This window comes from Falco cherrug, chromosome 4 (genome assembly GCF_023634085.1).
Source record: "Falco cherrug isolate bFalChe1 chromosome 4, bFalChe1.pri, whole genome shotgun sequence".
Lineage (NCBI taxonomy): Eukaryota > Metazoa > Chordata > Aves > Falconiformes > Falconidae > Falco > Falco cherrug.
The window spans coordinates 109,734,901-109,874,539 of NC_073700.1; the positions used below are offsets into that span (position 1 = coordinate 109,734,901).

Here is a 139,639-nt window from a genome sequence, read left to right on the forward strand (position 1 = left end):
GGGACACACACAGAGAATTAAAGGGAGGGAGGGATGACATGCCTACACCTTCACGAGGCCAACCGCGAACAGTTGTAATATGGATGTAGACATGGTTATAATAGTGTTTCCTTTGGGGGTGTGGGGAGGGATTGGGTAGGGGTAACAAAGAGGACTAAATGAAAGACTTAAATATTTACTTTAAAAAATCAGGTATGAATTCGCCATATATCGTAAAGAAACAATCACTGAAAAAAAAAAAAAAGATTTAGCAAATTTTAATTAGCTCTCGTTTTATTTATGACAACTGACTATGCGTTGCCATCTTTTCGGAGACAAATCATATTTAAATACTAAAAATAAAACGGAATAAAAAAAGTGTAAATTTCAGTGTTTTAAAAGAAACAACTCCATAAAGGAAACTAACCTTCTGGCTTCTGGCTCACAAACTTTCTTCAGGAAATACCTGTGGAGAACGACAGTTTAGCAAATACCACACAACACTTAATTGAAACTTGGAGTTGTGCAATGCACTAACGTTGGATCATTAAAATAACTCGATCGCATGTTCGTTTAAAGGTGACTAGTGAGGAGTTTAAACAGAAGCCAAACAATGTAAATATGGTAATTTTCTTGTTGTCTACTCTAAATGTCACGAGCTCTAGCTCTACTTTATCGCCCAGTCGACATATGCAAAGAATGGAGAGTTGTTCGGACTTATTTTGAATATCTATAAATATATCTATTTCCCTGCAGGAACCAAAGCGTGAAAAAAAAAAAAAAGCAATTTAAAAAATAAAAGAAAAAAAAGGAAAATATTTAAAATTCTATATCAGTTTACAAAGGATATGGTGTTCTATCGTTAAGGTAATTTGCTGTTGAGAATATCTGAATGTATATTTCATACAGGAACGGTGTTTTACAAGATTGTAAATAATAAAAAAAAGAACCCATGACCTATTTTGTTTGAATGCCTTCCCCCTCCGGTTTTTTTCAGTTGGGGTTTTTTTTGGTTGTTTTTTTTTTTCCTTTGGGGCTAAAGGGTGTGGGATTTCTTTACATGTGCAACAAAGTGGTGATAAGAATGTTTTTTGATTAATAAATTTACCAAATGGATGTAATTTCTTTGACACAGTTCACAAAATGCAATATCTTTATATGACATCACTGTTTGCAATATGTATCATCTGTATGTATATACAGTTTTCTTTTAATATGCGAAAGTATTTGGTTGCATGTATACAGTGGAACAGCGCACAAAGAAAATAAAAAAATGGAAACTTTATATTTTTACTCTGGTGTTACGTTACTGCATGTTCTTTTATCCAATGTAACTCTGGGACCCGAAATTCCTCATGACCTTGTTCAGTCATTTGGGGCGAATTATTCTTCTTTTGTGAACTTCGCCATTAAATCTTCTACTCTGGAGTTAACAAGTGAACCCAGGCTTGTCCAAGCATCGTTTCAGCGGGTCACAGGAAAAGGAAAATGAAGTATCTTCATAGCTCACTACGTGTTAGGCCTTTTCCTTATCCTGCCAACGCCAGTGGGGCAAGGTCCTGCGCTCGAGGGTTTGATGTGACACTGCTGTTTGCTCCCCATCACATGTGTCCAGGAGAACTGCTCGATAGCGTTTGGGGCAGGTTTTATAAGCCTGGCACCAAAGGGAAGGTACAAGCCAGCCAACAGATGTGGCTAGAAGTGTGAGAGCCCTAAGAAAATTGTTGTCTTTGGGGAGGTGGGGGATCTGCATGGCAGTGTGGTGGAAATGGACTGTTTGAAATTGTCCTTGATCTCCAAGGAGGGAGGGGGTGGACTGAGGTGGGTGGGGGAGGGGGGCGAGGCGGAGGTCTGGAGGGAGAAAGCTAGGAGGGAGGAAAGAAAACCCCAAACCCCAAACAATAGCTGAGATAAGAATGTGTTTTGGTGAGAGTGTTGGAATCCTTAATGTTGACACTTATCCTAATCAGGAGAAGAAAGTACGGTCTGTTTTCGCATTGTTTACTGGCTTTGAACTTCTGTATTGCTTGGACATCAACCATAACCTTGAGGTGAAGGACTTACTGACTTTGGGCCTCTGTTGACAACGCCACACAGCCAGACAATGTCTACCCAAAAGAAATGTTAAAAAGTCGGGGGTGGGGGGTCGGGGGAAGGGGACGTTTTGTTTGTTTGTTTGTTTGTTTGTTTGCATAGTATGTAAGGAGGAGCGGCGGTTAAAAGGAGATGGACAGACGGACGGGCTGTGGGAGAGGGACAGAGGGACGGATGGAGAGCTGAATGGCAATGAAAGTTAAGCCAGCAAGCTTCCTTTCCTGGTTAAAAATTAACTGGCATTCATGGCCAATCCCAGAGGCAGCTAAACCATGGAGTTTCTCTCGTCGGGGTTTTGATTTCCTAGCCCAATAAAATCGCATCCTCTGTGTCGCTGTGGCAATGTGGCCATAAAAAGTGCCCGTGACTCGTCCGCTCGCCTGTACGAAATGCATTGCTGTAAAGGCAGCGGAGCTTCGCCCGGAGGTTTGTGCACCGGGAGGTGAGCGGCCGCTGCCCGCCGCCGCCGTCCGCCCGCCCGCCCGCCCGCCGTCCTGCCGCGGGGCCCCGCGGCAGGACGGCGGGCGGGCGGGCGGGCGGACGGCGGCGGCGGTTTGGGGGCTGCTTTGCCACAAGATGGCGATCTTCAGATCAATGTCAAAGCCGCCCGGGGCGAGGGGAGCAGCCCTGGAAGAAGGAAAAAAAAAAAAACAAAAAAAACCCTCTTGGCCTTTGTTCATTTTGCATCCCTGGAGCCGCACGCGTAATTATTGCACTTACCGGGCTCCGCGTTACAAAAAGCCGCTCGGGATGCCGGGGAGGCGAGGGAGGGGAGGAGATTTTGGGGCTTCTCGGTGGAGTTAAAGCCTGTGGGCTTTGGGTTAGGAAATGCGCGAAGGTAAGTGTTTTATACATCTACCCTGCGTGGAGAAAGGCGAGGAGTGTGCGGTGATCGGAGTGGCTGGGGTGGCCCCTGCCCCGACCACTGAGCACCGCGGGAAAGGACCGTAGGGAGGGGAAGAGATGCAAAAAGTTGGTGATTACGATGTGAAATAATATAGAAGGGACTTTCTAAGTTGCAGTTGACCTTTTATTTTCTCTACGAGGAGTTTTGGCCAGCCGCGTGGAAAATCCACGTTATCTGGAAATATTTTTTCAAAGTAACTTGTAGCTTTCTTCCAGTTATAAAAAAATTGTAGCACTGGAAATATTATGAAACTTGACATTTATGTGTGGAGCAGTAGGTGTCTTCAATCAAATAGATCTATGGCAACACAGACTGCAAATGACAGACAATTCTGACGATCTTATTGGACTTGAACTGTAGTTTAGTTAGGGTCGTTTGGTAACTTTAAAGGGTAGTCTGCTTCCTTGCAGCTGGACACAGATTGTGGTAAACAAATTTTGACAGGCTTATGCTAAAAACTTCATGTGATTGCATATTAAATCAATGCTCATGCAAGACCAGATTTGGATTTCCCCTTCCTTTCTTCCTTCCCTCCTTCCTTCCTTCCTTCCTTCCCTCCTTCCTTCCTTCCTCCCTTCCTGCCTTCCTTCCTAAACCAGCACATGTGCTGTAAACAAACAATAGTCACACATTCTCATGTGCTCAGGGCTGCTCTGGGTTGTAGCTTTGAAACTCTATCCTCTCTGCGAGTATCCCTAACTCCAGGTTACTTTTCTCGCCCATAAAAGTTTCACATGTTTTTGTTATGTCTCCATTTGAGAAGGGCGGGAGGGGAAGGTGGTATTATATGGAGGAGATACTGGTTTGACTACATATTTTAATCCACGTGTTTCTTAGGAGAGACTGTACAATTTTTAAATTTCTGTCCCGGGGGGTGAAGGGAGGAAGAGGATGATTTTGTCCTTGCTCTCGTATGTAATGTAACTTGCCTGCAGCATTTTTTAAGAAAGCGCCTTTTAAAACTGTGCTTCCAGGGAACTGTTGCAAGCGTAGTTAAAAGCACATGGTCGGTCGGTAGAGAGCAGTTTCTAGATTATTATCGGAACCTATCGATTTCATCAAAGATGCTCCATTAAAAGCTCGGGGACGTTGATCTCTTTTGACCTCCCCTTGGCAACTCCAGGACGTGAGAAGCCACGTCTTGGGAAGGAGCAGGGCGATTTGAGGGTCCCTCTGCAACATTTCATTTTACACCAGTCAAGTTAAACTCAGCATATTTGATCAAATATTTATTTTTCCCCTTGTTGTTTCCCTGCCCCATTCAATACTCGGCTGAATAAATCAAAGGGACCCCAGCAGCAGCTAAAGCGCCCTCTGGTTACGAATTGTTTACTGACGGCCGCGGTCATAGGATAATATTTAAAAAAAACAAGCTTGTTTCTTACAATAACTGTTTATTATTTCACATGATTTGGGTTTGCATGTTTTGGAGGGAAGAGGCGAAGCCAATTCAGTGTCTACAGTGTGTTTAATTAATCGTGTACTCAACCTCAGCTCGCATACCACATCCAAACCCCTGGGAGGCTTTTTCATAAGCTCTTTGGGTTTGTGTTTTGTTGTCTTTTTTTTTTTTTTTTTTTTTTTGTCACAATCTTTTCATTAAATGCTCTGAAATCGAAACTTCAGGCCAACGTGTGTGCCTGAGAGCCAAGCTATACCACAACCAAAAAAGATATTTGTATATGCGTCCAGATCTTATTTAAAGGAAAGACAGCTACAAAAAAGGGAAGAAGGGATACAGTTTCAAATGCTTAATACAGCTGTGCGACCCATCTCTTGCAATATAAGGGGTACACTTAAAAGACGGACTTAAGATTTTCCCGACACATATATAACCCGATACCGTTGTTGCTTCTGCACGGGGTTTGGGGCTCTCCGGACAATAGAAAGCCCGTTGTTCTCGCCGGTGCTGGAGGAATGGCGAGGAGATAAAGCCCTAATGAATTGGTTTGGGTGTATTTTGTCCTGCCGCACACTAGAATTCGGAGCTCGTCAGAATTACTTGCAAAATATGTTCCTAATCCAAATGAGTAAAACGATACACACATACTATAATACATAGTTAGGAGAACAAGCCTCCGGATGGCTGGAATAAAATTAAATCTCAGGCTAATTTTTAACAGAATAATCCGCCAAAACAAGCCAACCTCACCACCACCACCAGCGTGAAAGAATTTCTAGTAAAGATAAAATTAGTGGGGCTGTCATTTGTCACCTAACTTGGCACAGATGCAGTTCCTAAACCTCCTGTTTGAAATCCGCCTTCTTTGGAGCAAATCCAGAAAAGTGGGGGGAGACAAAAAAAAAAAAAAAAAAAAAGGAGGAATCTGGCACACACGCACGTTCCTGACAACTGACAGTTCCAATATTAAATAACTATACCCTGATTGCATTAATTTTTGGAGCTGTATAAAATGTAATCCACGGCTATATTCTCAGATAGGCGGCGCATGCACTCCTGCAACAGACTGCAAGGCCATTTACGTTTTCACAAATTGCAGTTTGCCCGTGTCTGCAAATAAAAGCATATTTTAATTAGCTCGCAAAATGCGTCTCTGGATTAACAGTGCTGATCTTTTGGGTTATACGGGCCAATAATAAAAAGATAAATCACGGTTTAACATGATACATTTTGAGATTTCCAGTCAGAATTTACTTAGGCTGAGCTGTCGGGTTTTATTTATTCCCTTTTTGTTTTTAATTTTAGTCCATCCAATAAAACGGCTTAACGACACTATTAATGCATCTATTATATTTTTCTTAGATCAATAAAGTTTTATTTTGATAGCGTTGTCTATGTACGCCTGAATTTAGATTCTCCGCGAAAGCACCTTCTCGCCGATTTTGTTATTTATCAGAATTTTATTTGCTCGGTTTTATAGACCCTCGGATAGCTGTACTTACAGAAGTAGAATTAAAAAGAAAGTATTTCTCGTCCCCTGGCGTCCACAATATTCTTTAAAATTTCTTTTAAATAGGGGTTAAGCTCCAAGGGACACATTGTTAAGCGCTGGAAATGCAGTAGCTACACCCAGAGCATGCCAAATTAGCTCGGTTTAGTCAGAATTGACCATTATCTTTTATAGTTACGAATCAAGTGAACATTATTAGTTTTACTTCACTGGGTTTGATGATGCTGGTTACTATTTGCCTTGGCCTTGTTAGCGATTAAAGAAAGCGGAGATAATGCAGCGCCGAGCTGAGTTCATGATCTAGATGGAGGCAGTGCCTTGACCATCAAACCGGCACCGTTCACAGCGATCAGCACAACCCCGCACGGCCTTGCCGGCGGCAGCTCCCGCAGGATATGACACGGGGGGCAAGCCCCAGCCCGCTGCTACAAAATCTAGGAGGGCAGGCTAAGGAAAACTTCAAACCTTCCCGGGTTTTTCCCTGGCCTCCGTGCCTTTTGTCTGCTTTCTCTGCGTTAGCTTGCAGAGAAGGAGAAGAATCCAACCCGTGTTTCTTCCGACGCATTTCGAGTCGTTTTATCCAGCTGAAGAGGATTGCAACGTACTTTTATAGGCCTTCTCTCCTCCCCCCCCCCCCTCCAATTTTTAAAAGAGAGCTGCTTATTTTAAAAACAGCTTTGGAAGTATTTCAAGTGTTGCTCCTCGGTTCCGTATGGCTTTTAGGTTTGCAATCCATTTCTATTTAATTTGGCAAATGCAAAATAAACATACCACAAGAGCGGACTTCCCCGGAGTAATTTTTATACCTGACTTGTGTAGAGAAATGTATTTGGAACGCGGCGTTGGGACTCACGTTTCATTTTATTTAGATCTGTATTTATAACGCTAAGCCTATTGATAATAGCCTTCCCGTATACCACCCAATAAACCGGTGCCTTATGTGGTATTAATTTTGTTAGCAGTGATACGGCCCTCATAGGAATCTGATAAGGGTTTGTCCATCGCACATTAACACATCGCGGGGTTAGTCGGGTTGGGGAAGTACAAACAGTATTACAGGAGAAAATGCGGGAAGGAAAAAAACCAAAAAACTCGAAGGGTTTCTATAGGCTGTGGGATCTACCCCTGTCACCGCATCCCACGGGCCGGTCGGGAGGAAGCCGCGCCGTGATGCTCGCCTCATCACACTGGAAAAAATCAGACGCGTTTTCATAAAGGTTTTATGGGTGTTGCAAAGTTGTAGCAGCCTCCGCCTGCCCCGGCGCTTCCCTCGGGCGCGGAGGGAGGCTGGGGAGGGCCTCGGCCGGCTCGGCAGGTCCGCGGTAAGGGACACTTGCCTCCCGCCGCAAGGAGGAACCCCTCCGGAGGAATGTCACGCTGTGGAAAAAGCATTTCCCCGTGGCAGGCAGGCACTGGGGGACGAGACCACGTGGGGCTTGACAGATCCGTGGCGCGAGGGGAAAGGGCCGCCCCAGCCCCTGCCCCGTGCCGCTCCCCGGGGCCGTTTGAACGCCAAGGGTAGGCGCCGGGGGATGCGGGGCTCCGCGCCCACCCCGCCGCCACCCCGCCCGGCGGGCAGTGGCCCCGCCGCCCGGGACGGCGCTGACGCCCGGCCGGCAGCCGCTCTCCCCCACCCACCCTGCTGGAAGCGGCGACGGGTCGGCCACTGCTTCACCGGGCAGTGTGCGGGAGAGAGGAGCGAGCACTGCTCCGCAGGGATGGGCAACCAGTACCGGGCAGCCTCAGGGTCCCCTTGGACTAAAGAGCCCTTAGTTCCTCGGGCCAGGCAGCGAGGCGACTTCAAAATGGCATAAGCGAGGGATGATGGAAGCGAAAGCAAGCCATCATTAAGCGATTCATTAGAAAATCTATCTGTCTGTCTTGTTTGCGTCCCTGTCTGTCTGCTATCTGTCTGCTACATCCGCCACAATTACATATTGACTGGACAGAGCTGTCTAGCATCTCAAGATTCATCTACTTACTCTTCTTTCTATTATTTAGTACACTGCTTGTGAAAGAGATGGTGCTTTTGAAAAGGCGAAAAGTGAATGACCTAAATGGAGGGGGAGGGGGGGGACACACATATAAAAATGATCGTCCAAATATAAACACATCAATAAACAGGGTGCGCAGCATCTTGCGAGGATCCATTTGAACTGCTCGCGTCTGGATTCTTTCTGTGGCATATGTCTGGCTTTATATTTTAAATGGTAATCAGACCTCAGGAAGAATCCAGCGTTAACTAAAGCATTAGGAGCGGCAACCGCACAATCAATCCTCCCAGAGTGGCACTACTCCCTAAGAGATTCTTCAGCGCAGCAGCGAGCATTTTATCTCCAGGAAATTTAAGCCCAGCCTGGCGTCGTGGTGGTGATGTTAGGCTGCAAGCAGCCCCCTTCCTCGGTAGTTTAAAGCGAGAGGCACCAGGCCCCTTTACGGTTTCCAATGATCCGTGATAAACAATAACACGTCTTTTATTTCTCAAAAAACGAGACAATCAAATAAAATGAGCAGAGCCTGAGCATAAAACACCGGGCGAGCCGTGGCTTTATTAATTTCGTGAGACACACAGGCTGCGCGGGGAGGTGAGCAGGCATTGCTGCCGGAAAGCCCAACCGCGGGGAGAGAGGAGTGATAGTAAAAGCTTCATCTGGACACCGCTTCAGCCTAGGTATAATAAACATCAGGACCGCCGGGCTGTTTTATAGCGGTGCGTGTGATAAGAGGGGAGCAAAACTTGGAGCCAGCACCAGCAAAGCCCGCTCCTTCCCCTTCCCGGGAGCGCGGCTCCCGCCTGGGCGCAGGCACTCGCCCATGTGGGCGAAGCGTGCGCGGCTGTGTGTATGGAAATCCATATTACACATTAATATACATCTACCTCCCAAATTCAGAGGTCGACCTGAGAGCAGCTCGGCGCATACGAAACCAGACGGGGAGGGGTTGCTGAGGAGGCCCGGGCTTCCATTGGCTGCAAGCGTCTGCCGTGGTGCGGGGGTATCTCTAATCATATTCAGCATGTTTTGCACAAGAAATGTCAGCCAGAAAGGGCTATCTGCTCCCTTCGCCAAATTATTCCACAACAATGTCATGCTCCGAGAGCCCGGCTGCAAACTCTTTTTTGGTAGACTCCTTGATCAGCTCGGGCAGAGGGGAAGCGGCGGGAGCAGGAGGCGGAGGCGGAGGCGGAGGCGGCTACTATCCCAACAGTGGTATCTACCTGCCACAAGCGTCCGATCTGTCCTACGGGCTGCAAAGCTGCGGACTTTTCCCCGTTTTGAGCAAACGCAATGAAGGTACTTCTCAAAGCATGGTCCCCAGCTCGCACCCCTACGTGTCAGGGATGGAAGTGTGGCTAGACCCCCCCCGGTCCTGTCGCATGGAAGAGCCGGAGAGCCAGCAGGCCACCTCGTGCTCCTTCGCTCCAAGCATTAAGGAGGAGAGCTCCTACTGCCTCTATGACTCAGAGAAATGCCCCAAGGGCTCGGCCGCCACAGACCTCGCTCCCTTCCCCCGGCTGAGCGCCGAGGTCAGCCCGGCCAACAGCGGCGGCGGGGTCCCCGTCCCGGGCTACTTCCGCCTCTCCCAGGCTTATGGCACCTCCAAGAGCTACGGCGCGGGGCCGGCCGGGGCTGCCCCCTTCCCTCCGCAGCCCCCCGGCCGCTTCCAGACGCCTCCATCTTTGCCTCCCGTCCCGGACGCGGGGAGGAAGGAGGACGAGGAGCGCTCCCCCAGCCCCTTGGCGTGTGTCTCCCAGAGGGAGGACGAGACTCAGGCTTCATCTTCCACGGCAGAGGAGCTCTCTCCGGCTCCGTCAGAGAGCAGCAAAGCCTCTCCCGAGAAAGAGCCCGTAGGTAAGCGAATGATGATGGTGGTGGTGATTAAAAGAAAAAAAAAAAAAAAAAAAGAGGGTGGTGGTGGTGGAAAAAAGCGGTTAAGGATCATAGTGGCATCACGATGCGAAAGGAGGATCCCAGCTGCCCCGCGGGGCTGCCAAGAAGCGCTGCTCAGACTGACCTTCTGAACTTTGCAATATTCGGGCACGGGGTTGCCGTAAAAATTAATGTCCATCCTATAGTTTAAAACCCTTAGAGCCTCCGCTCTGGGCAACTTTAGCCTGCATGCTGCTTAAACATATAGAAAAACAAGATCAGTCTTTCCCCTGTGATGTGAAGGTGCCTACCAGATAACAGAGATGTTTGTAAAGCATCCAAAATAAGCAATAGGCAGTGCCAATAAATAAACCTATTAACGCGGTAAGTTATATTTTACGATCCTGAATGCTTTTCGGAATAACAGCCGCGTTGAAATGTGCCATCTATGAACTGCTATCAAATTAGACTGATGAATGCACCGCGAATATCCTTCAGCGTCTACACTAGATAACAGGATTGTTATTTATTCATTTGCCTATTTATTTCCCTTTCGGGTCCCCATGGTAAAAAAAACCAAACTCCCCTTCCCTGGGCGGCAGACTTTTCAGACGATTCCCTCCGGCCGCATTTCAGACGCCCTGTTATTCCTTCCGGGCGCCCCGTAGGAAAATAATAAGATCAAAACAAAAAAGAAAGCGGAAAACTACTAGAGAGCCAACCCCAAACCACGAGCCACTCTGAGCCATCGAGGGATCAGTGTTACTTCTTTCCCAGCCAGTTCCACCGACAGGAGTAAACACCCTGCAACAGGGGATGTTTAATTTTTGGGGGTTTTCTCCCCCGAAATGGTTGGAAAAGAGAGGGCCGGGGCGCAGCTCCCCGGGCAGGCAGGGGCTGGAGGCTGGGAGGCTCCGACTCCGCAGCTCACCTTGTTTTCCACCTCCAGAGCACACTTACAAAGTTCAGATCCGCAGGTTTTGGTTTTTTGGAAGCAGGTGGCCGGGGAGGTGGGGGGGGGCAAATAAGACTCCAGGCCATTCACCAAGCCGCCCCCAGTAATAGTGGGCTCAGAGCGGCCGAGGGGGAGCGGGTAAAAAGCCTGTTTGGGGGGGGTTAGAGATGAACTGCCCAGCAGGGCATGCTGCCCTGCCGGAGGCTGCCCGGAGCTTTTTGAGCAGAGGCAGATTTTCTCGGGCGGATTCAGGACTTTTGGGAGACCACTTTGAAGCTCTCAGTTCCCACAAGAACACCCCACTTTCCAACTCCCCGCAGCTGGCGGAGCGAGCCCCCCGCGCACGCACAGACATACACACAGATGCTCCTTCAACCCTCTCCCCTCCAGCTCTTTGCCTCCTACCCGCTGGTAATGTCCCTTTTTTACTTTCTCAAAACTAGGCAATTCAAAAGGAGAAAATGCAGCAAACTGGCTCACGGCAAAAAGTGGCAGAAAGAAACGGTGCCCTTATACCAAGCATCAAACTCTCGAGCTGGAAAAGGAGTTTCTATTCAATATGTACCTGACTCGTGAGCGTCGCCTAGAGATCAGCCGCACAGTCCACCTCACAGACAGACAAGTTAAAATCTGGTTTCAGAACCGCAGAATGAAACTGAAGAAAATGAACAGAGAGAATAGGATTCGGGAGCTCACAGCCAACTTTAATTTCTCTTGATGAACCTATAAACACATCTTTATGGTTTAAAGAGCCAGTATCATTTTCCTAGGCTGTAGTCATCCGCACCTGTATGGATTAACGATATTAGACGTTCTCAATATGTCCTTAACCTCTTAAGAGCTACTTTGGGGGGTGGGGGCTGTGGGGGGGCGGACTGAAGCCACGCTAATGCACAAAATGCCGTGCGTGAACCTCCCCGCTTCCTTCAGCCTTCCCCCGGGCCGATTTGTTCCTTTAAGCTTTGAAACCCAGAAATACCATTTCGTGAGCTGGAAATATCTTCCCCTCCCGCCCCATCTCTCTCTGAAAAGTAAACAAGCTTGGTTAAAGGCGCATTCTTTTAAATTTTAAGCGGTGTAACTTTGTATGTAGCTGCACAATGAAGAATTTAAGCCTTGCCATATTTCTATACATTGAGAGCTTTTCCCCCCTCTGTTTTTCTTTTTCCCCCCCTCCCCCCTTTTTCCTTCGAAAAACAGGACTTACAATAATGAAATGCAGGCATCCTTTAAAAAGGCTTCATGGGAACGGGTGTTAAGAGCGATTCTTTTTTTGCTTTACCTTAAAAGTCAATATTACAGCTTTAAAATGGGCCAGGAAAATGAAAGCTTTTCTCTTTAAAGGTATAAAAGAGTTCGTGTTGCTCATGGACTAAATTATGACACTTACCTCTGAATTTCTCTCGCTCTTTCTGGTTGTAGATATTTACTTAATGTAGTTTTGCTTAAATATGTGGAATTAGTGATTTTTTTGTCTATAAATAACGTTACCGTTGGTAACGCATGACAAGCACACAGAAATTCCCCCTTGTGAAGAAAGCAGTCACTTTTTCCTCACTGATTTCACTGAAAATATATATATCCTGAACATCAGAAGGACTTTATGAGCCAGAGTCTGAGATTGCGAGGGAGAATATGTTCGTCTTCCTTTATACTGTGAAGTTACATACATTAAGGGGTCAAACATATAGGTGAAAAAATTAAAAAAAAAAAAGAGAAAAAAAAAGAAGGGGAAAAGCTATAAATACAGATATGTATAAATGTCTATTATTATTAAAATGCCGATACTGTTTTAAGCAAATGCATTCTATCGTTATTATAAATGTTAGTTCTAGCTATATCTAGTTCTTACCTTAAATCGGAATAAATTAATATTGTAATGCTGCTGTGCGTGAAAAAGACGATGTTTATGTTCTCATAGAAGAATAAAAACCCGTGGAAATAATCCTTTTAATTTTACCTCTTTTTGTGACTGTTTATCCTCAGGTTCTACTTTATGTCTTCGAGAACTTTTACAACAGGAATAGTTGCCTAACCCCCCTGCAATTACTTTAGGAATCTATTTAAATATTACCTAGACGGTCGTAATTTGTCTGGGCCATATAGCGATGGTGCTCTAAGGTTTGTCGGCTTTTGTTCAGTTTTATGACTTGCTAGTATATCTGGATTGTTGCTGTCTTGAACGAGTGGTTTCAGTTGACTGAGGAGCTGCATAGACTGAGGAAGCAAATTACTATTTCTTGAGGGTAGGGAAACGATTTTTATTTTTTTCTTTATCAAACACCTACAAGTGTGCGGAGATCTTTAACTCCAGAGGACGGTGACAGAATTCTAGCTTTATCTCAGGGCTGAGAAGAAATCGTAAAGGTGAGCGCATGGGGAGGGGGGGACTCCAGCCTCCCCTCCCTGCCGGCGGGCCCCTCCAGACAAGGCTATTCCCTACCTGGCTGCATGTGGAAGAGCTTATTTCGCCCAGGCTGCTTTTTTGCATCCTCCCTTCCTTGCTGCATGTTTAGCTCATAGCCTTGCACAAAGGGAAGGCAAGAGGAGGGCTGGGGGAAAAGCGACAGCTAATGCTGCCTTGCAGGGTGTATGTATGCTGGGAGCGGGGGGGGGACAGACTTTGAACCCGGGTTTCTTGGGAGCCGTTAGCTTTTCATGATGTAACATTGTCGTGCACGGCCTTTTTCTTCCCGATTGCATCTGCATGGAGAGGCGAAAGCTGCCCGCGGCGGGGGGGTGGGGGGGTGGGGGGGTGGGTGTTGTGTTATTATATTTTTCTCTTGTTTTCATTAACCCACCCGAGGCTGGCCGGGGGGTGCGGAGGGGCGCCGGCGGGGCGGGCGGGCAGAGGGATGTTTTAGTCATGTTTCTGGTTTTATTTTCGTAGCGGGATCCTTGCGTTAAGGACCACGGCAATGGGGAAAGTAATAATTAGCGCCTGAGAACTGCTCTGTGGTTTAGGTAGTTTCATGTTGTTGGGGCTCCACCTTTCTCTCTACAGCACGAAACTGCCTTAATTACTTCAGTTGATATCATCACCAGGTATGCTTGGTGCGAGGGTCCTTTCTGCCCGAAGAAATCTTAGCGCTGAAGTGATCTGTAGGCGTCAAGTCCCAATGCCATTGTTCCCCATCTGCAACGGAGCCTCCTTTGATTCCTCAGATAAACACAGCAGCCGAGGGGGGAAGCTTGACAAGTTCTTCAAGGTTAGCTAGCTTCTAAGCGAGTCCCTGCCTGCTTGCGGGGTTTTAATATATCTCGTAGGCTGCATTCAAGGTCAGGTGCGTTTTTGCATTCTGCCCGGCGCGGGTCGAGCTCGGGGGGCGGGGGGGAGGAGGGGACTGTTTTTATTTTTCTGCCTGGATTTATTAAAAAACAGAGACCCAAAAGCCTGCCAAGGGGAGGGGGTGGGGAGAGATCAAGTCTACCGGCCTCGCTCCGTGCACCATCACAAACAAGTCCCTGGAGCGCAGTGCCCGCGGCCGGGCGGACCCCACTCGCGGCGGGGGTGCCCGGCCCCGCCGGCGGCTGTCGCTCCCGTGGCGGGTGACTGGTGCCCGCCGGGGCCTGTGGCAGGGCTCCGCCAGCCCCGCGCCGCCGCCCGTCGGGCCCACTCCCCCGGGGCTGCCCGGGGGCGCCGGCTGCCCCGCGGCCCGCAAGGCCTCGGTTACGATCACGATTGCGGCGCGGGCGCGGACGCTCTCCGCGGTGGCGGAACGGGCAACAGCGACCTCTCCGGGCCCGCCGCCGCCGCCGCCGTCTTTTGTGTCCGCAGCGCGACTGCGGGCAGGGGCGGCCTCCCGCCGGGCCCTCCGGCCGGCAGCCAGCGCCGGCGCGGCAGCGGAGCTGGCCACCGGCTGTAGCGGGAAGGCGGGCAGAGGAAAGGGCAGCAAACTCACTCGCTGGGAGTTTATTTATATATATGTATATATATATATATATTTAGTAAGCGTGGTTATTCTTGCCTAAAAAATAATAAAGAACTAAAAAACCCAACCCACTATAAACTTTTTCGAAACTCCAGGCTGGGCTGCAGGCCCTCGGGGAGGTTTGGATAGCGGTTTTAGCTAGACCCGCCCTAGCGGCTTCCTTGGAGAAGCAGGCGTCCTCGGCTGGGGCAGGAGCAGAGCTCTACATCGCAGTCAAATTTAAGAGCTTTTGCCTGCCTTTGCACACACTGCGCATCTGATGGCTATCTGCTGGGTCTGTGTACATATGGAGAGTGTATATACAGTGTATATGTCTGTGCGTGCCTGTATGGCGTTTGTACATATCTTTACCTCTGTCCTTCATTTCCCCTTTGAATCGCATTAGCCTGATTGGTACTGCTTCCCCCCAAATTCTGAATCATTTTTTCTCTCCGCTGTGCCAAAACTTCTCCGTGCATTCGTAGCACTGGCGATTCCGTGAGAGAGGTTTGCAGTGGCAGGAAACCCTGGGGAAAGGCGATCCTGAACTTCCCGTTCAGGAGAGATCGCCAACGCCCGCGAATTCCTGCCCCGCGTCCGCGGACACTCCGCGCCTCTGCGGTGCGTGGGTAATGGAGCAGGGCTTGCAGATGCCCCGCGCTTAAAAACCGACGGGGTCCTTCCTGTTGCAGCCGAGGGTAAGAGGCAGCAGAACGGGAGCTCTGCTGATTTGGTTATATCTGCATGGAGGGCAGGGAGCATTTTTTCATGCACGATGGTTCCAGCGGTGCTTCGCTCCTGGGAATTCCGATTTCATATCGCAATTTGATGTGAACGTCTGTTTCTGCCCTGTTTGGGGTCTTTTGCCTCCGAGGGTGTAAGCCACCAAAACCTTCAGTAATTTGCAACGCAAATTGTAGGAAGCCCACGATGCCCCCGCCAGCCTTCGTGGCTTGTACGCAGAATATACTTCGGGGAAAAAAAGGGTCGAAAAGGGTGAAAAGGGAGCCGGGTGCTGCAGTGTTATTATCAGTAACGTGACTGCATGAAAAATGCCTGTAATTATTGCCTATATTCTACCTCTTGCCTTCTGTACGCCCTCTCCTGCCGCTTGGATGCCGGCAATGAACAAATGCAGAATTTTACAGGGAAATAAAAATGCAGGCACGTTCTTTTAAACGTTTTTGTTATTGTTATTCATTTGCTATTATTTTTGGTGAGGAACCAAAAAAATGAAACCCGCTGCAAGTTGAGAACCCAAATTCGAATATAAACATCCAGGACTCCTGCAGCTAAGATTATTTTTTCTGAATGGAAAAAGGAAGTTCTACAATCACATTTCACCACAGCTGACTCTTAATAATAAATACAAATGACGTCGAGTTCCGTCTTTCCAGGAAAGAAATACAATTATTTTTTTTCTATTACGGCGTGTCTATACAATGGCCAAAAAAAAAAAAAAAATAGCAGAGGAGAGCTTTATTTGCATTTTTTAAATTGTTAGAAAATAACGGGCTCCTTGTTTGTGGAGATCTTGCAACTGTTCCGTAATTTTCGAACTCTAATGGGGGATAATAGTTTCATTATGGGCCTTTGTAATCCTGAACGGGGGGAGAGAGAGTTGTTAAAATAGGATCTCTGTAAGATTTCGGATTAAACTGTTGGGAAGACATGAAAAGAAAAAGAAAGAGAGAAGGAGAGAGGGAGAGAGTCAGCCCCCATAGCGATGTAAAACTAATTAGAACCACACTTTCGCATGCACAATATTTACACGTGATTTTAATTATTACTCAGCCGTCCCTACCATTTGCTGGGCTCTATTTTCAATAAAAGATATTTCGAGTAAACTGAGCCTTTCGCAGAGATTTTTTTGTGACCCTGCATCCCACTGACCACGCTCCTTCGCCAGCCACGGGGATAAACAGCGTGAGCGTCCGCCGGAGAAAAATCAGGGAGTCACAGGCATATTTGCAAAGCGCTCAGCCACGACTTTAATTCCTAACACTGGACTTGGATCTGGCCGCCTCTTACTTTCCCCCGCGCACCCTCCCCTCCTCCGCGGCGGACTGTAACCCTCCGCTCGGCTTCCGATGCCGCTAGCGTGTGTCCTGCAGTCAAAGGAGGTGCCAGCAAATAAATAATTATATTTGCACATAAATTTGATTCACCAGAATGCGGGACGGCCGACTGCGAGCGCCCCTTTGATAGCCGCCCTGAGAAGCAGGGAGCCTTTCGGCAGCGGGGAGACGGGGCTTTTTCTCCATTTTCCCCCCGCTGCTTCCTTGCATAGTTAAAGAATTAATCGTCGTGATAAATACCGCCGCCCGGCTCTGCCCGCGCTCCTTCCCTCCCGGCCAGGACGGCGGCTCCGCGCTGCTCCGCTCCGCGCCACCCGGCCCCGGCTCCTGTCCCCGGCCTGGCGAGGGGGTCCCCGGCCGCAGCGGCCCCGTCCAAGGGCAGGGACAGGCAGGCGCGGCGGGGAGGACGAAGACGGTGTTTCGGTCACTGCCGCGCTCTGCCCGGCGGGGTGGGTGGTGAAGTGCAGTTTGATGCGGGCCAGCCAAAATACCGAGCCAGCGCCTGCCCCGGTCCTCCTCCGGCCGGGCGGGGAGGGCCGGCTCGGCGGCGCAGTTTCGGAAAGGGGATACGTTGAATTTGACTTTCCGCTGCCAGCTCTGAGCCGATCGGAGCGGTATTATTTACAGTGAGTTCCCAAACTAAACACAATAGTATAATTTAACCTTTCCAAGCACTCGTAAATTTTTACTGCTGTGAAACACAGCGATGCAAATGAGCGCGCTCATAGTTACTGACTTAATAACAACCCCGTGGCTCCCGAAACAATAACTCCTTATGAAATATAATAAATATATATTTAAATACAGTATACCGCAACTGCTATTTTGCCTTTTTTTTTATTGCTTCAATTATTGTATAATTTTATGTGAAGGTCTCCGATCACAAGGGTGGTGGTAGGGTTTTTTTTTCGCGGGGAACACGACCCACTGATGGGATGATTAATTATGATATAAAATAGTCCGCTTAAACGGGGTGGAGGGGGGGGAAAAGGGGAGAGAGAGAGAGAGAGAGAAAGAGGGAAGGGGGGCTGTAATACGGAATCTGATCTTTTAATCTCAGTTGGCCACAATTAAAACAAACCCCGCCGTATAACTCAAATATGCCTTTGCATAAAAACATATGGCCTCGCTATAAAAATTATGGCTGGAAAACACTGACCCATTAATAGCCCGCGGACTGATTTATACTTTATTGTTCTGCTCCCCCGCCACGTGACCGGGGCAGCCAATGGGCGCCCGAGCTGCCCTCAACTTATTACTGACTCTACTTCTCCGCCAGCACCAAGTTGTTACGTGAAACCCGCAGCCCCGAACCGCGGCGGGTCCGCCGCCCGCGCCCGCCATGTCGGCTCCCGGGACCCTCAGCAATTACTACGTGGACTCCTTCCTGGTGCCGGAGGGGGACGAGCTGGCGGCGCCCCGCTACGCCCCCGCCCCGCTGGGGCCGCCGCCGCCGCCGCGGCCGGCGGCGCTGTCCGAGCACCCCGAGCTGGCCCCCTGCAGCTTCCAGCCCAAGGCGCCCGTCTTCGGCCCCCCCTGGAGCCCCGCGCACCCCGCCGGCGCCAGCGGCGTCCCCGCCGTCTACCACCCCTACGCGCACCACCAGGCGCCCGTGGCACCGCCCGACGGCAGGTACATGCGTTCGTGGCTTGAGCCTGTGCCGGGCTCCTTGTCTTTCCCCGGGTTACCTACCGGCAGGCATTACGGCATTAAACCTGAACCGCTGGCGGCCAGAAGGGCTGACTGTACCACGTTTGACACTCACACTTTGTCTCTCTCTGATTATGCTTGTGGTTCTCCTCCAGTTGATAGGGATAAGCAAAGCCACGAAGGCGCATTCTCTGAAAGCAATGGAGAAAGTGAGGCAAACGGAGAGAAACCGCAGATCGATCCAAGTAAGTGGAACTGCGAGGGTAATGGACTTCAGGGCGCTGCGCCGGCCGCGGGGAGGTGTCGAGGCGCTGGGGCTAATTACGCGGCCGAGCACCGGCTGCTGCTGCTGCCGCCGCTGCTCCAGCTCGCCGGGCTCTGCGATCTGCCACGGCCAGCGCTGCCTGTCGCAGGCTCGAACGGGATCTAGGATGGCTCGGGCTTTCCAGGCTGAAAGGAAAAGAAAAACCCACCCTACAACTGCAACTTAAACAGAAAGGAAAAAAAAAAAAAGGCAAAAGACGCCACCCCCGCCCCAGCCACCCCGGTAAACTCCGCAGGACGTGCTCGCATCCTCCTGCCTGGCCGCGCTCCCAGGCGTGGGCAACCGCCGGGGAGAGAGGGGGTGCCCCAGAAAGCATTGGATGTGAATCTGATCTCTTTGAGACGGCTCGCAGGCCGGGGCAGCTATTGCGGGGCTGAGAGCAGAAACCTCGCCGTTGACTTGGTGTCCCCTCCTCCCCCCTTCGTCTCCTCGGTGAAAAACCCCAGGCTGGATGCTCTCAGGGCTGCGGGACTGATGGCAGAGCGCCTCGGGATTGCTATCGCGATTAACGCCGTGCGAATAAGGGTCCTAAGCGGGCGAGGTTTTAATTATGCCAGCTGTAAACCGACTCGCCAGCTCCCTGGGTCTTGCCAGTGATGACACGGGAGAAGGTCGATATTAAAAAGTGAAATAATTTCGATGACATGTTGGTCTGGCTGGTCACTCCCCGGGCTGGCAGTTGGGAGCGGGGGGCGGGGGGTGGTGGGATTGGGGGGGGGGGCGGGGGAGGCCAGGAAGGAGGGAGGGAGCTACCAGAGAGAGAGAGAGAGGAGGAGAAAGTATTTTAAAATTGCATCCTACAAACAATAAAAAAGGCGAGTGGAGGCGGGGGCGGCGGGGCTTTGCCGCGTGTAGTTGCGTGTGACCTCTCCATGTGTCTGTATTTTGGAGTCCATTGTGCCTCGCCATCCTCTGTGTCTGGGGAAAAGAGCGCCACGTCCTAAACCCCAGTACCCCAGTATCGGGACACCTCCGCGGCTGGTCCTGCGTGCGTCTCCCTCCCAGCCCCCTCCCTCCCCCCGCCACCGAGCCTGAACTTCTCCTGTTGTTTTCGTTGCAGATAATCCAGCTGCAAACTGGCTCCACGCAAGATCCACCAGGAAAAAGCGATGCCCTTACACCAAGCATCAGACGCTGGAACTGGAGAAGGAGTTTCTGTTCAATATGTATCTCACTAGGGACCGTAGATACGAGGTGGCCAGACTCCTCAATTTAACTGAGAGACAAGTGAAAATCTGGTTTCAGAACAGGAGGATGAAAATGAAGAAAATCAACAAAGATCGAGCGAAGGATGAATGATGGCGACACGCGGGTTAAATTGAAAATGCATAAAGTTTAAAAATATAAGAAAGAAAAAAAAGTTAAAAACAAAACAAACAAACAAAATACCCTCCCCTCGAGCTCTGCCATGCAATGCGTCTGGGTCCAGGCCTCATTTTTTTCCCTTGGCAAATTCTGATTATGATTGTACCTTGTCACAGAGGCCAGTTTGCCAGGACAGGTACAGTAAGACTTTTCATTTTCTAATAGGAAAGAAAAAGGGGGCATTAGCACGAAGAGGCTGTTTAGCTGGCTTGTATAAATCTACCTGTTTCTTCACTTACGGAAAGAAAAAAAAGAAAAAAAAAAAGGAAAAAAACTACCTTTTCATAATGCACAACTATTTACAGACTGTATAGTTTAGTCTACGTAGCTAATTTTATTCGCTCTTTGCGCGGCAGAGAGATCTCTGCTTTAATACTTGAACACTGTGTTTTATTGTGGTAATTATGTTTGTGACTCAATTTATGTGCTTGGGTGCTGTACCGGATGTAATGTTGTAAGCTAGAATTCAATTTGAACTCAGGTTGTTTATTATAAAAATTGCATAGAGTATAGCTCTGTAGTGTATTAAGTCTTTTCTGTATAATTAGACAGTTAACCTTTGATTGTAAAATATATATTATATAAATATCCCAACGCAAAAAAAAAAAAAAAAAAGAAAAAAAAAAGAAAAAAGAGTTCGTCCGGGATGTCTGAGAATTACGGTTCTCAAAATCAAGTCATTTTAGTATGCACAGTTGATACATATAGAGTACTGTCTTTGTCGGTTGTATATATAATCTATATATTAAAAGAAGTAAATAAACAGACTAGCTTAAATATTGTTTTTGCACCAGTGAGCAGTTATCAGATTTCGGAGCTATACGTATATGTGAAAAGGGTAACTACCTATGGTTTACGTTTTAATTTTAATCGAATGATTTGATGGTTATTGTAATGAAGGTTAATTTTATTGATAATAAATTATACAGTATAAAAACCTACATTTGGTTATTGTAAATTTGTATCGAATTAAAAAAATAAATCTGGGAAGTTATGTTGATGGAGAACGTACACTGTCTATTTTGAAATAGTTACCTCATGGCCTACTGACCAAATCGTTGTGTTGAAATTATATTTAACTTTTTGCCAAATAAAAGATATTGATTCTTTTATATTTTGTGATGTTTTAAGATTATTAAGGAGGGGTTCTTCTACGGCACACAGAATCTCACCAGCTAGGGCAGCTGCGGAGGCGAGGTGAGCAGCGGTATTATTTCTGAGCCAAGACAGTCCCCCGGTTCTGTAAACGAGACCCCAGGTGATGAAAATTTAGGCTTATTTTCGTCCTAACTGGGTAGATTCAGGTCCTAAATGCCCTTGCTTGGCTGGAGGGGAGGCATTGCTTCCCCCCTCCCGGGTATAACTTGGTAAGCGGGCGCTCAGCAGTGCGAGGGGGGAGCCCCTTCGGGCGGCGGCGGGGGCACAGCCGCGAGGTAACGCGATTTTAATAAATCCGCCTGGCGGGGCGGGGGGGATTCAGGACCAAACCAAAATGTCCGACGTTTTTCAGTGCGGACAATAATGTAAATCAGCCCAGACAGCGACATTTAAGCCGAGATGGTTAATTAGTCTCCACCAGAAAATGTCCAGCACTAAGCGTGCTTCAACAAGCTCTGTGAGAAGGCTCGCCTTACCAGCGCCTTCATTGTAAATTCCCTTCTAGAGATAATTGCCCATGCAAAATATGTTTTTTTCAAACATCATCTATTTTCTTCCTTCCCTTCCCTTCCCTTTACGTTTGGGATTTTTTTTCCTCTTTTTAAATATCTCGTGGCAAATAAAAACAACCCGTTGCCTTTTACTAGCGCCTCAGATTATACATGTATGTATAGATATAGATACAGATAAAAATTTACTGAAAATTACGGTAGAATTTATGCTGTCAATTTCACTCGCTGATTTAGCCGAAGGAGAGAGGTGGGCTGGCACCAGGCTAATGCACAGAAGATAAATAGGATTTATTAAAAAAAAACAACGCAGAAAGAAGGTTTATTTGGAGTGGAAGATTTCCATACACACCCCCATTGCACCCACCCCTCCCCCGCCGCCCCAAGCCAAACCAAGCTCAGCAACAAAAGAAAATAGCGAAGTCTGTGAGCTTGCTGAAATTTACCCTTGTTTTGGGCGGACATCTTACTGCTCAGAGTAGATATCCTCCATAATATGAGCCGCAGCACACTTCTGCGTCACACCGACCCTTGTTTGCAAATATGTCGAATAACAATAAAAGCATTCTCGTTTTACGGAGGTACACTTACACATATATATGTACTTAAAGCAAAATAAGACGGAACACACTTATGGTCTTGGCAGAAGCTGTTGTTAGGAAAATTCAGAGCCATACAGTGCAATAAAAGAAAATGACTGCTGTAACCGTTTATGGGGTGTAAAACGCTGCAGGGCTAAAGACAAAACTTAGGGAGCCGGCAAGAAGTTTACAGATGTGCAGAACTGCGGGAGAGAGAAAAAAAAAAAGCTTTCGGCTTCACCTTAAAAAAAAAAAAATCCGGGATAAGATTTGATGAGTTCTAATTAGCAAAGGGGAGCTCGTTCTGGTGTGCACACACACAAAAAGCCCCTAATTGATCCCTGAGCCAGTATTTGGGGATGCTGGGACGCCCTCTGTTGTTGCAGACAGAGGCAACTTCAAAGAATCGGCATTAAGAGTGTGTAATAAATGACGGGTCTGCAAACTGTCTGGAATTCGGCTCTTAATGAGTTTACAACTGTCCAGCCACAATTAAGATTTTCTACAAAAGCCTTTTCATTTGTTTTGTCTGGCTGTTTTAGATAAAGCGGGCGAGCGGAAATAACAACCTTTTATTGGCCTTCCCCTGCTTAAATCCAGGCTGGGAGGTGGACATTTATCTTCCCGTGCGCTGGCGGGCAGAGGCGCTGGCTCCGCGGGGCCGACGCGGCGGGGCGGCGGTGGTGGCGGCCGGCCGGCGGCAGGTGGCGCTGTGAGCCCGCGAAAGAGCGCGCGGCCGCCCGCCATCAAGCGCTCGGCCGCCTCCCCGAAAGCTCCTAAAATGTCGACTTTATGGGAGCATAACTAGGGTCGGAACCGCCGGTGTGGTATTCGCAAAGGCCGATAGGTTTGAGTTGTTGGGGGTTTTTTCCCCCCTTATCCCGGGAGTACGGTGAGGGATGCACCGCTGCCACCGGGTGTGGTTAGGGTGGCATTTTACGCCTGGCCACGCTCGTTGCACTCGTGGTAAAAGTCAAGCTTGCTCTGCACCAAGGACATACCCTGCATTTATTATTCTCAAAACAGCAAGGCATTTCCTAGTAGCTGACAGAGACGGACGGAGCCCTGGCACCGAACTGCCAGCTCCTCTTCCCCTTGCCCCAAATCTTCGCCCTTCTCCGGCGAACCTCTGAGCCTGCAAACAGGGTGTCCCGATCTCCCGAAGGGCTGGTGAGAACTGAAATATTTGGAGAAAGGGGTAATCGAGGAGCTCGGGCAGGATCAGCCCGATCAGCCCGGGAGGAGAGCGCCCGAAGACCTTCGCCCTGGGGGCGGGGGGCGAAGCGACGGGTTCTCCAGTGTCCTCTCGCCCCGCGTAGCTGGAGACACAGCCGTGCGGGGAAACGGCAGCGCCGCAAACCTCTCGTCTGAAAATTATTTACCGGCCAGTGAGATTCCTCAACAGCTGTCTTTGATACAAATAAAAATCCCTGCCTGTGTCCCCAGCAATTCCAGATCTGTGGGACCCGTTGTAATTATATGATACAGATGCTAGCAGGCTGATGCTCTGCAAACTTGACGTGTCTCAAAGTCATTCCTAACTTCTCGCCTTCTATTTTGATTTCCTCCAATCGTTTTCGTATTTTTTTCCGTTTTGCTTTTGTTGGCTTTCGTGCCTTGAGAATGAGGCTTAGCGAGGAATTGCGGAGTATTTTCAGACTGCAGTTGCCAAAAGAGAGTGGGATAAACTAATTGGAAGGAAAATAAAGGCAGGAGGAAAGGAAGCAGAAAATGTGGGCTGAAGTATGAACGTTGTATTTTTCAAGTTTAAGCCAGACAACTAAACAAATCGCTGCACAGTACTCCGTAACAAAACTACTTTCTCTGTGTTTTATTTACTTTTCCTTAAATCAAAGCCAATCTCTTTATATCGAAGTTCAGCATCGGGAAGGAATGCAAGCACTGAGCTATTTTTCCCCCGCACTGTTTCAGAGATTTAATTCTTTCCAGGGATAAAGAACAACAGCCACTCCCTGCTTTCTAACAAGAGTCTTCCTATCAAATGTTTGTCTACAATGGCATTGCTAAACTTATTATGATTAATTATTTTTTTTCCTCGAGCAGTAAAATTATATTGAAATTAAAAAGTGTTTATGCGTCGTCATATTGAGTAATAACTTGGCACAGTACGCTCCATTATAATTGTGGATAAATTACGGCGGGAACAGACTCCAAAACAACAACATCTTCTCTAGTATGAACCACATCAAGATACTGCTTAATACACAAGCCATAATCATGTAGTGCTCCCAGGTCGCTTATAACTTATGAGCACCATTTTATCACTACCTTTTACTTCCCGGAAAAGCTCAGAAGGCAAAGAGAAGTAGTCCAGAGCTCACACGAAAAAAAAAAAATACCACGAATCCCGCCTAGAGGATTTTTTTTTAATCGTGTGAGAATATTGCGGTGGTTGAAACCTTGCAGTCTGCTCCCATTCGCCGTTTCCTCGGCTGGGAAAAAGAAAAAAAGAGAAGGAAAAAAAAAAGAAAAAAAGAAATTAAATTAAATGTATGTTTTCAGGCGCGGGGATGTAGCCTAGTTTTGGAAGCGACAAAACTGGAGATTACAGAGGCTGTTTCAGAGGCAGTGCTATGCCTAACACGCAGAGGGTGGGGAAAGTAAATAAGGTGGAGGGAACCCAAGTCTGGGGTTCTTTTAAATTTATTCAGTGAAGACTTTTTGAGAAATCTTGGGGGTTGGCTGGAAAAAAAAGCTGAAAGCAAAATATGTTAAAAAAAAAAAAAGGTGGCGGCAGTAAACACACACACGCAAAGAAAAATACATAAATGTGCAAATTGTACAGAATCAGAGAGCTCGAAATACAACCACCCAGCTAATCTAAGTGGTTCTACGCTATCCATATTTAAGTCTAGACATTGGTTATATTTGCTGTTTCTTTCTTCTTGCATCTTGGTACGTTGTCACTAGAGGAGCAATTTATTGGTCTAATGTCATCTACTTCAGCCTCTTTGATCTTCTTGGTCGTCGTCTTGTTTGCATCGCATTCGTTTAACTTCTTGGGCCTTTATTTCCTTTCCAACAGCCTCTTCTGCCGGCGTGTTCCCACATCGCGATTGCGACCGCGGGGATATTGTCTAATATTGGCGAATTGGGAGAAATAACCGAATAGGGCTCTTTCACCAGCTTCTGCCTTACGCCTGCAAATAATAACTGCATATTCACGTACTTAATACTTGGCAAATATCTACATACAGCCGCCACATTTGAATGCTCTGAAGCACCAATATCTTAGGGATCCGGCTTTAGAGAATTTACTTGCTTCTGTCAGTAACCTGTATTCATGGGGCTGCAATAACCGGGCATAAAGAGTCCCAAAGGGTTCGCGCGCGCGTGTGTGTGTGTGTGTGTGTGTATATATGTCATGGAGGTGTGTGTGGGGGTAGACGGTGTCCCACGTTTACAAAACGTAAAGTTTAGGGTCCGTGCGAAATATCACCGAGAACAATTTTAACTGGTGAGAAAGTCTTTGTACACGGGGCACCAAACTATAATTGAAAGGAGAATTTCCGGGGCAATTCCATTGTGCTCCTTCCAGTTTATGATGTGCAATACAGGCAGGCAGTAAAAGCTGTCTTTACCAGGACTCCCTGTCTGAGGGAAGGAAACTCATTTTACGATCCGTTTAAAGGAAGGGCACGGTGCAGCATCCTCAATGGAGAGCCATTCGCATTGTTGGGGAGCCCAGTGTTTAGAAAAGCAGCGGCGCTCCCCGTCATCTGAGCGTGCCGCCGCCGCCTCACGCGTCGGGCTGTAAGGTACGTTAGGGCAGAAAGGTAAAAAGGGGCGGCTGAGATCTGAAGCCATTTGTAGGCGATTTCTTCAAATCTGGGGATTTTGGTTGATTTTGTTTCTTCTTTTCGAGGCGCTCAGAAAGTTAAGCGCTGGCATAATTATTTTTTTCTTCATTTTTGGTGTTTGGGTGGTTTAGGGTTTTTTGTTTGGTTTTTTTCCGGGGAGGGTGCCCGTGTTTTTTCCCGGGGGGGGCTGGAACCCGGCGAGGCTTACTCCAGGGCGCCGCCTTGGATTTTCAAGGCTCGGGCAGCCCTTCAGGGCCGGCGGCGGTGCGGCTGGGGCCCGGCGTGGCGGGGGTACCCCCCGCAAACCCCGCCGCGGGGCTCCCGCCCGCTTATTTTCCTCACGGAAAAAAAACCAACGCGTGGGTGACGAGCGGCCACCTTCGAAGTTTCTATTTTATTTTATTTATTTTATTTTGTGTTCCGAGACACCCCTCGGTCCGCCTGAAGGACCACATGGTGTGCGCGCCCCGTCGGCGGGCCGAGCGCCCCCACCCCGTGTCGGCGCCGTCGGGGGCGAGGGGGCGGTGGCGGCTGGAGGGCGCTGCCGGGCGCGGCGGCGGCGGCGGCCCCGGCCCGTCCATGGCCGGGCACCGGCGGGCCGCGGCCGGCACCACCTGTGAGGCGGGCGGGGATTGGCGGGCGGCGTCACATGACCGGTCACGTGCTCGAGGCAGCTCAGTCCAAAAGAAAATGGGGTTTGGTGTAAATCTGGGGGTGTAATGTTATCATATATCACGCTACCTCGTAAAACCGACACTGAAGCCTGCCGGACAACAAATCACAGGTCAAAATTATGAGCTCTTCGTATTATGTGAATGCGCTTTTTAGCAAATATACGGCGGGGGCTTCTCTTTTCCAAAATGCAGAGCCTACTTCTTGCTCCTTTGCAAGCAACTCCCAGAGAAGCGGCTATGGACCAGGCGCGGGTGCCTTCGCCTCCTCCATGCCCGGCTTGTACAATGTGAACAGTACCATATATCAAAGCCCGTTCTCTTCCGGATACAGCCTGGGCTCTGATGCCTACAACCTGCATTGTTCCTCTTTTGATCAGAACATTCCCGTCCTCTGCAATGAGCTAACCAAACCCAGCTGTGAGAAAGCGGAGGAAAGCAACCTGCACAACCAGGCTGAGCCTAATTTCCGGATATACCCCTGGATGAGGTCTTCAGGTAGGGGCAAGCGGAGAGGGCTCGGAGCCGTGGCAGCCAGGCAAAGCGTGTCGCCAGAATTACTGTCAGCACAGCCTTTATGGTTTTAATTATAGCCGAGGCGCCATTGCGTAGAAAGCCCGTGGCATTGTATGTAAATGAGTATCATAAAACTTTTTATTGCCCAATTAATGGGTTCTAGCCTCGTAAATTTATTTAACTCCATTTGCTATGGAATTTTAGCATTGAGTTGATTTGCGCTGTTTGCTATAGAAATGTGGAGAGTTGGCTGCGGGCTCCCAGAGCCCCCACGGGTAAACGTCTCCCCTGCCCTCTGCCGAAGTTGGGCAAAGAAATCCCGCTGGCGGGGGAAGGCGGAGGGGAGAGGGGCGTTCAGGAGCGGGGGACGGGCTGCTGAAGACTTTGCCAGCCCACGTTGCCGAGACGTGCCACTTTCGTCCCCCCTGCCCTTTCCACGGAGATAAGGATCTATAGAAATGTACTAAACAGGAAAACGGGGCGGGGGGGGACGACGACGACACGGGGGGACGGGACTGGGGGCGAGAGTGTGTGAAAAAGGAGAGCTCTCTTCTGGAGCTAAATGCGATGTATTGTTTACGATCCAGGCGGGGTTGGGGTGTGTGTGTGTGTGTGTGTAGGGAGCCCCCGACATGAAAATAAAATAAATACAGCCCAGCCTTCCAGCTTTTTATTTCCCCTTGCGAAACGCGAAAGTCTGGAAGGTTTTAGGGAAATACATAGCCTGGGGGCAAAGTTCCTCCTCCCAAAAGCAATTTCCTCCCCCACCTCCTCTCCTGAATGCTTTCTCTCCACTTTTTCTAGGTCTCGAGCAACTTAATTTTTGCCCTGCCTGAGCAGGGCAGGTCGTGTGGCTGAAATGTCTTTGTTAGGGCAAAGTGGGGGGGCGGGTGGAAGTGAGGGAAGGGGATCATTCACTCTCGCTCGGCCGCTTTTTGTTTGTTTAATAATAATAATCATAATAACAACAATAATGAACCCAGACACACACCCAACACTAAAAAGAGAAAACTTTCCACTTCTCTTCTTGCCTAACTCCTGGCCGTGTGTGCCTGCTTTCAGGTCCAGATAGGAAGCGAGGGCGCCAGACCTACACCCGCTACCAGACCCTGGAGCTGGAGAAGGAATTCCACTTCAATCGTTATCTGACTCGGCGGCGGAGGATAGAGATCGCCCATGCCCTTTGCCTGACGGAAAGGCAGATCAAAATCTGGTTCCAAAACCGGAGGATGAAGTGGAAGAAGGAGCACAAGGAAGAGAGCTCCAGCACCCCGGCTCCCAACGAGCCCACGTCAGCAGCAGCCTCGGTCGAGAAAGTGGAAGAAGACGAAGAGGAGGAGGACTAAGGAGTCCCACTCGAGGAAGCGATCTCAGTATAACGTATGCACATGACAGTTGGAAAAGCTCCCTTTAAAGAGGGGAGAAGAAAAAACAAAACAACAACAAAAAAAGAGAGACACTCACTGTTTTTATTTAAAAAAATACAAAAATATCAGTTCCCTTTAATAATCATCTTGCAAGTGAGCATTTGCAAACACGAAAATGTTTCTTGGGGTGGCTTTCCAGCCTTCTCTCCACTCTCTTGTACTCCCCAAATCTGCCCTGTGCCGAACTTCTCGGTAATATCTCCTAAGAGCATCCTACAATCATTTGTTTTTTCGTTTACCCAAACCTGGCTGAGTTTGTCCAGGAGACATTTCAGTGAGAGAACTGCTGCTTGCACAGATGGTAAACCGTGACCTTCCGAAATAACTACCTGACTCAATAGTCCCAATCATGTGTAAGGGGAAAAGTGCATTAGGCTCACATTAAGAAAAACTACCTAATTTTGAATAAGTAGCTCTGCACTTCTCTTTTTTTTTCTTTTTTTCTTTTTTTTAATTATTGTTAGGAAAGTATCATAACTAACAGCTACACTAACAAAAGGTTAAACGGCAAGGGGAAAAAAAAAAAAAAAAAAAAAAAAAGATGTTCCACAAACCACTACAATCCACAGCAATGATTTGTACTACCTATTTTCCAGACTACCTATATATCTTGCTCCGCCTACCTATCTTCGAAAGTATACTGTATTTTAGTAGTCGAAAGAAGATAACATTACTAATGTGAATCGCAAAATGCTTTTAGAAATGTAAGTGTAGTCATTTGAAAAGCACGCATCAATAGCTTTGGTATAGAATTTGGTACCGAAAAGGCTGAATATATTTAAATTTAAAATAATATATTTATTCCAAAGCAATTATAAATGAAAACCATATGCTGCAATATATCTTTGTTCTCGATTCTTTACTATTCCGAGGAAGCAAACATGCCAATATTGTACAAAGCGGTTTAATATCTCCCGTTGGCTTCTACCTTCGGCTGCCTCTGCTAAAGGCCGTTTTATTCTAGGTTGATCTTAATATAGCGGGAAGTGTTCTTTGAGAAGTGAATTTAAATGACCATGTAACCACCTTTAAAAAAACCCTGTTTGTCCTGAATATCTGAACGTGTTAATATGTAATACCGTGAATTTTCCTACAATAGCAGATACTGGTTGGGGTTTTTTTTGTTGGTTTTTCTTTTTTTTTTTTTTTTGTCATTTATATTCGTCTTGGAGTTAATTTGTAAGATCATGTCATAAATTGGGAAGTATGTAATTAATTTGGAAACTTTGTAGCATGATGTATTGTTAAGAACTCTGTATAAATCCGTCTTGAAGGTTTGGCGAAAGTTTATTCAAAAATTGTATGTTACAATGTGTTTCGATGTGTTCGTTGTGAACATTTGGGTATGCCGTGTAAGTATTGGAAGTGGGGAAAAAAATGTCTGTGAACTCTCTTTGGAAGTGATACCGTGTTCAAACATCTCCCACAATAAATGTGTTTTATGTTACACAGAAAATAAATATGCTTGTTGACAATGAATTGTGTTTGTTTATTAGGGAAACATTTCGAAGGAAGCATAAAAAAATAATTTACACAGACAAATAGAGAAATCAGACCATATAAATCTTCTTCTTCCGTAATCAAAGGAAAAAAATGCAAGGTGATGAATTGATAGGAATCAGTCAATTTCTGAATTTTTTTTCCCCCTAGCGCAGTTGATTAATAAAGCGGAAAGCCTTCTTTATGGGAGGGCTTCCTTCCACCGTGTTCCCGTGTCCTCTTGCAATCATAACCTCTGTCCAGCCGGCCGGCGATCAAGCCGAAATCACATGCAGTGAAATAATAATTTGTAATGAACAGAAAGTGAGATGCGAAAGTTCCAAGCATAAATGATCTGGTCAAGTACGTGTGTGGTTTGTGCGTGCAGCTTTTGGGGGGCGGAGGGGCATCAGGATAGCATTAAAAAGGGGGGAAATCCCCCCGCTTTAGAAAATGTATCGGTTTTGCCAGCTACCACGTAATGTCTAGGAGATCTAATATTTTCAATCTTTTTTAAAAAAAGAAGAAAAAAAAAATCTCCCCCTAAAAGTCCCTTTATTCGGCCGGGTAAATGCAGGTAGAACCAGAGCATCATTTGCACAGAAGTTCCCTTTTCCTGCTATACTCCATTCCTGGTCAACGTACTAATTGTAATTTTAATAAAATTAGTACAAACTCCAGGTCTTTTAGAAAACTCCAGGGCTGCCTCTGTGGTAAGATGGCGCCTCTCTAAGACCTGCCTCTTCTTAGTGATGAGGAAAAGGCCATAAATCCGTTGTTGTTTATGAAAATTTACAACTTTGCAATACAACTTTATGAGTTGTTCGGTTTTTCCATTGGTCGTTGTCGGTCATGTGGATGGTAACCGTGAACATGAACTTTTTTATAATTTCCCTTGCGAGAATAGAGCCGCATTCTTTTGCTGAGCTCTGTCCTGCTTCGGATCTCTCTGGCTTTCAATCCCCATTTCATTTGTTCTTTGTAAGGCAATAGTGAACAAAGTGTGCGGAGGTTCGGCATAAGCAGCCGCCTAGAACACAGATCCGGGATGGCAATTTCCAGTTCCCCCGCTGGAAGGTGTGGCATATTGGATTCAAAGCACTGGCGTGGCAGATTTTCAACTTGCAACCTGGCTAATTTCCTGCTTCTTCTGGCACCAAAAGGAGGGCGATTCGTCTCCTGTGCAGCCAAAGCGACAGCTGTCAAAGTCGCAGGGGCTCCTGTGAGCCAGAACCTAAAAGGTGAGAAATGTATATGACACTACCGTAAGCAGGGAAACATGGTTTAATACGTTTAAATATTAGACATGTGCAATTAAACCAAATTGAAATGTTACCGGCCAAAAATAGAGGTGGCTGCAGCTCAGTTGATTTTGACCAGTGCATGCAAAAATATGCCTAAATAAATTGTCTACTTTCTATTATTTAGCAAGGACGCTGTGGATTTTTTTTTTCACGAAGTTTATTTCTGTTTGCATTTGCCAGAGGGTTGCTGTGACATTCAGGTTATTTTCTCAGAATGTAGGTTTATAGTATCAATCCGGGTTGGTTTGATTTTTTTTTTCCCCGCAGCACAAGGAAAAAAAAAATTAACCCCCCCATATTTTTTTTTTTTATTTCGTAGCATTAACTTAAAGTTCATTTGCGGCAGCTGAAATGTAGATGTAATTTAATTTTTACTGTTTCAGAAAAAAACCCAGCAGTCAGCACAATGACTCCTGGCTCCCCTGGCATGTTCAGGAGAAAGGTTATTTCTGCGCGGCGGAAACAGCGCGAATGTGTCTTTGATTTTCTTTATCAGATCAAGCGCTGCCTGCAAACCCCCCATGCCTCGCCGTGGGTCCATCGGAGCAGAGGTGCCGGCGCTTTCCGGCGTGGGTAGCTTGCGCTCCTCGGCTGCGCGGAGCGGGATTTGCAGCAGCTAAACTGATCTCAGCGCCGGAGATGGAGCTTTTTTCCCCCCTTTCCCTCCTTGTTGTGACTGTTACGGTGCGGCGCTGGGGCGGGGGGAGCGGCGGCTGGCGAGCCGGTGCCCCGCGGTGTGTGCCGACGGGGGGGGAGCGGGGCCCCGGGGACGGCGCCCCCGAGACCCCCCGCCGCCGCCCGGCTCCGCTCCCGCCTCCTTATGGCAAGTGAGCGGCTCTGGGCGCTTTAAGTGTTGGCCCCGGCTCTGCTTGTACTGCCGGGCTGATAAAGCATTGCATTTGCATTGCATTGCGGTATCCGCCGGACTGGAGCTGCAGTGAGCGCCGGATTATTTATTGCGGGGCCGCGGGTGCTCAGTGCTGCCACGGCGTGGCGGAACGGCGGAGGCGGGCGCGGAGCGGCCCCCGCAGCCCCTGGGAAGGGCAGCGCTGGGAGCCTGCGCTGCTCGGGGGAAACCCAAATAAAAGACCAAATAAAATAATTAAGAAAACAACAACCCAACAAAAAAATCTGGCCTACCTTTTTCTATAGGAGCATCGCGGCTCGCCCCCGGGCAAGATATTCCTGCGGGACCGGCTCTGCCCCCTCCCCTTTCCCTCCGCTTGTAGCTCGGTGCGTGTCAACTGTAAAATATTACAGTGGGAGCGGGCTGGGAGGACCCGCCCGCGCCTCCCCGGCCAGGCTCCCGCACCCCGTCAGCCTAAACAACGGTTCGCCTTGCCCAAACTGTTTGGATTAGGAGCTATTAGTTAAAGGTTGGTTTTGGTGACGCTGCCGAGCATGATAAGGATTTGTAAGTGGTTTTATATCCTAGGAAAAGGAGGCTTTTCAGTTTAAGAGGGTTACTGCCCCCGCACCTGTATCCGAGGGTGGCTGAGGTTGCCGTCCGGGTTTTCGGCGGGAGGAGGAAGGCGAAGTGTGTGGTGGAGGAGGTGCTGGGGATGCGGGGAATTCCGAAAACAAATAAAAGGCGGATTAAATACACGGGTATCGCAAAGTGTGATTTTGTTGCGGTGGCAAAATGCAGCGGTTGGCTTTCTGCTTTCCAGGGGGGGAAATGGTGAAGGGAAACTGCTGCGAAATGTGTCCGGACAGGGCATTTCCCCAACAGAGCTGGGGGGTAACAGATTATTGTAATTCGGGGTTTTCTGGGGGTAGGGGGGAGGAGCGGAAAGGATGCCTGAATGTGACTGAAGCGGAGATTGCAGTGCAGATTGTTTAGCTGTCACTGTAACTATTCTAACACGACCCAGCCAGGCAAACGTGCACATTTCATTCCTTTTAATATTATGGGATCAACGAAGAAATATTTTCGCTGCCTGCTGTCGGGCTTTCGACAGTTTGGTTTGGAGGCAAACAGTATCTTGAAAAGGAGGAAAGAAATAAAAAGAAAAAGAGAGAAAGAGAAAAAAAATCAGTCTGTAACTGATGCTATAAAATGTAAATATAACTAAACTTAGAGTGATTTTTTTTTTTTTGTCTCTGTGTGATGGATTGAAACAAAAGACTGTCTGGCCACAACTTGTTTAAAGTGAGGCTGGTGGGTTTCGCTCGGCCCGAGTATTCATTTTTCACGGTGCGTTTTCGTTCTGACCTATGTTGGCGAAAATCTACTCTTTTAAAGACCTCTTTGTATTTAGCGTGCTGTGTATCTGTTTGCTGGTGTTCCCTCATTTTTTAACTCTATTCTCACTGAGTAAAAACCTTTTTCTGGAGAAGGCTGGCTTTCAGGAAATACATGTTTCTGAAATGACCTTCCAAAGCATGCAGCTAGTGAGCTGTAATTCTACCAGGTGTGTTTATGGATTAGCCGGGCTGAAGAGGTTAAGGAAGTTGGGAGCAAAAAAAAAATAAAATTGGAGGCAATCAACATCTGAATGTGAAAGTCCAGCTGAGACTGTGAACAATACAATCTATTGTGGAGCGATGTTTTAACTCACTACTGTTTTATAGGTATCGTAATCTGCCCCCGGAAATGAGACAAATAGTCTCCCAACAACAACAAAACTCTCCTTTGAAAGCTACTTTAGGAAACAGGGCTCGTACGAATGTCACTTTCCGTCAGAGCGCGTTTAAAGTCAGGCTATTCAATCTGTTGTAATGAGCACGGATTATGAGTAAATACAGCTTGGAATGAACAACCTCATGTTATCTCCAGGAACTGCAGGGTTACGGCTGAATTAAAAGCGCCTCAGCGTATTTCATCAGCACTGTTACTGTCCCTGCCCTGGGCCAAGAATTATATTTCCGCTATGGGGTAACTGCCATGTTGAAAAATGAAGGTGGAAATATTTGTTTCACGTATTATTTTTTTCCCTTTTAAAGACACACATCCACATTTAATCAAATTATTCGGAGCAACAACGAAACCGATTGGCTTCTGCTGACTCATTAGCAGGGCTGTATTAATTGGGAATAGTCCTACTGGCTCGTTTTTTAATTTGAATGTTTTATTTCCTCGGGTGGACTCTGGCGGGGGGCGGGGGAACTCGGGGAGAAAGGACACGTGGAACTTTATCTGGGCTGCTCGGGGGGCGCCGGGAGCCCGCCCAGCCCTTCCCGGGGCCTTCTCGGGCATTTGGTGCAAACCAAAAATCCCCCTCCCCGGAAGGCCACCGTTTCCTCCCCCGGCCACAACCTTTGCGTTAATTATGAGGGTGTTCATTAAGATACAAGACCTCTTCCACGCAGGACGCGTCGGCCTCTTTCACAAAAGCTAGGTTCGGTGGTAAGGCGGGCTCCCCGGGCGAGCTCCGCAGGGAAGTCTCAGCGGAGGGGCGGTTTGCGGGGAAAATAATAAAATAAAAATCGCCTAAACCCTCCTGGATGCGGTTGTGGCTTCGGGGTGGGAAAAGGCAGAGAGGCCGCCCGGCCCCCCAGCGCTGCGCGGCGCTCCGCTCCCCCTTCACGTGCTCCCTCCGCTCCAAACTTTCCCCCGCCGCATCCTCCGCCACCGGAGGGCCGGGGGCGCCTCGCCCGCCCTGCCCGCGGGGCTGCGCCGCTCCCGGGGGCGCCAAGCCTGCCCCGGGGCCCCCAACTTTTAAGGGCGCCCCCCCGCCTCCAGCCGCCGGGTGGGGGGGTGTCCCCGTCCGCCGCTGTCACGCTGCCCGCACCGCCTGCTCCTGCCGGGAATTATTCCTGTTATTATTACTGTTGTTATTATCGGAATATTTTTCCTCCGGAGGGGCGGTGCCGCCCCGGGGGCGCGGCCGGTCCCAGCGGCGCGGCGTTGCGTTGCGCGGCGCTGCGCGGGGCGGCGCGGCGGGGCCGGGGCTGCCGGTAAGTTGGCGGCGCGGTGGCGGCGGCCCCGGGGGAGCGGGCGCCGCGCGCGCTCCCATTGGCCGCCCCGCCGTCAGCTGCTCCTATTTTCTGCTGTCGCTTTTGGCGCTCGGCCATCCAGAAACAAACCACTTCGACGACTCCTAATAGTTATCGCCAGATGTACTAATACACAACAAATCACGGTCCGGGAGAGGGGGAGAGCAAATGAGTTCCTATTTCGTGAATCCCACTTTCCCGGGAAGCCTGCCCGGGGGCCAGGACTCTTTCCTCGGGCAGATCCCCCTTTACCCGGCGGGCTATGATGCTCTCAGGCATTTTCCGGCTTCGTACGGGGCAAGCAGCCTGCAGGACAAGACTTACACCTCACCTTGTTTCTACCAACAGTCCAACACCGTCATTACTTGCAATCGGGCTTCCTATGAGTACGGAGCCTCTTGTTTTTATTCGGACAAGGAAATTAGTAGCGCCTCTCCCTCCGGCAGTGGCAAACAGAGGGGGGCCGGGGACTACCTGCACTTTTCTTCCGATCAACAGTACAAATCCAGCGGCGTCCAAGCCAAAATTGTAAATGACGAAGGCACCGACCGGAAGTACACGAGTCCTGTTTACCCCTGGATGCAGCGGATGAACTCCTGCGCTGGTAAGGCGTTTCGATGCAATCAAGGGGGGTGGGGGGTGTGTGGAAGGAAAAGTTTCTTTCCCCAAGATTTTGGGGTGGTTTTTGGTTTTGAGATGAAGTCCTGACTGCTGGAGAGGCACGGTTCCTGCAGGGCAGCGTGTAACACGAAACCTTCCCAGGTTATTTTAGACCTGGCACATTGGCACCCGGGGAACAGTGGCCGAGAGCCCAGCTTGTGGATTCACTGCTGGAAGTTACTGGGGAATCCTTAGGAAGCGGGGGTGTGTGGGGTGGGGGGGTATGGGAGAAAAAAAAAGAGAAAGAGGAAAAAAAAGGAGCACAGCAGTTTTACCACCCTCCTAAAGCCACCCCAAAGCCTCTGTTCCGCTTCTTCATTGTCAGAGAGCGATGCAGGGAATATGCCCTCTGTACTGAGGATCCAATGCATTTGTGGCACATTCCTCCTCGCCCCCCTCCCCCAGCTCATTAGCCTGTAAGTATTGGATATTGAGAGCACGTTTCTGGGGCCGTGGGCGCACTTCCATGGCATCGCGGATTTTCTCTGACTTACGAGTGAACTTCACATAATTGAACTATTCTGTCCAGGAGTGATGCGGGGTGGTGGTGGGGTGTATTGGGGTGGCACTTATTTTTAATTATCCCGTATTAAGACGTTTACTTCCAGTGTTTGCTAATGACTCCCATCCTCTCCCCTCCCGAGTTCATGTTTGCTGGACTGTGGGTCGCATTTCTTTTTTGGAAAGTTAAACTTTTAGCAAGACCATTCTGATGCTGCTTTGCATTCGAGGGCAGTAAATTCCGGAGCAAATGGCAAAGGCTCTTCTATGATCTTTAGCTGATGTCTATAATTATACTTCAATTACAGATCCTCTGTAGTCACAGCCATGGCAATAGAGTGTGTTTGTGTAAACACACCCGCATATACGTGCGCACACACACACACATATGCATGCGTTCAGCTCCCCGGATCGCGCACACGTGTGTGTGTGTGCGCGCGCGCGCGCGTGTGTGTGTGCGCGCACAGGGTCTCAACATGCATCGGGTAGACACTGCTCAGCGGTTCACACGGTGCGACCTACTTCACTTTCCCTAGTTCCACCTTAAAGCCTCTTTGTATGCCAGTTGCCCCACCACCGTAAGCACGCTGCACATCCGCATTTGCAGCTGGTCAGGCAGGAGAAAGGAAAAGAGGGGGGGAGGAAAAAAAAAAAAAAAAGGCTCCAGGAAACCACAGCAGCTTCCCCCCTCCCCGTGATTGTGCCTGCAAAAGGAGGCAGAATATACTAATCGCTCTTTCTGGTCTGAAATCAGTGGGCCCTGTCCAATGCGATCGTTTTGTCTTTACTTCTACAGGTACAGTATATGGAACTCATGGGAGACGAGGGAGGCAAACTTACACCAGATACCAAACGCTAGAGTTAGAGAAGGAATTTCATTTTAACAGATACTTAACCCGAAGACGACGTATTGAGATTGCAAACGCTCTCTGCCTTACTGAACGCCAGATTAAAATATGGTTTCAAAACAGGCGGATGAAATGGAAAAAGGAAAACAAATTCATAAATTCCACACCGCCCAGCAGCGAAGAAACAGAGGAAAAGTCAGGGGAGTAGAACCATGTTTAATAAACGCTACCAGGCCTTTCCTTAGTGCTTACTATTACTATTATTATTTACCTTGTGTTCCTTCTGCTACTAAAATCCTATAGGTTTTTCACAGTCTATTAATTCCCAAAAGGCTTGGTTAAAAGATGTACATTTTCAATCATCTGTGACTTTCTTTAATGTATGTGGAAGCCCTAGCTTTCGAGCTACAGGCATGTATGTATATAACCATCTTTCGAAAGCATAGATGGCGTTGCTTAATATGTTAGAGAAATGGCCCAGATTTTTAAATATTTGAGGTCAGCTTCTGTGTGTGGGTGCGTGTCCCCGGTGTGCCTGTGTGAAAAGACATAAGAGAGTGATTTTTTTTTTATTAGAAATGTTAGTGTTGTAGAAATACGAGAGATTTTAGAAAACCCTGGGTTTATTTTGTTGCTAACTCCCGCCATGTCGGGCCATCTCGTTATGTTGTTTGGGAGCTTATGGTCTGCAGGGAAGAAAAAAAAAGTTTTACGCATGTGTAAGATATTTAAATGGCAAAAAGAAGGAAAACACTGTTAAAAAAATCGTTGTACAAACCCCTGGGCATAAACTTGCAGTTAAAGTGAAGATGAATTGCAGGGAGATTTTTAAAATGCCGCTGAACTGCCTAATCTGCACTACTAGTATTGAAGTAAAAAACTCGGCGTTAAACTTCAGGGGAAGCGAGGAAAGAGGTTTCAAAGCGGTCGAATTTCTGTGGTTCCCGTTGAGCTTACACTGAGGTTTCGGTGAGCTCAGCTCTACACTGAAGGGGCTTTGAATTATGGACTACGTTTCTTGGGGCTTCGTGGGCTTGGGTCGATCTTCCTTTCTTCTCTTTCCTTTCTTTCCTTTTTTTTTTTTTTTTTTTTTTTTAATTAAAAGAAAGTGTCTGTCATATTAACTCGGGGATCTTCTTCCCTGCTTTTGTGTTATCTTAATTCACATTCGCATTTCTTAGCACTGGAAAAAATAAATAGATACTCTAAAGAAAAGTAGCTGCCATAAAATGCTTCCATTTCGAGTTCTCTATAAGTAAAATAAGCGCAGCGAAAATATCGATTAATATATACGATGTATCTCTATATATTATATTGTGTGTGCGTGAGTGTGCGTGTGAAGCTGTGTACAAATACACTTGTATAAGCATTAAGGCTCTTTTGTTTGGAAGGCAGCGCAGTTTGGGCTACCGCTCTAAATATTTTAAAAGCCAAATCTGGAAAATACTAATGCAAAATGGCTACCGCCGCATTCAGACGGTTTTTTTTTCCCGAGAGGCGGAAAAATAACGGCGACCGTAAAGGCGCCTGGAATTTGACCCCCTAGTTAGAAAAACGCTGCACGATATTTATCTTTCATAGGTACCTGCCATTTCAGATCGGCAGGACCCAGGCGCCTCTCGAAACCTCCGGCGCGGGAAAAAGGGGGAAGGGGGGAGGAATCATTAAAAAAAAAAAAAAAAAAAAAGTAAGAGACATAAACGTTGCCAGCATAGCATCCGAGGATGGGTAACGTAGGATATGTGAACCGGTGTAAATAAGCCTCGCGCGGGGGAGAACAGGCACAAAGCGGAGCGGTCCCCGCATGCCAGGCTCTCCGGCGGCCGGGGTCGCGCAGCAAGCTCCGCCGGCCCCGCAGCCCCGCCGCCGGCTGCCGGTGCCGCCGTCGGCGGTGGCAGGCTAGGCGGCGGCGTGCCCCGCGCCGCTCCGCGCCGCCGTCGGGGGCCGTCACCCCGGGCCGACCCCGCGGAGCCGCCGCCATCCCCCGCGCCGCCAGCGGGTGGCGCTGGAGGCCGGCGGACGGGCGGGCGGCGGCGGCGGCGGCGCGCGGCGGCGGCGCGCCCCGGGCCGCCCGCGCCCTCCCAGCTCCCCCACCAGTGCACGAGTTTACCTCTAGAGGTCATCAGGCAGGATTTACGACTGGACAACAAAAGCACGTGATGTGAAGCCGTACCCCATATTTGGGTGCCTACGTAGGAGGGAACCAAGTACATGTCCCAGTCATTTCCATAATTCATCATAAATTGTGCAAGGGTGCTATAGACGCACAAAACGACCAAGAGCCACAAATCAAGCACACATATCAAAAAACAAATGAGCTCTTATTTTGTAAACTCATTTTGCGGTCGCTATCCAAATGGCCCGGACTACCAGTTACATAATTATGGAGATCACAGCTCGGTGAGCGAGCAATACAGGGACTCCGCCAGCATGCACTCCGGCAGGTACGGATACGGCTACAATGGCATGGACCTCAGCGTCGGGCGCTCTGCTTCCACCCACTTTGGTGCCAATGAGAGACCCCGCAGTTACCCGGCCAACACCACCTCTGCCTCGACAGAGCCCAGGTACAACCAGCCCGCGACGTCTTCCCACTCGCCTCCCCCTGACCCTCTGCCCTGCACCGCCGTGGCCGGTTCGCCTGTCAGCGAGAGTCACCACGGGGTGAAAAACTCCCTCGCCAACTCCACCAGCACTTCGTCCAATTCCAGCAGCAACACGCACATCAGCAGAGACGGGGTTGGCACCTCGTCTGGGACTGAGGAAGACACTCCAGCAAGCAGCGAGCAGGCAAGTGCCCCGACCGACCAAAGCACAGCCCAGCCTTCACAGCCCCAGATCTACCCCTGGATGCGAAAACTGCACATAAGTCATGGTAAAGCATATACCCTGTTCTTTCTTTATTTCTCTGGAGGAAAAGGAGGATTTAATGTAAACCGGGTGGCTGCGCCGAGCAAGGTCGGGGAGAGGGGGAGAGGAGGGCGTGAGAGCGGGCAGCCGCCGCGCACAGCACAACTCTGCTCGCAGGGAAGCACGCTCCCTTTCCCGGCGAGTCCTCTCCAAAAGGGAAAAAACCGCCCGGCCCCAAAATCACAGCCCGCCTGGCTCCCAGCGCCGGCCCCGGCGGGCGGCGGGGGAGCAGACAGCGCCTTCCCGGAGGGGGATCGGGAGCAGAGGCTGCTCCCGGCTCTCCTCTGGAAGGGGGATCCTCCAGTGGGAACGGCGCGGTTGACCCCATTTATTTTGCCAAGCCGTATCAAAAAGAGAATAAGAGAGGGCGACGAGGGCAGTTTTCACTGCTGGGAAGCCATGGGGGAGGGGGGGGGGGGGGCGAGTCGCCCCAAACTCCGGGGAGAGGGCTCGAGGGGCGCGGGGAAGCGGAGCAACTTTCAGCCCGGCGTACCTGCCCTGCCCTCGCTGCTGGGGGAGCAGCCGCGGGCTCGCTGCCTCCCAGAGCCTCCCCCAGCTCAGCCGTGGGAAAGGGCTGCACGCTTCAGCTTTGCTCTCCCAGCCCTGAAATCCAGCCAGCAGCAGAGGCACCCCCCAAACCAGCTTATCTGGGGCAGGCGGAGGCGGGGGGGGGGGCGAATTAGTCTAAAAAAAAAAATTTTTTTTTTTCAATTTAAAAAAATCGAACCCCAAATCCAAGTGAAAACTTACCGAGACCACCAAATCCCCCTCCCCCAAGCCTTTCCGAAAAGGGGCTGGAGGAGGAAACTTGTTGAGCGTTTATCCAAGCCAGAAACAAAACCAGGCAGGACTGAGAATAACGGTCCTGGTCGCTGGTAGCTGCAATAAGACACGAAGGCTCCGAGTGGCTGCTGAGAATCTAAATCATGTACTTTTCTCTTCCAGACAACATAGGGGGACCAGAAGGGAAAAGGGCTCGGACTGCTTACACCCGCTATCAGACCTTGGAGCTGGAAAAGGAATTTCACTTCAATAGATACCTGACCCGCAGAAGAAGGATTGAAATAGCACATGCTCTTTGCCTCTCAGAGAGACAAATAAAGATCTGGTTCCAAAACAGGAGAATGAAATGGAAAAAGGATAATAAGCTGAAAAGTATGAGCATGGCAGCTGCAGGAGGGGCATTCCGTCCCTAAGCGTTTGATCAATTAAAAGTACTGAGCAGTATTAGCTGACCCTGCGTCTCATGTCAGTACTAAGTTGACTTTCTAAAACTTCCTTGTGTTACTTCTGTGAAGAAACCCTGTTCTTGTCGCCCTTATTCATCTTTTAATCATGAGCCTGTTTATTACCATTCTCTCGCGTGTATAAGTAGATCTGCTTTTATCGTACATTTCTTTGTCTTGAATGGCTTTGTCTTGAAAAAAATAATAGATGTTTTAACTTATTTATATGAAGCGAGCTGTGTTACTTGAAGTAACTGTTAAAACAAAACAAAACTAAACAAAAAAGAACAAAAAAATAAGGCTAAAAAAAAAAGGAGAGAGAGAAAGAAACCCTCCCCCCGTTTAGTACAAATGTTATGTGTTGCACTCAACCTGCTTAACTGTGCATGTGTGGTCAAGTGTTAATGTCTGTATAGCTCCAAGCTGTTAAAAATATTTTTATTCAAACTACCTATATAATTCCTGTGTAATTAATGCTGTTGTAGAGGTGAAATGATGAAATCAACTGAACTTGTCCTACGTGTAGTGAATAGTGAATCTGTGACGAAAACTGTGATTCCAAGCAGTATGTCCTTGCTGTGCCTTTGTATATGACTCTTTGCACGAACTCTTAGAAGTGGCTCTTATTAAGCGCAGCTTCTGTGATGTATGTTTTTTGTGAACAAAGTTACAAATATAGTCAAAGTCTGGCTGTTTGAGCAAAATGTGATCAGCTTTTTTTTTTTTTTTGTATTTGTTTTTAAAAAAACTGACTGGAAATCAACAAAAAAAATAAACTTTCTATTGTAAAGTTTTCGTGATCTGGTCTGTGCAAAGCAAGAAGTTGTGCTTCCTGATTTGCCTCTGGAAAAGATATTAACCAGTGCAGAGTTTGTAGTAAGATTTTACCTGGCTCCTGCTGCACGTTTCAAATAGTAGATGCTGCGATTGTCCGCTACCAGTATTTTTAATTGAAAGTTTGATCAGAAGTTCCTCCTTACTGGTTTCTCGCTAGGTGTAAAGCTGCATCGCAGGACCACAATCAACACCCTTTGTGGGTAAATCAACTGCTAGCTGTTTGCTGATGGTTGAAAAAAAAAAAACCCAAAACATGTGCTTTGTTAAAACACGCTGCTAACTCAAGCCGTGTTTGCGTCGCTCTAGAATTTCTCCTGTGGTTTCATTAAGTATATTTGCAGGACAGCCACGTCCGAGCCCTCTGCGTCTAATAGCAACCCTCGCTAGCCACATTCCCACTTTTCACCCTTTAAAGATTTTTGGTTTTCTTCACTACGATTAGTTTGCTATAAACGTAATGTTACTTACCCCATCAGAGCTTGAATGGTTAACTCTTCTGGGCTTCTAAGAGCAACTAAAGATTTGCACATTTACTGACTGGTTACATTGATGCCTTCCCTTAAAAGTTATAAAACAGTAAACTTTATAAGCCCCAGTTCCGGCTATATGACATTTGGGTGCCAAATGAATAGGGTTTTGTCTATGAATTAGATCGTAAAATCATCCATAGCACAGACAGATAGGCTCACTGGCTATAAAAAGTCACGTGGTGCCATTAAAGTAAGTTTTATGGTTTTGGGGAGTTGACATCCAACATTATATACCACATAACATATAATCTCACTGACGCTGGACTTCATTTGACTCTTTTGCAGGCTACGTGTGCCTCCTGGCCATTCAAATTGTCAGGTTTAGGGACAGAAGTATCCAAACCACAAGTTCTCAATACTGTATGAAAAATGGCTCCTTGCAAGTCAAAGGTAAGTTTTGTGCACAAGTTCCTTAAAGTTTATTTGTACAGTGGGGAAGCCGAGGCTCCCGCTCGCTCTCGCTGCCTCTCTCTCCTCTCTCTTTCTTTCTCTTTCCCTTTCCCTTTCCCTTTCCCTTTCCCTTCCCCTCGGCCTGGAGCTTTTCAGGACGGTCCCACCGAGCCCTAGGGGCAGGATCAACCACTAACGATCCAGGTTGCGCTGCAAATCCCCCCCCATCCCTTCACTTGCAGCAGCTAGCTCTCTATTTTAACGATCAAATCAAAGTAAACCACAATAAGCGACTTTGGCAGAGATGGATTTTGGGGCCTAGCTTTAATCACTTTGACTACCGCAGAAGATAATTACTTCCTTTGCTCCAATAGACTCTCCAAGTTTGGAGAGGTTTTGTTTAGCAAAGAGTAGTTACTGCAGGCAATTAAAAAAAGGGGAAACAAAATAGATAGGGCTTGATATTATCTGGGCAGTGCTGTATGTAGGCATGATAGAGTTGGAGGCGTGCTGATATGGTAATAATCTTTGGATTGGTGAAATATGTTGCACATCAGAGCTAGTATTAAAATGGCACAGACTGTATTTGGAGCGCTTAAGATTCCTATTTTCTGCATTGGGTTGTGCAGAAAGCTTTAGCTATGTATGTATGTCCATCTGCGAGCGTGTAACATGTTTCGGGGATGTGCATTTATAATGTTGCTGTAACTTTTCCCAGATCATATGTGTAATTGCATAAATATATTTAAATTATGTGTGTCTGTGCATGCATGTACGAATCAATGTATACGCCTGTATAAAGCCGTGCACATGCGTATGTGTGCCTAATATAGGTGTATCTATGTATACAAAGGGTGTGTACGTGTGTATATGTTCCTGTGACTTTTTTTTTTTTTTAAGCGAACCAATTGACTGTAACTTGTAGCATTAATACAAGAGACTACAGGTCATTAGAGTGCTGCAAATTATGAAATACGGGCTTGGTTTATTGAAGATTGTAAATATCTCCTTAGCTCTGCTCCTTCCCTCTCTGCCTTGTATTGCTGGCTGCCATTGTGGGGTAGGCCCCAGCTGCGTGTTTACTTCAACATTCTTTTTATTTAAGTGGACTGTTCTCACTAGAGTGTGATTACTCAGCAATAAACTTTATGGCCGGATTTAACTTTAGTCTTTGAATTTCCAGGACTTGAATGAAAGGGTGAAAGGAACTCTGTCTTTCTCTGGGTAGCATTAAGGCCTGATCCTTACCCTCAGATCTGTTCCTTAGGCCAGTGATCTCTGGGGGTGCAGACCAACTAGTTGGGGGTTAAGTAAGAGATTTAAGAATTGCCTCAGATATATATATATATATATTTATATATATACGCACTCACACACACAAAGCAGCTGTGAGTATCTCTTTCTCTGCTCAGGTTTGGAGTAGCAGGGATTAATCAGATCACTTTGTTTTCCTTCATGTGTCATAAAGTCGGGTTTGCAAAAGAATGGGGTGGTTTGATGTGAGCTGGGAGATGGGCTTTGTTTTATTTTGCTAGTGCTATCCTGTTTGAATATTGCGATTCAGGCTGTATCTGCTACTGCAAGTAAAAATGAGAGAAAGGCACAGGGGTACAGGAGGGTAAGGTTGGTGTGTACCTCTGCAAGGTCTGCACATTGTTGACTGATTCCTATTTTTAATTTATTTCTCTTTAACGTTAAAGAAACGGTAGTATATAAGGTTGGCTCAGCTCAAAGTTCTCACACTTCTACAAATATTTAATATTTAAAGTCAACCCCTTGTGTAAGATAAATGAGGTCTGAAACCTTTGTGCCAATGTATTCTTCCTACAAACACTAAACAAATACATACGCATATACTTTCTATTAAAAAAATGGGAAAAGCTTTAAAAGAGCATATCCAAGTGCACATTTGAAAATCATTTCCGTGATAAGCAGCTGGAGATTTTATAGTACACTAGCTGTCACATTTTTGTCAATAGGAATACCAGAAATATATATATGATAGGCGCATATGATATGATATTATATCATATCTTATAAAATTTTATAGATTGGGGCACAGGTATGAAAAACCTTTAAAAGTTTGGGCTTCATTCATATACGGTCCTTTTCCAAGGAAAATCCTTCGCTTATAAACGGGAATGAGAACGGACACGGTTTCCAATTACTCAATATTCAACAACACTGCGTTATTTGAAATATCTGGTGAATATACAAACACACGCACACCCGTTCGACCAATATTTTAGGAACCTGGATATCATCGCGGATTGTAATTTTTCATTGTCTAGAGCAAAAAGATTTGCTGTTACATATTCTCACGTTTTTAAATGTGGCTTCTGGAGCATATTCCACATCAAGCAGTATACAGAGATTCAAGAACTACGGAAAAGAAAAATACCCCCAAACCCACAAGCATATAAAACCGCCCGTACTGCAAGAAACTCTCTAAGAACAAAAGAAAGTTAGCTAGAAATTACAACTTCTCCTTATTTCTGGCCCTGCCCTGTCCTAAGCAGCACAGTTGAAGCCATTCAAATCCAGAAACGCATTAAGATTTTCTAATCCGCTTTGAAATTCAAACAACCCTAGACTGCCGAACTCTACCAAAATATTCCCAGGTCCGAATTGTTTTCCGAGGAAAAATGTCATGGAGAATAATCACTGGGAATCAGGAGAGAGGTCTTATCTGCACACATTATTTTTCTGCTGTGTTTGGGGGATTTATACGTGCGAGTTTGTTTTACTTTAGGCATGGCAAGTGGCGTTCTGCGATTTGAAATACAGCTTACCTAATCCTTTGAAAGAAATACTTGAGTGTAGTGTGTCATGTCTAAGCATAAGGCCAATTAAAGATTAGGCAACTCTCTAATGTTTTTAACTAGTGACTTTGCAAGGCATAACTTTCTCTAAACCAGAACTATAACAATCCGATGGAAAGTCATCCGTAAATTACAGCTCTGCAGCCTTGTCTAAACCCTGCAAACGCCCTAATTGCAGAACATTACGGGGAAATTATTATTCTGCCATTTCCTTACATTTAATAAGTGTGTATCTGTGGAAGGGTGACAATAGAGGGGTTTGCAATCTGCTCCATGGGAAATTGAATGGAACAGATCATGAGGGGCGGATCAGGAGGTTTCGATTTCAAACCCTGGATACTGGAGCAATGCCTTTTCCCTCCCCGCAAATACAGATTTAACGTATTAAATGCAGACATAAATAAGTCTCCCGACCAAGTTAAGACGCCGCTTTGCCTTCTTAGCTCTTTCTCTTTCCTGCTTTTAACGTTTCCCCGATTTGTTGCTAGTTACTAGGCAGAGCTCAAAAAACACAGCTCCCACAGTCGCCTGGTCATCTTTGAAAATATTATCCCTTTCAAATTAAAGCATCCTCACTAATGTCTCTCTGGAAGGCAAATACCCATGGACCATCACAGTCACATGTTCCTGTAGCTACATGCACAAACAATACCAAATCTGACATAGAAAGCGTGTACAATTTGCAAGGATTTCGCCTTATAGCACGCATAAGGAATCTTTCCTATATCCCCTCCCCAAAAAAATGTCTTTTCAATAATAATATTTGCTATGAAGGTTATTGGGTAATTATTGCAATTTTGTGGAACAGTCCTTGCTTGAGGTGAAGTCTGTCTCTGGATAACAAATGGCAGCCCGTGCAGTTCACTGCCAGGTTAAGTAAATGCAGAAAAGATAAATCTGCACACCCTAGGAATCACCAGCAGAGCTCGCTTTAGACCAAGTTCACAGTCAACTCGTTTGCCTAGACAAGGCTTCGCAAACAATTAGACTTGTTTCTTTATGTTTAAATCAAGGAGAAATGACTAAGACCCTCGCAGCAGAGAGCTGCAGCTTTTCCCCCAACGCTCGTCGCTACATTCCTTCCAACCTCACGCCCAGAACTTACCCAGCATTTCACCTGCAATTGTAACCATATAGCGCCTTTGAGTAACAGGCTTCCCTCCAACGCTGCCGAAAGGCTGTGCAAACTGATCTAACAGCACTTTACAAAGCTGCGAGATTAAAGAAAAGGAAAAAAAAAGCAATAATTAAACATGCAAAAATATCCGATTTCTCAACAGCAAGAAGAAGGAAAAAGAAAAAAAAAAAGCCCTTAGAAAGCTGAGGGAAACGGCAGAACTATTGAAACAAACAGTGCGAGTCTCTTACTCCTAAAAGAAGCTGCATAGCTTTTGTATATCTTTGTGGTTAAGGGCGTTACAACTGCAGGTCAAAAAGTTGAGGGTCAAAAGTTTACGTTTTGCACCACTCTTAGTCATTCGCCCAGACAGAGTTTGATGTCAATGTTATAGCCGAGATCTTGACTATCAGCACAAAAGATAAAATAGCTTTGAGTTACGTGTGTATCACAGTATGGACTCCAGGTGAACCCTACTGGCTGAATGACCTCAATTACCGAGGAAAGGATAGAAAATTCCTCTTTTTCAAGAGTAATACACGTTGTATTTCATCTTGAATTATCGGCCACATTTGTGTCTGAATATCTCGGGTTCATCCGCGGCAGGTAAACACGCGTGTTACCCCCACAGCAGCCGCTGATGCTGCCTCCTCCGCGAGTCAGGTAGCAAAATATTTCGCCCTTGTTTATTATATAATAACCCGCTTTAAGAGGTTTAATGTTAAGCCTTCTCACTTTGCAAAATGGGAGGAAGATAAGATAGGAGCGATGCTATTAACGTGTGTATCGATCCTCGCCGCGTCTTTGTTTTTGCTCTCATTTCTGTAGCGACCGCTAAACTGTGCTTAAACAGGACACGCTGGAGATAATACGGCTTATATGTCTGGTCCGAAGGAGCTCGTTTAAAATGCGGAGCCGTGGGGCCGCGTTGCGCTACCGATGGAAAATGCTGCGGAGAAGCTGGCGCCCGGCGCCGCTCCGTGATTTGGAGGGTTCTCACAGCCCTCTGGAATTACCAGAGGCAGCAGTTCCCAGCGAAACGGGGAACAGGGAGGGTTGTTTTCCTTCCCTCCATACACCCCCCGCCTCCCCCTCCGCCCCCCAAGAAAAAGTTTAGTGGAATTTCTTTGCGCAGAGACTTATTCCCACATTGCTGGGATTTTTTGTTCCCAGTGCCGCCTCGGTGTTAAAGCTTTAGCTCCTCGGTTAGGCTTGTTTGTAGGGAGAACTGGCAAATATTGCACAGGGAATTTCATTCTGGGGTAGATCACTGCAAACCCGATTCAGCCTGAAATGAGGAGGATGAGGGGTCGATGCAAGATGGAAAGGTTATTCCCAAATATTCATAAGCAGATATGAAAGGTGTGGAGGAGGGGACAGGGCGACGAGAAAGTCCGAGAAAGAGCGCACCTCACCCCCATCCATGCATTGCTGCCTTCCCACCCCCAAGTCAGGAGGCTACACCGGCCTTTGCGTAGCTGGTACGCGTGAATTATTTGCCAGAGACACAGCTGGATCGTGGCAGGCGAGCGCTATTTCTTGGGAACGAATATGCGAGAGGTTAGATTTCCGATTAGCCAAAGTGATTCTTGGAGATTTTGCCTAAAGTACCTGCTGAAGCCTGGGAAGTATATAATGCAAGTGTTCGCTCGTATAGGCACTGTTCACAAGTTGCTGCTGTTGCTTACTTGTAGTCGAGCGCTTGCATTGCACGTTTGGGGAGCCTGGCCTCGCTGAGATAGTATATAACCTTTCACATCCAGAGTATTTATTTGGTGTAAGAGTGAAGCCTGATAGCAAGCTAAAACCCGTAGCCAAATATCTATTTTGTTAGAGAATAGCAGGCGGATTGTTTCCAAGAACAACAATGCGTCTTTGATATACCCAGAATGAAAGCTGTTACTATAACCGGCTTACTCAAGAGTAGGTGACCGAAATGCATTTGCTTTCTCACCAAAACTATTAGTAGCTCGAATTCCGTATTTTCAGTCTGGTTTAGAATAAAAATATCGATGAGAATATTTTAAAAGAACTTGAAATGGAGACTTCAGTAAATATTGACTCTTCTGAATTCTTGTTTAAATTATGTCTTTAAAAAAATGGCAACAACCTGGAGCAGAACAGTTAATAATTTGAGACGAACACTTTCTGCCCTTTCATTCTTTGCATTCAGCACACTGCTGTCTGGCGTGGAAGGTCTGCTCAAAAGACCATTCATTTAAAATCCGAGAACAAATCAAATTTTGCGTGTGTTGATGAACCGAGCCAGGACAGAGCGAGTAAATCCCGCCAACCACCCCGTGGTTAAGAGGAGCCCTGGTACCAGGGCAGTCATCGCTTCTACCACATGCTAAACTTGGGGCAAAACTGCGAGCATTGCCCCGGCAGCGGCCACAGGAAAGAAGCGCTCCCGCCCGCGGAGGCAGGAGCAGCCTCGGGGGCTGTATCATTCCCAGGAACAAAGGAGGGAATACAGTCGATACATTCCATAACGTTTACATTTTCCCGCGATTTTTTCTTAATTTTCCCTTAGAAGTAGTGACCTGGGCAAAGCACCCCGCTATCTAAAAGACACTGTTATAGACCTTTTAGAAAAACTAAGTCCAAGGCCGAGGTGAACTTCAGGTCACCGCGTCTAACAAATATGAAAATGTCGCCTGGTGAAGGGCACGCCTTGTTATTTAACAAAGACTGTCAATGTGTAAGATTAATAAGAAACAAAATGCACACGGTGTCACTTTTCGGTCACTTTGAAACTTGGGACAGCCTCGCATTCAAGGGGGGAAAGCTGGGGCTAAATATATTCAAAATGGTTCAAATCAGATTCAAACCAGGCTGCTAGTGCGAGTCTTCCTCCTCCTACCGCTCTCGGTGGAGGATGCCCGGGCACGGCGAAAGGTTGACTTGAATTATTGTTATTATTGTTGTTGTTGTTGTTATTACTACTACTACTGTTACTGTTCTTGCTACTGTTATTATTTTTTCTTTAGGAGTAATTACATTTTAGCCGCGCATGTGGAGGGTAGCGGGAATGTTTGCTTGTTTCACAAGAAAAAGGGGATCCCCCTTTTCTCCCCTCCTTGGGTATGTATGAGGTTGCCTCTTCTTGGTGCATGAAAATTGACTCTCTCCTTCTCAACTTAATTCCAGTGGGGTCCCCATCTCCTCCTCGGCCAGCGTCGGCCAGGAAACTCTTGCTCCTTTATTAACTGATTAAAGTCTCCTTCACCAGTGAAATCGAGCCTTTAGTCCTTCTGGAAAACTGAGGGAGCTGGCCTATTTTTTCCTCTCCTTTTCTTTCTCTGAGAGCTTAGGATGATGCTACAAGTTTGTTAAAGGGAAGTACCGGGGGAAAAAAAGGGTTTCTGAGATTGTTTATTACAGCCATAAATCTTGCAGTAAAATGTCGAAATGGCCGTGTGCAAGATAACACTTGGTGGTCTTGGCTGGGTTCTTGTTTATGATAACAAAACCACAAAGACATGGAACAGGCCTTTTGGAGGTCCTGCCTCAGCACATCTTCGCAGAGTAATAGAACCACACGAAAAAAACAGACTTGGGCTGAGCAGCTCAGGTCACCTTGCAGATTTACAGTCGTATATAAAATTGTATCCTTCTTTCTGCAACTGAGCGCCAGAGCCCCACGGTAGAAAGAGGCGCAGTGAAACGAGTACACTTTGAGATCTAATCACGGTAAATAATACGAAACAGAGCCCGGTCAGCTCTCCCAGTATAGCGCCGAGCTTACAAACCGAGACACCACTTTTCGTTGTGTTTTACCGTGGCTTGGGAACACGGCAGACCGCTGTAGTGCTCTGCCCGTAGTGTCTCAGGACTTATGCCGAGGATAATATTTACGATAACCCAGTGTAATTCATCTCGTGCGGGCCGGCAGGTATTTGTACGTATGTGTCTGTACGTGTGCATGTATCTCTTTACGCCGGGAAAAGGCTCTCCGCTCGTGATGCACTTTGGCAATCTTTTTTTTTTTTTTTTTTACAGTCATGTAGGTGGGAAATTTATTATTTTACAACATGGGTCGCTGTTGGTTTTTGAGAGGGATTTTGTTGCTGTTGTTGTCTTTAAATATATATATAAATAAAACAATCTCCCCTTTCCTGTCAATTGCGTGTTACTGAACAGTTGCGGCTGCCTCTGTGTGCGTGTGTATAACCGCATTTCCTCTCCACGCAGAGTAAATAGAAAAACTTACCTATTACCATAGATAATAGGTATAATAGAACCAGAGTTCCATAGATGTGCTGTTGGAAATGAGTAAGTAAATGTGTTCTAACTCTTTATACAAATTAGACATTCGATAGGAGGAGGAAATGAGTGATTGTTTAGATAAGTATCCCAGTATACCCAAGTGCTGGAAATGTTCTAACATATTACAAGTCGCCTGCAATGTGCGTGCGTGTGTGTAAAATATAAATCGATACGATGTGTGTCTTGTTAGATAGAATATATATTCAAATATAATTTTATTGCATGTATCCATTATCTATAAAACTGCAAAAGACAATAATCTGAATTTAAACCAGGCTAACTGTTAATGCAATATCTTTAGGAGGGCAAGATCTAAACCGTATCAAATTTACGCTTGATATATTAGAAGTATTTTCCCATACCAGCAGATGAGTTTACCCACTCAGCAATTATATTCTCGAAGGGTGCGGTAAATATTTCTCTGTGTTTATACGCTTTCCAGAAAAGGAGGGGGGGAAAAAAACAATCCGAAAAGTTCGCTTGTAACTCCGAACGTACCAGACCAGCTGACGTTCAATAAGTATTTTTTCCCCTTAGAATAAGAGCTTAATTAGATTAACCATCAAATTTCAATTACCTAAGGTCAGGGCGGTTGCCTCCTTTCCCTCTGAGCTGCAAATATCGTTAACAGTCTCAGTTTTAGCAACGCTGAAGTGCCCGAGTGCCTTCTCCCTCCCACGCCAGGGTTTACGAGTCACTCCTGCGAAGGCGCTAGCGATTTCTCATGGAACAGAAAATTAAGAAATAAACCCAAGACAAGGCATACCAAACCGACGGACTTAAATTCGTAGTTTGGAAACCGCTCCTTCGCGGGGAGGGACGCTCGCAGTGAGCCCTGCGGTCGCCGGTAGGAAGTATTTGATACCATCGTGTCCGCTTTCCCCTCTCTCCCTTCCCCCTCTCCTCCCCGTTATTTTCAGGCTCGCTATAGCCCTCACACCCCGCAGGCCACTCAAGGACTTTCCTCGGCCTCCCCGCGACCTTCGTGCTAACTTTTGCATCTATTCCTCCAGCTAGCACAGCTACAAAGGTGCAAAGGGCTAGCCCGAGAGCTGCCGGCCGGCCGCGGTGGCAGCGGCAGGGCGCTGGGGGCAGACCCCGGAGGGCTGCCGGTGGCCTGTGCCCGGCAGCCGCTGCCGCCCTCTGCCTGCGCGCAGCCCCGACTCCAGGCGTTTGGAAATGGGCTTGTTTAAAAGGATTGTGCAACGCCTTGTGCAATGCCTGCCTCCCTCCGGATCGCGCAGCTGGGCTGCGCTCTGCTTCCTCGCCCCGCTTCCTACGCTCTCCCGCGGGGGAACGGAGAAACAAAAAGTGCTGGGGGCGGGGGGGATGTGCAGAGAGACTGTCGGGGCTGGTTGAGTTGATTCTCGCCTGACTGCCGGACGTGGCCCGGACCGGCGGGCGGGAGGAGCCGGGGATGCGGGTTAGAAGCGGCCGCGGGGCGCGGGCGGCCGGCAGCCCCCGGCGGGGCGCCCCCTGGGCGGGCACTTGCCGCCCCGGGAGGGGTCGCGGCGGCAGCGGCCCCCTGGAGCGGCCCCCGCCGTGGGTCCGTGGGCGCGGAGCTGCCCCGCGGCCGCTCGCCCTCCTTCCATTTCCTGATCCGGGGTCCGCGGCCCCGCGCGGTAATTGGCGGTGGCGGTCAGGTGGTGATGGGGTGGCGGGGGGTGCGGGGGGGTGTGTGTGCGTGCGTGTGTGTTGTGTGTGTTGTAGGCGCTCCAGGGGTGGGAAGAGAGGAAGGGAGGGGAGTGCGGCGGGGAAGGGGTGGGGGGAAGCTGGAGGCCCAAACTTTGGCAGCGGCGAGCACTTGACAGCAGCGGGAGGGGGAGAGGGAGGGAGGGGAGGGAGGGGGGGAAGGGGAGGGGCCTCGCCGAGCCCAGAAAAACGACAACGCGAGAAAAATTAGTATTTTTGCACTTCACAAATTAATGACCATGAGTTCGTTTTTGATAAACTCCAACTACATCGAGCCCAAATTCCCTCCCTGCGAGGAGTACACGCAGCACAGCGGCAGCGCCGGCAGCTCCGCCAGCTACCACGCGCACCACCCGCACCCGCACGCCCCGCCGCCGCCTCCGCCGCCGCACCTGCACGCCGCGCACCCGGGCCCAGCGCTGCCCGAGTACTTCCCGCGGCCGCGCCGGGAACCGGGCTACCAGGCTCCCGCGGCGCCGCCGGGGCCGCCGGGGCCGCCTCCCGAGGCGCTCTACCCCGCGCAGGCACCCTCCTACCCCCAGGCGCCCTACAGCTACAGCAGCGCCGGCAGCGCCGCCCCGGGCCCCGAGCAGCCGCCCCCGGGCGCCTCGCCGCCGCCGCCGCCGCCCGCCAAGGGCCACCCCGGCCCGCCCCAGCCCCTGCTCCCAGGCCATGCCCTGCAGCGCCGCTGCGAAGCGGCCCCCGCCGCCGGGGCCGGCACCGGGCCCGGCTGCCCGCTGCTGCCCGACAAGAGCCTGCCCGGGCTGAAGGGGAAGGAGCCGGTGGTCTACCCCTGGATGAAGAAGATCCACGTGAGCACGGGTGAGTTGCCCTTGCCAGGGGGAGGTGGGGATGCGCCTGCAGAGGAGGGAAGGGGGGAGGGTGCTCCCGCGGCCGGGATGGGTCGTTGCGTGTGTGGATTTTTTTTTTCCCTCCCTCCTTCTCCCTCCGCGTTTCCTAATAAAAAAAAAAAAGAAAGAAAGTGAGAAACCTTTTGTATCCGGGGTCCTTTATCAAAAGATTTACGAGACGCCAAACTGTTAGGGCAGTAATTATAGCCCCCATAAATTTAATTGCCCTGCAGTGGCTCTGGGCCATGTGTCTTTGAAGCTTTTCTTCTAACCCAAATGCCCATCACCATTTTTTATTGCTCCTCGATTGTCCCCACCGTCGATAGGCTGTGAAACAATTTTTCTTGCCGTTTATGTATCTTATGCGAACCTGGTGTCAAGTTATTATATAATGATTATGTTCCATCGCTTTCCCCCCCTTCTCCCTTTCTTTCCCCTCCGCGTGCGTGTGTGTGTGCGCGCCTGTGTGTGCACGTTTCAGTCAATCCCAATTACAACGGAGGGGAGCCCAAGAGGTCTCGCACTGCCTACACCAGACAGCAGGTCCTGGAGCTGGAGAAGGAGTTCCACTTCAACCGCTACCTGACCAGGAGACGACGCATCGAGATCGCGCACACCCTCTGCCTCTCCGAGCGCCAGGTCAAGATCTGGTTCCAGAACAGGCGCATGAAGTGGAAGAAAGACCATAAACTGCCTAACACAAAGATGCGCTCCTCAAACCAGTCCACACTGAGCCAGCAGTCCAAAGCACAGACACAAGGCCACCCCCATCCTCTCGATGGGGCTACACCCAACGCAGCTGCGCTATAAATACGTGGGGGTTGGTTTGTTTGTTTGTTTTTGGTTTTGGTTTGTTGTGGGGTTTTTTAAATATATATATATATATATATTTACCTATCTATTGGGGTTTTCCAGCTGCCCCGTGGTGGAGGCTGGCCGTTTGGACCAAACAACTGTGTAAAACAAAACAGGAGCAGGAAAGGAAGACGAGACGTGCCCAAGAACGGGCACATGTTTAAACCAAAACCCGGACGATTGTCTACATTGTATATAGATAATGGTTCCATGCCCATCATTTTTTTCTATTTATGGAAACACTCTCTTGCCCTCGGTGTAAAACGGGGCTGGATGCTGTCACGGACGAATTCTCTGTACCTAAGACGGACTCTTTTTTCTTTTTTTTTCTTTTTTTTTTTTTTTAAGAGAGAGAACACTTTAAAAATAAAAGACGGTTAAAACAAAGCAAAAACCTCGTGAGACACTTGTGTAAGGCATTGACTTGAATAGCGCTGCTTCGTGGCGTGTTCGTGGATTCCCGTGTGCGTGCGTGTGTGTGAGGGTGCATACGCTAAAATGCACACACACCAACACGACAGAGACAACGAACATGTCCACGGAAGGTTAAAGACTTATGAAAAATGTCCCCTTACACTGTTCAAAGGGAAATGTTTTATGTATCAAAGGTAACTTAACTGGTTTTAAGTGTAGCCCTCGCAGTAGCTGTGATCTATTAGTTTTTCTCCACATTCCCTATTGCATTTATTTAAAAAAATATTGCTATAAAGGCTGTTGCTGTCTTCATATTTGGCACCGTCTAAATCGTTTGGGTCCATGTACAATTTGTGGATTTTTGGTGTAATGTACAACAGTGCCAGGTGCTGGTAATAAAGATTATTCTGTACAAAAGAATTAAATGCTTGAAACACAAGTCCACTCAGTGCTGTTTCATCCACCTTGTGCTTGGCTGGTGTAGGCACCAGGAATGAAAAACAATGGTTTATCGTATTGTTTTAACTTGGATTCATCTTGTCAATAAGGTAATGGTTGCTTTAAATATAGTGAAAAACGTCCTGACTCCTAATTGCCTGGCTGAGAAAAAGAGCGCTGTAGGACGAGGAAAGGTCTTGCTGCATTGTATAGGTGAGTGGTATTCTCTGTAGCGGGACTTGTGGCAGAATGAGTCCAGCTCTCCATCCCTCTCCGTATGTGTGTTTTCAGCTGCGTTACAGGGAAACTGTGCTTCTACTGGGAATCAATAAGCTCCCGTTACAGATTTTGCTGGGGAAGTCATACATGTTCCCCATGATAATACTTTAAATCTTTAGCCAGTCGTGATTTATTCGTTCATTTTCACCTGATTATGATTTCTCTATTGGCTAGCATTTTTGAAGGGGGATCCATGGGCGGTAACCTAAAGTTTCTCTAAGCTGCCTTTTCTGTTTCTGTTTCCTTTTATTTTCTTTTTAAGACTATTTCAAAATTTGTTTAGAAAGCCTGAACAGAAACATGAATTTGGGTACAATTCAAGAGTTTTACTTGACCAACATTATCGAAACAACTGTGGATAAATGGGGTTCAAGTGGTTCCAGATCAGGCTGCACCTCTCTGCTTCCAGGAGTGCAGGCAAAGTGGAGCTGCTAAGGGGGAGCCTTGTTCAGGGTTTCCACAGCAGAGAGTAGCACTCAGCTGGGTAGGAAAAGGCTTGGAAAGAAGCTCAAGTGCTAGTAAATCTTCCAGAGAAGGCCTGAAGGCCAGGACTTATTTACTTACCCAGACACATCTGAGAGGCATTTTTTGGAACCAGTGCTTCTCTTCGCGTGAGTGAGGCCACCAGGACCGGGTGCAGCATCACCCACTGGGTGAGGTGGCACCAGGCCACAACGGTACTGCCAGCATCCCTGTCTGGCCATGGAACATGGATTGTCACAGAGAAAAATGTAACATGCCACTGGCAGGACACATTCAGCATCAGAGAGGTGGCAGCTTTAAATACCCTCAGCAAACACTGCTGTCTCCAAACCTGACCAAGAAGCAGGCCTGAACAGCGTGCTTCCACTCACATATTGCTGTATGCTGAGTCCTGAATTGCCAGCCACCTCCTTATGAAGGAGGAAAAATACAGCTGTGAGGTAACTACTATCCACAAGCGTGTAACTCTTAGTTTTGTTTATTGCTTGAGAATCCCTCAATATATTTAGAGCCAAAGTTAGCACAACTGAGCAAAATTCCAGCTGAAATGTATTAACTGGTGATGCAGTATTTCTTTAGTGTGCAGCCTATGTGTATAAACCTGGTTTGCTCCCATTGTAAAAAGAAATGAAATCACGCTGCAAATAGCAATTTTAGCGAGAATCATTAATCACCTCCTACAATAAATACTTCTTTGTAATTCAACAGCGGTTCTGAAAGGCATTCTCTTGGAAAAGTCTGTGAAGACGCAAAGGATTTTCCTGGGGAAAAAAAAAAAAAAAAAGTGGTCATGTGTAAAGACACAGCATCTTGCCTGTCTGCTAAAAAAATGTGCACTCTCTTGCTGGAGATTGAACGGCGGACTGCAAATTACCCCATGGCAGATTATCATCGTTTAAGGTACATTTTCCTTTTCCCCTCAACCTTCCCCCTGTGCCTGTGCTGGGAGTGGGACGCAGCTCCAGGGCTGGGAGCCCTCTGCTCCCCGTCCATCTTTACAATAACTTCGAAAATTACATCGTCCAGTTTAAATTCTCGCATTGTGTTCCCTTTGCTAAGGCAACCGGGAGTTCACCGAGAGGACAAATTTTCTATCTCATTAATTGTTTTTTTTAGAGGAGCAGACTGACCCTTCAAACCCTTGACCTTTAAAGACAGTATTCTTTTTAATCCGGCACTTGGACCTAAATGTCCCTTTCCCTCCCTCCCTCCCGCTCTCCCAGTGTCTCTCACACACGGATTTATCTGCTCTGGCCACAAAGGCGAGAGCGGCCCAAAAAGCTGGAAGTGGAAGTTTGTCAATATTTCAAAGAAAGACCAAGTCACCTCAGAGTCACTTGCTGGCCGCAGGGACGGCCACGCCGTTAACTCCGGTACCCACCTCCCCTCCCCTCCACCCACCAAGAAAAATGCTCCTTTTCCAAGATCCCCCTCCTCGTTCCTCCTGCAAGCTCTTGCTATACCTGGTGTTTTATTACACGGGGAACTCAGCTGTGACAAGCGCCTTGTGGTATTTAATAACTAGAGCCATCCTGCATTAGAGGATTACGCAATGCTGAGACTTTTTTTCCTTCCTTCCTTCCTTCCTTCCTTCCTTCCTTCTTTCTCTTTCTTTCTTTCTTCCTTCTCTTTCTTTCTTTCTTTCTTTCTTTCTTTCTTTCTTTCTTTCTTTCTTTCTTTCTTCCCCCCCCCCACCCCTCTTCTTCAGGGTCCTCACCGCCCCGTGGCCTTCTTGGACAGCGTTTGTAAACGAGGAAGGGGTGGGGGGAGCCCTCACACAGGCAGAGATCTTGACAGGCTTGCCATGGAGCTCCAACCCCCCGGTGCCCCCCTGCCCCGCGCTGGGGCCCGATCCGGGCAGCCCCGGGCCCGGCCGCCGTTCCCACACCTCCGCCGGGGCCGGCCTCGGGGAGGCGGGGGCTCTCGCCCAGTCCGGTGCCTCACGGCCTGGCCGGGCCGCGGCGGGGTGGGACCTCCCAGGGGTGCCCCGGGGCCGTCCTCTAGGGCGCGGCGAGGCGCGGGCGCCCAAGCCCAGCCCACGCGGGTCCCGGTGGGTCGGGGCTCCGGCGTGGGCAGGGGAGGCTTGGCGGCCACCTCCCCACGGACCTGGGCAGCCACCCTGGCTCCGCCCGGGCCCGCGGACAGGCAGTTCTGACCCGCGGAGGGCAGCCCGGGGGACGCCGCCCTGATGCTCTCCTGTCCCCCTGCCAGCAGTGCGCAGAGCCCCCTCCCGCCCCGCTGCAGACAATGAGGATCTGGGTTCAACTGGCTAATTTGGGGGAGCGGGTGTGTGTGTAAAGCTGCCCCATCTCGCTGTACCGAGCGGGACAAACCCGCGTTATTGATGCCCAAGCGCTATCCCTAGAAGCTGAGGAGCTTTGACAGCCAGCAGAGATTAGGGGACCCAAGTACAAGGATCCCTGCGCTCGCAGATAAAGGTGTTGCGTCTGTTCTGGGGGAGATATTGAAATTTTAATCTTTAGGGTCACGTGACTCATTAAATAATTAATGCAGATAGTCAGGAATGGATCTGTGGCCGTCAGTCCTCACTAGGAGTGATTCTCTCAGAAGTGAAACTCAACTCCTTATTACTGGAGTTTGTTTTTCTTTCTTTCTTTCTTTCTTTCTTTTTTTTTTCCTTCCCTTTAAAAAAAACCCACCTGATTTATCTTGAAAGATTCTAAACTTCTTAAGCAAGCAGTAGGGTCTGTGTTGGTAAGTAGGTAGTGTGTATTTCTAGCTTGATGACTTTAATTGTTTGTGCTTGCTTTGTCTGCTGAGCGTTTGCTTAACAAGTTTAATATTTAGAAATGTTAAATCTTTGTTTTAGCTGCCTTGTGGTCACATTACGGCTTTTGGTGATTAAGTGTTACCGAGGCAAACACATTCGATAATGTTCTAATTCACACTGTGGAAGGCTGGGTGCCACAGTGCAGGAGGACCTGCTTTGTTCAATTTTCCTGGCGTTAATAAATCACCGGCTCCTAATGCAGGGCCAAAAAAGCAATGGAAAGGCAGTGAGCATTGTAAAGGAAAAGTCATGGGCGACTTTCTCTATGACTCATTAGTCTGAACGATTTATGTACGAACTTAAAGTGCCGCAATGAATATTAGAGTTTGGGATAACAACTAATTAAAAAAAAAAATTCATAGCGTTTTTAGAGTGCTTTATTGCTACTTAACAACTCTTTCAAGAAGCAGCATAGTTTAAAGGACTGTGGCAGTGTAAAATAAGGTAGCGTGACTTAATAGCTCCAAAATAAATAACTGAAAATCTCTGGCACCATTTTCAGATACACGCTCCATATTTAACACGAGTGGGGCAACCCAGTCACGACGCACTTGATCGACGAGTATTGCCGTTTGTAACGTGACTATAGATTAGGGATCAAATCGGCTAAGGTATGAATTTGAACCTAAAATGCCAGGGGGTTCCCCCTGTGTTGGAGCCGAGGGGAGCGAAAGGTAGAGATAAGAATAACCCAGGCAGCAGCGCCCGGGATCTGTGATTGCAGACTGAACTTTCCATTTTCTTTTGTGTTTGCCAGTAGATTTTAACAGTCAGCGCTCTCAAATTTATGAGACGGCAATAAACAGCTTAGTAGGCTATTATTGCATGATTTTATGTAGACTGAAGTTCGACACCAAATCTAAAATTATTAGCGTCATTATGGAACTACTAAATTACCAAAGCAAAGCCTCTGCTCTAAAAGTTCTCCCAAGACAGACAATATTTCCAAGGCTCAGATGACACCCTTCCGCAAGAACTGTGTTATTTAATTATTAGCATTTACATTTACTGACAAATTTAAGATGCTTTAGATGGGTTTTATTAGCGAGAATGAATACGAAGGGTACATTATTATATCTGACAAATTCTGTAAACGTGATACATGTAAAGTGGCATGCCAATAATCTATTGTCTTTTTGGATTGTGCAATATTGTTTATTTTAGGGGAAGAGAAGCCGTCCAGGTTTTTTTTTCCCCTCTCCTTCAATGGCTTTCAGTGTGGTGGGTTTGGTTTTTTTTTTTTAAAAAAAAAAAAAAACAACTTTGGGCCCGATCCCGCTTCAGTGAGGTCAGTTGTTAGTCTCTTATTGCACTAGTGGTGACAGGATCGGGCCCCGGCTAACCATTTGAATAAAAGCCCAACCACAATACACCCCGCATTTAAACTGGAACCCTTTCCGCGTTTTATTCAGCAGAGATGAACACCACGACTTGTGTTTAATGTCTGTTCTTGATTAAATGATCCTAAACAAAAGTTTCCCAGAGGAAAATAAAGCAGACATTCATGTAACAAGAGTTTGGAATGACAATATTTCCAAACACTTGGAGACAGAAGGCATAGCTGTCTACGGGAAAGGAGGAGAAAAAAAAACAAAACCCAAACCCAAAACCCCACACAACCAACAACCGCACGCTTTTATTTCTCAGCTCCCCGTGCTGTTCACCCGGGTGGGAACCCACGCCCCGCGCCGGGAGCTCGCGCCCGCTCCATCCCTGCCCACCCCGCTCCGGGGCTCCCCCAGCGCACCCGGCAAACCATGTATTGCCTATGAAGAGGCAAAATACCTCCCCCCGCACGCCCCGGTAAGGCACTGTTTGTTGCTTGTTTACAGGGAGCCCCGAAAAAAAGCCGCTCGGCTGGGGCGGTGGAAGCTGGGAGCGCGTCAGCTCAACTCTGCGCAGCTGGAGGAGGTAAGAGCCGGGAAGCGGCCAGGCTGCCGGCCGCTGCTTTTGCGCCGATCGCAGCTGTAAGGGAGCCATTTGCCTAGTACCTGCATGCAGAAGAAGCCTGCTGGAATGAGATTTTTTGTTGTTGTTGTGTTTGTGATAAATATTTAACCTAGCTGGAATTTTTTTCTGGATTGGCTCTATTCATCTTCCGTGGGTGGTGAATGCGCGTGTCTGGGCAGACAAAGAAGTGTACGGGACCTGAGTGATCACCATCCATATAAAGGCACTGGGGACAGGAAGGATGCAAAGTCATTTGAAGAGCGAAAGAGGTTGAGAATTTCTTTGTCCATTCTTAGCTCCTTCCCAAATCAAAGGCGTAAGGCGAAGGGCAGCGGGTTGGAGCCATTTCGGTGTTGAATGGCTTATCGCGGCTTGTCTGTTTGCCTCCTCTTCGAGCAGTTCCGCAACCAGTCCTGCAAACGTGGAGTGCATGAGGGGATGTTAGAAAACCTGATTTTTTTTGTCTGCGTGCATGCACTAGAATAGCTCGCGAGTAAGTTTCGGGTGTTTGTCTGGCCGGGCCTGCTTTGCAGCGGGCGGAGGTCTGTGTCTGGTGGTTCAGAGTTGCTGGAGTCCTTGATGCGCTTGGTCCTTCGGCAGGAGAAATGTAATGCTTTTCATAGTGACCATTTTCTTATGCCGGCCGCCGAGAGGGGAGGATTACACAGAATTAGCTCAAAGTCCTGCTAGATTTACCTGCTTATTTTTGGACGCTGATGTACAATTAGTATATTTTACTACCTTTTAAAAGAGGCCATAAATTACAGGACTACAAGGGCTCTTTGTGTTGGCTTAATGGGCTGCTTAAATCTTAACTACAAAAAGGCGCTGCAAATGTCTATTCACGCTTGTGTTAGGAAATTAAAAGCGAAAATACGGTACGAAGGAACCTTCCTCCGGTGGCATGTACCCACAGCATTGCGTACAGAGATATTTGGGATTCCTTAACGGACCCAACACTGGCAGACTCAGCTGACTCTAAGCAGAACTTCTCCCATAAGGGCACACAGGCGATAGCTCTATTCCCTTTATCTGCTTGGAAATGATCAAAGACCAACTTTATCTCTATCAGACGCACAGATGTACGTAAACAGCTCTGCGTCCTAGCAGATTTCAAATCTTTCGAGGAAGCAAGGAAATAAATGCTTATATCGTACGGTGATTCCCATTTCGCCTCCACATGGGAGTGATAGGCTTACCTCTTAACAACTGGCATAAAAGTAAACTTGAAAGACAGTAAAAATTCTAAATCTAATTATATTGAAGGTAACTGTAAATAGCATTAATGCTAAGAGTGGCTATCGATGCCAGAGCTGGCACAAAGGGTCTCTCTTAATGAAGCACGTTATGAACTCAGATCTGTTTGTTGTTACTGAGCCTGGAATTTCAGCTCAGCTCGAAGCCATGTGCATAAAGCACAGAAAAAATCAGTAGCAGACCTACTGATAAACTCCACATTTTTCTGCTAGGAACCATGTTTCAGGTCTCCAAATCATCGAGGTAATAAAACACAACGTTGAATGTCCAGGAACTGGGACAAAGCAATATATGGGGAAATCCAGCGTCTCCGACAGGCAAAATCATTTGAATTTGTATTTGAAAACTCGTAATCACGATACTAGACCAAAGCAAGCTTTCTCCAAAATCGGCGGAAGGGAATAATTTTCAGCTGCGATCCAGGACAGCATAAAGTTAGGCAGGCTCCCCCTTCTGCCCTCCCAAAGCACACCCTGTGGAAGGTATTCACACGTCAAGAAGTTACTTTTCTTTGAGAATTAATTAGTTTCCCCACTACATACACGAAGTTAATTGTTAAGCAGTAGTTTTAGGATTAACTTGACCATTAATACTAATAAAGATGTTCATAGAAACAGGGTTTTGAAGCCAATAGCCATAGCTAGCGTTAAGGCATTTAAGCTGACTTATGATTGTGATTTATTGCTTTTGTACTTTCTATTTGCTCAGGACTGTAACTTCTAAAGCCATCTTTCTGCTTTTGACGCAAAGCAGTCGATAACTTTTTAGAACAGCCCCAAGAAAGACTTGCTCTGGTTTTTTCAACATCTGCTCCATTCCCCATTAATTTCAGTTTCATTGTTGCAGAAGAACTTCTCTCTGTGTTTCTTTATGGGATCTAAACACATCGTGTTTAAAAGAGCCGTGAATCCATCTCGAATAAATATCAGCCTTGGTTTACGTTAAGTGCGAGAGCTGAGGAGTTACCAGTCGTGCTGATAGCTACAGACTTGGGCATGTCGTGTGTGGCTAATACAGTCTCTTTTCCAAAGGTGGATAGTTTTTATTCCTGTTTTTAGTGAGGGATAATATCCATATACCCTGCTACTAGCTTAGTCACTTCCATATGAAAAATTGCAAATTCTTTCTCTGTTGTAATGTCACGCTGACTTTGCTGCAATGTCCACTACTACACACTGCTACTGATGGGTTTAAATTCCAGTGGCCCACTTTTACAATCCAAGTGAGAGTATATAAGGCTTGTCCGTAACACTAAAAATTGCCCTTAGAAAGAACACTCCTTCCATTCAGTTTAATGGAGTGCAGGTGAAGCTGCAAGAAGGGATATGCAGTTAGCTGAAAGTTCTCTACGAGCTCATGGGGGATGGTGGAAAGATTTAGGCAAGTGTATATACATCATGATGTAAAATGCTGGAGTCACAGAACCAGACTAGGGGCACCTTAAAAGCGTGAACTATCTGATTTTCTTTGACTCCTTCCAGAAGAGCTATGTGAGTTGAGGGTTTCTTTTGTTTGATTAGCTTATTGTGTCAATAACACAAGTTAAACAATCTTACAGGGAAGATGTGGTGTGCTCACACACAGGCGAAGCTGCGTGGCTCGGGGGCTGCGTACAACTTTGGTCTTTTCTTTTTTTCTTATTTTTCCCCCTTAGGCAGCAAGCTCCCCCTCCCCATTTTTTTTTTTTTTCATCGTTAGAAACCTATAATTTTGTGCATCACTCAAACTAGCTGTATAGGAAATGCGTAAGCACAGGTTTAACAGCAAGGTCCCAAAAGGTTTTGCAAAATTCAGAGCCACGCCAGTGAAGGAAGGTGTACTCTTCATAGTGTGTTACAAGGACAAAAACCAACTAGCCTCTTAGAAGAGACTCTTTTTTGCCTTTGTCAGGTAATTATAGGTCTTTTTAGTTTCTACAGGAGCCCTGATGTAGCGTGTGGGAGTTGAGCAAGCCTTCTACAATGGCAGGGTAGAGGCGGCTGAGGGTGTGGGGGGAGTCTGGTAATCGCCCCATTTAGAAGGGGGCTGGAAATAATTGTATTAAGATTTGGACTTTCTTCGGGGGTTGCAGAGGACATGCGATGTGGAGCAGAGTGGCGGGCCTGGGGAGCAAATGTCGATTAATTAGGCTAAGTATCAAAGTGCAGCGTAATCCCATATTTTAAGAAGTATTCTTCTTACCTTCCAATGGGCTTTGTGTAAAGAAATATTGGTGTGGGAGGAAAAAGAATCAAACCAATCTCCCCTCTCTCCCCGTCATCTGCATCTCTTGGATTATTTTTTTCCCCTCCCTTAAAACTCTTCTTCAACATATTGGGTTAAGGCTTTAAAAAGCAAAGGCTCGCGCTAAGAAACCCTGTTCCTTCAATGATTCCCTATTTCAAATAAAAGGATTTAAGTTGACGTATGACCACGTGAGCACATAATACAGCGCATTATTGTGGCATTTGGAGTGGAGACCCGGTCTGGCTCCGTCTGAGATTACGCTTTTCCAGTTTCTGTTCAGAGCAAGCACTGCTTTCTGTTATTTTTTTTTTCCTCCTGCCCCCATCACCGTCCCCGCAAGAGCTGGCCATTTCGCTGACAGCTTTGGTTCCTTATGGAAAGGTTATTGTCGAGCCGAGAGGACGAAATGCTTCGTTAGAAAGGATGGATTTTATTTTAAGGTATTTCCGTTGATTGTTCATTTATGTGGTGAGTTATTGCTGTTCGAGGCAAAGGTCAGTAGCAGAGGCTGGAGCGAGTGCGTGTGTGTGCGTGCGGGTGTGTGTGCACCCGGAGCCTGGCTGCTTCCCCCTTTGTTTCAATTTGCTGCGGTAAATATTCAACTCTCCCCTCGCAGCGAGCAGAGCAGGGAGAGTTTGCTTCTTTATTTATTTTTCTCCATAGAGATCCCACACTGCTGTTGATGGCCAGCTGCCTCTGCTCCAGCCCCTCAATTGCCATCTTATAATTATTTAAGACTGGCTAGAGAGGGGAAGCCTCTTTTATTATCGTGTTTGGATGGATTTTTCCCCTTTATTTCATTTTATTTTAGTATGTTATTTGTGTGTTTGTGTGTTTATTTATTTATGTATTTGGGGAAGTCGAGAAAACGATGAGGGGAGGGGGGGCGGGGAGGGATGCTCCTCGGTCGGGGTCGTGCTCGAGTGTGCGACGGCGGCGGCCGTTGTTGTTTTATGGGTGTTTGTTCGGCCGCTGCCGCTCCGTAAATCGATGACTATGCGATCGTGCTGCCATTTTATTTATGATGGTTTAGTGGTACTTTGTTTACCGTGCGCGGAGGGCTGCATGGGCGCTCAGCTCTATGGTGAAGCTTCCCCTTCTCAAATGAGAGGCTCCTCTTTATTTCCTCGCGGTGAGGAGGAGTTGAACCAGGAGCCAGCCATGGCTTCTAACAATAAATCAGCCCTGGAAATAGAGGGTGGTTTTTTTTTTTTTTCTCTTTCCCTCTGTCCGAATGTGGATCTGTAAAGCGAGAATAAAATGGGGAGGAGTGGACATTATCTTCTGGGAGAACATACACTAGTCCTAAATTCATACCTATACCGTCGTTTACATAAATATAGATATATTGCTGCGTATAAATATGTAAGCATTTGCATATATTGATAAACATGTGTGCGTAGCTATAGATAAAGAATGTACTTTAAATGACGAAAATGAAAGATTACTTGGCTGTCCAAGGAGAGCAAAATGCTCTATAAAACGACATTTCCTCGGTGTGTCCCGGCTTTGGGAAAGGTCGGAGCGCTGGGACCTGCTTTCCTCCAGTTCGCTCCGTGCCTCTCGCCTATTCCTGCCGCACCATTTTGTGCCCAGTTACCGGGTGCTTGTAATTACTCATCTTCTAAGGAGTCACAAAGAGGGGGAGAGAGAGGAAGAAAAGCCAACGATGATAAAAACTCCTCTGAAAACAACAACAAAAAAGGGTTATTTACACTCGAAGCTGTTGGCGACCGTTCCGCAGAGACCTGCAGGGCAGAGATGCTGGGGCTGGTTTCTCGCTTTCCTGCTCTTTAAGCCGCTCTCCGAGCAGAACTGACCCAAAGAAATGCTATTTCTCCTTCTCGCCATACTGAAGCACGTTGTCCTTTCTTAAACCCGGTGTCTCTCTTCGGCGAGGGGAGGAGAGCTGTTTCGCTCCCAGCTGTGTGTTTAAAAGCCAAGGTTGGCTTTGCCGTATTTTAAATGGGTCAAAACGCGCCTCAAAAATAAAATGCAAGCTTTAATTGCAGCTCAGTTACTTGGCAGCGTTTCCTCTGATTTATGACCCAGTTCGGATGCATATTGACCCAGTTAAAACACTCATAAATAACACAGTCCTGCTCTAGAGCAAAAGAAAGCAAGAAGAATTTTGGAGGAGAGGGGGACCTCGGCGAGTTGTGTAAATAACCTCAGTCTGCTGAGCAAATAGCAAAGAATCCGTTGCCATTCTTTAGCGTTAGCGAATATAAACAATAATTCAGATTAGCCGCGGCTTGCTTCGGTTGTCCAGTCCTCCTCTAAGGCAGCTAATATGCCCTCCTAACTCTCTAACGACTTGGAGAGACACCACTTTCAGAACTGGTCCCCTTCTCCAGCAACACCTCGCCTTGCTATTTCATCCCTAAGAGATTCCCCCAAATCAGCTTCGAATTATAGGGCTGCCTGCTTCCACCTCGGAGCATCCAAGGACAATAAGCTTTACAGGCATTATTTTATTCGGAAACTAAGAGTAATTCCATGAAAACGGGGGGAGTCCCGCAGAATGAGACCCTTCGGGAAGAAAAGGCAGCTCATTTCTGACCCGGGAATCGGCACCAAACGCTGCCGGTCCCTCCCCGAGCTGAGCCCTATCGCTCTCCGCGGAATAGAGCAGAAAGAAAATATTCGGCCTCTGGGAGGGAAAAACAGATAAAAGCAGCGGGGATCTGTGCGTTGGGACACTTATCCCGACATCACAGGAGACATTAAAAAAAATAATCATCTTCTCATGTTTAAAATGACCTCTTTGGGGACAGAGGGGGCGTGGGGAAACGGAACTAATAGGCAAACTCTCGCAAAATACTCTTTGCAGGCAGTAAGACGAATGGAGGAAATACTTCAGTATTCTTATGAACCACTTCGGTTCTCACGATTAAAGTCCCTTGCAAATCCCTTCAGTTTTAAAAAGATCCCCTCCCCCTCCCTCCTCGTCCCCGCTCTTAAATACAGACATGTAGTCAAAATATCCCGCTGGAGATCGTTCCCAAGTTTAAACGCACTCCTAGGAGAAGATCGCCCAGGCTTTCGGCAAGGGCTCCCCAAACCGGCAGGCTTCCCCCGGCGTCCGCAGGTTCCTGCAGTCCCCAGCTCTCCCTCGCCAAATCCTCCTCTCCGGTCCGGGGGCTCCGTCGGGGCGCAGCGCTGCCTCTCGCTATTTGGTCGGGCAAGTGGGCGAATGGCAGATCAGCAGTTTCAGAAGAAAGTGTGGGGTTGATTATTGACTAAAAAGACTTTTTTCTTCCGATGCGACATTCAAGGGATTGTTTGAAGCAAAACGCATACGCGGTATTTTTGCCTCTCCTCTCCTCCTACGCTGCCCGCTTCCCCTTTCATGTGGTGCCTTCTCACTTATGCCATAAGGAGCAAGTGTTTTCTGTTTTAGTACTCTGTTTACAGCTTTGGTGCATGAAGTCATAAATCTTGCATAGCCATAAATGACAAAAACCATTGGTATGCGTAAGAGGCCACCCCAGCCTTATAGTGCTTTTTATTTCTCGCTTCCCCCTCGCTTTGTTTGTGCTTTAAGATGACACCGGGCTCCCTCGTGCTTTAAGCGGACTAGTTATATTTGTAACGCCTTAATTAACGAAGTAACGTCAAATTTACACCTAGGCATTATTCGGAGCCTCTGCTTAACGTGCGGAGCCCGTAGTCCAGTTACCGGCTTCCAGAGGGGCAGGGGCTGCAACTTCATTTAAGTTCACGTTTGCACTGTCGCTGCCGTGTTTCTGTTACAGGGAAGAGGGGGAACATCACCACCCCCAAATCCCGGGCCGCTGGAGCGAGAGGCGAGCGCCTGCCCCAGCGCTGCCGAGGAGAGGGAGGCGAAGGCGGGCGGGCTGTGCGGCACCGGGCCCGCGTCCACGCGGGGCTGCCGCCCACGCGTCCCCACAGGGGGCTGCGGGTGTGGGGGGGGGGGGGTTGGGGTGTGTGTGTGTGTGTGAGCGCCTCTGTGCCCGTCCCGAGTGCTGGGGATATCTGGGGGAGGGGTGTGTGTGTGTGTCTGTGTGTACATCTGTGTATGTGCGCGCTCACGCATGCATGAGTTAATAATTAGTAACTCTAATGATTTCCAGCGTGGCTCTGAAAGCATTGCCCAGAGCGGGGATCCTGGTGGGCTTCGGTTGGCTCTCCGGACCCAGCCCCGGCTTTCCGAGCTTTGCCCTCTTCCCCGGGACTCGGCTAGGGCTTTGCGGGGCTCCCGGCGGCGGGGAGCGGCAGAGGGTCTATTTCGCAGCCGCCCCCCAAGCCCACCGGTAAGAGGGACAAACCCAAGGCCCCCCCCAGCAGCACCCCCGGAGGCTGGTGAGAGCGACCCTTTGTGAGCGCCGTTTGTCTTCATTAGCATAATTTTCCTGGACTTTGGTGACGCCCGGGTGCGGGGGGGGCCGCACTCCTTCACTGCCGCGCTCCTCCGCTCCCTCCCCTGCCCCCACCCTGCCCCAGGCTTCCCCAGGCGGCCGCCTTTCTTTCTTCCTTCCTTTTTCTCCCCCCCCCCCCCCCCTTTTTCCCCTCCACACCCCTCTTTCTCCTTCCCTCTCTCTCCTTCCCTTCCCAGAGCAGCCCTGGGAAACATCCCCGTCCTCCGTGCCCCGCGCAGGGGGAGCCCGGCACGCCGGGGACCGGCTCGGGGCAGGGTGGGCAGCCTGAAGCGGGAGGGGAGCGGGGGAGGCGGGGGTCCGGACCAACCGTCCCCATCCCGTGCGGGGCAGGGCTCGCCCCTCCCGGCCGGGGGGTGCCGGGTGCGGAGGAGCTGAGCCGGTGCCCACCCCGCGGCCGCAGGGACCGGGCTGGGGCAGACAGCCCCTGCGCCCTGGGTTGTGTCGCCTCCAAAAAAAAAAGAGAGAGAGACAGGGAGAGAGCGCGAGCATGCTGGCTTCCGCCTCAGTCGTCAGAAGTTAAGGTAAGCAGGCCACAAATACGCTGCTATCAGTCGTGAATGGCGGAGTTTATGTCCCAGTGATTTATGACCGTAGACTTAAATGTCGGTTCAAGAAGAGTTCACAAGCTGGGGCTTCCTTCCAGGCAGTGACTGATACCCTTACACTTCGTGTTCAGGCAGCTCTCTCTCCTCTCTCCCCCCTCACCCCCCCTACCTTCTCTCAACTTTGTCTTTATCTTTCAGGAAATCTTTCAGGGGGCTGCCTGGTTTTTCATCCTAGAGTCAGAATTTGGGGCTCGGATGGGAGTTACAAGGCAAAAACTGGTGTGCTTTGGAAGGGGGGAAGGTAGAAGGAAGGAGAGGGTAGGGGAGAGCTGAAGTGGGGAGTGGGGGAAATGAGGGGGACTTGCCTCACCCTAGCAGCTTTCATCTGCTGTCTCCGGGCTGTCTGGATGGGGGGGAGAGAAGCTGGTTAAGGGGCAGAGAGGTGTAATGCACAAATGGGAGATGGAGACGATTAAAAGGGTACTGGAAAAATTGGGGGCCCATCTGTGTTTGTGGTACTTGGCCTTTTGTCTCCGAGGGGGAGAGGAGAGCTCTTCCCATCCCAGGCACCGGCTGGGGTGGCAAACTGCTCCCCCCCCCCGCCCTTCCCCCCTTCCAGTCCCGTTAGGGCGCCGTTATTATCGTGATAGTTGTCGCTCTTAATCCCGCTATTCCCGCTTTTGCCAGGAATGGCCGGGCGCTCCTCAGGTTACCCCCGCTTCTCTATAACTTTGTAGGAAGTGATTAACTTGGCGAAGCCAAAGGCGGGAGCTGATTTATTATTATTTTTTTTCCTTGCTGGCAGGCGGCCGAAGCTTCAATAATATTTTGCCTTCCGAGTAAAGTTGCCTATTGTCTGCGGGCAGGCGGCTGCGGGAGCAGCGCCCTCCGCATCCCTGCGCAGCGCTGCCTGCGCTGCCGAGCGGCCAGGGGACGGCGGAATATTTGATGTCGCGATCATGAAAGGCGGGTGCCTTTGTAAAATCACCGCTGGCTCATTATTTCCTCTTTCTCCTCTGGCAGTGGCGTCTACATTTTCTCTTTCAAAGGAATTGAGGAAAATCACACCAGGCCTCGATAGCACCAGGAAGGAGAGGCGAGGAGCTGGAAATGGTGCGCGCACCTCAGACCTCCATCAGCTTATTAGCTTAATAACATCCAAAGAGCTCGATTAGTGCAATAACAGGGTAGCCGCCCTGCTGTAGGTGTGTTACCTTCGTTCTGTCACTACCCAACAAAGGGAATGCTGTTTTCTAAGAACTTGTATAACTTGAAAGGCGTAGAAGGAGCTCGTTTGGTGCATATGTTGTGTAAGGCTTTTCGCCCCTAAGCATTTGTCCCTGTTAGATGTTTGGGGGGAAAATATCCAGCTGCTGAAGTACAGGGAAAGTGGCAAAAGAAACGAGAGCTCCCCATCCGAAAAGACGTGGTTGTTTCTCAGCAACGGGGTAAGGGGACGGTGAGGAACACACTTTAATTCCTGAGAACAATGTGAGTGCCTGTGGAAAGAGCTCCTAGATCGGAGATTACTCACAGGTCTTCTCTCCCATTAATGTGGGGGATTCTTTAACTGGTTATTTTCAGGCAGGTGACCAGTAGGCTTTAATCTGGGCTGAAAAAAAAAAAAAAAAAGATCCCAGAAAGAAGGACAGGGGACCAAAGTGAGGGGGGGGGGGGGGGCGGGGGGGGGACTGGGAGGGGAGGCAAAGAAAGGGATTCGCCCCGGCAGAAGAAGCATTCTCTCTGGGTTTGTGTCCACCCTCTCCCTAGCCAAGTGACCCTCATACATCAAATTACATAGCAGTTTCCAAGACAGAACCTATTATCGCTAAGTTGGAAGGAAAGTTCAAGCCGTGGTCATGGAGATGAACGCTGGTTTTTCAGGTTCCTGGTGTGGTTTTTTGCCCAATCCATCATGTTTTAACAGGTAGGATCTGGCTGATTCCACGAAAAGTTAGTGTCTTGAAAAAACTGCTGAAAAAAACAAACCAACAGCCGCCAAAGAGCCCAACTTGCCCCGCTGGCCTCGCTGAAGGGGCTTCGCGCGGCGCCGGGTGCAGCGCGGGGTCCGGACCCGCTCGCGGGTGGGAGGCGGGCGGGGGCTGCGCGGGGCGGCCCGGCCGCGTTGCGGGGGCCGAGCGGGAGCCGCTGCGGGCGGCGGCCGGGGCTCGCCCGGGCAGAAACCGCTGCTGCCGAGGTGCGTGACCTGGCGGCTCAGGGTGCTGCGTGAGCACGGAGAGGAGAAGGCGCTGGCTTTGTTTATTTTCCTATCGAGCATTTCACAGACAAGCCAAAATCCGTCACTTGGGATCGGGATGTTGAAGCATCCCTGGCTAGGAAACCTTTCCACCCTGCTCCTGCCCCCTGCCACACGTAGACAGGAACAATCTCCCGCATTTTCTTTCGAGTTGTATGGAAAACCGTAACCTGGAGAGAAAGGCTAAAAATAAAACGACGCCGGTTACAGGAGAGAGTTTGATCCTAGAGCTGGAATGAAGGAACAGCCCAACCCCTCCACATTACTGATTCCTCGATCACCCTTATCTCAGAGACTGGTATTAAAACAGCCTCTCGGTGATAAACGATTGACTGCCTTGCCGTGTGGTGCCCTGCTCTGTTTCTTAAGAAGAAAGAAAGAAAGAAAGAAAAAACCCTAGAAAGCCCCTATCCCAGTGCAGCAAAGTGCATATTTGTAGCTGCCAGTAAACCCAGGCAGCTTTTATATCGAAATGCTCTGCGCCTGAGGCCAAGTCATGCTGCTAAATATTGCTGACCACTTTTTCTTTTATGGCTTTCATGTCACTTAGCTATTGAAAGTAAGATGGATTTGTACCATTTCTTCACCCTGCTCTGCTCTCCCCACACCCCAGGTCTGCCCGGAGAGGCCATTGGAGGAAGAGCGCCACGTGACAGAGGGGTGCCAATGTTATTCTCCAAGGGTGTCAAGACCCTGTCAGTTTGCGAAATAAAAATTGGGAAACAACGAAATGCAAAAAGCGACCTACTACGACAGCTCTGCAATCTATGGTGCCTACCCCTACCAAGGAGCAAATGGTTTCACTTATAATGCGAGTCAGCAGCAATATCCTCCATCTTCATCACTTGTGGAAACTGAGTACCACCGCCCCGCGTGCTCCCTCCAGTCCCCCGGCAGCTCTGTGTCCCACCACAAGGCCAATGACGTCAGTGAGAGTTGCATGAGGACCCTCCCCAGCCAGCCTCTTCAGCCCCCCGGCCTCACTGACCCACAGGCCCCACCGCAGCCGCCTCCAGCCCAGCAGGCACAACCTCCACCTCCATCCTCTGCCTCACCATCTCAAAATGCCAGCAGCAACCCTGCCCCAGCCAACCCCACCAAGAGTCCGGCTCTTAACTCACCCACCATGTCCAAACAGATATTCCCGTGGATGAAAGAGTCTCGGCAAAACACAAAGCAGAAAAACAGCAGTTCCAGTTCAGGTATGAAACATGCTACCCACTCTCCCCCGGTACCCCTGGGCTGGTCACACATCTTGCGGCAAGGAGGGCAGCTCTGTCCACCTTCACTTTGGGGAAGGGTGGGAGGGGGCTTTATTCCTCTCTGAGTTGACTGCTTTGAGCTTTTGGAAAGGGGTTGCCATCACTCACAAGGGGATCTCAGTGAGCAAACCACCCCCCGCAAAACTTTCCCAGCCCTGCAGGATGGGTCCAAAGTGATTTTGTTTCCTGGTGGCTAAACCACTTGTGCGCTCCTGCATCTATCATATTTCCTAGGTAATCCCCCCTCCAGTAAATCATGTCAGTGCAGAGCAGCCCAGGCTTTAAGCCAGAGGCCTGTCCCAAGTACTTTGTTGGCATGGTGCTGTTAGATTAATAAGACAGTGACCTATCTCTGCTGAAGTGTAACAGGAATAAAATAGCTCATAATCATGTGCAGGCAGGATCAATGCCCTGCATGCAGTCAGAACCTCTTCCTATTTTAACAAGCTGATTGGCCAAGTTACAAGCCTGGTAAACAAAAATCATTCTGGAGTGCCATAAACTTCAGCCCATAAAATATTATCTTCAGGATGGAAGTGTACATTAACACTTTTATTACTCGAGAAAACCCCAACTGATAACACCAGTGGTACTCCCAATGCCCAGGAGCTGGGCCTATATTAACCTCTTCCTCTTTTTCTCTTACATGTGCCTTGGAAATAGAGTTCAAAACCAGCAAATGTCTTTGCCAGTCTGCTTTTTAAAGCCCTGGCAACATTGCTGTTTACAGCCTTCCATATCATGTATTTATTTTATTAAAAAGCAGTAACATTTAAATACGTCTGTATTCCTATACACAAGCCTAGCCACCGTATGTTCTTCTTAATGTATATTATACTTCCCAAGGACTACCATATGTTTATGCTATATGCTAGATGTTATAGAAACACTATACTGTCAATTCTATGCTTATATGTTACATCGTTACATTGTAGATACCTAACTTTCTGGCATCTGTGTATATATCAGGGCTTTCAGAAAAAGAGGGCTGCAGATCTTTACAGCAATGGAGCGCAGCTAGTTCTCAAAGACTCTGATCCTGCTGTATTAACAGAGCCATAGGTTCACCTTCAGAATTTCTAAACCCCACTGTGTTCCCCTGAACCTTTCTTATTCCTTTATGCAAAGCTCAAGATACTTGTGTGCTGCCATTCTGAAAGGAAGCAAGTATAGTCATATAGTAACACTAATGAGGTGAAGGAGGTCTATTGAGACTTGTGGCTTAGCACGACAAAGCTCATGCCATGGGGTAGTACTCATTGCGCGTGTGGACATCCACCTCACGCCTGAGAGCTGGACACTGGCTTCTGGTGTTGTTGGCCATTGTGTCTGGTTGCCGTGTCCGGGTTTGCCATGCTGATTATGTTCTTTGTGTGATTTACATAGGTGAGAGTTGTGCTGGTGATAAAAGCCCTCCGGGGCAAGCCTCCTCTAAGCGAGCCCGTACAGCTTACACAAGTGCCCAGCTGGTAGAACTGGAAAAGGAGTTCCACTTCAATAGGTACCTTTGCAGGCCACGAAGGGTAGAGATGGCTAATTTGCTCAATCTCACAGAAAGACAGATCAAAATCTGGTTTCAGAACCGCAGAATGAAATACAAAAAGGATCAAAAGGGCAAGGGCATGATGACCTCTTCAGGAGGACAGTCCCCAAGCAGAAGCCCTGTCCCTCCAGCTGCTGGGGGATATCTAAACTCTATGCATTCTTTAGTAAACAGTGTCCCCTATGAGCCCCAGTCACCTCCACCATTTAACAAGCCTCATCAAAACACCTATGGCATCCCTGCATCGTACACCACTCCTCTTAATAATTGCCCACCTCCTCAAAAGAGATACACGGGGACGGCAGCTGTGACACCTGAATACGATACTCATCCTCTTCAAGGCAACGGTTATGGGAATCCACATATACAGGGAAGCCCCGTCTATGTAGGGGGCAACTACGTGGAAACCATGACCAGTTCTGGGCCTTCCATCTTTGGTCTAACTCATCTCCCTCATCCTCCCTCTGCCAACATGGACTACAGTGGGGCTGGGCCAATGGCCAACAATCACCACCATGGACCTTGTGATCCGCACCCAACATACACAGACCTTACCGCTCACCATCCTTCTCAGGGAAGAATTCAGGAAGCGCCCAAACTTACCCATCTGTAAGAGACAGGAGTCACTAAGTGGAACAACAAGCCCCCAACTTTTGGAAAGTACTTGCCCCTTCCCTTCTCTGTCTCCTCCTCCCACCATGTGCCCTCCACTCCTCTTCTCGTTTCTTTTGTTCGTTTTGTTTTGTTTTGTTTCCTTTGGTAAAAGCGTTTTCTAGTTTATGTGACGTAGCAATATTTGTTGCTTGAATTGCTCTATAGTTTCACTAGTGGATATTTATCTTCTTGAACTGTAGCCTTGTGTCTCACTTTGGGAGTATGCAGAGGCTTTATACTTTACCTTCTACACTTTTATCAAAACAGGGTATATGAACAAATTTTCTATAAAAGGAATTCTTAAATGTGAATTTGTTCGTACATGATTGATCCCACGGGGAAGCAATTTTTTTTATTGCACTTCTTTTAAATAGCAAGAAAGACATCAAAAGCGCTTGGACAGGGACTCCCTGGACAATTATTAATACGTGTAAGTCTTTCAATGTGTGTATGCTGGTGAACATTCAGATTTATTTATTTTTTTTTTTTGCAAACATTGAATAATCTAAGTGTTTAAAATTTTATTTATCCCCATTTGTTCATATTTATATATATATAAAAAAATCTGTACCCTGAATATTCAGGAGGTATTTACCTGGCCATATGTTAGATGGCATATCGGCACGCGTTGGAAATATCATTTGAAAGGAAACTATAACTCCTTTTATTAAAAATGGTGATAACGATGATGATGCAATAAAATCTGGGAAAAAAGATCACGGTTTGAATACTTTATGCTTGTAAACATCCAGCTAGGTGGAAAGCGTGTGGAGCTGAAAAGGCTAGATTTGTTTTGAAAGTTATACATTCCTTGCTGCTCACGTTCATAAAAAAAAAATAAAGTTTTTATTCTGAATAATAAAGAGTTAAGAACATGTTATTCGCAGCGCAAGGGAAGGGAGAGCCCTTCATGACGTGGGGAGTTGGGAAACTCGTCTGCAAACGCACACGAGGATCCGCTCGCCCACCCGAAGGGCCCCGCGACGCCTTTTCAGCATTTCATAAGCAGGGAGAGGGATTTTTTTTTTCTTTTCCTTTTTTTCCCAGCAGGGTCTCACGGCCCGTGGCGGCGGCCGCCTCCCCCCGCGCCTGCTGCGCGGTGCCCGCCCGGCGTGGAGAGCAGGGGGGCGCGGATCGCCCCCTCCCCGCGGCCCGGGGGTGCGGTGGGGGACCGTCCCCTGTCCCCGGGCAGGGCCCCGCGTGGGCGCGGAGGGGCCGCCCCCCCGGCTCGGCGCTGGGGAAGGCGGGGGGCCGCGCGCAGCCGGCCGCGGGGCCCCGCCAGCGCTGGCAGCGGGGTGGCAGGGCAGGGCCCCGGCCAAACCGCAACAGCGCCGGGGGGATGGATGCTGAGGGCCGCTGCCTCCGGACGTGGCTCCCGCCGCCGTTTTCTCCCTTTCCCTTAAAGCAGTGGATTTTATTTTTTTCATTGATATTATTCTTATGTTGTTAATTATTATAATTATTTTTATTTTATTTGCTGTCTGTTTCATTTTTGCTGAGCCGCCCTCCCTGCCCACCGCAGCCTGAAGCTGTGGGGGAGGGGAGCCTCGCGTTCCCTCTCTTCCCGCGGGGGTGTGGATGTGTGTGCGCGTCCGTCCGTGCTGGCAGGGCGGGGGGGCACGGTTCTGCAGAAGGGTGACTGTCTGGACCCCAAACGGGCACCCGCGGAGGTCTCCGGTCCGATTCGGCTCGAGGTGGAAGGCAGAAACCCGCAAGCGTGTGCTTAAATCCTATTTTTCTTCCTTTCAGGCGAAATGTCCGTAATTTTTAGATTGAAACTTGAAAGATAAATCAAAATGGACCTTAATAGACTAGGTAAAATGTACCCCTGCACGTTTATAAAGACATATTCCTATGCTGTGTAGATGATAACGCACGCTGTTCACCATCTGTATCTTTTAGAGCACAGAAAAAAATGTCGCCATTTTGGTCTCATGCTGAAATATTATTAATCTTTGGGCTTTATCTTGTTCCCAGAACCATCCTTGCCTGATGCTGAAACATTGTCATGCATCCATAAATCTATATAGAGCTTTTCTGCATAAATAGGTAAAGCATGCTCAGTCAAAGAAAGGGATTGCAAATATATTTATGCCGTGCTGTTTGCTGTATATATAGATATGTAACGGTGAAAGGACAGGTTACGTGGTCTGATATTTTTAATTGAAACCTGATTATTACCCACTACAGACCGACGACTGATTATTATTTTGTAGGCGAAGGAAGCATTTTTGCAACATTGCGAGACACTGCCCGTTTCAGATGAGCGCCCATATAAAATTCCAGCCGCTCCCACCACCACCCCCGCCCCCCCCCCGCCTCGGATCAGCTAGGTTATACACAACAAAAGGTAACGGTACAGTCGGTGATTCTTACTGTGTGGCTCCTTTAGCACCACGAATTACACTTTAGGAAAATGTTCAAAGAGAAGGAATTTGGCGTTTCACCCCCCTCCCACTCCGAAGAAAGAAAAATACAGGCGATTTTGCCCCCTTCTTTCCAGAAACCGTACTCTACCCTTTCTTCGGAGCCTGTAGGTTGCAAATAAGAATTTCTGTTTTTGCATTTAAGATTCGCCCGATTAAAAGATCCTGCTGGAGGCAGAAGCAATTGATTTGCCCAAGAATTTCGCATCCTCTCTCCAAAGGTTGTGTTCCAGGTGGTTTTTGTATTAGACTGACCACACGAAACAAATGTGCAGAATAGAGACACCCACACAGGTTTTACTCACAAAGCCTGGTTAAAGTCCAAACCTCTCTCTTTATTATTTGTCATCCTGCTGTTAATCCCAATATTTTCCAGAGGGAAAAAAGAAAAAAAAAAAAAAGCGCAAAGAAAAAGAAAAGCCCGACCCCAATGTAGGCACTGAGAAGCAAAATAAAAACGGACTTTTCCCACAAGCAGCCCAGTCCTCTGCCAGCATATTTTAAAAGCAGCTTTTTTCCTTGTTTACTTGCGTTTCTTGCTCTGCCTCTTTTCTCGGCCACATTTGATCTTGGAAAGAGCAAGAAGCTTTAAATGTGTTCTTTAGGGCCAGTAGCTGTCAAACCTTTTGGCGGCCAAGATTGATCGCGCGCAGACACCACCAGAGCTTTGTTTGGACTAAAAGCAAGAAAATTAAACCCCTTGCATTTTCCAACAGCATCGATATTTGTAAGGCATCCCTTTTGAGAGATTAAATGACAAGTCTCGTTCTATATTTTATTTAAACAAGCAACCACCAAAAAGCCCATTTAAAGCCTCCCGGCCCCTCCCCTCCCCCTCTCTCCAATGCCTTCGCAGATATGCTGCATCTTGTGGGTGCATTAACTTAAAACCGATTTTTAAAATGCACTTCGTGCAGTCTGGACACAGACTGATCCGCTGAGTACTTGAGGTCTTGTTTCCTTCCCCCTCCCCTTCTTTTTCTTCTTCTTCTTTTTTTTTTCTTTCTTTTTTTTTTTTTAATTACGAAGACGGTTGCCGACTCCTTTTTGGCAACCCCGAAAATAAAGCGAGACGGCACCGCATCGCGCTGGCGATGATCTCTGGCTCCTTGAGGACGCGGAGAGCGGCTCGGAAGCGCTTTACCCCCCGGCCCCCCGGCGCACCCCACCCCGCCAGGCACCCCGGGCTCCGCGGGAAGACAAGCCCAGTCCGGGCTTGCCCAGGGCGGCTGTGACCATAGGATTCATCAGGCTGGGGATTGTGGCCATCATTGTCATCGCTCTCCCTCTCGCCTCAGTCTGGTTGGAAAATTGTGCCCAAAGCATCCAAATTCGGGACTTGCCTCGACCTAGCAGGGGCGACTGGAGGCGGCGGCGGCGAGAGCCCAGCGTCGGAGGCGAGTGCCGTCTCTCAAGTCATAACCCCGCAGCATTTTCGCTCTGCCTGGCCCCGTGAAAACAAACCCGCTACCAGCCCATATATTTCCTGGTAATCGAAAATACTCACCAGACCCAGCCTACTACGGTTATTAAGCAAATTATGCCAGCAGACGGGAGTATCGTTTGCAAGCTAAGGCATAGGATTTGTTTTGTTGTTGGTTTTTTTTTTTTTTTTTTTTTTTTAAAAAAAAAAAGAGGCAATAGCCAGACGCGTTCGCAGCCTCGCGATTTGGCTCGCCCGGAGAGGTACTCCTAGGGTTATGTTTTACGGTCCAATCCCGGGAAGCCAACTGGAGAGGGAAGTCATGAAGCACAAGGGCTGCTGCCTATTTGACTCTTCCCCTAGAAGCAAGGTTGCTGAGGAAGATCCTGTTAAACAATGGCTCAGCACCGGCGGCCAATTGTTCTCCGTACTGTACACCCGATAGCCAGCAAAAAAATAATAATAATAAAAAATGTTAAAAAAAAAAAGGAAAAAAAAAAGAAAGAAAAAAGGAACAAACAAGGGGGAAAAAAACCCAGGAAAGAAAAAGGAGCCCATCGAGGCTGAGTCGGGAAGGAGAAACTAGTTTTGGAGGAAGTGGTATTCCTAGGGAAAAATCAAGACCCTCTGCTTCAGACTCCTGCCTGGGTGCAACTTCTTATGCGGGGGCCTGGCGGTGTCAAAACTTTGAAGATTAATGGATTACTTTGTTAATGACTCAAGGCGTCAGATTGAGGTGCTTAAATGATTTGTGAGGTGCAAAGCGTTTTCCTGACAGTCCCAAACAATGAGAGAAGAGTGTGCGGGTGGAGGCGAGGGAGGCAGCAGGCTGCAGGACAGACAGCCACACACACACACACACACACACACACACACACGCACACACACACTCGCGCGCGCGCGCGCACACACTCGCAGCCTCTCACACAAACATATCCACGCACACGCACCCTCCCCCCCCACCCCCGATCATTTCAGATTAGGACGCCAAGGGGATAGATACTCGAGATATCATTTCCCTCTTTAAAAAAAGTGTAAATAAAGCCTTTCTGGCCCCCAATGAGGCGTTCCTTCCCGACTTTTTTGGATCAATCAAACAGACAGTGGCTTCTTTTGATTAAAGCCCAAATTGTCATTGGGCAGAGGCAATCATGTGACAGCCAATTCGGTCCAATTTCAACCTTGTCTCCATGAATTCAATAGTTTAATAGTAGCACGGTCCCCATACGGCTGTAATCAGTGAATTAGAAAAAAAACACCCCACCAGCGATCTTCTATGCTATATTTTTTTCTCCTCTCTCTCCTTTTTCCTGGGCCTTCCCCCCCCCGAGCCCCCTGAATCCGAGGGAACTTTTTCTCCGCGGGGGCTGCCAGTTGAAGGCCATGAATTTCGCATTTGAGCGAGAGATCGGTTTTATCAATAGCCAGCCATCGCTTGCTGAGTGCCTGACATCTTTTCCCCCTGTCGGTGATACATTTCAAAGTTCATCAATCAAGAACTCGACGCTTTCACACTCGACACTGATTCCTCCTCCTTTCGAGCAGACCATCCCCAGCCTGAACCCCGGCAGCCACCCTCGCCACAGCGGCGGCGGTCGCCCCAAGGCGAGCCCCCGCGGCCGCAGCGGCAGCCCGGGCCCCGCCGGCGCCCCGCCGCCCCCGGAGTACCCCTGGATGAAAGAGAAAAAGGCGTCCAAGCGATCCGCGCTGCCGCCCGCCTCGGCCTCCGCCTCAGCCGCTGGACCTGCCTGCCTCAGCCACAAAGGTCAGTCCAAAGACTTGCCGCCGGCCCCGCCGGGCCGCTTTTTTGGCTCCCCGCATCCCCCCGGCTTCGCGGGGGGACGAGGCGGAGGGGCGGGCGGGCGGGGAGGACGGAGCTGGCGGGGCTCTCTGGAAACCCAAACTTTCCCCAAACTTGCTTAATGCCGGATGATTTATTTGAGTTGGAGCTGACCCCTCTTGTCTCGCCGTTCTAGAGTTAGGATATTTGACAGTAATGAAGAGTGATAGATTGCTCCCGCTCAGCTAAGCAGCTGATGCATTAATTATAAATTGCGGTATGGCTAATATAAAGTTTGCTCTGGTGTGGGGAGGTTGGGGAGCTGGAGGCAGTAATTTTGCGGAGGTGGCCGAGGGGCACGCAGCACCGGGCGCTCAGCAGTGTAACACAATGGGTTTACTGCATCCAAAGGCGGCCATTTTGTTGCAGTTGCTATTTTATGCTATATGGACATATAGATATAGACACATACGTGCAGAGAGAGCACTCCCCCCCATCCCCCACCCCCGGGGATGCGATGTGCTCGGGTGCTGAAATTCAATCCGTGCATTTATCTGTTTTGGGTGTGCGTGCGTGTGTTTTTGCTTTCGCTGTTCTGGCGATGGTGCTTTGGGGTGCGTGTGCGTGTGGTGGTGGTGTTTTTCTTTTTCTTTTTTTTCTTTTTTAACAGACCCCCTTGAAATCCCCGATAGCGGTAGCAGTGGATCTAGGCGGCTGAGGACGGCTTACACCAACACCCAGCTTTTGGAGCTAGAGAAAGAATTTCATTTCAACAAGTATCTCTGTAGACCGAGGAGAGTTGAGATTGCAGCCTTGCTGGATCTGACTGAGAGACAAGTCAAAGTCTGGTTCCAGAACAGGAGGATGAAGCACAAGAGACAGACCCAGTGCAAGGAGAACCAAAACAGCGAAGGGAAATTTAAGAGCCTAGAGGACACGGAGAAAGCGGCGGAGGAGGAGGAGGAGGAGGAGAAATCCCTCTTCGAGCAAGCCCTCAGCAACGTCTCCGGCGCGCTCTTGGAGCGGGAGGGCTACGCTTTCCAGCAGAATGCCCTCTCCCAGCAGCAGGCGCAGAATGCGCACAATGGCGAGTCCCAAACTTTCCCCGTTTCGCCTTTAACGAGCAATGAGAAAAATCTGAAACATTTTCAACATCAGTCACCCACTGTTCAAAACTGCCTCTCAACAATGGCCCAGAACTGTGCAGCTGGCCTGAACAATGACAGTCCTGAGGCCCTAGATGTCCCTTCTTTACAGGACTTCAACGTTTTCTCCACAGATTCCTGCCTACAGCTTTCAGATGCAGTTTCCCCCAGTTTGCCAGGATCTCTGGACAGTCCCGTAGATATTTCTGCTGACAGTTTTGACTTTTTCACAGACACACTCACCACAATTGACTTGCAGCATCTGAATTACTGAGAAATTAAAGACGTCCTCTCCAAGGGTCCTGCTTTCTCCTCTTTATTCTTCTTTATTTTTTCCCGTGAATTAATTTTATTTCCCCCCCTCCCCCCTTTTCCTGGTCAGTATTTTCTGTTTGTTACCTCCCTCTGCTATGCCATTTTGCCGTTTCTTACGAAGTTTTAGTTGTGTTCAGTTTTAACCTAGCCACATTCTAGGTCCTTCTATGAAAGCAATATATGAGGTCTGTAAGAAAGTGATCATATAGGAATTGTATCTTCACTTTCTTTTTATTTTTGTATTGCATTAGGATGCGTTGTCATAAGTATTTTTGGTAGAATAAATTCTTGTTTGCTACAAGGAGCTTTCTCTTTTTTCTTTCTCTTTCTCCCTCTCTCTTTATCTCTCCTTTCAATACTGGTAACATGACGGGTCTTTCTCCCCATCCCTTCTACTATTAATTTACTAATAATCAAAATCCAACATTCTGACTATGAGCTCTCCCCTTTTGGTAATTTAGGACTTTCATTAGAGAGGAAAAACACATTCAAATTCTTTATTGCAAGGGTTCTCACAAGGGTAAAAAAAACAAACCAAAGAAACTAAAACCATTCGCATCTTTGATGAAGACTTCTTCCTTTTAATGGATAAATGTAGCATCTTATGCCTGTGAGAATACAAAGCTTGGAAATGGTGAGCTGTAACAAAAGCATGAACGAGCACTTTCTCGTAAGAGACTCAGTAGGAGAAGTGTCTCCTGCAGAAACTAGCCTGTTACACACACGAAAGGCTTTTTTTTTTGGAAACAATCCTGTTTTTCTAGAAAGTAGTGCTTAGCAGCCAGCAAGCTTTTTCAGGAAGCATATCTTAAAAAAATATTAGAGCTCACAGAGAATGCGCTTGGTTACTTCTTACGTGCTGAGCGGTCCAAGAAATCAGCCCTAGAAAGAGAGGAAATGGAGAAGTTAGTGACTGTAAATTAAAAAGGGTGGCAGAAACACAGGGGGAAAAAAAGCATGTAGGGAGGAATCAGCCCCTCCACTTGGTCTTTTTGAGGGGCGGTGCGGGGGCACAGCCGGAGATATCTTTTCTGTTTCAACCTTCTTGCGGGGAGAAGGACTGATAAGGAAAAGGGGATACCGACTTTAAGTTAAAACTTCCTAGGGGCTCCCCACTCTGCTGGCGGCAGCAAAGATGGGCTTTCAGAAATCTCCAACAAATTGCCTGCCATCCGGCTAGCGGCGTTGCCGAACGCCAAAGCGGAGAGTGAGCCCCGTCCTTCTGGCTGGAATTGAGCAACAGATGCCAGCGGGGCTCTGCTGCTTCGGGGCCAGGGGATCCCGGGCGGGTGCGGTGGCGGCTCCCTGTGTGCCTCTGAGTGCGTGTGAGTGTATGGTAACACCACACAGGCGAGTGGGGCTGGAGCGGGGTCTGTGCACCGCTGGCCGTCCATGCGGGGAGTGCTGTCTCCCAGCCCTGCAACATGTTGTGGAGCTGGGATGCGTGGATTATAGCTGGAAGGACTGAACGCAATTCTTCCGAAAGTCATAAATCAAATTCTTTCTATGAATGAGAATGTCATCAAAGAGATCAATTGCAGGAACACATGCACAAATAAAAATCCTCTTACGTATTTGCCGGGGCTGGAGATCCCCGTCTAAAACCATTAAGTGAGAAGGCGTTTAGTCATAATTCATTTTTATTGCTCTTTTAAAACAACAGCTTGGCTGAGCTGCGGACGCAGCGAAACCTCGGCCCTGCATTTTCTCCTTCCCTCTGCTCCAGCCCTGTCCCTGCGGAAAGCGAGCAGCCTCACCGGCATTTTAACTCCTCTGCCACTGGGTTAATTTGGACCACAACGTGGACGTACGGGTTGAGGTTTCTTTTTTGTGCCTAGATTTCTGGATGCTGACAATGCTTAAAAAAAAAAAAAAAAAAAAAAAAAAAAAGAAGAAGAGGAAAATAGGCTTCAAGATTTAAACTCCATTTAAACAAATGGGGGGATACAGAGAGCAGGAGCCGCCTCCGATTCTCCCGGTGAGCCCTGGGGCCACATCGGGGGCACAATCCCACAGAAAAACCTAAAGCGCCGGGATCGCCCCCTTGGCCCCAATCCGGGGGCAGGAAACGCGGAGCGGAGCCGCGGAGGGCCGCGGAGGGGCCGGGCCGGCCTGCGGGCAGAGGGAATGGGCGTCCCCTTTGCTCCGGCCCTTCTCGTGGTGTTGCCCCCGCGCACAGTACAGGCAGCAAACCCCCAAAGACCCGCCACAGAGACAATGCAACAAAGAAGACAATGGCACGAAAAAGGGAGAGAAAAAAGGATTTCAGGATGCTGGAGACTGTAAGAGAGGTGCTGTGATTCAGCAGAATTGAAGGGTAAACCGGCTCTATTTATAGTAAAATATATATTTTTTTCTTAGCTGGCTGAAAAAGCACTGAAAAGATGCCAGCCCTTTTATTAGTAAACAGTCCCAGCGGCCTGCCTTTTTTTCTCTGCGTTATGCAGTATTTATCATAACTGGTTTACAAGAATGAAATAAATGTGTTTACAGCTGTAACCATAGCCAAAATCGGTGCAGTATAATGCCATAAATGCCTCTGGAGTGTTGTTGCTCTTGTCTTCCACCCCGCCCCCCTGGAGTTTAAGAAACTGAACCTTTCTAGAGGGCCCTTAACCATCCGTGCCTGCCTGGTAAACCAGAACCATTAGAAGTACTGAAGGCATATGGATAGACGCGTGGTGGAGAGGGCAGCCCTTGGGTTTGGGTTGGCAGTAGAGAGGCCATGGAGGTGGCATGGGATAAGGGCTGACCTAATATAGTGGTAGGAGAGCTTTGCACCTAGAGGAGGATGTTGTCGTTCATGTGGGAGGGAGGAGCTTGAGGATTTGTGTCTCTCTGTGTGTTCGCGAGCTGGGAGAGGTGGCGGGGTAGAAGACACTTTTGGATTTCAAAACAAGCAAGAACCGAGCGTGAGAACAGAGGGACGCAGGAGCCGGCTGGAAATGCACCTGCAGAAATAAAGGCGGCAGCCCCTCCTGGGGCTGGTGGCAGGGAACATGACTTTCCATCCTTCTATCCCCCGGGTTCACGTTTCGCAGGACGCCTCTTTGAAGCGTGTTGGTGCCGTCCTCTCTCCCTGCAGACGGCTGGGTGCCCCGGGATGGATGGATGCCCGGCCTTTACTTCCCCTTGCCTTTTCCCCATACGTAAATCGAGTATGAGGTCGCAACCCACATCCCACCGTCCTCTCTCCTTCTCTATCCACGGACACTTTTTTCTTTTTTCCGTGGGGGTGGGGAGGGGTGGGTTTGAGTCGATGCTCAGCGCGGTTCCCAAGGGTCCTGGGGCCGTCTCTGCCACTGGCCATCTGCCACCTCCCGCCACTACCGGCCCGGGCTGCGGAGCGCAGGGACAAAGAGGCCGGGGCGGCGGGCCCTGCGCCTCCCGCCGCTCCCTGCCCCTGCCCCGGGCCGCCTCCCCGGGTTGCCGGGCTGCGACCCGCGGCACTCCAGGCAGTCTTCCCCCTGCCCGGTCGCAGGGCGGGCGTGCTGCAGCGGCACTGCGGGGACCCAGCAGATGGGCTGCGGGGCCCGCCGGCCCCCGCCCAGTCATCCGTCCCCCTGCCCCCGGCTCCTCCTCCCCTATCCCAGCTCCGTACTGCCGCGGGTGGGCCCGGCGGAGGTGCGGGGGGAGCAGGGATGCGGGCCAGGGGGAGGCCGGTGGGCCTGGGAGCGCACAATGGCCGGCAGTCCCAAAAGCGGCTCATTTCTATGCTAATGTCCGCGGCCGCCTGGTGATGCGGCTGGACAAGCCCCTTTAACTCTTGGCGTGGCGTCGCGCTGGGACTGCGGCGGGGCAGGACCAGCGAGATGTCTTGCTCTTGTTCCTATCCCCATCCTTATCCCCATCCGTGTCCTCGGCCCCATCTCCATCCTCCGCTTTATCCTCATCCCCGTCCCTATCTCCATCCCCATCCCCGCAGCAGTCCCCAACCACATCAACAGCCCCGTCCACAGGGCTGACTCTCCCAGTGCTGTCGTCGCCTCCCTCCCCCCCCCCCCCCCCCATCCCCCCCCGCCCCGTACCGGGGATTCAGCGGCCCCGGCCGGGGGGGATGGGGGCGGGGGGCGCGGAGGTGCCCAGCGCCAGCCTGACAGCGCCGACAGCAGGGGACCCGCCGGGGCCCCCTCGCTGCAGCAGCACTCACCCTGGAGGGGACGGCCGCTGGGCTCCGCGGGCCGGGCGCAGCCTCCGGGTCTCTCCTGCCTTCCCCTCTTCAACCGGCGGGCGGGACCTCGGCGGCAGCAGCATCAGCGGCGGCGGCAGCGGCGGGGCGATGGCCCGGCCCGGCCCCCCCCGCCCCCCCGGGGGGCCGCCGCCGCCCTGCCCCGCGGTGCCGTGCCGTGCCGCGCCGTCGGAGCGCTCGGCGTTTAAATGCCCCCGACGCAGCGATCTATCAGCGGCAGGAGCCGAGAAAGTCCCGCAGGCGCCGCAGCCATTGGCTGCCGTCCCCCACGTGCCTGCCCGCTGCCTGTACCTTCGTGTCATTTTCCTGCCGGCCCCATGGAGGAAGTGGGAAAGTTGGCGCGGCCCCGCCGGACGCTGAAGACCCGGTGGCGGCGTGACAGAGGGACGCGGCGAGGATGAGCTCCTTCCTCGAGTACCCCGTCCTCGGCGGCGAGGCGGGGGGCTGCGCCGCCCGCGCCTACCACCCCGACCACGGGATTACAACTTTCCAGCCCTGCGCCGTCAGCGCCGGCAGCTGCAGTGGGGAGGACCGCTTCCTCGCGGGCCGCGGGGTGCCCATCAGCCCCCACCGCCACCACCACCACCCCTCGGCCCAGCCCGCCGCCTACCAGCACCACGGCGGACTGGGGGTGTCCTACGCGCACCCCAGCTGTGGCCCGACCTACGGCGCGCAGGGCTTCGGACCGACGTACGGCCCCTACCCCCTCGGGCAGGACGCGGAGCTGGGCGGCGGCTTCCCCCCCTGCGCCCCCGCCGTGTACTCGGGGAGCATCTCCGCCGCCGCCAGCGCGCAGCACCCGCACCCGCACCAGGGCTACGCGGGGGGTCCCGCTCAGTACGTGCCTCCCCCCTACGGGCAGGAGCAGCAGAGCCTGCCCCTGGGCACCTACAACCATGCCCTGTCTCCCCTCCACGCCGGGCACCGGGCAAACGCCCGCTCCCCCTCCGCCGAGACCTCGCCGCCGGCGCAAACCTTCGACTGGATGAAAGTGAAAAGAAACCCACCCAAAACAGGTCAGTGGCCGCCGGGAGCGCCGGGGCGGGGGCCGCCCGTCTCTCTCTTTGCCCTGAGGTGCGGGGAAAGCGGGGTGCCCCACGGGGTGCGGGGCAGGAAGGGCGGCCCGCACCTCTGGGAGCAGCCGCAGCTGTTTGCCCGCGGAGCTGGCTTCCAGCGCCGCGTGCTCCCGACTCCCCCTCTCCGCCTCTCCCGCGGTCATATTTCTTGTAATTCATAAACCACTTATCAAGTTTCCTCTGACACTAGAGGCTGACTCCGGTTTAGCACCTCGCACTCCATCACTCACCCTGCCGGGGCTTCCCTCTTATCCTAAGAAGTTCTTGCTCCCTATCGCTTAGCCGGTGTGGACATATTGATTACGTCGCCTATAAATCATTTGCGCTTACTTACCGCTGCATGTCCCCTCGCAGGCAAGGCTGGCGAATACGGCTTCGTGGGGCAGCCCAACACCGTCAGAACTAACTTCACCACCAAGCAGCTGACCGAGCTGGAGAAGGAGTTCCATTTCAACAAGTACCTGACCAGGGCCAGGCGGGTGGAAATCGCCGCCTCCCTCCAGCTCAACGAGACGCAGGTGAAGATCTGGTTCCAGAACCGGCGGATGAAGCAAAAGAAACGGGAGAAAGAAGGGCTGCTGCCCATCTCCCCCGCCACCCCCACGGGCTGCGAGGAGAAGACGGAGGAGTCCTCGGAGAAGTCCTGCTCGTCGTCCTGCAGCGCCTCGCCCGCCTCCTCCGCCTCGGACACGCTCGCTGCCTCCAACTGAGACCCGTCGTGCGCCGACGGCCGCCAGTCGCGATGCCCCCGCCAGCGCAGCTCGCGTCCGTTCACCGCGGTCATGTCGGTCCCTCGGTCGGTCGGTCGGTGTCCCCGAGAGGTCCCGGAGCGCCGGCGTCCCCCCCCCCGCCCCCCCCACTCCCCGCCGCCGTCCCGCCCGGGGGTGCCGGCTCCGCCGCCTGCTTGCCTCCCAGCCGCCAGATCCCGGCGTCTCGGTGCCAGGGCAGGGTTCCTTCGCCCCCTACCCCCAGCCCTTTCTTCTGGAGGAGCTGTGTTGGCACATGTGTAAGGGTCTCCCTCCTCTGCTGCAAGGACGGTCCTCCGAGTTTCCCTGAGTGAAAGACAGGTTATATAGGGTACATAACCTCACGAAGAGATGCACTATTGCAAGTGTTTACACAACTTCTAGGACTTTCATCCCCTTAATTTAATGTATTCTTTGTTCGTGTCTATGAGTTTGTTGCTTGTAAATACTTTGTCCGAGAGATTTATCTTTTTACAGATTTTTCTAGAAATGATGTTTCGATTATCAGGTTAAGCAGGGTGAGCGCATTCGCCAAACTGGATTCACTTTTGTATTGGTAAAGCTGATGACCGTATCAAGTAAAAGTCTTAAGCTCAAGCAGATACCTCAAAAAAGTAGCGCTACTTCTTTAAATGTGACAAACAAGGCTTCGATTGCACTAGGTTTTGTAAACCTGACCCGGTGTGCTTGCCCCCTCCCCTTCCCTCCCCTCCTGGAAAGCTGTGTTGGATTATGCTCAAACCGAAGGGTATAACCATCCAAAAGACCTCACCTCTTCCTATTTTCATATTAACCCTCCGTTAGACTCGATGTCTTTTCAACATACTTGTGAATGTGACGAATGGCCAAATGAATGTATAATTTCTGTGGTTGGTGTCCAGACCATTGCATGATGCACCGTGCTTTGCTGTACTGCGAGTACACTGAGTTCTATCAGTTGTCACATGTGAACGAAATGTCGTCCTGATTTTCTGTACAATCATGAAAGGCTCTGGGATTCCGCCAGTGATGGAAGCCAGGGCAGGATTTACGGGTCCTTATAATGTCTGTAATAAATATATTCCACTTTCAGGTAGCTCTCATCTGCCTACCTCTGCGTGACGTCAGCGCTGAGTCACAGGCTGGGCTCAGCAGTTTGGTTTCCTTTATTTTCCACGGCTGGGGCCTTTCCAAGGAGGGAAAGGGAGGAAGAGTCTCCCAGTGTTACCCTTCATGTTTTGCCGGGGTCAGAGCTCTGGTTGCCCAGCCTGACTCATAACACAAAGCTTCTTCCTTTCCTATGCTCAAATAATATTATTTTTAGAAAATATAAGGCCCTCCTCTCCCTCCTCCATATAATCCTGATCTATCTCTGAAGCCAAAGATGAGAACTTCCTGGGTCAAGTGCTAACCTTTTCACCTCGGGATGGATGTTGACACTTATATAAACAGAGCACCCTTCAAAAGCAGAAACTGTCTTCAGCAAGTCTTTCCTTGCATCCCAGGCCTCTCGCCGAGGGCTGCACATTTAATTAGCCCGGGGACTAAGCTGGGCTTCCCTCTCCCGCCGCCCCGGGTGCCATCCCCAGTGGCTGATGGGTGCCAGGGTGGGAGACGGCTCCCAGGTCCCTAGCAGTGTGCTTCTGGCATGAACTCCAACCCATTTTGCACCCCCCAACCCCCTTCTTTTTTTTTTTTTTCTTTCTTTTTTCTTTTTCTTTTTTTTTTTTTTTTCCCTCGGGAAAAAGAGCAAGCAGTCCCAGGTAAATATCGTTTCCAAGAGGCGTCAAATGAACAGCGGGGCGGGGAGGGGCGGGGGAGCGTGTGTGGGGAGAAGCCGGGTGGCAGGACCGAGCAGAGACATGCTCAGCGAGGTGCGGGGTGTCTGAAGTCACCGGTGCCTCCTGAATTTCAGTGCAAACACGCGTAACTCCTCCACTCGGCCTAGCTGCGGGGCAGTGCTGCCGGGCTTCTCCCGGGGGCCGGGCTGCCCACGCAGGCTTAGCTTTGCGGGATCCGCAAAGAGTCAACGAATTTTTCTTCACTTGGGTGTCAAAAGAGACAAGCCCTGATTTGCAAGGCGCAGCGGCCATATCAAGAGCCGAGCTATCTGCAAGGGAGCAGGGCTGTTTCCAAAGGCTCCCGCCGATGCCTCTGTTACTTTCATTTCCCCGCCTGCCATATACTTTACCTTTTGTTTATTAGTGTAAAGCCACAAAGCAAAACAGATGGCCTTCTTCCAGAGACCTAGATGTGTTAAAGTGGCATTTGCATGCCAATGAGGGCATTTCAATATCGAAATTTGGATCTAAACATTGCTGGAATCCGGATCTGCAACCCGGCTCCCCCGGTGTTGACTTAATGTGTTAGAAAGAGCGGCCATAAATTACAGCCTAAATGTGAGAGACAAGACACTTGTCAGTGCGTCAGTCTGCGGTGAGCGATTCATCGGCAAAGAATTCCATCTCCTTCCAAGCCCAAACCCCGGGTAATTCTTCTTTTTTTTTTTTCGCAGTTTTGATCGATTTCAAGCAAAAACACCCCAAACTTCCCGATCCTGGCTCATTCTTTTTAGCGTTATTATTATTTCGATACGATCAGCCTTTTGGATCAGCGGGTGTGGGGAAGAGAAATGAAGAGCTCTACCTTACAGTTTCTAGCGCAAAAATATCGCTAAAAAAAATCACAGCGTGCTTTGGCCTGATAGAGACACTGATCTGCCATCAGCTCGTGGACATCCTGTTATTTTTACACCTTTAAATTTTTTTTAAATTTTTCTTTCTGTAGTCCCAGGGGAAAAATGAGGGGGGGGGGGGGGGAAACTCACCATACCAAAAAATCCCAACCCGAACCGCGTCCAAAAGTCGAACGGAGTTTAGCATCTTGCTGTCATAGTTAACGCCGTTTCTGCTGTTCACCTTTAAAGTTTACTTTTGGAGGCTATTGAGATGCTTTGGTGTTTTCCTCTGGGGCAATCAGATTGAAACCGATCAATATTTACTCAGTCTGAAAGGGCTGTTGAAAAGGCAGCTAACAACAAACTGCTTAGCTGCTCTCCCCTCTTTAATCTCAGGTTCACCGAAAGTTCAAGCAGAAATGAATTCGGTGATGGGTCACTTTAGAATAAATCCCAGTGGTTAATCTCACAGCCTTGGTAAAGGCAACAATTACAGAGTCATCCCTCTCCCTCCTTCTCAGTGTCTCCCCGTCATCTCAACTTCCCTCTCATTTTTGCCCAGCAGTTTTAACTAAATTTTAACGGCTTTCCGCTGTTTCGCGGAGCCACCAAACCCCAGCGTGTCCCCCGAGCCCGCGCTGCGCCAACGCCGGGGTAAAGGCGGGTGCCTCCGGCGAGAGGTACCGGGGGTGAGGGAAGCAAACCCTCCCGCAAGGGAGCCGGCATTTTCAAGGGGGGCTCCGGGGGCAAAGGGAGAGATGCTTGGGGCTTTCTCCCCAGCACGGACGGGGGGTGGCGGGGGACGACTGGAGGCACGCCCGGCAGCTGGAGGCGCTGGCAGAGCCGCGGGGCTGTACGTCCCTCTCCATCCCTTCTGGGAAAAAGAGTAGAGAGAAATCTGGGCAAAACGCGATGGACGTCGCTGCTAATTGCAGGGACTCTTCAAAGGCCAAAGTTCACGTAATCGCTGCATAAATGCATGCTTAAAAGGGATTTATTAGTACGCCTCTAATGGCAGCTCACGTTTGGGCTATAGACTCGAGCGGGTTTTCACCGCCAAACTGCTTCTCAGGAGCTACCCCTCTCCCACCGAGGCACTGCCGGGGGACCCCGGGCTCGACAGGCGATGGGCTCCCGGCCGGGCCCCGGGAGAGCCTGGGTGGCAGCGCCCGCCGGGGAGGGGGCCCGGGGGAGGCTGCTCCCCGCCCGGCAACGGCGGGGGCCTCCAGGCGGTGGGGAGGGGGGGTCTGTAGTCTTTTTTTGGGAAAGAGTCGTTTAACAATGTTTTTCCGCGTAAGCTTAGGAGCAAGATTTCCTGTTTGTTTTCCCTTAGCAATTAGCTCTGTGAAAATTGGCAACCACAAAAAGGGAATACGTAAATAATAAAATGAATAATATGAATAAATAGCGATATAATGTCTTTTTTTTTCCTCTTCCTTTCTCCCCTTTCCTTCTTTCCTTCTTTCTGTCTTTTAAACGGTCTTTCTCTCTTTTTCTCTCTCAGTTTTCAAGGCAAACATTCCTTTTCTTCCCCAGGCACACTACTTGGCTGACTTTCACTGTTAACATTATTCTTCTATAGTTTATGTGTCATAAAATATTACAGGTCGCAGTTACTCCCGTTTCAAGCTCAGAAAGGCCATTGAAATCAATGGGAACTCTGGGGAAAAGAGGTCTTCCCTTGTGCCTAAGAGTCTTGGGGCAAACTTTGTTAATTTTGATCGCGCAAAGAGTCCTCTTTGCCATGCAACTTCAAAAGGATTACACATTGCAGTAATACGAGCCGAAATTGGCCCGGAAAATGCTTCCACGCCTGTTTTTTACAGGGCAGTGACATATTTTAAGCGTTTGTTCCAGAGGGAGAATGTTTCAGCCTTTACTTTTACAATTATTTCGGCTTTCCGATCTACTTCCCTTGAAAGCGTCTCTCTCGTAAAGTCAGATCGGGACTATTGATTCTTATAAAAACGTGGCCGAATAATGATCAGCCTCTGGTATGATGAAACTAATAGCCAGTTCGTGACTTTTCCGGATGCTCAGTTTATAAATACAAACTCAATTTATTGCAAAAATTCTCCCCGTTCAGGAAAGTAAAAGTAGCAAAACCAAAAAAGTCAAATAAAACCAAATACAACCCCAAACGAGGGACAACGAGAAGGACACGAAGCCAATCTCAGCCACACGCTCTTTTGCCTATGTTCACATCGGTCTAAGATGTGGAGTAGCCAGCGGGAGGCGGAGGGATTAGGAAAATACAGGGACTCATGGAGCGTTTTGCTCCCAACAGTTGTAGGAAGTGTCCGAGCGGTCGGGAGCCGCGGGCGACCCGCCCGCCTTGCCCCGGTGCCGCCCCGGTGCCTGCCCGGCTTACCGGCCCTGCGCAACGGCTGCTCTTTGCATCCGATACGCTTGGCTTTTCCCACAAGTATTTATACACGTTCTAATTCTGACCTACGCGGGGTTGTACGTCGGCGGGACACTCGCCGCCAGGAAGAAGAAAAAAAAAAGGCAATATGCTATCGATTATTAAAAAATAAAAAAGAAATAAGTCCAAGGAAATATCTGCTTTGATTGAGAGCTTCGCTAACGCATTTTGTAGGGATCGATTGCATTCGCAGCTGTCGTCGGGTCTGATCTTCGGGAAATGACTAATACGGAGAAAATTCGTTGTGTGCATTGTAATAACAACGAAGCGGGGCTGCGGCCGCCGCGCCGCTCCGCGCCTCGCCCCGGCAGCCGCGCTCCTCCGCACCCGGCACAGCGGGTCGCTGCCCACGGCCCCCGGCCGCAGGGGGGGCGAGCACCGACCCCAGCTGGGGGGTGTCCCGGCGGCCCCCCCGCCCCTCCGGCCGGCTGCGGGCTGCTGGGTGGGAGGCTGCGGGCCGGCCGGCCGCGCCTGAGGTGGCATCGCAGCGCTGCCAGGGGTATCGCCTCTGATGTCCTTTGTCTATTAATACAGCCATCACCAAATTCTGGATAACCTCCCTCCCCCTCTGTCAACACCCCTCTGCTCCTGCCCGTGCTGGGGGAAGAGGGATGGGACCTGCCATCGGGGTGCTGCAGCGAGGGGGTGCCCCTTTTAGGGGTAACTTGGTGACAGATGTTGACGTTTCTAGGGAGCTCGGTAAACAGAAGGTTGGACTGGACTTCTTCATAGCCCATGTGGTTTTCATCATTCCCCATCAGGCTCAGACCAAAGGCAGAAGCTTCCCTCTTCACACTCCTCATCCCCTCTCATCTTCCGCAGTCACTCAGCCCCGGTGACATGGGATAAAGAGCAGAGAAAACACATGAGACCAGGTTTGTTAAGTAATGAAAAGAGATGGGGGTGAGGATGAGGCTGGCGATGGAAATGGGGGGCAGGGGGGAGTGGGAATCTCTCCTCCACTGCACACTGGTGAGACTTCAGGTGCAAAGCACATCTATGTAAATCACAGGCTCCATCTGGGCACAGATCAGGGGGGGCACATCGGAGGAGGTGCAGAGAATAACCACTTGTCCAGATTTCTTGCTGCCTTCACAAGAAGGTGAAGGTTATGGAAGGGGCTAAGCAACAGGGGTGGGGGATTTCTACACAGTTTTAATTGAAATGCCTCTGTACCAATAAAACAAAGCTTTTTAAACCAAAGCTTTTTCTTGACTTTTGCAACAGGTCTACTACCTCAAATAACTGCTGTGCAAAACATCAGCTGCAGAGGAAATGCCATCCCAGCCTCAACTGATTTTCTTAGCATAGTTGTAAAATATTCCTGCTAGCACCCAGCAAAGGTGAAGGCTTTAACCAGACTCGTCTATTCCGCAAGAAATAAAATCACTGCGGCACTACTCTGTAGTATCAGTGGATTTAACATCCATGCATTGTTCTGAAGACAGATGGATCATAAAACAAAATGCATTGGTTTGGGGTAGCCTCGTGTTCCTCATGCTGTGCTGGGAAAAAAAAACCCTAAAAAACCCCAAACCACTGTCTAGAAACTGAAAGGTGATCCCGTCCAAGCTGAGCCATCGAAGAGCCACACATATTTCACTGTGCAAAAATGTTATCTTGGAGGAACACACCTTCCAGCAAACAGTATTAGCATGAACAATATGTTTAGACATGGATGTGGGTATTGCAGACAGGCAGGACCCCATGGGCCTTTGCAGTTTATTACATTCCCCCCAACCCATATATTTTATTTTTTGTATTTCTGACAGTGCTAGGACGCAAGGCAATGATAATGAAAATAGAGGGTGAGGCAAAAAAGAGTCTGAGAAGACCTATCCTCAGTGACACACCTCAGCTCACACTGCACAGGAAACATGCCATGCTTTTGTCCAGAAGAAGATGTATGTTTCCCTAGAATTTAGAGTCATTCAAAGAGGCATTACCAGAGCTGCTTTCAAGTCAGCTCACAAAACAAAGATTTGGATGTTAGCAGAGGCTTGTACTAAACCCACGCATACATTGGCTTTGAGTGGGACCTACTGTGGCTAGTAGGGAGATTCAGCTCACCTGAGACCCACAGGTCTGCCAATCAAAAGATTAGCCTCATTGAACCTGGTAATCCACTAGCAAAGATAACTTTTCTCTTCAGATGACACCTTTTTTACCCCAGGGTTTGAATGGCACGGTAGAGCATATAAAGGAACACAGACAAAAAACACTGAAAATTCTGTCAAGGCTCCGCTACCAAAACTGTTTGATTGCAAATCAGATGACAGACTCCAGAAATCCAGATAATCTCCATGTAATCCCCTTTTTGAACATGGTGATGTGTTTCAAGACCAGTCAACCATACAGGCTGACTCCCACTTTCACTGGAACTGAAGCAGAAGACACACCCATTACCTTGGGCTCTGGATCGGGCCCCAGCTGCCAGCTCTGTATTCAGCAATGCACAAAATTTTCCTCTCTGCTTTTCACTGAGAAGACAGCAGGGCAGACTGCACTGAAAGCAGTGGAAACCTGACAAGAAATCTTCCGGTCAGACGTTGAGAGGGTTTTTGTATCGTGTATGTGAGCAACCACAGGGGAATCCTACTGGTGGAAGGGGAAGATGATGCACTGAAAATATCTGCTGCTATCTGAAAGAACAATTTTGCTCACTCTATTCAGTAGGTGTGAAACAAAATAAATGCAAATCGTTGAGGTTTAAATACAAATCTTAGCTGCAACCTCACCTATGATCCTGTTCAAAATACAGGAGCGGAGGGAGGCCCTTTAGTAACCTGTCTTAACCAGGATTAAATACGGAACACATAACGGGACACTCTTCTGCAGACCTTTTTCATTAAAATCAGTGGTGTTTTGCCTTAGAACATACTGCAGACAGGATTTTTTGAGCTACTCACCATTTTTCAATGTGACATTTTACAATTTAAAATAATAAGTGAAAATTAGTTACCACAAACGCAGCATTTAAAGCAACAGTGAGCCTATGTTAACATTGATTTCTCTCTGTGTGTCTCCTTCTCTCTTTCTTTATAAAACTTATGTACTCTGTCGATACAATGCTACCCACTTTGATAATAAATCTGTTGTTTCAAGCTAGGATGCTACCGTTTCCTTTCCCATGTAATTTATAGTTCTATTGATTCTAAAGCTGTGGTTCTCTATTTCCCCCCTGTTGTATTAAAAATGAGCTCTAATTGCAAGGCAAATGATCTTTGGTTGAAGCACCTCACAGAGTATTTTAACTTGGCTAAGGAGATTTAATGTGATTAATAGAGAAATGAAAGCCTTGAACATTTAAAATTATAATTTTCAGTTTAGGAAAAAAAGATGTAGAGAAAGAAGGGAGGTTAATGGAGCCAGGGAAAGCATTCATAGATCAGCATGAGCAGATGTTCTTTTGCTTTTCTGTCAACGTCTCTGGTTTGTTGTGCATATAGAAAAACAAGCTTTTCAACTCTCACCATGATTTCAGCCTGTTGCCAGCTTTGCTTGCCTGCAGGATATCTGCTTATCTAGCACAGGAGCAGGATCAGGCCTCCTCCCCTCTGGCCTAAAAGCAAAACAACCTTTCACATGGGGCGGCAAGGTTTGTCACACTCCCCCCCCTCCTTTTGCACACACATTTTCAACCCTTAGATCTTTATTTCGTAAAATTCCTTTCTTCTTAGAGACTGAAAAACCGGCCAGGAGATGAATGGAAGAGCTGAGCAATATTAACTGCATTCAGGTGTGTGTTGGCTGAGGGGAGACAAAAGGAACCCGGCCCCTTCCTCGAGGGCAGCGTGTGCGTTCAGTGGGATGGTGGTCCCCACACAGCTGTACAGGGTCCCCTGTGCCCCTGCTGCCTGCACTCAATGAGAAGGATGCTCTTACTTCACATAGGAAAACCAAGCAACCATTCTCCTTGGTGAAGCACTTTTGAGATCTGCCTTGCGTGCTAGCATGTCTGGAGTGTCCATGTCGAAGGAAGGGAGTGATCTGTGGGTGCATGGGTGTGTCCTTTAGGATTCATGAGAATGAGGCATGTTTTTTCATGTTTTTAATCCTTAAAGCAGGTCTTTTGTTTAGTGCAATTCCATATCAATTCAGAGCAGAAGCACTAAAGGTGATGGAGTCCAGATTGAGCCTTAAAATCAGCTTTGTTTGTCTCTAAATAGTCTCCAGGGCAAGGAATAGATATCAGCCTTTGGAAAAAAAGCAATCTGCATTTAAGTGAAGATTAAATAATCTTAGATTTATTGTTCACATATCAGAGGGTAGGACTTTTTTTTATTGTAGTAAAATGTTTAAAGCAAAAAAATGCCAGCAGGCATCAAATAGAAAATTCCCTTTCATCACAAAAGGTTAATTCCTGCTATATTTGTGCTATATAAAACACTGTAGAGGTTTCAGTAGGGACTTTCTCAGAAAAAGGACTGTCAAGTAGCTCCAAAAGTCACTACTCATAGGGTGAATAGGTGAATACTATCTGAGCTCAAAGAGAAGAGGGAGAAAGGAATGAAGTCTGTCAGCAGTCCTGTCTTGAGCTTGTCCGAATGCAGGCACCGTGTTTTGCTCCAGAGATCCTGTGTGCTAGATCTAAGGGACATTCCTTGAGCCATCACATGTGAACATCCCTTTAACTATGAGTAGGAGTATGTGTGGCTAGCCAAAATATCACTACTGAAAATACTTTTTCTTGACCAACAAAACGAATTCTGGATGCACTTGAAGGGTGAAGGGCTGCAAAGTTCTTATTAGGAAAATGGGGGGAAGGAAATCCTCCTTACATACAGCATACTGTCTTATTTAAAAGAATTTAAAAAATAAATGTTGTTTAGATGTTTCCCAGATGCTTATCCACACCTATGAGACAAGCTCTTCAGCATCTGTTCGTTGGTGCTCCAAGCCTTTCCAGTTTTTCAGACCTCATGAGCTTATGTGCTTTAGCACTTGGTGCAGCCCTTCCATTGCTTTAATTCATGTTACGATGGGGGTGGTCAAAATGGCAAGGCTGCTATGAGGAAAGAAGAGGGACAACCATGCAGGGGCTCTACTGGCCATTGCTGCCACTGTCTCCCAGGCAGCAGCTGGGCAGGAGCAGGGGGCCAGCATATAGAAGAGAGACTTTGGTGGTGATATCTCTTCCTTTCCCAGGCACAATGTGAAACTGCTATAACGCATGGAGAGGTAGGTATTCCAAGTTGTGTTTCACACGACCGTCCAACAGCGTTGCTATTCCTTAATGTATTTTATAATATCTCTGTGTTCTTTCTTCCAGGTTTTTGCACTGTTTACTCTAGCTTGGATCCCATTACCCATGGTTTTGTGCTTTTGAGTGGAGCACAAAATCTTGCTTTTCTTTAAAATATATGTGGGTTATGTGGTAGAAAACTAATGACTTGAAGATTTTTTTAATTAATATTTTACAAAAGCAAATGTGTCTATCTGTCTGTTCATCCTTCTTTCCTTCCTTCCTTCCTTCCTTCCTTATCAGTCAGGTGTGACTGTAAGATATATGTATTTCCATTTCCCTTCTGAAATGCCCCACAAGATTTATACTGGGGTGTGTGGGAAAGAAAGGAGGATGTATGGTTTCCCCAGACCTCTATCTGCCTTTTCAGTGCAGGTTTTTAAAGTGAGGCTTTGATCTGAGCAACGGTAACTCTGCTGAGGGTAAGGATGGTGTTTTACTCTCATTTGATAGCTGTTTGTGGTTTGCTGTTGATTTCAAGTCTTCCACTAGTTCCTTTAGTCTGGAATTCACAGACTCAGACTTCTGCTGCGGGGAAAACATGGAAATTGTTTTTTCCCTTGCCACAAAATGTTTACTAATAGTTGCCTCCTTTTCTGCTGTCTTTTCTTCTGCTTTAATATCTTTAGTAAGTGTTACCATCTGCTTGGGTACCCGGCAATACACACTGTGAACAAGGCCAAGAGCTTCAGAGGGGTTGAGATGGTGTTGTTTACTATTAGGCATAATGAAAATTGCTGTCTTTGCCTGGGGCAGGTGGACTCAGGCTGGAGCACACATAGAAATGCAGAACATGTGCTGGGGGTTGAGCTATCTACAGTTCTCTTTAAAGGAGGTTTGGCTGTTGAGCTAGTGGCACTTACTTAGTATGCAGGGACTTTTCTCCTGCCATTCCCTGGCCCCTAACATGCTTAACCTTAGAAAGAAAGACACAACATATTGTGATGCTACTAACTGGTCGAAAGGCACTATCAATTCTAGACGTGATAGGTACATGTCAGAATCAGCATAATTAACTGGAATGACAATCCTGTTATATGTGTTCATGCCATTGCACTGGCAATAAAGCATGTGTAAATTTACAATTAAGGCATGTCTTTCTTCTATACCTTAGAGACTAGTGACAAACATTTAGAAGTTGTATAGCATCAGGAGCTGAAGGGAGGTATTTATCACAATAAAAACATCGGGTGATGCATTTCCCAGATTATCTGTCCTTCTTATGCAAATACTCCTTTTGCTGGAAATTTCAGGCTAAGTAATAATTATATTTCTGATCTGAAAGGTGATATTTCACCTTCTGAATTTTTGTTGTCATTTGCAAGATGGATGAGAACCATACTGTTTAGCTACCTTGCATGAAGGTATTTGAAACAGTTCTCATTTCACGTTATACATCAATCTGCACTTCCTTTATATCAGGTACATTGCACATTGCATATCCATGGAGAAATTTTCAGGGATGCTACAAGACATTTCCCTACATTGTACATAGATGCTACAGCCCCTGCTACAATGATGGCTGGAAAGCATCAGTCCAAGTAAGATAAAGGTGATTTAAAGTGTGTCTGTGAGTCAGGCAGTGAACTGACAGCCATCTTTAACCAGCCTGACCCTGGGATGACCCTGAGCTCAGCTGGTTGTGAGATAGTTGGGTCTATTACGGGACAAAGGATCATATGTCTGACAGGATGCAGAGAACACATTATAGGATCGCAGCTGAGTAACAGTGCAAGACATAATGTACATTTATTTGATGAACAACACAAGCAAATCTTGCCAAGAAAATTTAATTTCAACTATTTTGTTTATTTCAAGTCAATCTCTTTCTGCCACCTATTTCAAGAAATTTGTATTTGCTAGCTTTTTCTCTTCTAGGAACAAAACAGATGATCATGCTAGTGAAATTTATAAAGTATGCAGAATGTACACTGATAAATTCATATAATGGAGTTGCACGTATCTATTGTATTTCCTGCTTCCCATGCAGGCTCAGTCTGCATCTATTTGACATTAAATTTTGAACATCTTCGCCTAAAACCACATATAATTTGGTCAAGTGAGGCTGGAAATGTCAGAATGGGCACAGCAGTGCTTAGAGAGAAAGCCATGGGATTGAAACTGCACACAGCTTTGCATGTGAGTAACTGCACTCATGTGAACAGAAGACCAAAACTGGGTGTGACAAGGGTCCTCAAGAAGTGAGAGAAATACCCGAGTACCTTTCCAGGCTGAATTTCACATCTAGTCTTAGGGATAAGATTCTGGCAAGGGAACTGATATCCTCAATTTCAGCATAGGCATAAATGCTGATGGAGATATGAGTAATCTGTATAACCCTGTGCGTCAAAAATCAGATCAGCTCTAACCTCTCCTCCACAGAGCTCATTGTATGCCATGGAAGGGAATGATTGCCAGGCTGAAGACACGGAAGCTAAGGCTGGGGAGGGAAGGGATTTGCCTATGCCTCTTGACTGATCAGTCACCAGCCTCCATGCCCTGAACCCCGCTGCTGACCAACACCAGGTCTGTGATGTGGAGGAAGGGAAGGATGGGTGTCTTACTGCCCCAGGGGCAGAGCTCAGCACTGAGGGGGAGTGCAGTGCTGCATAGTCACCACCAAGCTTCTTGGCTGGACCCGGGAGCTCTGGCACACGTGAGAAACCCTTTGCAAGCGAGGTAATGGTCCTGTTGGCCTCAGTAGGCTTTGCATCATGTCTTGCCTCCTGAAAAAAATATAAACCCCAAACCAGAGTGGTTAGTAACATTCCCTCCAGCCTCCAGTAGTTAAGCTGCTGGTGTGGTGAGCGAGAGAGGGGGAGAAATGGGGAAGGGGGCAGCATGTCTGTCAGAGGGCAAGCCTCTTGTCCCCCTGTGAGGGAGGCAGGACCACATCTGCCACAGCTCCTGGCAGTGCTGTGCCCCTATCCCTCTGCTGCCCCAAAGCTGCTGTGGGGTTCGGCAGCGCTGGGCAGGAGGCAAAAGCTTCAATCAGCAGAAGGAAAATTAAGAGTGTACTCCCCCACCTTCCCTTCTGCCCCCAGGGCTGGTGTGGCAGGTTGATGAGAGAACCACAGGCAAAGCCAAGAGCAGCACTTAGCACAGGCAGCTTTCAAGGGGACGGGGGACAGGGGTGGCGGGGGGACGGGGGTTAATCTGCTTCACAGGCCCTGTTGTCAGTAGCCCCATGTCCTATTGCTCCAGGCAGGTTTGGATCTGGCTCCCAGTCCTATACAAACAGCTCACTCTGTACAGAGCTGCCGAGCAGGGTGACCTCTCCTAATGTATTACTGGTTTGTATTTGGGCTGATTGCTTCCAAAGGGGAAATGACACGAAGTGAATCAGCGTGACCTCATTAGCGTGGCTCACACTGGTAAATGGATGACCACCATTAGGAAGGCTCTGTTGTGGTAGTGCTTCCATCGTGTTACCTGTGGATAGTATCATCATCTTGCTATAACTGGCTGCAAAGATTTATGCACTATGCTAACTTGTGTACTACAGCTGCTTTCTGTCTTATAAATATTGACTTCTGTGCCAAAACCAACAACTTGGTACAACAGGAATTAATCTTTCGCTTGACTGATGCATCTTTACAGACCAGTTTGTCTTTAGAAAATAGAGCTCAAGAGAGTTATATGATTTAGAAAAATACTTTATAAGTTGATCTAAAATATAGGCTGTGATAAGCAGAGGCATCATTAAAGTGACATGGGGGCTATATTTTGCCTTCTAGATTTTCCTAACTGTGCCATCTGTTTGTCATCTTGACTTCTGTGAAATTTTAAAGAAATCACCAGACTCTGAGTCCTGAATCTTTTCTGTGCGTTGCATTTTCTCTGATAATTTATCTATCACACTATCCAAGTGGTTTTAATTCACTTTATTTTTTTAATTAAAAAATATCTTTAGGCAATCTGATTTATCAAAACACTTGCAGATGTTATACCTTTTGTCCTCAGCTATAGCATTACAATGCCAGGGGAGCAAAGCACATCCCCCACCTTATGTTAGACACTAAGATGAAGTCACAATATTGGAGGATTCTGTAGTTGACAGTAAATAGCAACACACAGACTCAAGGTGTTAAAAGATTAAAAGACAGAACATCAGCTCATCTTACCCAAGACCCTTCTAGGAAGATTTGTGCACTATAATGCCGAAACAAAGGTATTTTTTTACTGAGCAAAGGAACCATTTAGGATATTAGATTCAAAGATGAAGTTACAATATTTTGACTGTTGCCCTTTATTGAAGTTCAGGTGTTCAGGGCTCCAGTTACATTCATTTTTTGTAAGCCTGTTCATACTATGCATGAGGGTAAAGGAAAGTGAGTACTCCCTGCTGTGATGGAATTTTTTACTTGACTATGCTCTTACAGATCATGTAAATATTAGGAAGATGATGTGGTTTAGGGCAATATTGACTCAGATACATTACCACATATTATGGTCTTATACTGCACAGGCCAGACTTGACTGACTTGCAACTGAATTTGTGTTTGGATGGAGACATCAGTGATGGTTCTTTAATGATTCTAATTAAGGTTAATGCCATGCATCCCTGAATAAGCAGGCTGGTGACAGGACTTCCACTCCTGGGGAGAAATTAATACCTTGGAGCCAGACACTGGGTTTTCTTACAGTTCCCACCCAGGCATCTGTTTGGTTTGTGTAATGCCACGATGATGCCTTCAGAGCCACTAGCTCATGCTCTCCCCAGTGAAATTGTCCTTTAGGTCACTAAAATCTGTCGTAAAATAACAATAACCATTACGGGGTGGGATCATGGATGGAGACAGCTCATCTGGCTGAGGCTGTCACTGGTATGAGAATTCCTAGAACACAGCCCCTGTGAAGGTGAAGCAATCTGTATGGCTCATATTAGTTATTCCACACATCTGTTTAACTGTGCCATAAGGTTTATATATCTCAGAAAAGAAAGAACAATGGAAAATAATCCAGGTGCATAATATGAACAAATTAACAGTCAGTGTCTTAGAAAGCTTACTTGTTATGTAGTGAAATTAAGCATTTGGGTTTTACATTTGATAAACCAATAGCTTTCATTTTTTATAGTTGAGTCCCATGCTTGCTCAGTGCTTAGGAATTCAGACAAGTAGATGTTTGAACTGGCCGAGCTGTATGGCAGTCTCAGAAATGGAATTTTAAACATTTTCTGATGTCTTATCCACAGGAGATGGATATGCCCATGCATTTAAAATTATGGTGCTGAGTGTCTTCGAACAAGAATTGTTTTTTTCTTTTCAGGGGAGACAGCTAGGCAAAGTAAACTAACACCGAATTTTAAGCTTCATCTCTGTATGGGTCCTAGTAATGCAAATATTCTCACATGGGAAAAGAGTATTTATTTTGCGGTCAATCCTCTAAAAAAACATCCGAACTGATTAAGATCACTTTCAATCAATAGGAATCATAATCAGTAGCAATCTTCATCAATAAGACTTCAAAAATGTTAACTGAGTATTCAATTTCTGTTGTGATTATAAGCTCTACAGCTATTTAATTACTTCAGGCGCAATGCTGTTATTAGAAAAAGGTTAATTCATAGTAAACACATAATTGAGGCATTTTTAATATATAGTTCTAAATAGTAGCAGCGATTAGTTTACCAAAAAAAAAAAAAAAAGGAAATTACATGGCTGGAATCTTTAAGTGGGTCGCAGCCAGATACATATCTTCTGTAACTGCCTGATAAACTGTGCATCTAATTATAAATATGCCAAAGCACAGATGTGATCTTCAGTAAATACGTGTTCATACAGCACATTAATGGATTCATATTAAGCAAATGAACATATTTTGAACTCTAGGAATGATCAATATATGGAATGTAACACAAGCTGTAGTTTAGATGTGTTGTTACAGACCTCGGACCTGAAGGTAGCAGACCTTATGATAGCCCAGTCTTATTTCTGATTTCAAACCTATAAAACAAAGGCCATTTAGTTCTTTTTTCAACAGTTTCCACAAATGGTATGCTGATCAACAGTGCTGTAGTAATTGCTATTGTTCTTAATTTACAGAAAGCAAACCCAGACACTGGCACTTTGGTAGTACGCTGCTCTGTGGTATAGGGGTGATCAGCAGGAGCTGTGGCTGAAGGCTCAGAGCTGCCCAGATTCAGGTGGATCCTCACCTTGTCCACGAAAGCTGGCACTATTCCAGGGCAGCTGTCTGTGTTCAGGTGGGGTTGGTTGCCCTAACACTTTATGTAAGTTCAGGAAATTGTGATTTCATTACACACTGGGCAGAAAAATCTTTTTGTTTCCGAGAAAGTGAAGGTTTAGCGGAAAGGGTTTTCACCCTTATCCAGATTTAATCTTAAGATCTTAATCAAACAAGCAGATCACAGTCAGTGATATAAGGACTATGTTTTGGGTTTTCACCGCTCTCTTGAGGCATAGTCCACTAATATTTAAATATCTGACAGCACTGGAAAACAGTTTTTGGTGTGCTACCCAATGTTACTGACTTGCTTAGGCTCTGACACTGCATGCACTTGTGATTCTGTTCCAGATGTATAAAGCTAAGAACAGGCATTACTTTGGATTTCTAGGATCAGAGCAAAGCTATGAGCAGTCATCCTGCTGCTTCAGTGCCAGCTGAGTCCAGGTCTGGGCCAGCAGGAGAAACAGACTTCAGACAGTGACTTGTGTGCATGGGGTGTTGTGAACCCCTCAAGCTGCTTGAAAAGTCCCCTTGGACTAGAAGTTGTCCATCACAGTAGATGAGGTGAACATTTCTGGGCTGGAGGTTCAGCATGGTCATTTACTCACATTTAGGAGAGGAAGGAAAGATCTTTCCTTTTCCCATGTCTCCCTCCTCACTTTCCTTCTCTTGTATTAAGGTGAACCTGAATGAGACAGCTAGCAGAAAGCTAGCAAAAAGTGAGTGGAAGATCTAGCCTTGAGTCCTACTCATGCTGCTCTGAAAAAGTTGGTTGGATTTGACTGGAGCCCATGGCAGGAACTGCATTTCCCAGGTGTCAGAGAAGTCACTCTTGGCATGTTTACTTTTTTCCTCAGCTTCAAATACTTGTAAATCCTTCCCAAGCTTCTCTAGGGCTGAAAGCTTTGATGCTTGATCTCAGCTCATAAGGGACCTTTTTTTCTGCAGAAGTTTTGAAGAAAATCTTTTATTCCAACTTTGAGTCACAGAAGAGTGAGACAATGAACCTTCTTAAAAATAGGCAAGCAAGCAAGCAAACAAAAATACCCCGGAGAAAATGATATCTAATTTTGATGTCTGAATGTTCTTTTGTGAAGGCCAATATCCTAGCCCAGCTGCAGTCCCACAAAATTCAAGGAATGCCACGCACAGAAGACTCCTGAGTAAAATTTCAGGTTTGGAAAATGGAGTGTTGAGAAACAATTTCTAAGTGTGCATGGGAAAATACACTTTGAGAAACTCTGAGATGTACAAAGAATACTTTGAGAAATACAAAGGATAATCTTCTAGTGTGACAACCTGGGAAGTGGAGAAGAGCTGTCTGTTCCATTTGGCTGGAATACCACTCTGGGGCCAGGCTGATGTGGGGCATTTGGAAATGCCTTCAGATGTACCCATCTCAGCATGGTGAGGACTTGCCCATCCCAGGAAACTACCAGCCTATTTGAAAACCATTTCAAGCACTGAATTTTGATAACTGGCTTAGGCACTCAAAGTGTTCCAAGCAACGCATTTGCTACTGGTAAGTTAGCATCAAATATCCTACTGGTGCATTTCATGTTTATTTTAAAATATGTTGATAATAGCCTTAAAATCAGTTTAAATCTTCTAACAATTTAAAGAGGTGGTTGAATGAAGAGATGGTGGGAATATATGTCAACTGTCAATATGGATCCATGGACAGAGACGGATTTGGGCTTTGCAGGGGTAACCACCTCTCTCCCATGAAGTAGTGGGTGGATGCCTGCTTAACTGGACCACAAGCATATGGATGTGTTGTTAGCTACAACACTCCCTTGCGTGGTGGTGGCTGCAGAAATTCAGTGAACTTTAATCTTTTTCATCTGATGGGTCATCTCGACCTGGGCAGATACTGATAAGGATACATAGATTCTATTTAAAATTAAAATAATTATCCTTCATAAATCACCAAGTTGATTTTGTTTTTTAAGCTGTGAAGTTCTAAGCATGTTCTGTTAGCCTGATTTTGTATGATGACAAATAAAAGCCCGTAAAATAGCTGATGCCATGAAATAATACCAGCAGGAATATGTAATGAAAGCAAAGTAATAGTGTTTACAAAATTAAGGCTTATCATGCTGTGTAAATCAAGGCTTTTATTTCAGCTGCATTCAAATCTGGGCTCTTCTCACTGGTTTTGTCTTAATAACAAGCACACATCTCATACTGGCAAATAGAGCAATCCCTATTGAGAATAATATGCCCATTGTCATAATGGATCTCCATTGACACATTTAACAGCTTGAAGGTATACACTTCAGACACTATAACTTACACTAATTAATCTTTATTACATCATTAGTGCCTTGTAAAAAAAAAAAAAAAAAAAGCAGAACCTCTGCAAGAATGCGTCATTGACATTAATAAATATGCCTGATATTAGTAGTTACAAATCGTACTGTACTCTAAGATGCTCTAAGAACCTTATGCAAACAGTGAGTGGATAAACCCAGACAACTGAAACTCTGTTCTCCATTACTGTAGAGTATAACCACAGCATATTCTTATCTGATGATGAGTTACAGGTTTCTGTGTTTAGAATTCAGAAGATTACTAAAGAGATTATCTGATCTGTCAATCAAACTGATATCTTGATGGCTTGGAAAACTGCTACAGATTTAGCAAAGTGCCTTTGCTCTAATGCTCATTCTGGGTGTCATGATGAACCAACATCTTAATTACATATAATGAATAATCTCTCCAATGCCTTCTTATTGTGATACAAGCCTCAGTAGTGACATGTGAACAGTCCATAGCTGGGAGTCAGTTAGAGCTTCAGGGTCCCGCTGAAGGACTGCTATGACAAAGAATTCAGTAAGCCTTACTATGCTGAGTTGCATGAATTTGATTGTGGCCTGCTTTGGAAACTAAGTACCCTCCAGATCGTCCAGGGGACTCAGAGGACCATACAGAAAGTCCACATAGAGCAAGCACAAGCTTCATCACAGCTAAACACCTGGCCACAGAAACTAAATAACTGAAGTTGAAATAAGCCACTCATATCCACTGCTGCTACTATACTGATGCTTGCGGTGAAGAAGCCACAACGTAGCTGAAAACAACTTTTCTTATTAAGCAGTGACCTGCATCCAGGTGTCTAGTAGGACCTGGAGTCTTAGCAATGCCCTATTTGCCTTAGGGCTAACAGATCAATGAATTGGCAAGCTCACCTGTCTTCTTAACCTCACCCTCTCTGCTTTCCTAGATCAGCTTTTTGTCCTCATCCCTCCATCTCTGCTTATCTCACACAAGAGGGGGAACATTTTGGTGAGAAAGAGGTTTCCTAGGTAGTGATGGACACATAGCTGCATGCTACCTGAGCATTCATGGTATAGAATAAATGGCATTTTGCACTAACAGCTATGTAAGATTGCTTAGAGATAAGGGCTGTGGTGTGTGCAGGTAACAATGCCATGCACCAGAGAAGGAACATACAGATACTTTCCAAATTCCAGTTAAAAACCCCCTTGATAAGCAGGAAGAGTTTCAGCACAGTACTTCTTAATTTACTTGCCTTAGATTTCTCTGGCATGTTATCAGTGCTGTTCAGGCAACCCCGGGTATAACTGCTGGAAGACCTAACATGATTGAAACAAGAAAGCTTATCCTGGCAGCGGTTGCAAGGGCTGAGTGTTCTCCATCACAGCCTAAAGTGGAATTGCAGCAGAATAGTGACAGTGGGCTATCACTGCCCCCTCGTAGCTCTGCAGAGGAAGGGAATGTTACTGACATGGCTGGATCCCTTAAAACAGGGCATTGCTGATGGAAGCTGGTTTCACTAAAAATTGTTATTATAGGATACAGCTACATATATAAGCTTTTGTAATTATAGGAGGCCAGGGATGAGTTTCAAAGGGATGCTCTAAAATGGCTGAGTGCTCATCCTCACAATGATGCAAGCTCATCTGTGTTGTGCAATGCACCCTCATCTGAAATGTAGATACCTACAAATCAATGCCATTAATTCTCTGTCTGGCTACTGAAAACAAACACAACAGTTATGGTGGTTAATATATATGACACATTCCTCTGATCTGCGGGCAAATACAAATCCTTTAGGTATTGGACACATTTTCTGTGACTTTCTGCCATAGCTGCATGCAAAAAGGACCAGGTTCTCAGGTGATGTAAGCCAATACAGTGCCCCAGCCTCATAGCTAGGCTAGCTGGTGGGAGATAATACATTTTTTTCAAGAAGGTCTAGGAAAGGAGTTCAAAGGATGAACAAATATGAATTCCAGTAACTGCATCTTCTTTGTTGTTCCTGTTCTTGTGGACAAGAACACAAGGAAGTTCTTGTGTTCCTGTCTCTACATAAAACTACCCGTATGAAGTACACTTGAGTATTTGGTTCAGGATTGCTCACATGCTTATCCCAATAGGAAAAGGAAATGATCTGAAATGATCAGCTACAACAAAGCTGCATGGACTAACATGAGAACAGTCATAGCCAGGCAATGGAAAAGCTGATGATTAGCTGAATAAGATTTAGAAGGAAATATGGCCAAAATGAGCCAAATTATTCACAGTTAGCATTAAGTTAAATTTTTGGTGCGTTGTTATAGGCTATCTTAATGTGTGCCTATTTAAAATTTTGCCGGATGTACCTGGTATGCGTAACAGGTCCTCTGTCACTGAGGCAGAAAGCAATGATGGGAGGAATAGAGGAGAGAGCTACAAAGTTTGTTTTACTTCATTGATGCTTCCCTGCCATAGGACAATGGCTGGTGAAAGCTGCATGATCCTAATGGTGGGGTGGGCCACCTTGCTTTACCATTTGCACATTGGGACAGATCTTTCGCTGCCGTAGGGTCATGGACTTCCACATATCAAAAGACACTCCCCAACTGGAGAGGAAAAAGCTCCCCATGCTTCTTTCTTCGGGCTCAATAGCATCAAATGAAGCAAGTGACCTTGCATACACATTATCCAAAATGATATGCATGCCGTGTTGCTCCCAGTTCAAAGAAACAGCACTCTGCATTAAAAATAAAATGGTAGAAATTGGTAATTTAACGGCATGTAGCGCAGTTTTCAGCTTTCCCTGCTGTGAATCAAGTCCATGGCTTCCTGTCTTAATCAGGATTTTATTTAAATAAGTTTCATTTTACCACAAGAAACAAAATTGGCAACTCGTTCTCTTGCAATGAGCCACATTGTCTGCAGGGCCAGCTCAGAGCTTCTCAGCAGTGCAGGCAGGATTTAATTTTGCAGCCCCAAGGTTGGAGGACTGGGCTCGTCCTGCTGCTGGATGGGGAAGGACAAAGGAAGGGCTGGAATGGAGGTGAGTCCTGGAGAGCCAGGCTTGCTACTCACGCACCACTGGGGTAGGACATCTGCCACATCCCGTTACTCGACTTTCCAGGGCTCTGCTGGTAGGTAACACAAAAGCTATTTTGCTGTTCCTACCAGTCATCTGCTTGAGGTAACTGCTGACTTTGCCAGCGGCAGTGCCAGCTGTGGTTATTAGTTTGTCACATCGAATGCAATGTGGAAGGCAGAGTGAATACTGGGGCCACTCTGAGCCACAGTGGGAGAGAGGTTTTGATTGGCAATGTGCCTGTAAAACTGCCTTTTCCCCACTGGCTGGCTGTTCTTGTTTACTACTTTATGCAGGTATTATTGCCACCTCCTGCAGCACTGCTGTGAAATGTCTCTTGCCTTTGAACTCCAAAACCAGGATAAATTCTCCCCTTCACCAGAGTTTGACTTGTGTTGGGCAGGGTGAAAGGGAGAGAGGCAGCCTTAGTTTGATCCTGGATGTAATTCAGATTTACCGAGAAACATTAAACCCTGGGTCTGTCCTGCCTGCTCCTTGACAGTCAGCATTCCTACTGCCCCACCAGCCTTGCCTCCTTCATCTCTGCTTGGCTGTAGGACTCTCTTCTTGGAGGGAACTCTCCATTGCCCATTGCTCACCATACATGGGGTGGCCTGAAGGAAACAAAGAATTTGAATTTGGGGAGTTACCTAATTTATCCAGACCTGAGGAACATGGGATTGGGTAATCTTTTATTGGTTCTAACTCTTGCAACTTGCTTTCAGGCATCAGCAACAAAAGCCTGTCCTGGTCCTAAACTGGTTGAAGGGGATCTGTTAGGATAGGACTGCATAGGATCACAATCTTAAATCTAGTTACAGATTTTCAACTGAAATACAGAAATTGCAGTAACTTTGCAGCCAGGCGTGCCTGTGTTACCAGAGAGGGGTAACATTACTTCCTTGGGGCCAACATAACCTGCATACACAGGTGCAACCATCTGGTGGCTTCTGTAGCACCTCCTGCGGGAGATGTTTGAGTTCTTTGAATTAATCTCTGGCCTCCAGCTATCCCATCAGCCCTGCCTGGAGTGATTTAGGGCAAGAAAGATGACTCAAGGTCTGTCTTGCACATGGATCCTTCCTAAAAGGTCTCATATCACTTGCAATCAGTGCAGGCAAGATGCAGGCTGCCTACCCTTAGGCTAACGAGTGCTGTGTCTTAGGAACAAACTGGGGGTCAAAACATTTTTGGGAGCACCCTCTCTGGAGTTGCTGCTGCTCTGGGGACAGTCAGCTGGGAAGCGCTGGTCTTTCTTCCACAAACCCTTGTCCACTTCATAAGGTATCCCATGGTGAATATTTGAAACATCTAGTTATGGCCTTAAAATACTTGGATTAAAGCAGTAGTTGTAGCTAATCATTGAAGGGAATAATGAGACACTTCTAGATATCAGATGACCTTAACACAGTTATACCTGTCTTGTCACGTTTTATTGTCTAGTGACATGATGAAGGTTTTGAAGATAATTGAATGGCAGGCATTCACGAGTGCAGCGGGTGATTAAAGGAGCAAATAGCCTAACAAGCATGGTCAGGTACCGTGTGCGTTTCAGCTGTTCATTTTGCTGAAGGCCAACAATTTATGCTACACCCAGTGGCTACCAACTCTCTTCAGACCAGGTACATGCAATAAAACTGGAATGTTAATTGGGGCTGACTGCAAGGCCTTAAAGGGACAGTGTCCTTGCAGGTACTTGGTGATACCTTATTCTAAGTTGTTTCACTCTTGAATTTTAATTTAAACCATGGTTGTTGAAATACTTATAGGAAGGAATTAATAAAAGAGGCAACAGGTTTTGACACATATTGGACATCCTCATTTCAAAATGAAAGCCAGGGCTCATTTTTTTCCTGCAGGTGAGATGACATAGCAAACATTTTTAAGTAATTCCTGTGGTATATGAGAGAGGCACTGTACTAATAAATGTGGAAAAATGCCGGTGTTGTGGAATCATTCACAGATCTGATATGAAATTCAGTTTCTCCAATACCATTCCAGCTAAACAGAATGAATGGGGTATTAGACTCCCAGGGTCTGTGACTGCAGGTATATCACTCACTAAACAGCTTCCCAGCTGTGCAGTTAAGGGGGAAAGGCCAATGTTATGCTTAGAAGTACAAGCTTGCCTTTACTTTTTCTTCAGCAGGTAGCTGTCTTGCTACTTGCAGAATTACTGACTCACTACGTAAATACTGATAATCTGTCGTGTCCTCCGCCTCCCCCACTTCACCCCGCAGCTTGATAACTGAAGTAGGGATTCTTGAAACTTGGGAACAGCTCAAGAAGTAACTCCCCAAGAAATTGTTTAAGCGTCAGCTGTCTAGGCTCAGTTTCCCAAAGGTATTTAAGGTCTAACTCTCCAGTGGCTGAATTCCCATCAAGGCCGAAGGGAAGCCAAGTACCCCTACAGGATTTAGGCTTCCAGATATCATTGTGAATTTGACCTCTAGCATCTGTAAAGCCTCCTGTTGAGTGGCATAAAATGTTTCCTGCTCTCCAGAGATTAAGCATATTGGCTAGCTACACTAATCCCCACCTGTCATTTTTTTTTTTTAAAAAAAAGTGGAACAAAGATCAGTAGCTGGAAAGCAAGTGTCTCTCCAGTATAACACTAACTTGCTGGACCATCAAGCCAAGCTACGCTTGGAGGTTTGCTGCATCTTCTGTTTTCTCATGGACTGGACATAGTCAGCAGTTGAGATCCTCATATCGCCCAAACTCTCCTGACATGAGAACTGTACAGTGATTACAGATGACGGGTGTTGGTTACATCTGTTTCAGGGCTGTTCCACTCTCTGCTAACAAGCTGAACTGCCTCAGGCCAGTTCCCTGTTGTTTGTGGCTCTCATATGTTTTCTCACACTTGCTCATGAGGCAATGCACTGATATTTGTTTTGTGTGGAGCTTGGCCGCTCATTGGAACTCCTTAGCAGCTCATGTTACCAGCTAGATCAGCTGGACATCAGGCTGGAAGGGACAGATACAGTTGTGGTGAGTTCTGAATATGATTAAATGCACAAAGGCTTAGGAGGTTTTAGCTTTGCAGCTCTAAAGATCATATACCTTGTAATGGTATAGTGATTCCTCCTTAAGGAGATTTCCACGTATTTTCCTTTTGAAGAACGGGACATATTCTGTCCTGTGGAAAAGATATGCTGTTTGTTTACAGTTTTTGCCTTGATTTTCAGACTCACTTGAACACAATTTTTATTTTTCACTCAAACCACAGACTTATACACAACCCACTTTTAAAATTAAAATAAGTAAAGAGGAATCAAAAGTCTGCACCCCCATGCCCATTGAATGAGGGTACAGAGCAAAAAACAGAACAGCAAGTGAATGACTTAGAAAAAAATGAGAGCAGAAATAATAGGGGAAAGTATGGACAAAAAGTAATTTAAGGAAGCTAACAATAAGCGTCCTGGCTTATTATGCAAAACATTTTTTCTTTTTAGATATTTTTTTTTTTTTAACTTTCAGGGAAGACAAAGCTTGAGCTTGTGGCACAGTGCAAAGGAGAGGTAAGCCTGAGGAGGAGGACTCTGAGCTGCTGGGACATCTGCTTCTCAGAAATGGCTAACCTTGGTGCTCTGGTCAGGTTTTGTTGTTGTGTCGGCTCCTTTCTGCCTCCACTTGTGTCCGCTCCTTTCTGCATCCTCTTGTTGTGTTTGGGTAGCACCTCTTGCGGCGAGGGGGAAGTGTGCTGGTCAAGGAGGTGCTCACAGGCCTCCTGTGGCCTCTGCTTCTCAGAGTACATTGTCATTGTGGGCCATTTGTCACCTAGCCTTAAATTTGGGATGAAAGAAATGAGCTTTTTGAGTGAACTTTCCCATCTTTTCAATTCTCACTTTATTCCCAGCCATCACAGTCAGGCAATACTGAGTCCTACGCCCTGGAATATAGTCTGCAGCAATCTCTGGTCTGATGGCAGGGCCAGGGTATCTCACTTGGGGCTTAATTTTGGGAACTCACTAGGTCCCAGCTTATTTTAGCCTTGTTCTCTTCTGCGTGGGATTAGAGTGCCTCTGCTGTCAAAATTACTAATAGAGCCCTGAGGCAGAAAATGTTTCTTCTGTAATGATATGTACTGTGCTACTTCACATCTGGAGCGCTGCAGGGCCACTCTTTTGGCTACCTCTCACTCTGCTGGGGAGAGAGATGGAAAAATGACTGTCTTTCTTGGTACATCTTTAACATACTTTAGTTCAGTTTACATTAAATACCCAGGAGTGAGGACAGAATGACAGCTACTGTACTATGTGAGCTGCCCAAAGGTAGAGTCTGTTAATACAGAAGTTAGACAGTGTGACAGACAGATGGGAGATAAGCAAAAGGCTATTATCCCAAGGTAAAGTTATTTCAACATACTGCCAATAACCCCTACATATAATTTGGATGAGAGGTGGGAGAGGCATGACTTCAGCTGAGATCCTTTGACTGCCATCTACACCTTTCAGTGAGGCTCTGACACTTTATCAAAGAGGGGGGAAAAAAAAGAAAGATCAGTCTTTATATTCTGGGCAGATGTCCAATAAGAAACTCCAGCAGAAGATTAAAGTCTTTAACATGAAAGAGAGATCTAGTGCAATGTGTAATATCTAGCAGTTCTAAAAATAAGCATGTTTGTCAAGTCGGCAACCATCAGCCTGATTGCTAGCCTTGACAGCATGACATACAGCTCGCAATCTGGTACAGGGGAAAAATGTTGTTCAAATATCTTCACAGGCAAGCTGGCCTTTGCACTTACGGGAGAGGGGCTGTGTGACAGCCCTCATCTGCTGTGCTTAGTCTCTGCCCCCGGCTGTGACACCCCAGTTCCTGAGGAGCTGGAAAGACAGTTTCTGAGGAGCATTCAACAAACAGCCCAGCCCGACCTTGAAAGTCTGACCAGACCCTTCTAATGGTCTTGCCAAATAGAGGGAGTCCCTGGCATGTCTGCCATGTGTCACATATTGCGACTGAACTGTTCAGACTGCCTTCAGGAGAGGAAAGATAAGCCCAGGGAGGTGATGACCATTCAGCAAGCAGAGGCAGAACTGGGGCTAGAACCATTCTCCACCCCAACACACTGAGAACAGTTGACTGACCAGAGAAAGGGCTGTACACAGTGGATGAGTGCTTGTGTGCTGATTGATTTCACAGTGTGCTTCCTTTTGAATGCCAAGTCCTCCTCTGGGAGCAGGAAAGGAGCACTACCGCAGATTCAGTGATGGGGGTGGCTTTTGGGGGAGGAGGAAAACTGGTGTGGAAAGGCCATGTAACTTGACTGTAGCCATAAAACAAGCTGATGTTCGGAGTGGGGTTTACACATAGAATTGCTCTCTTCCTGCTTTGAAGCGTGCTGAAGGAGTGCTCAATATAAGTTCAGGATAGGAGACAATCTATCAGCCCATGCTCAGAAAGCTGCCTGGTATTTATGGCCAGAAATCTGAACAGTGGAAGTAAACCTGCTTCCTGGGAGGGAGCTGCTGTCTGTGGGCTGCGAGCAGACCCTCCGTAGCAGTGCTCTGCTCCTGGGCTGACACAGGGCTCCTCTGAGGGATGCACCAATGCACAGGCAGCCCTTCTGCAGGGACTGAGCTCCAGTCACAGCTGGACTGGGATCAAAAGCAAACTCATCTGCTCTAATAAGGATGCTCCCAGACAGTGAACATTTGTTCTTTCTAAGAACTATGATCAACCTGATTTCTCTTGAAAGCAAAAAGGTTGCAAAAACTTACTTCAGCTTTCAACTCTTCCTAACTGGGCATGAAATAGGAGTCAATGCTTTCTGTGAGTCTGAGACTTGCAATGAAGTTGCTGAGCATGAAACTCTAACACCCTGTCCCTTGTCTCTCCTGGCTAACCTTCCTCTCTGCACTCCATAAGCTCTACATTTGCAAACCACTCCTTTCATTTCCAGGTGTCCTTCTGATCCCCTTCAATGCATAGGATTTTTTTTTTTTTTTTTTTTTTGCTTATTTTTTCATTCCAGGAAGCCAAACACTAAAATCTGAAGGTGAACATAATGTTAACCTTGCTAAACCCTGTTATAGGCCAAAAGAACAGCCACATGAATTAATGTTCTAATGTTCACCACCTCATTAAAATCCAGGACAGCTGAATGCAGATGCACACATGACCAGAATTGCAGGCATTTGCAACCTTTACATTAATAAAATTCCAGATAACTTTATTAAAACATTTGCAGCTCCACCCACTCCCCAAGACACCTCTGGGGTTTGTGAGCCTGAGGAAAGAAAGCATCAGGCAACAGAACTATTTCTGGTTCTGGCAGGCGTCCTCTGTTAACAAATAAAGTCTTTGATTCCTGTAGCTTTTCTTTTTCTTTTAAATGCAGAACTTATGACTTCATACTTTCTTCCTGGGGCTAAGCAGTGCTGGTTCATACCCGTTACTGCAGATCACCTTCTAGAGTAAATAACTTCTCATGCTCTCTTCCTCTGAAAATATAATACAAGCTCCTGACTCCTGCCATCTGGGGCAGGTCCAATTTTTACATAAATTCACTAGGTTTGGAAAAATACAAATGTTTGGGGGAAATACAGTCACAGAGAGCTGGCTTAGTATCTCACGGTTTGTCCTCAGGGCTGGACTGGATGAAGAACACCCAGTTCCACTTGCTGGAGGTCAGACCAGAGTTCATTCATGTGCTCCTTAAGTGTTCCTATGGCAGTCCACAAGGCTGTTGCCTGTGCTGCTGAGAGCCTGCTGCATCTCTGAGGGAACTGCAGGGAATTGTACTATCCTTACTATAGAAAGAGACATTGGATATACTGTGTCCATTAAACAGGTTGAAATAGTTCAGAAAGTTTAGGTAATGAGAAATGACCTTGTGGTAGCATTTGAATGAGGATTGGGAAAATGTTCCCATAGACAAACATGTCCAAAATGTCTCTGATTTCTGCAAAAGCCTTGTCCAATTCATCTTTGTAAGGTAAGGAATTAGTTAAATAGCTATAATTTATGTGCTCACTCACCCGTAAGTGTGAATTGCAGTTCCCTGCCTCCTTGACCCTAAAGAGATATGTCTGGGTTTAACGATTCTAATTCAGATGGTATTTTACCCACAGACACTGTTGGCAACGTCAGCATTTCTTTCGTGACAGGGTAAGGGTTCATTACCCTGGGAGAGCAAATCAACACTTACACCTAGGAACAGATCCAACGCTAGTCTAGCCATGCTCTGGTAACCTACTTCAGATCATCCAACAACCTGAGCACTGCTGATTGAATCTACTACCATCGGTGATGTGTTTTTTGAGATCCCAGCTGTTACCCTGGGCTCACCAGGAGGAATGGTGTGAAGCTTTCGAAGGGAGAGAAAGATCCTGTTCTCTGCCAGATTCAACGCTGCTGTGTCATGTGTCAGAGGCAGCAAAGCATATCCAGAAACCAGTAACACTGGAAGAACAGCCAAATCTTTTGTGAGTGGGGTTCCCACATGCAGCTGAGCAAAGGCACTAATGTTTCCTGAATGTATTATTTCTGACATTTAAAAATGCCTGGCTTCACAAAAGTTCAGTAAAACTTGGCCTTATTACAGTTGGTATGAATTTTATCATTGATTTCAGAGTGGAAGATCACACTGCCAGTTTAAGTTGAGTCAGATGCTGAAAGCCCTTTCACATTTGAGGCATGATACTTGGGAATAGGATGACAGCCTGTACCATTTCACTTTTTAGTAGCACATAATAGAGCAAGTGCCACCTGTTACAAAAGCTGTCAGCACTCTTTATGGTGGAAGGGTGACTGAACAATGAAAAATGCCAGTCTGATCTGGTCAGGATTTATGATGATATGCTGTGAGTACATTTTGGGTTTTAATTGTAAGAAAACTTACAAACTTGAATGCATCTATCTACATCACTGACCTTTGCCCTTGAGCTGGCAAATTTCTTTACTCCTCCTTTTGTCCTTTTCATATTTTGCTTGCAAATATCTTATTCCATACCTACTTGCAAAGTTGCTTCCTCCATAACATTTCCCTTGATCACCTCTTTCATACACCCCATTACTGAGTTACCCCAAATCTACACGAAACAAAATCTGCCCAAACTCGCCAGGATGAAGTTAGATTTAGAATTTTTCCTCTAGTTTTTTCTCTCCTCACCTGTTATTTAAGGTTAAGAGAACCAGTTTCCAGCCAGGCTGTGTGGGCAGGAGAGTTGGTAGGGAATGGAAGCCGTTCCTTTCCGTAGAAGTGCCCAGGAGGATCACCCTCTGTTTAAACATCCCGCTTGCCATCACAAGAAGGATGCTTATGGCTGGCTTCCATTTTTCCACACTGCCTTAGCTTAAGGAGAATATTTTGTCTCTCTCACTTATAAATAAATTTTATAAGTTCCCTGAAGGCTTTGGGTGAATTGTGCCAGATGAACCTTGTTTGTTAGGATACTTAGCACAATTACCATATAACACCTGTTTTGTTATGACAACATTTCCCATATGTACAATCAATCCACTGTAGTCACCCAGAGCCTGAGGACTTACTTCACTTGTTACTTAAGGTTTGTTTCTGTTTGTTTGAATAAGTATTTAAGGCAAAGCAAAGTGGAAATCCCGGCATTTGATCAGGTTCTGGCAAGTAGCTCAGAGTTGCGCAGCAAACCAAGGAGGAGACTGCAGAGGTGCATTTTGATGTCACTGGCATGCTTGGAGGAATGGGGATGATTAAAATGAAGGTGACAGAGGAGACTACTGCTAAAAGTTGTGATCTTGCAAAGCCTTTGAAACAGGCAAGCTCTTAGGGCTATCCAGGACCACCCTGATGACCATAGCTGTCCCTGCAACTGCAGGAATTGAGCAAATAAGGTGCCTCTTGCAGGTTCAAGATTTGAAGCTCCAGAGCTTGTGAAAAGCCTGGGAGGAAAAGGCAGAGCTGCTCATGTGCTGGAGTGTTTCAGGTCCCCCTTTTTCAGTCTGTCCCCCTCAGCGGGCCAAGCTATGCCTGCACTGTCATGTCATGGTGCTGAGCCCCATAGCTGAGCCCCAGCTGTGTCCCTTTGTTCTCTCTAACCCTATCACAGAGCCCTCCAGCTTGGCTCTGGTGCATGCAAGCCAGCTTCTTCAGGGGAAGGATGGAGGGTGGAGAAGGTGCTGGTGGGCAAGTCACCTCCTGCCTGCACAGGTGGGCCTGATGCAACTGTTACACCCCAAAAGGTCCAGGAGACCTTGGACATGTGGATGCAGTCAGTTTTCCCACTTTTCTGGGGACTTCTGCTGAAGGTATGGAAAACACAACGAGGGAATTTCCCCTCACAGCTCAGTCCACTGCCCTCCATGATGCTGCCAGGTATGTGCAGGAGGCAGTCTGTGCTTAGTAGAGCATGCTGGTGGAGCACCTATGTTGTGTAAAATCCCACTGGTACCACAGATAGATGTAGAATCACAGAATCATGGTAAAGCTGATGCTAAAAGGGGCCACAGGCAAGCCCCAGCAGGACCTCCACTCACAGCAAGGTCAGCTATAAGAGCAGATCAGGTGATGGCTTAAGGCTGTATCCAGCTGGGTCTTGAGAACCTCCCAGGATGTTGACAGCACAACCTCTCTGGGTGGTGACTTCCAGTATTCAGCTGCCCCTACTGCGAAAGTGTTTTTTTCTGTTACACATTCTGAACTTCTTGCTTCAGTTCATAACCATTGTTCCTCACCCTGCTGCCATGCACTTCTGTGAAGATCCCATTTTCTCAGCAATGTCCCTGTAGGTACTGAGGAGCTGCCCTTATCTCCTCCCAAAACCACCTTTTCCCCAGGCTGAACAAGCCCAGTTCTCACTGGGCAAATGTTCCATCCCTGACCACGTCAGTGGTCCTCTGCTGAGCTTGTTCCAGGTTATCAATGTCTTTGTTGTATGAGGTGGCTCAGCATGGAACTTCATGTGTCTGGGATGAAGACAGAAAACCATCAGCTACAACAGCATTACCTGCATTGGGTTTTATTTTGTGCCTAATCACAGGCACAGTGAAGTTTTGCTTCACTTTCAGCTTTGTGAAAATGTCACAAAGAAAACTTTATCACATATGCTTAGAGCAGATTGTATTAGTTTGTTAGCATCTTTTGGATTTTTGGTAATACTAGTATATATTTTTTCAGAGTTATACCGAATTAAGAACTCCATATATGTAGTTTCAAAGCACATAAAACATATAGAGTACTACTGCTATTTTGAAACATTTTCTTCTATATCAGTCACGTTTGCAATATATAGATCTACAACATTCACCATTTGGTTATTTTTTTTTATTCAGAATTAGAAATCTTCAAAGTTATTTTCAAGATGAACATTTATTTTTCCAAAAATCTGTTGAATCATAGTGGAAAACTCTAACAAAATGCCAGATTTCAGCACACAATTACTTTTTTATTAAGAAAAAAATGCTTACATTGAAAGATGTGTCAGTTAAAAAGTTTATGAAGCTGAAGCAGTTGTTACATTAATGCTGAATTTTCTAAGGGATGGATTCTAATTTAATAGAATAATGCCAACATGCCACCAACTGCAGCTGACAATTTGATCCTGAATGCAATCTCCCAGCTCAAAAAGTATAAATGTATTCAAAAAGTAATCAGAAAAAAATCTAATTGCAAAAGAAATCAGAAAAAACCTGACAGCGAAAAGGCCATCAAGAACAATTCCATTAAAAAGAGGTAGGTGTATAGGGTGTCCTTATACTGTGGACTGCTGGGTGCTGAAAGGATTTACTGAACAAAAATATCCTTGTCCTGTTCTGACAATGTTCTCTAATCATTAGGTGCCAGACACCGAGCAAGACTGGACTGAGCGATGTGGATCCTTGTTCTGTCACTCTTGATTATTTTGTTTTTTTACTTCCTCAGAACTAACAACTTGCTAGCTATCACCAGTCACATGGTTGTCCTTTATATAGTAGAGACTACTGTACTACTTTGACTTTCAAATGAAGCCATGTTTAACTTTATTTACACATATCTTGTGAAATACAAACTGTGTGGTGCAAAACATTGCAGTGCTTAATTTCTGTAAAAACACCCATTTAAGACTCTCCAGCTGACATCAGTCACTGAGAAAAATGCATTTAAAATGTCTAAGCTCTGACTTGTTTTTGCAGAAGAGATCACATGCCACAGATGCACATTTTGTTTTCAACTACAAGCTTCAGACTTTTTTTCTCCCTGCAAGGCATACTGAGCTACCACTGCTGAGTGGTGCAGAGGATTTAGCAGGCACAGTTAGCAAAGAACCCCCTGGAAATCCCATCAGTGTGTCAAGACTGATGTTATTGATGTATATGGGGAGACTTCTCATTCCAACCCCTGCTGCTCCTTTAGAAACCCAGAGGATTGTTAACATGGTTAGAGAGAGTTCATGAACTCTGCTCTGTATGAATGCAAAGTATCTGGAACATTGATATGGAAGTGGAGACTCTCTTGCCTTTGTTTCTATTCATGTTCCTTTACATAATATTTTAATGATTAAGAACCAGATTTAGCCCTCTGATATGCCTGCTGACTCTTCTGAAGTCACCCAATTGTTACCGAACACAGAATTTAGTCCTGAATTTTGTAAAAATGAAGTGGTAAACCCCCCAGCTCTTCTAGCTTCATAGAACTTTTAAATAAAACCATCCCCTTTGGCTCCTGCCATCTATTGTTGATTCAACTAGAAAGAAAGAGAAAAAAGGAGGCTTAAAAGACACAGCACAACCCTGTGGATCTGGCTTTTGTGCTGGAGGCATAAACAGAGGCTAAGTTCCTTCCAGGGCTTTTCTACCAGTATTACACACACTCCAGCAGGCAAGTGAAGGGCCCGATCCCTTCTAGCATCCTCAGAAATGGCTTCTAGGGGTGGCAGATGTAAAGCTGCTTTCCCCAGGCAGCCAGAGGTTCATCTGCAGGAGCTGAGCTGTGCCATCAGAGAGCATGCTGCAGCATCAATGCTCAGTGAGCCATTTCACAGCATTCCCAGTATAAGCCAGTTCCAGCCGGTGTCGTGTGAAGCGCTGAGGTGACCATGAGGCATAACAGGGAAGCAGGGAATTACAATTACAAAATAAGTCGTTCCTTAATTTACCACACCTAAGACTCACTTGAGAAAATGGAATTTTTTTGCAGGACTAGTTCTAGCTCCTTCCCTGCTGCCAGCCTGCCACCAGCCACCTCCACGGCTTTCCCTCCCTCTCTGGAGACGTTCAGCAGAGCTTCTCAGAGCAGGTCCTGTTCTTCACTGGCAAAGTGCTCTCACTTCGTGAGCCAGGCACCACGTACTGGCTGGGAACTGCTGGAAGGGAGGAAAGGTTCTATGCTATAACTTCACAGACACTTCTTGAAGTACCTATTTAAAAGGCATTGCTGAGATGCCCCCTTCCTCTTTTATTTTTTTTTTTTTAAATATAGCTTTCTCTTTTTGACAGCTTGGTCTCTTTTATATTCAGTGGGCCAAATTCTAAGGAGTATAAAATTGATTCAGCTTGCATACAAAAGGTCATCTTACGCTGTCCTCTGAATTTCAATGTCTTGGTACTCTGAAGTTACAGGATGAGTTATGAAATGTACAATAGCCGCCAAATAATTTTAAACACCTTATGGTTATAACTAATAAAATGTTTACAGCTAGCATGTGATTAAGAAAACTGCTTGATACATTTCTAGGCTGGTAGGTCACTTTGGGAAAGTAAATACATGCTGCAGCAGGAACCTAGTTTTCACCAGGAGTTTGTTCAGAATAACAGCTGGGGCAGGCACTTAATTTTCACAGTTATCACACTGAGTAACTTCTGAAAAACAATGAGATGGGGTTCAAACACAGAGAAAAGAGGCATCCTTGACTGTCCTACCATAACTTCTCATTTTGCTGGCTTGCTTCATGTGTTTGGGTATGGGGAAGTTTAAATAAAAGGTTCTAGCCTGAGAACTGTAATGAAATGCAGTGATTTCAGATGTGATGGTTGATGAACATGGTAGTTGATGTAACCTGGTACCACATTTTCTCTGCAGTAAAAAAAAAAAGAGATATATTGACAGCTGCTTGTGGACAAAGTAATTTGTTCAAACCAACTGCTAAAACAAGAAGAAGCCTACTGCCACTGCCACCACTGAAGTCACAAGCAAACAGCTCATATCTTGGAACTAAGTCTAGCTAAACACACTGCCTCTCTGCATCTAGAGAGCCTGTGGCCAGATGAATACTGAGCAATATTGCCATTTCTGGTTAGCTCTGCCTAATGATAGGCCAAAACACTTTTATGTTTTTATTCTGTTTTCAGTAGACATTTATCCAGTGACACACTCTCTTGCAGTGTAAACTTAGCTTTCTTCAACAGAAATAAAACACATTTCAACCAGCTACATTTTGCCACTAGACATAACATTGCTTTGCTTATACTGTCAATAATCCTGTCATTTTTTTCCAGAGTGTTGTATGATATTGTGCTTCTGGGTCCTGCTATAACAAGTGAAGTCAGGAACTCCCTTCTCAGAGTGAAGCCTTCATTGCTGATGGCTGTATTGACACGGAGATGATGGCTGAGGGTAATGTGTATTGAAGGCACAGCAGCCTGCTGAGATTGGTGATAGTCAGTTCTTGGAATGCTTAATACAATCTTAAATTTTTCACTATTTAGTCAAGCAAGGGCATGTGCTGTTGGAAGGTATAATTTCAAGAGTTCAGTCTGAACCTAGCTTTTAGGTTTTTAGACATGAGAGCACACACGCAGACTCCCGAAGTTCCTCCTCATACTCGGGTCCTCTTACTTGGCAAAATAAGTGGGAAAGGCATCACAGTCATCTTCACACTTGGCTGCAGGCTGTGTGGCATTTCTGTTCTTAGCAATGGCAGTCCACCTGCATGTGAGTTCTCTTGCATGCGAGTCTGCAGCAAAGTCCAAACTCAGCCCTACTAGTGTCTAAAAGGCTTCATTAGTCTCCAGGAAGGGAGAACCTGCTGCTTAATCTGGCTACCTAGCACTGAGGGTACCCAGATAAGAAAGATAAGTAGGATCTGATAAGATGGATGCAGACTTACACAGCACAGAAACCCTGACTGTGCAGAAGGCTGTTGGTTCAGAGAGACACTGAAAAGCAAACCTTCCCCTCTTCTCTTTCTTCATCCTATGGTGAAAGGACCATTGAGATCAGTGACTCATGACTGATCATCGTTACTATCTGTTATGCTTAACTTTAAGAATGTGAGATCTTCATCTTCATTTACATGACTGTAACATCCCTGGGTGTGGTGCTATTTTGGGGATAGAATGGAAAGGAATAGTCTTTTGACATGACATAGTTGGTTCCTGTGTATTCTCTTCACATCCCAGGCAGCAAATCTTGCATTTGCTTACCCAGCTGGAATATAAATGACCATTTCTGCTGCTGATGCACAAATCAGAACAAATCCCAGGCTATTCACCAACTGTTCTAGAGCAAATCTTAAATGTAGAAACATGTGTTTACCCATGTGCTCTTGCTTGCTGCCTGGACAAGAATCATCTCTTCAATACACTTGAGGTTGAACCTCCCAGATAATTTTTTTACCATCTTCTAGCTATTTAATGGTCAGAAGACTAAGGGTTAAAAAACCTCTTCAGCTGTTTTATTGCTGAATTTATGATTATTAGTTTACAAAATTAAATTGCACAGAGAAAGGTCCAGTAGTTTGGAACTTTGAAACTTAACATTTTCATTGCCAAGAGCTGTGTTTTTATGAACACATTTCTTTCAAAATAATGACTGTTTCAAGTGATTTATATCTATTCTTAAAATAACACCTTATTATGCACGCTCCCTTATTATGGATGCGTGTCACTCATGCTTCAGTCCAGTGGAATTACTGGTGAAACTATGACTAATAAAATTGGTTGTGAACCAAAATTCAATAACAGCAAAGTTAATTACATGTTTGCAAGAGTACAAACTTACAGTTTGATCAATATGTAAATTCTGACCTTCAATGGTCTTTTCAGCCTTCTTTTAAGCTTTTAGTCTTGCAAAGATTAACTTACTGGCTAGAACTTCCTTTTATGAAGTTACCAGAATATGAGAACGGAGAATTTCAAATGGTGACTTTATATTTTCCAGAAATTTTAAAAAAATTATTTAAATTTAAATTTTAATTTATTTTATTTAAAATTTGAATTTAAATTTAAAAAAATACAAACTGTAGATGCTGTAACTCATTCATCTGACTGAATAGCAGCATTGAACCCATATATATATATATATTAACTATAACAAGAATAGCTACTTAATATTTTTTATATTTATTTTCATATAAATTATGCTTTTAACTATATTAAGACACCATGCCTGAAACACACTGTTTGAGACTCCTGTTCGAAGTGAAGAGTTCTGTACAAGGGATGGTTGTCTAATCAAAGCTTTTTTAAAGTTGTTTCCCAGGGTCTGCCAGAGCAGCCTTTAAGTATCAGTGATTGCCTTTCTCTGACTACTTTTTTATCTACCTTTCCCAAAGTGGATCTAAAGACACCTGTGCACTTGTGCTTGTACTGCCTCTTCTAGGGAATCCTTTCTCTTGCAGATGAAACAGGCCTATCATTCCCCGTATTTAACATGGCTATGGATAGTAACAAGCTTGACACACACAGGCTTTATTCAGGGAAGTCGAGAAAACACGTTTTTGGACGCACAACTTTCTGGTTAAGTTCTAATCTGACTTTGGGATGGCATGTTGTTTGAGTGAACAATTTGCAGAATACTGGCAGCTGCACCACAAAAATTCACTGAGAAGGACATGATTTCTATCTAGACATTCATCATTCATGTGTACTTGGCTGGTTTTGTGTGTCATGTTAAAGTCCTCAGAGCCAGCAAGGAATTGTGGTGACTGGGATGGAAACTGAAGGAAGTCCTAGCTCAGACATGGATATATCTTATTGTGTAATATGAGGCTGTATGTTTCTGGAGGATTTGTGGTTACAAAGCAAACCACAAGACCAAAGCAATTGGATGCTTTCTAGCATGTTTGGACTTAACTGCTTCTGCAGTAGGATACATGTGCTCCGGTTCAGCTCTCGGACACTGAAGTAGTTTGCTTGATGGATACAGAAAGGATTGACCTATTTTAAAAACCTGTAGAATTTCACTCAATGTTTTTAAATTATTATTCCCTCAGGAAGATCATATCTCTGATTTGGAATAACAGAAAGAACTGTACTTGAGGTGTGTGGAATCTTATGGCTTACCTAATTGTAGCTTTGCTTCTGGAGCCTCTCTCCATGTCCTACCATCCCACTATTTTTAGAGCTATCAAAGGTCTCACCGGTTCCTCTTTTCACTTGTGGTTGTATTTGTCAGTGCTAGAGCAGAAGTTCTAGCCCAGGAAGGTTTACTCCTTCATTTTAAATAGCCACGGGAAACTAATTTCTCTCCTGATTTAAACGGATATCCTCTGATATTGTCAGTGTTACTTTGGAGCTTCTGTATGCTTCATGCAATTAATTCCTCGGTTTCTGTCTTCTTAAGGTAACAGTATTACTGAAGAGAATAAAACCCCCAAATTGTCATTTTCTTTAGTATCAGCACTCCTTTCAGGCCTGACTAAAGGGGGAATAATGTTGCACAGGAATAGTGCTTTAAATGTCCAAAAATCAGAACGTTATACACATCACAGGATCATATGGGGTCAGTCTATAACAGCATGGAAAGCTTACTCTAGCCTCCAGCCCAAGAGATACCCTTTAGAAGGAGGTGGTCCTTCCCGATCTTGAGCACCCCTTTTCCCCAGCAGTGACATAACGGGAACAAGATGACTCAAGCAGCTTGCATGAGGTCCTTGGTACTTTGCAGAACTGGTTGCAGCATTTCTGTTGACAAAAAAGCCATAGCTGTATTATTGCTCACTGCTGGAGTATAAAATTTAGTGTACTTTGCATGGTCTTTGCTAAAGAAGGTTTGGTAACATACAATGAATGTATATTTTGCCCTTGTTGATGCAATTTAATTACAATGTTGAAATAGAAAAGCAAGTGTAAAGTATCAGGCAACACACAAGAAGAGAACCTAGTGAGAATTACTTGGTCATTGAAATCTAAAAGTCAGGAAGGTTTCGATCTTTGGGCTCACCTATAATTTGTGCACCATAAATGTAGACTGAAGTCGTTAGGGACTTTGTAATGACAGTGCTGTCTATAACGGTATCATCAAGCAAGACATTGGCATAAATCATTGGCACTTTGCAAAGTGTCACTTCTGTCAACCTCCCAGTGATGTGATCTTTAGTCTTTCAAATCTATAGGCTGGCATTTGGATCAGCTAAGCACCTAACATCCTGTCTTGCATATTAAAGCTGCTTTAGCCAATATCTAAATGCTGAACTAATGCCTGCTTAAAAATATTTTTGAATTATTTGCATAATATAATCCCACTACCTTAAAGCTTTCCTTTAAGGCATATAACTCTACAGTCTGTCTTCTGTTGATGAATTCACAACTACGTTAATCAACAATAGAAAAAAATGCCTTTAATTGAAGCAAGAAGCTCTGTAAAATGACTAAATGGATGTTAAGAAAAATCAGATACTAAAATAATTACAGTTTATATAATAATTTCAAACAAATGTTACGAAGACTAAAGCTTTTCAGTTTAAAATTGTTTTAGATAATATACAGGCTTTTTATGGGTAGGAGTTGTGCTTGTATGGATTGATATAAATAGACTAAATAACATAAGATTTAATAATGGCTGAAAGTGGTCTGCAAGCAAAGAAAGCTCTCTCCCATCTCTCCAATGAACCTCAACACTGGAACTCAGTAATGTAGCACCTCTCTGGACAATACTGAAATCCTATTGGAATTCTCTTGTTTTCCCATGGGTGGGTTTTAGACGTGATGTATTGCTAGATGTGTAAACACCGCTGCGTATGTTCCCAGCACGGGACATCTGTTAGTGCTACCGAGAAATTGTTGGCAGGTCCCTGGTATGGTCTTGTTCAGTAACTGTTGTCTCAATAACATTGATTGGTACAGATGTTGTAACAGCTACCTGAAGCTACTAAGAAGTGTGTGCAGAATTTGCAGGTGTCCTTATGCCTATGCTGAGATGACAAATTATAGTCACTTCATTGTACTCTTCTCCCCCTTCCTCAAGCTATTCCAGCTCAGGGTTGTATCTTGTATGAGATTTCAGAAGAGTTTTCTTTTGGATTATGAACGTATCTGTTGAAGGCACTTTAAGAGCCCTTGTAGTCTGTGCCAAAGCAAAAGTGATTGATACACCTGCCATGTAACTTAAAAGACGTTGCATTTGTATATGCAGATGCAATGAAAGGCATGAAATAATTTTTGGCACAAATAAAAATACATGTAGCTCCATTAAAGTCAACAATTTCAAGATCGTCTGCACCCAGGAATAAGCTAGCTTACTCACAGTCTAGAAAGCATGTCCATCTTAGACTACATATGTTTGGAAAAGGCTAGACTAGGCAAGTGGAGTTCATTTTCTCACCCACCAGCCTCTGGAGGTTTCTGGACTACTTCTAAAGTGCCTGTAAAAGGTTACTAAAAAAACAGACTTGTTTTCCGTACATCTAGGTATCCTTTCCTTTGTTGAAAAAATCGAAGAGGTTGAATGAGACATAGCAATTGTATTAACATCAAGCATCTTCAAATTCAGTCTGAGTTCTAAGATATATATTACAGGTGTTCAGATTTTATTAAGGTCTTACAGAATTGTGGTGTAAGTAGCTGTACAGCCTCATTTGTCAGTAAATAAACAAATCTGGAACTATTATTTAGAATTTTGTGGTGTATATAAGCACTGTGATGGACTGAAGTCCTAGTCTATATTGTTTCTCCAAGCATAACATAATTTTGGTTTATAATTTCCATCACAACAGAAGTGGGTGGTAGAAGAATGGCAACATTCTCACAAAAACTTTGGAACAGTCAGAATCACACATGGATGACCTCAAAAATTGATTTTATTGTGGTTTTGATTGTTAAAGGTAATAAATGAGTAACTTAGCCAGGTTGTACCGATAAATTAGAAGCAAAATGGCTACAACTGGACATGATATAAACAAATGTGTTCAGAGTTGAAAGATTTATACCTCTCTTGGCATAAAACCTGCCATATCTTTCTAGATATGTGAAAGTCTTCAGTCTCTAATTTGGAAAACCTCTTTTACAGACAAGAGGAAAGAATAAAATTCGACATTATAAGCCATTAATGACTGAAAGTGCAAGCAATAGATGTAGTTTTTTATTTAAATGACTAGAAGATATTTTAGAACAAACTTGGAAACATAGTAAGAGCATCATCCATCATCCACCTGAAACTCAAAGGAGAAGCTCCTCTTCCACCTTTGTTATTTAATGTTAACATGTTCATAGCATATCTCCTAGATATTTTTTTTGTGTGTGTGTAAGCTGTGCAAGTCATAGCTTTCTGTAAGGATCAGGAGGAGAACTGAACTAATATTTGCATTTCTGCTTACTGATCTTATTTGTCCATAAGCTCAAAAAATACCTGTTCATGTTTACATTACTTTTTCTACTGTGAACTATGTTAAGTGATGAGTGACGAGACAATATGTGTGTATTTAAAGGGATAAAATGAAAGAATTACAAGGAGGATTTCTATCAAGTGTTTGGCTAGTAACTGGAAACAAAACAAGAAAACATCAGCACTGAAATGAATGGCTGTCCTGCCATGGGCTTTATGGGTCATGATTTTCTTCCCTAGTATGTGAACCAAAGTAAGAAAAACAATTGCATGGATCATAACGGATTCAGGGGTAATTCTGGAAAATAAAGAGATGGTACTCCAACTCCATTTGCAGTCTCTCTGTAGCTACATGTTTTATCTAATTGATCAGCAGCAAAACAGAAGCTCATCAGATCTCACAGTTAACAATTCATTCCAATGAGTAAATTCATTGCATCCAAGGCAGGGGCAGAGGAGTGGTCTCAACAGAAAAAAATCTCCTTCCCTTACATTCTGTTTCTTCCTTATGATGGACTCGGCATGCAAGGAGCTGAATGATTTCAGCAGATACTGAGGTCAATGAGCTAAATTCTCTGCTCTTATCCAGTGTCACTGTAGTGTAACTCTGCTGAAGCCAATTAAGTCAGACAAGTGGAAAATGGGTCTAAATGAGAATGGATCTGTCTCAAGGAGTGAAGATGCTCAGCAACTCAAGAAAATGTTATCTCTCATAGCATAGCTTCTTGGCAGACCATCAGATGGGAGGATAAGATTAAGGGAAGTCCCACTTCCATTCTGGTTTTAATGTGCTCTCACTTAACACAGAATATTGTTTTCCCCATACATATAAGCAGCAATAGTTCAAAGCAAACACAGTGCTTCAAGCAACAGTTGCTGCACACCTAGAAACAAACCAATTACTTTTAATTCAGTGTTAGGCACCACTGAATGGCTGCGTAGCCTTATATCTCTATAGGCATGAATTTCTCTAAGACCAAGCCTGAATCTCTTTGTAGCGCTCAGGTGGATGAGTCCTCTCAGTGATACTTCATCTGTCTGCAGAGAGCTTTACTGATGGGTGTGAACATATCTGAGAGCATGGCTGCTTGCTTTCTGACTTTTGAAGCCTGAGTTTTCTCTCACTCTCTTTCCAGTTTGTCTCTCTTCACTTTTGAGTTTTATCTGCTTTAAGAATTCACTGAGATTTTCTGCATCTTCTTTCTTCTTTCCAAGCGTTGTTTATGATACTTCCACTTCCTCTGTTGTTCTGACACAGGCAATTCCTCTGTCTGCTCTTCTCATCTGCTCCCAGGGCAAGGGTTTGGAGAAGCAGCATCAGCATCTGACTCTTCCCAACATCTAAGATCCAGCTGGCCTTGAAGAAGACAGTAGTATTAATTAGTAATTTCACCAAGTAAGCTGTGGGCATAAAATTTCATAGTTTGGGGGTCAGGGGCCATTAGGAGGTTTATTGCATAACTGTAGGTGATAGATGTTAAGAGGTTGGCTACAAAGGTGGCTGATTTAGCATGTTGCTGTGCTGCTTGCCACTTCTGGGACTTCCACAGGGGACAAGGCATTCAGTTCTTACTGATTTTCAGGAAACTGGGCCTGACTTTCCCAGGACCTTTGAAAAGGTCTGCTATTATTTAAGCAAGTCTTTAAGTTCTGGTACCAGTTCTAAAAAAAGGTCTTATTGCTTCACTTACGATTTACAGGGAGGCTGATGACTACCTGGGGTACAGCACGGCAGACAGCAACTATTCACCACTTTAAGTGCGTGGTCTTAAATGGGAGATAGCTGTAGCAAACTAGTATCTTATTATTTCCTCTCTTCCTGCCTCTATCACTATCAAAATATTCTCTCTCACCACACTTGATGAGGAGCTTTCACCTGATATGAATTTTACACCTAGTATTATTTGCGATGCTCTGTGTTTCCCAGTCCTTTTGCAGATGTTTTCAGTGTAGCTGAAAATGCTTCAAACCTGAATGTCACTATGTGTTTGTAGAACCACGTAACAGGACTTGCACTCATCAGGGCTGCAAGGTACTACTGCAGTAGTTAATTAACCAGCTTGACTCTTTAGTAGTAAATTGGGTTTTGTACTAATACTGAGACATTCTCAGGATCGGCATATCTGAAGAAGTGGAAAATGTTTTTGATCTGACCATTGTAATTAAAACAGCGCAAAAGAGAAGTTTAAATATGTGTTATATAGTTTAAAATTATCAAATCATGATCTTGAACTCTGACTTTTAAAACATAAAGATTTAAGAGGTACTTGTGGCTTTTAAATTCTTCAAGACATTTTTCATGAAATGAAAACTTTGCTTCAAGTATTACTTACCCTTACACCTAGTATCTGGTAAAGGAGCTTAGAAAAGTGTTTGCATCCTCAATAACTTATCAGAAAACACGTGTAAACATACTCAAAGACAACGTGCACAACTGTTCCTTACGGACTTATGATGACAGTGTGTATCAAACACTCAGCACATATCTAGGCAGCAGCTAGAGTTCAGCTACTCAACTTTAACCCCCAAGAAGAGGTCAACAGGAAAAAGGAATGCATGCTAAAGCTCACACCGATGTTAAGTGAGATTCCTTCAATGGGGCTTGCACTCCTACTTGAGATATCAGCAGTGGGCTGAGTGCCTTGGAATGCAAATCAAGCTTGTTACTCAGCATCACAGGAGTCATAAAAGTCCTACATCAAAGATGCAGATACAGGCTGAATTTTATCCAAGGGATATTTCACCACCTACCCAGTGCCAGCTTCCAATCTGAGACAATGGCAGGGAATACTTTGAACTACTTCTTGTGGTAGGGCATGTAAAACACTACTGATTAGACTCCCTCAGGCTTTACAAATCTTTTATTATTGTTTGTTCCACTAAATTAACACCAGAAATGCAAGAACTTGGAACAACGGCTTCATGAAATGCTCTCAAAGATGAGAATCCTCATACTTTACAACCTCCACTGTTACTGAATGAACTTTCATTTTGGATCTTTCAGGTACCAATAAAAAAAAAGGAATCTCACTTATAAGTGTTGCCAGACTAAGTAACAAAATGTACAATTTTACTTTTACTACATGAGATGACTCCAGACTTTAGTGATTAATTCTAAACAATTTAGATACGCTGCTTCACCTGCAAGCATGGCAAAACTCCCCAACCAACCAAGCAATAACACCTCTGGGGGACATGTAAGAGAAAGGCACAGGTAACAAAAATGCCCCATTTTTTGCTGTTCATTGTAGAAATTTCAAAGCACATGAAAGGGCCCAGCAAGGAACCACAGGGATCACATTTTATTCATCTCTTAAATTAGGAGGAAGGATGTACCAAGGAAGTGAAGAAATTCAGACAAATTTAGGGGAAATGAAGTGGAGCAGTAAAATTCAAAATAATGATCATTTACATAAGCTCAGCTGTTCTACTGTTAGTAGATTGAGCAATTAAATGAAAGGCAATATAAACCCATGTAACAAAAGGCACACCAAATAAAAAAAAAAGAGAACGGAACAACTTTTTTAGTGGTACTGGTCACACAGGCTATAAATTATGAAACAAGACCGATGAAAACGAGAGTTAGCAGTTTGGACCTCTTTGTTTCATTCCTGTGATGAAGGTGAGAGAAGAGATATAACTTAAATCAGGGGGTTTTCCTCTTAATTTCTGGAAGGTTTTAAGATACTGCACTGCAGAATGCGGTATAAAAATGCAGACAGGCAGAGAGATGAGCAGGAATGTTCATGAGGAAAGGAGATCTGTACCTTTGATCTCGTATTTCAACCATATTTTTTTTACAGGTCTCTTTGTATTGTTTTTGCTGAGGGGACTTCACCTGCTGTTTCCTTCCATGACACTCTCTGTACTTCTTTTAAGATGTGAATGTGACCTTTCATGCTGCCCACCCTTTGGTGAAGGCTGTCCTGCCATCACCCACCGGTGAATGCTAGTGAGTGCCACTGCCCAGCTGGCTCTAGCAGAGCAAATAAAGCCACAGGGAGCCTGAACGTGTGTCAGACCTACCTTTACCCAAGGAAGATGTTTTGTTTTATACTGTGCAGTCGTTTCCTGGTGAATATGTGCTCTGCTCCCTCTGCAATATTCATTAACACCAGTCACTTGTACAGTAAATATTTATTTTACTTTAAGATTTATATAGTGTCTTTCCCTACAGCATCTAGGTGGTATTTGCAGAAATTAAAAACATAAGTTATATGAAGCTTTCAATAATGTTTTGCATTAAACTGCTACTGTTGTCAGAAATAAATCAGCCATATTGTCACGAAATGAAATAAACCTAACAAAACCCAAACAAGCAGAAGTACAAAATCAATCAACCAAAAGCTAACCAAATAAATGTGGCTTGCATAAATACAAGCAAGAAAGATTGGCTATCAGCGGCATCTCTGAAATACCTAGACATGAATGAAAGCAGGGATCATTAATCTGCATTGATTGCACTTGTTTGCTGTGCCATGCTTCCTACCTGACCTGAACACTAGCTGGAAGCCACGTTACTAACATTATTTGTAGGCAGATGTATGTTTGCGGCAGAGCTGGTGTTAAAGGCGAGCAATCACAGCAACTGCTAAGTTTAGGAATGTGATAGGAGAGCATTTTTCTCTGGCAGCAAAGGCAGTTGCAGGGGTTCCAGCCTCATTGCTCATTTTCTCCTTTGTCTCTCTGTTCATCACTCCAGCGGTTGCTTAAGGGCAGCCATTAGTGCAGTTTTGCTATATGGTCAATTGGTGGGTTGTTTTAGATTAAATACCTCCAAAAGCACCATTAACAAAGAAAATTAGAACAGCAAGCTCCTTCAGTCATTGCACTGATCTAGCTTAGGACACGACCTCACAAACAGCTAAACCAGCACCACTGAGAGACCAGTGACCTTTGGGAGTGAGAAAAGAGGGAGAAACAGAGGCTGCAGAAAGCTCTTCAGCCAGCTGTACTGCCAGGGAAAAAGTCTGTGTAACTGCACACCAAGTTATGGAGCCATGCAAGTCTCCAGTGGTGGCTGGTGTAGAAAGAAGCTTTTCCCTTTCCCAAGGCCCTCGGATGGCTTAAGCTGACTCTGGGCACTACAAGCTTAGAGATACAGAGCTGCGTGTGAGCTGCTCTTTTAAACACTGCACACAACACCAGTGCTTTGCTTTTTTTTTTGTGTTGGGCTACATGCTCAACCCAAGGTAAGGCAAGGCACTTAACCGACTAACTTCACACATCCGAGTTAGGAAGGCTGCAATGAACAACTGCTTTGCTGTTTGCAGGCACCGTTTCCACAGGTTTGCTTTAGTGATGGATTTCTCCCATCATAAAATTCACAAAGAGAGTGGAGGAGCCCGAATCTGCCCCAGACAGTGCTTCCAACAGAGCAGTTCCCACTGAAAGCCAGCCAATTTACCAGGTGCCTGCACGGAAAGCCAATCACTCTCAAAAACCTAACCTACTCTCAGAGCATCTTCTGCTCCGTGATCTAAACTTCTATTTTCCATTTTCATCAGTTGGTTATTTATGTTCTAAAGCATGCTGGATTAAGTTTGGTTTTAATTTGTACCCCATCAGAGAAATAACATTATCCAGCTGTGGAAGAGAGCAAAAATGAATCCAGAGTGGTTTTACTTGCATATCAGTCCCGCAGCCATGACTCTCCCTGCTTGCATTAAGCGGGATTTATTTTTCCCTTTGTGAAGAATCAGTGGTTTGACTTACAATATTAGCATGATGATGCTGGTGCAGGGACCAGCTCTTTATTACAGCAATTTGGTAACAGATGCAGATATAAATGAATACACCTTAAGAACAGCGTTTTCCCATCTTTCTCTTTTTAGTATCATATTGTGCTGTTTAAAACATCCTTTACAACTCCTTGCTAAGGAAACCCATCTGCATCATTCACTCCTTTAAAGACCATCTTTGGTGAAATAGATTTCACAGGCAATGTAGTGAGGGTTTCATAGGAAATTGGATTTTTTTCCTCACTTTGTTGTACAAAAGGTTAAAATTTATTTCTGTTTGATCGTGCACACCTCAAAGATGTCCCCTGCAGGCTCTGTCTGTTGGCGGTTAACATGGGTATAAAGAATGCTCTCTAGGCCATTTTGCAGTGAGAAAGTAGTAGGTCTTACATGGAAATGCAAACAAAACCTTTAAAGCTTTTGATCTTCTTGGGGACTTGATGAAATCTCCTGAGCAAATTGAAGGATTACATGCAACAGCAAATATGTACAAGTATAACAAATTAACTGTAAATGATATAACTTATCTAAAATGGAAGTATAAGATATTGCACTCTTGTGGCAGCATTTGAACTTTGTTTCACTAAAACTCAAGGATATTTTAAAAGAAATGGTAAATGACTATTGACTACAAATATTCATTCAAATGCAAAAGAGAATTGCTCTGGGGTTTCTTTTCCTTTAATCTCCTTCTGATTTGATCTAAGCACATCCTTCTAACCTTAATGCAGAGGGGCGGGAGGGAGTGGGGGGGACAAGCTGTGAAATTCATACTGCTAATCCCCTGAGGACTTTCTAATCAGACAAGAGCCACTAGGGAGACAGTTTCCTAAAGGTCTTTTGTTTCTTCTCGTGTAAAGAACACAGAGAGCAGGTATGCTGCTGTGCATGGTACACTGAGACTTTTGCGTGGCAAAACAATAACACTTTGAAAGGCAGCAGGATTACCATATCTTCTTGTACTAATTGTCATTCAAAAAGGTGACCTATAAATTTCCCCTTGCTTTGAGCAGAGGTGGTGTGGTGACCTGGTCAACCCAGGTTCAAGTGTCATTGATTGGATGATGACGGACAAGGAAGAGTCCTTTGCCATACATGAATCTACTTGACATTTCACTCATCGAGCACCTTGGGTTTATTTTCTAAATCAGCCTTTTCTCTTGCTTCGCTTATGGTTTAGCAACAGTGGCATGCACAGGCACACCATCACATTTGCATCTGGTCACAGCTCTTGGGAGCAGGCATAAGGGAAGAAAAGCCGATAGATAATTTTCACTTCACATAACTTTTAAATGAATGGGGTGAGCAGCAGCCAGGACTGAAACATCGAGAAACTCACATCATTAGGAACTTCAAAAGAGGAGAACTGCAAAGTCTCTCTTGCAACACCATCAACTAATCTGTCATCCTTTTGGGAATGCTTCTGTTCAAAATGCTAGAAAATAATTCATGATCATGATAACAGTTTGAGGAAAAAGTATCACCTTTATCAGGCCCTTTTGAAGTTAAATGTATCTGATTTCAAGATATGTGAAGTATTCTTAATGTAGGCAACCATTAGAAAGATCACGTGCAGAAGGCTGAGTCTTAGTACTCTCGTGTTTACAGACAAATCCATGTTCTCTATTGAAATCATGCAATCAAACTTTTCAAACTTGTGGTTTAATTACTACCACTGCCTGAAATATTTAGCTGGGTCCAGTCATTAAGGGCCTGTTTAAGACACAGTTTTTGCATCTGCTTTTCCAGTTCAACAGGTATAACCTTGAGTGTGAACTGAGTAAGAGCTATGTATTGAATTGAATGTAAAGAATAATGCACATTGTGTTTTGGCCCCACAGAAAACATGTCACTTGAAACATATTGCTACCAAAAATGCGGTACAGTCCTCCTCCCCTTTCCATGGCAATAGAGGTACAGTTTTATTAGGATTAAAAGTGCTTCATTTTGATAAGAATGACCGATAATCAGGAAAGGGAATGGACTGCAACACTCCTGCATCAGTAGCAGGCAGCATGCCAGCCTAGCCATTTTGATACAAAATATTGACTATAAGATATAAATACAGAATATAAAATCTAAATAGAAAATATAAAATATTGGCAGAAGGGGTAACATGCCTGACACGGTGCAGCAGCGGCAGCAATGCCTGCCGGTGTGCGGTGGCCCACCCCAGGGCAAGGAGGTGCGAGAGGTCTGAGCGGGGCCCTGGAGGAGTCAGAGGAAGCAGAGCACTTCTGCTTATCAGAAGATGACTCTGTTCTATCAACCAGTCTGAGCCCCGCAGAGTGCAAAGGCTTTTCAGCACTGATTTGGCCTGTCAAGATGACAGGCTTATCTGGGACCTCCCCATGGCTGGCTAGGACAGATATCTGGGGTCTGGTGCATTTAGGTACCACTCCCTCCCTTGCAAGCTTACCACCAGGGTTGAGCCTCCATCTGCTATCGTTCCCGTTCCCGATAGTGACAGCAAGTGGTTTGGCTAGCTGTACCACGCTGTCAAGGCCTGACACTCATACAGAGCACAGTGCTGAATACAACTGGTCCAGATTTGCAAAGAAAATGTTTGTTCACTGCAAAAAGCAGTTTTGGTCCAGCTGAAAGAAATTACAAATTCATGCCAAGTTTGATGTTTATTTTTTCCTTTTCCTGCAGGCCAAGACATTTTATCTGTGTTCCAAGACACCTTAGTTTAACAAGGAAAGAGAAGGTCTAATCCTCTCTCCCCTGAACCCCAGTGTCTAAATGAAACACCTTCATTATAACAAGCTGATTCTTGCTTGGCATTTTTTATTTTTCATGGATGAAGGATGCAACTTCACAGTGAAAACTGAGCACAGTTTTGGGTGATGCAATGTTTTCATTCAGCTTGCAAACTGTAAAATCAGTTTTCTCAGCTCTATTAATGCAAATACCTGCATGTGCTCTTTTTCCTAATACAACATAATAAAGAAGATATGCCTGAAAGAAATGAACAATTCTGATATATGCAAGAATACAGAAAAACGGTGTTTGGTGAGTACTGTTGAGCAAGCAAAGACTGACTAATAGGTATGGGAAGATGGAAAAGCAATCCAGGAGGCATTGGCACTGTTGATTTAATTGCATAACTTAACAGGTGAAAGAGAGAGAGTATTAGTTCCTGGCTATTTTTCCAGCTGCCTTTCGTAAAAAGCACAGTGACCATGCCAGCTAACAGGAACCTGCAAAACATGGCTGGGCGTAAGTAAGCTGCAAGTCAAATACAGCGTGAGAATGATGTGGTGATTTGGGAGCATCGAGGCAGAATATAGGCATGGCCTTGTCAAGGATCTGCAAATGTGTTTTATGAGAACAACCTATGAGTTTCTGACACGTGGACAACAGAAGTTCCTTGCAGGACAGCTGAGGCCTCCTGCTCCACAGCCTCATGGCTGGTGCCTGGGCTCTCTAATAAGAGCTGAGCGTGGCCCTTCCTCACACAGATGCAGTTGTATGATTTCCCTCCTTTACATGATTGATCATTTTCAGGAGTCTTTCAAGCACTTAATATCTTTGAGACTTTTATCCCTCTCTCAGACCTGGATGAAATTAGTTGGGGAGCTCAGAGAAGAAAGGACAGACAGATGGGGGGATGACCAACAAGCGGATGGAAAGAAAACATGATCTGCTTCTTTTAATTTTTTTTCATGGACATGCTAGGCATCATCTGGGATTAGTGCACCACACATGACAACCAGCCACACCCAGCGATCCCACCACTTACCCTAAAAGCCATTCACTCTTCTTCCCTTGCCATAAATCATGTAGTATTTCTGTGTTGCTGATGTCCACCTTTCTCAGCTTCTCTTTCTGTTCACATGTTGCTATACTAAGGAATTACCCTCAACCCAAATCCAAATCTGGCTTCAGCTTCAGACTGAATTCACTACTATACTTTTCTATGACTCTGAAAAGAATGGTGTGTTCTGGAGTATCGTGTAAAGATAGGCTGTAGTGATTAAAAATAGAAATGGCAGAGCATACCTGGCTGAAGGCAAGGCAGACATTGTATGGAAT

At 46.6% G+C, this 139,639-nt stretch overlaps 10 protein-coding genes and 2 long non-coding RNA genes across 14 annotated transcripts; 9 read left to right on the forward strand and 3 right to left on the reverse strand.

The window, feature by feature from the left end:
* Positions 1-8,923: 8,923 nt before the first annotated feature.
* On the forward strand, positions 8,924-12,654 carry HOXA10 (homeobox A10). The gene is made up of 2 exons (XM_005445772.2): positions 8,924-9,743; positions 11,160-12,654. Exons 1-2 carry the CDS (start codon positions 8,924-8,926, stop codon positions 11,432-11,434), a joined length of 1,095 nt encoding a protein of 364 aa, XP_005445829.1. The 3' UTR covers positions 11,435-12,654.
* Positions 11,395-13,259, reverse strand: LOC129735955 (uncharacterized). The gene is made up of 4 exons (XR_008731985.1): positions 13,001-13,259; positions 12,791-12,949; positions 12,107-12,243; positions 11,395-11,676 (listed from the first exon to the last, which is right to left on the reverse strand). It is a non-coding gene; the product is annotated as an uncharacterized LOC129735955 (long non-coding RNA).
* A 4,755-nt stretch (positions 13,260-18,014) lies between these two features.
* Positions 18,015-21,109, forward strand: HOXA9 (homeobox A9). The gene is made up of 2 exons (XM_005445792.3): positions 18,015-18,600; positions 19,741-21,109. The coding sequence occupies exons 1-2, from the start codon at positions 18,048-18,050 to the stop codon at positions 19,977-19,979; spliced, it is 792 nt and encodes a 263-aa protein (XP_005445849.2). The 5' UTR covers positions 18,015-18,047; the 3' UTR covers positions 19,980-21,109.
* A 5,652-nt stretch (positions 21,110-26,761) lies between these two features.
* On the forward strand, positions 26,762-29,209 carry HOXA7 (homeobox A7). Its single transcript, XM_005445771.3, has 2 exons — positions 26,762-27,283; positions 28,364-29,209. The coding sequence occupies exons 1-2, from the start codon at positions 26,908-26,910 to the stop codon at positions 28,645-28,647; spliced, it is 660 nt and encodes a 219-aa protein (XP_005445828.1). The 5' UTR covers positions 26,762-26,907; the 3' UTR covers positions 28,648-29,209.
* Positions 29,210-29,837: 628 nt separating this feature from the next.
* On the reverse strand, positions 29,838-34,543 carry LOC129735923 (uncharacterized). Its single transcript, XR_008731922.1, has 2 exons — positions 32,652-34,543; positions 29,838-31,441 (listed from the first exon to the last, which is right to left on the reverse strand). It is a non-coding gene; the product is annotated as an uncharacterized LOC129735923 (long non-coding RNA).
* Positions 31,316-76,852, forward strand: HOXA3 (homeobox A3). Of its 2 annotated transcripts, XM_055708234.1 has the most exons (6): positions 31,316-31,448; positions 43,248-43,352; positions 57,281-57,472; positions 61,196-61,274; positions 72,615-73,203; positions 74,650-76,852. In XM_055708234.1, the coding sequence occupies exons 5-6, from the start codon at positions 72,732-72,734 to the stop codon at positions 75,417-75,419; spliced, it is 1,242 nt and encodes a 413-aa protein (XP_055564209.1). In that variant the 5' UTR covers positions 31,316-31,448; positions 43,248-43,352; positions 57,281-57,472; positions 61,196-61,274; positions 72,615-72,731; the 3' UTR covers positions 75,420-76,852. The 2 variants fall into 2 exon arrangements, with proteins under 2 accessions (XP_055564209.1, XP_027670542.1); XM_027814741.2 differs by lacking the exons at positions 31,316-31,448; positions 43,248-43,352; positions 57,281-57,472; positions 61,196-61,274 and adding an exon at positions 65,019-65,236.
* HOXA6 (homeobox A6) lies at positions 35,419-37,809 on the forward strand. Its single transcript, XM_005445801.4, has 2 exons — positions 35,419-36,054; positions 37,408-37,809. Exons 1-2 carry the CDS (start codon positions 35,619-35,621, stop codon positions 37,665-37,667), a joined length of 696 nt encoding a protein of 231 aa, XP_005445858.2. The 5' UTR covers positions 35,419-35,618; the 3' UTR covers positions 37,668-37,809.
* On the forward strand, positions 39,143-41,858 carry HOXA5 (homeobox A5). Its single transcript, XM_005445822.4, has 2 exons — positions 39,143-40,334; positions 41,315-41,858. Exons 1-2 carry the CDS (start codon positions 39,773-39,775, stop codon positions 41,563-41,565), a joined length of 813 nt encoding a protein of 270 aa, XP_005445879.1. The 5' UTR covers positions 39,143-39,772; the 3' UTR covers positions 41,566-41,858.
* HOXA4 (homeobox A4) lies at positions 53,425-55,811 on the forward strand. Of its 2 annotated transcripts, XM_055708236.1 has the most exons (3): positions 53,425-54,074; positions 54,585-54,923; positions 55,019-55,811. In XM_055708236.1, exons 1-2 carry the CDS (start codon positions 53,486-53,488, stop codon positions 54,911-54,913), a joined length of 918 nt encoding a protein of 305 aa, XP_055564211.1. In that variant the 5' UTR covers positions 53,425-53,485; the 3' UTR covers positions 54,914-54,923; positions 55,019-55,811. The 2 variants fall into 2 exon arrangements, with proteins under 2 accessions (XP_055564211.1, XP_014140949.2); XM_014285474.3 differs by having other exon boundaries at positions 54,585-55,811.
* A 3,438-nt stretch (positions 76,853-80,290) lies between the features above and the next one.
* On the forward strand, positions 80,291-82,531 carry HOXA2 (homeobox A2). Its single transcript, XM_005445820.3, has 2 exons — positions 80,291-81,074; positions 81,760-82,531. Exons 1-2 carry the CDS (start codon positions 80,693-80,695, stop codon positions 82,506-82,508), a joined length of 1,131 nt encoding a protein of 376 aa, XP_005445877.2. The 5' UTR covers positions 80,291-80,692; the 3' UTR covers positions 82,509-82,531.
* A 501-nt stretch (positions 82,532-83,032) lies between these two features.
* LOC114017700 (methyl-CpG-binding domain protein 2-like) lies at positions 83,033-87,040 on the reverse strand. Its single transcript, XM_055707656.1, has 2 exons — positions 86,700-87,040; positions 83,033-83,431 (listed from the first exon to the last, which is right to left on the reverse strand). The coding sequence occupies exons 1-2, from the start codon at positions 87,038-87,040 to the stop codon at positions 83,395-83,397; spliced, it is 378 nt and encodes a 125-aa protein (XP_055563631.1). The 3' UTR covers positions 83,033-83,394.
* On the forward strand, positions 86,988-89,619 carry HOXA1 (homeobox A1). Its single transcript, XM_055709740.1, has 2 exons — positions 86,988-87,754; positions 88,169-89,619. Exons 1-2 carry the CDS (start codon positions 87,136-87,138, stop codon positions 88,522-88,524), a joined length of 975 nt encoding a protein of 324 aa, XP_055565715.1. The 5' UTR covers positions 86,988-87,135; the 3' UTR covers positions 88,525-89,619.
* Positions 89,620-139,639: the final 50,020 nt, after the last annotated feature.

What these genes read in the sequence shown, in the direction of transcription:
- HOXA10 (XM_005445772.2), top strand. Translation starts at nt 8,924, where the DNA reads ATGTCAGCCAGAAAGGGCTATCTGCTCCCTTCGCCAAATTATTCCACA. An exon ending in TCCCGAGAAAGAGCCCGTAG is followed by an intron (nt 9,744 to 11,159) that starts GTAAGCGAATGA and finishes TCTCAAAACTAG; the next exon opens with GCAATTCAAAAGGAGAAAAT.
- HOXA9 (XM_005445792.3), top strand. Translation starts at nt 18,048, where the DNA reads ATGTCGGCTCCCGGGACCCTCAGCAATTACTACGTGGACTCCTTCCTG. An exon ending in GAAACCGCAGATCGATCCAA is followed by an intron (nt 18,601 to 19,740) that starts GTAAGTGGAACT and finishes TTTTCGTTGCAG; the next exon opens with ATAATCCAGCTGCAAACTGG.
- HOXA7 (XM_005445771.3), top strand. Translation starts at nt 26,908, where the DNA reads ATGAGCTCTTCGTATTATGTGAATGCGCTTTTTAGCAAATATACGGCG. An exon ending in CCCCTGGATGAGGTCTTCAG is followed by an intron (nt 27,284 to 28,363) that starts GTAGGGGCAAGC and finishes GCCTGCTTTCAG; the next exon opens with GTCCAGATAGGAAGCGAGGG.
- HOXA6 (XM_005445801.4), top strand. Translation starts at nt 35,619, where the DNA reads ATGAGTTCCTATTTCGTGAATCCCACTTTCCCGGGAAGCCTGCCCGGG. An exon ending in GCGGATGAACTCCTGCGCTG is followed by an intron (nt 36,055 to 37,407) that starts GTAAGGCGTTTC and finishes TTACTTCTACAG; the next exon opens with GTACAGTATATGGAACTCAT.
- HOXA5 (XM_005445822.4), top strand. Translation starts at nt 39,773, where the DNA reads ATGAGCTCTTATTTTGTAAACTCATTTTGCGGTCGCTATCCAAATGGC. An exon ending in AAAACTGCACATAAGTCATG is followed by an intron (nt 40,335 to 41,314) that starts GTAAAGCATATA and finishes TTTCTCTTCCAG; the next exon opens with ACAACATAGGGGGACCAGAA.
- HOXA4 (XM_014285474.3), top strand. Translation starts at nt 53,486, where the DNA reads ATGACCATGAGTTCGTTTTTGATAAACTCCAACTACATCGAGCCCAAA. An exon ending in GAAGATCCACGTGAGCACGG is followed by an intron (nt 54,075 to 54,584) that starts GTGAGTTGCCCT and finishes TGCACGTTTCAG; the next exon opens with TCAATCCCAATTACAACGGA.
- HOXA3 (XM_055708234.1), top strand. Translation starts at nt 72,732, where the DNA reads ATGCAAAAAGCGACCTACTACGACAGCTCTGCAATCTATGGTGCCTAC. An exon ending in AAACAGCAGTTCCAGTTCAG is followed by an intron (nt 73,204 to 74,649) that starts GTATGAAACATG and finishes TGATTTACATAG; the next exon opens with GTGAGAGTTGTGCTGGTGAT.
- HOXA2 (XM_005445820.3), top strand. Translation starts at nt 80,693, where the DNA reads ATGAATTTCGCATTTGAGCGAGAGATCGGTTTTATCAATAGCCAGCCA. An exon ending in TGCCTGCCTCAGCCACAAAG is followed by an intron (nt 81,075 to 81,759) that starts GTCAGTCCAAAG and finishes CTTTTTTAACAG; the next exon opens with ACCCCCTTGAAATCCCCGAT.
- LOC114017700 (XM_055707656.1), bottom strand. Translation starts at nt 87,040, where the DNA reads ATGACACGAAGGTACAGGCAGCGGGCAGGCACGTGGGGGACGGCAGCC. An exon ending in CAGCGGCCGTCCCCTCCAGG is followed by an intron (nt 83,432 to 86,699) that starts GTGAGTGCTGCT and finishes CTCTCTTTCTAG; the next exon opens with GGCTGATTTCTTGGACCGCT.
- HOXA1 (XM_055709740.1), top strand. Translation starts at nt 87,136, where the DNA reads ATGAGCTCCTTCCTCGAGTACCCCGTCCTCGGCGGCGAGGCGGGGGGC. An exon ending in AAGAAACCCACCCAAAACAG is followed by an intron (nt 87,755 to 88,168) that starts GTCAGTGGCCGC and finishes GTCCCCTCGCAG; the next exon opens with GCAAGGCTGGCGAATACGGC.